The sequence below is a fragment of the Ascaphus truei genome, chromosome 6 (assembly GCF_040206685.1).
Source record: "Ascaphus truei isolate aAscTru1 chromosome 6, aAscTru1.hap1, whole genome shotgun sequence".
NCBI classification, from domain to species: Eukaryota; Metazoa; Chordata; class Amphibia; order Anura; family Ascaphidae; genus Ascaphus; species Ascaphus truei.
In genome coordinates, this window is record NC_134488.1 from 78,863,932 (window position 1) to 79,008,110 (window position 144,179).

Here is a 144,179-nt window from a genome sequence, read left to right on the forward strand (position 1 = left end):
GACACATGGAGGACTAGTACATCGTAAAACCAGAGTGAGAAGGCCTGCATCTGATGGCCGGTCACAACCGGGCCCCAACTTTCCACCGGGTCCGGACTCGCGCCGAACCCTGAACCACCGCCGGTCCCCACCATCCCCAAGGTATGTCCACCTTTTTTAATATGGATTGGGGGGGTCTTGTCATATGTATTCGGGGGAGTGGGGGTCTTTTATATGTATTGGAGGGGAGTGTGGGTCTTGTTATATGTATTGGGGGAGTGGGGTCTTGTTATATGTATTGGGGGACTTGGGGGTATTTTTATATGTATTGGGGGGGCTCCAAAAATCAACAAACAATCTGGTCATAACATATATTGTCCCTAACTGTCCATGAAATGTCTGTAAATATAACATGTAACAATGTATTGTCATTAGTCTGTGCCCAGGACATAGTTACAAATGAGAGGTAACTTTCAATGTATGCCATGGTAAAACATTTTTATAAATAAGTAAACTAGTTTATGAAGAAATGGGCCCCCTTTTTTAGCCACCTACCCTAATTATCAGCATAGTTGATGGAGAGTGTTGGTCACTGGCGAACTGATTGCATCAAGCATGAATGAGTCAGTATGGACAGTGATACGGAATAGAATACCTGCCCGATATGTATTTGCCGCAGTCTTGGGCCTATCTGACTTAATGGGAATGCACTTACATGTGTCGGCCGCCCCCTTGCTGTCACCCTCCATCTCCTTTAGAATCCCAGCGTCAAATGATGCAGCGGATGCCTGAACGTGATGTCACACAGCGTTTCGTTACCATGGCAACGCGCCACCGTGCGCCATCATGTTGATGACGTCTTTCATTTGACGCTGGGATTACAAAGGAGAAGTAGAGCGGTAGCAGGAGACGGCCAACACATGTAAGTGCCATGGGGCGGCGGATTTTGAAATCCATCGCTGCTGGTCACTGACACTTTGTTCACTCTGGTATCATTACTACCCTGTCACCCCCTTCCTTCCCCTTGACAATCATTTGTAGAGCTACTGCTGGTCTGTCTTGTGTTGCATGTTGGAGAAAATGCTTATAAAAAATGATTACACAAGTAGAAGTTGTATCTGTCATTAATTCTAAGTTATAATTTTAGACGTCTGCACTGAGTCCTCTTCTAATGTGTTATTACATGATAAAAGTGCTAATAACTGTTCTGTCAATGTCGGCTCCTTGTGACTGCATATTTCTCTGGGTCTGGCACCAGAAATTAGATTGTAAGATCTCTGGGGTTGGGACTACGTGCATGGTCAGCCCAAGTGGCACAACCAGTAATCCATATTGTGGGGATCAAAGTTTTTGTTTTGTAAATGAATAAATCAATGTGCAGCATATCTGCTATATTAATGTATTTATTGCTGCACACAAAATTATAAACTACAATTTCAATCTACAAAATAAAGTCTAGTTTCTTTTATTTTTTGATAGTATCTTTAAAACTTCCTAAGAGCTTCCAAAGAGCTGACACTGGAATTTGAACCAGGCTCTGCTGCTTCAAACTCTGTCACTATTCTCAGAGTCAGTGTCTTCACTTATTGAGCCACTCCTTCCTGAATATACAGTATGTATATATATATATATATATATATAGTATATATATATACACACACACACACACTATGTATATATATATGTAGATATATATATATATATATATATATATACACACACAGTATATATATATATATATATATATATATATATATATATATATATATATATATATATATATATATATCACACAGAGAAGCCTGCAACAGACCAATATAAATAAACTGTGCTAAAACCAGTTCAATGAGGTGTGAGAATAACACCACTGGTGGTGCTGGGGATGAGAATAATATGTAAACCAACACAGAAAAAAAAAAAAGAATACCGATAGCACTCTAGCATACAAAAGTAACAAAATGTATTAATCACAAATAAACATACATTAAACATACATTGGTTAAGAAGGAAGCGGTGGTGTCCTGTCTGCTGCAAGATAGTTCTATAACTCCTTAAAGACAAAAATAACAAGCTGAAATAGGCTGTTACTAGATTTGAATAAGTTTCGCCACCTGATCAAAGATTTTTGATCTCCTGTGTGCTGTATTAATTATTTATTTTACTTTTCTCCTCGCACTAGGCAGGTAATCCCTGCCTCATACTGCAGATTCCTTTAATGAACAAGGGTTCCTGGAGAAAGCTCATTACCATTGCCTCTTTCCAGCTGACTCATTTTCCTGATTACCACATGTCACAAATTGATCAGTCTATTTAAATGTCTGTGACCATACTACACGTTAAGCCCCCAGATACCAGCACCCCGATATCCCCTGCTTCAATCTGATTTAAAAATAATAATGTTCTGCTGCATTAAAGACCAGTACGTATGTTTATTCATATAGCATCACCAATGTATGCAGCGCTAAACAAAAGGAATTAGAGAGTACCTGCCATACCATAGAGTACAATATTTTACTTTTCAAATTAATGTAATTTTATGACATTTTCCACTTTGAATCTTACTTGACATTAGCACCATTTTGCTTATTTAATATAATTTTGTTAAAGTGCTTATTCTAAGTATGTTAGAATGACTTTTTATGTTACGTAGGCTTCACATGCTGATCCAATGGCTGTGTTGCTGGCCCCTTTGGCAAAAAAAGGGGTTAACACTCTAATTGCTTTTTTTTTAATGCAGAAATCGGACCTATTTTGCTGTGAGTTTTGCTCATTTGTATGACAATTTAAATAAAGCCAACACTCTTCTTGATTCACACTGGGCGTGCTAGAACCCCCTATCCATGCATTTGTATTGCTGGACCGCGGATGTGCACATTTTTTGCGTGCCTAGACAAATGTAACTCATTTCACCTTTTTTAATTCAGAGAAAAAGGTGGCTTCATTCAATAGTTCACCTAAAGCTAAAAAGGCAGTTTCGCTAGAAGTTTTGGTTTTAAAAGTTCTAGTGAATTATTCACACGCTTTTTGACATTCACTCGTTTTAATAATAACTTTATTTCATATAGTGCTTTTCTCCCAAAAAGCCCCATAGCACTTCACAATTACAGCAGAGTGAGCAGTAAGCAGCATTGTACAGTACATACAAATTTTTACAGACAGTGCCTGCCTGAGGCACAGGGAGATTAAGTGACTTTCCAAGGTCACAAGGAGCTGACACAGGAAATTGATCCACCATTCCGATTAAAATGCAGCGTCATTGTTTACTGTGTTGTTACTCACTGAGCCACTCCTGCTTCTGTTGTTGCCAGTGTTCATTTAAAGCTGCAAAATGCACCATTTGTTGAATATGTTTTTAAATAATAATAGCATGTTCTTGTATAGCGCTGCTAGTTTTACGTAGCGCTTTACAGAGACATTTTGCAGGCACAAGTCCCTGCCTCGTGGATCTTACAATCTATGTTTTTGGTGCCTGAGGCACAGGGAGATAAAGTGATTGCCCAAGGTCACAAGGAGCCGGGAATTGAACCAGGCTCCCCTCTTGGTGCCAGTCAGTGTCTTTTCTCACTGAGCCACTACCACCTGAGTGGAAATTTGGCAGCCATTTTGTTTTCCCTATACGGAGAGAAAACATTGGCAACCAAACCAGCGTGCATCCCGGGGAAAAAGTGTAACTGATTTGTTTAAACTACGCTATTTTTAGCTTCAAATTCGGTAAATAATTTTTTTTTCAAAAACATAGCGGAGGAGGAGGGGTTGCTACTTTAATCTACACATTCTGATACTGAATTGTACAAAAGTCACTATAATTTGACATTAGATGCAGGGTTGCCACGACTGCGGGTTTGACCCGGAGACTATGGGAGGCTATGAGCCGCAGGTAACGCACCACATAGACCGTAGCCGCCATATCTCCCAGGGGGTGGGGGAAAGTGCGCTATATATGTATATTATATATATATATATATATATATATATATGTATATAGATATACGTGTGTGTGTTTTCATCCTCTCACAACCCCCTCCCTGTTATTCTCACCTCAACAGGGACAGCTAGAGAAAACACACACACACACACACACCCCCGACAAAACAGTACCAGTAGAAATACACACACAACAGGAAAAAACAGAACAAATACACACAGGACACACAGCGTTACCTCTCTCTGTTAGATGCTTTTTGTGCGCTCTTTGGCCCCACCCCCAGGCTCCTGCTACCTTCTCCTGATTGGCTGCACTGTTATGCAGCCAATCATGATGGAGGAAGCTGCTCCACAGCAGAAGCAGCAGCAGCCCTGCTCCCTCCCTTCTCAGGATCGTAAAGGAGAGCTAAAGTCGGAGGTCTGTGCAGAGAACTTGTGTCCCCCTCTGCTGCCCCAGTCGGCACGTGCGCAGTATGCTACTTCCGTTTCATAGGAAGTCTGTCACGGGAGACCAATGCTTTTAACACCAAAATTACCCGGATCCTTTGATTGAGCAAAGCAAGAGATAAAATAAATTGTAATTTATTAACACAATGAACATACACAGCTTGATTTACAATTACAACAACAAAAATACACTTACTAGTTATGAAGTCTTGTTACAGGATGAATATTTCACTGCATGATAAATCTTAGGTGAATCTGTTACTGCATGATGACTCTTAGATTGAACTGTTACCTGATGGGCTGCACAGATTATTATAGGGTTAAAACTCCCTATACCTAACCTGGCCAGCCAATCTCTGCGTGGGAATAAATGATCCCACCTATCCTGGAGTTTTGCCAGTCCTGTGTAGCCTGGCATGGGGAGCGTCAGCATAGCAACTGGGCATGTGTGACAAACGCCATCTTTCCCCATTTGTCATGCTAGACCCCCTGCCGGCTCAGCGCCGGAAAGTCTGGACCGAGCAGCCATTTGGCAGGATGGCTTATTGAAGTCTGTTCCTTCACCCCTTCTTGCTAACCCAGGGTCTAACACTTCCATACCTGTGTAACACATGGTTAACACCTTCATATCCTGGACGACCTTTGAAGATTAGGGGCAGGGTAGCTTCCTCTGTTTCCTATGCAAATGGACCTTCATCCACACTGAATTACTTCCTCTGAACATTACTTTACCAAAACATAACCACTGAGGACTTTTATACATCAATTGTTATATACCTTTATAAAAATTGCGGCATAACCTTTTTAATGATTTTACTCCAGCAGCACTCACAGCCAAAACTCAGTGCCCCAGGACCTTCCTAGCTGAAGTTAGCTAAACGCTATGCGCTGTGCTGCAAGCTGCTGCTTTTTGAAAACCTTTTTTTACTTTGCGCGGTTTACAGGGGACCATGGACACAATAACCCATACATTTAATTCATGAAATTATTGCCACCACCTTATACCTGGTGGGACATATACAGACATGTTTAATACATTAGCAATGTTGCAGCCACTACTGGGCGCAGAGCTAGCACTCTATAATTCCCCAATATGGCTCAGGGGCACACAGCCAGGCATAATACCTTTATTCATTGGCCTGGGTACCCCCTCACCGTCACAGTCACAACTCAACCCATTTTACCCTATGAGATTTTCCAATGAGCTACCATCAGCTAAGAAGTTTCGCTTTTAAAAAAACGCCTCCGGGAAATCATTTAAAAGAAGGTGGCAACCCTGATTAGATGTAGATTTAGAAGAAAGAGTTACATGTCCTATTATGCACTAAGGGGTTTATTCAATTATTAACTTGAATTTGTGTTTACATTAGATTGCAGGGCGATCTGCCGCTTCTGGGTTTATTGAATAAGCCTCCAAGGTTGTAATTCTAGAGTGTTGGCGGCTGACTCTCATAGAAAACCCCCATTCATGTCAATGGGGGTTTTGACTGGTCCCCTGCTTCATACAGTATAGAACTACCCTTGAATGATTAAAAAAAGCTGTTTAGTACTACAGTATTTCCCATTAAACTCTAGATACACAAGGGAGTTATTGAGAGAATATACGATATTGTATACCGTAGTTGTAAGAATAGTGCATCATTTAGCTTTAAGAAGCATATGAGTAGCTCTGTGGCTAATACTATAAACGATACATAAAGCTTGGCCCCCTGCAGACGCACTTACCTGAATGCCCTCCTACTGTCTCTGTACGTTCTCCCCACCAATTAGATTGTAAGCTCCCCGGAGCAGGGACTCCTCTTCCGAAATGTTACTTTTATGTCTGAAGCACTTATTCCCATGATCTGTTATTTGTATTATTTGTTATTTATATGATTGTCACGTGTATTACTAATGTGAAGCGCTATGTACACTACTGGCGCTGTATAAATAAAGACATACATACTGTACATACATTTAGGCCTGTAGTTATTTTTGTAGATGAGGTATTCAGATATTGAGCATGGAAACAATTAGAATGAGCTAGTTTGCGTGCACCATTTGCTTTGTCTTATCTGCTGTACTGTAACCAATATACTCAAACATGACTTAATGCAAAATCAGGAGGAAAATAGGGCACATATTAACCCTTTGAGCACTGGGGGTGCAGCCCTTTGCAATCATATCACTGCTCCTCAGGGGTGATCACATGATCCTGGCGTCATGTATGGGAGAACGGAAGAGTCCACTTCCTGACAGATAGCGTTGAAACGCAATTTCCCCCTAGAAAACGAACAAATAGAATATGATGAAGCTACTACGCCATGGAACCCCTGGGGTGCCAAATCCCATGATGTAGTAGCCACGTCAAACAGCAACCAAAGGGTTAGATGTAAAAATTAAAAAAAATTAAAATTCCCCTATAAAATGTGCTAATAATAAATCTGCTGATATGTACATCAGTATAGCACTGGTATCACACTTCTGTACATTTTTGGACATATCCCCAATATTTTATAACTACTTAAGATGATCATAAAGTATATACAAAAAGCAGACTTATAATTCTATGGTTAGAGCCAAATTAATCCCATATAGATCCCGCCTCCTGGCAGTTCAGGTTTTACTTGAAAATAGCAGTATAAACAATTGTTAAAACTGGGTGATTCCAGTTTGCTTAGAGTACTACAGCCCTCCCTCCCTTCTGAGGCTGAGTACTGGAGTCCTGCTGCTTTGTCCTGCACACACCTGGGTGATGTCAGCACTCCAATGGGGCTGAGCCAGAGAGAGGAGATTCAGAGACAGGAAGTAATTGTGGGGAGGAGAATGGAGACTTCAGCCAGAGCACTGAGCTAATCTTTTCCAAGACACAAAATTCAGCAAGAAAAAAATAGATTATAGGCTACTGAACCCACTTGGGACCTTACTAATCTTATACCTCACAAGAGTTTGGGAACTAAAAAACAGGTACAGTAAGATCTTGGCTGCAATCTTTATTACATGATTTGAAAACAAAGAGGTAGGCAGCTATGTCTCATTTAATATCTTTGCATTGATCTCTGCAATTAAGGAAATTATCGTTATCAGTCTAATAGCATGGCTCATTTAGGATCTGAGATGCATCACTACAGTATGGTGATGCAGTTGTGTTGCTTGCATTTCTCCTGCATTCCTTTATATGTGTGAAAGTTAAAGCAGTGACTGGCGAGTTTTTTTTTTTTTTTTTTTTTTTTTTAAATGATTATTCCGTTTTGGTTTAAATTAAAGAGATATTGCATGTGAACTGCAAAATACATTGCACCAAGCAAGAGCAAGGAAGGCTAAGGGAGTAGGTGAGTAGTCATCCTTGATGGACCTGGTTCGATTACCACAATTCGCTGTCACTTAATCTCCCTGTGCTTCAGGCACAGAAATTAGATTGTTAAAATCTACCAGGCAGAAGCTCGCTGTGCCTACAACATTGTATGTACAGTCCGTGACAAGAAAAAATATGAACATTTTAACATATTTGTAAGTTCCATGTGTGAAACTAACAAGCTGTGTGCAAGTACAGCTGTCACACAGTTGTATAAGATATATGCAGTGTCACTACTTTCATTTTACAGTAATGGGAAAGTCTTTTAAAACCTGTGTTGTATTTTGAACAGGATTATTGAACAAACCTTTTCAAATTTGAGCTTCCACATTTCTCTTCACCCCCTCCACTCCTTAATAGGCTTGGAATTTCTTAAAGCCACACACAGCACTTCAACCACTGAATATATTGAACAAGCGTGGTAAATAAAACCACTGCTCCCTCTCCCCTCTCCCTAGGCTGTAGGCATGTACGGTTCATGTCGTTTGTGTTTTGATTTTTGGGATTGTTAATTAACTGCTTCGCCTCCAGGGGGCCTACAATGCATTGCTCAACATGTTTATTTCTGTGCTTTGCAGTAGTTGTATATAATTTCCATGTTTTTTTGTTTTCTAACACCCTGTATCAATGCAAATGAAAGTTTGCTGTGACACATTGTACCATGTTCCGCTTGCAGCTTCATCTTAACCCTTTTGGAACGCGAGTGCTGCGACCCCTTGGTGAGAACAGATTACAGGCATACCCCGCTTTAAGGACACTCACTTTAAGTACACTCGCGAGTAAGTACATATCGCCCAATAGTCAAATGGCAGCTCACGCATGTGCCTGTCAGCTCATCCTGAACAGCAAAAACAGCTCCCTACCTGTACCGAAGCTGTGCGCAAGCGGGGAGACTATAGAGCCTGTTACAAATGCGTTAGTTACATCAGTTATGCATGTATATGAGGATTGCAGTACAGTACATGCATCAATAAGTGGAAAAAAGGGAGTGCTTCACTTTAAGTACATTTTCAGTTTACATACATGCTCCGGTCCCATTGCGTACGTTAATGCGGGGTATGCCTGTATACATGTAGCAGGACATACCCTGTAACATCGTTTATTTAGGAAGCTCCAACATATTACACAGCGCATCATAAATTACATAAACAGAAGGACAAACAAGCTATGTAAATTACATAAACAGAAGGACAAACAAGCACAAACGGATACAAAAAGTAATGAGGGCCCTGCTCGTGAGAGCCAACAATGCAGAGTATGTAACAGGGCCCCTGGCGTGCCAGCAGCCCTCATAACTTTCAGGGTACATAATGGCACTCAGAGTTAAAGTGGACAACAAGACAGAATATATTTGGTAATGTCTGTTTCCGCTCGAGTTCTTTATCCTATTGTATCATCGGTTTTTATTTAAGCCTTTTTGTCCCGAGTATCCCAATGTGAAAGGAAGTGGAGTGTTTACTGCGACTATAGATGGATGAACCTATAGAAAACAAGCAAAAATAGCATGACGTTCCCTAAATATCATAAGGGCAGCCTACGTGTTAAGTAGCCATTGTAAGTTAGGGGTGCAGAGCCTGTTCCCATGGAGGCCAATGGAGTTTAGAATGTCGTGATTGGAGAACTCTAATGAGCATAGAATTTGGTGTTCCCGATGCAAATATCATACAATGGTAATAATTTAGCTGAAACATAAGATTTAATACCCTCCTGCGTGTACTACTGCACCGACACACTTTATTCGAGCAAATACCCGGTATGTACCTGGCAGATACCTGGAATGCGCCACTCCTGACCTCTGACAAGCCCCGTTGCATTTGCCTTCCCAGCCTGGGTTCATGCCTGGCTGATGGGCGGCTGATCTGTTAAATGATAATGATTAGGATTTAATAGGCTGCAATGCTTCGCGTGTCTACCAGATGGCATAAATTCATGAATTGTAATGCAGTTTATATATATATACTGTGCAGTATTGCAGCCAGAGGGAATAAAATGCTTCAATCCCTGCTTGGAAAATAACTCAATGCACTCGGGCAGAAAACAGTCACAAACCTCAATACACCCGGGTATACCCGAATTCGTGGGACTAGCCAAGCTCGAATAAAGTGTGTCGCCAGTGTACTTTAACTCTTATCAGCAGTGGGTCAGTAAATAAAAAAATGTTAGCAATCTGGATTGTATTTTTGGTCCTTGATAACCATCTTTCTCACATTAACTAATCAAGGAGCATTATGTCACCTTAATCCTGTGAAGTATTTGATGTACAGAAAAGGTGAGAAAAAAATGAAGCAGATTCGATATATTCTATGATGGCGTTATTTCCCTCCTTCTCTTCCTTTTGGCTCAGAGCAAATGAAAAGCTAACACACATGGCCAATTTCAAGCAAAGGGCTTTCATAAGAAGTACAGATGTCTTCAAAAGTGATTTGCACATTTTTTGGGGGGTGAATTTTCCGTAAACGTTGTCACTTTAATGAAATGTTTGCAAAAATTGAAATTTCTCAAAAGTGAGCAAAATTTTGTCTTTCTTACAAATGTTGTTATCATTTTGCCAAATATGCGTGGATGTTGGCAGAATATGAGGCCAGGTGACTTTGCGCATTGGCTTTTAATGCTAGCTAATTTATATTTAAAAACTTTTCCCCCAAAAGGGAAAATATTGTCTGGTTTGAAAATGTGGCCAAAATGTCAGTTCTCTAATTATAAAAGGCACTATGAGGAAAGGGTTACCTGTATTTTGCTCCAAGATCCAAAAGTTTTCAGGCCTAGGCCCTTATTCAATATTAAACCGAATGGAGCTAAAATGTTCCTGAACAAGGGGAATATAACTTTTCAGTATGCTGAAGTATCTCTTAGAATTGTGCGTAGTTTTTTTGGAATAAATGTTTATTTTTTTACTTTACAGTATATTTATAGAATTTTCTTATGTCGGGACCTTGTATCACTTATTAATGCAAGATTTATTTTCCATCTAACATTTCATAACTGAAAAGCAACATGGAAATGTAATGATTTATGACACACAATTGATTTACTTCTATGTTATGATATGTAAATTAAGTTAACTGAAAGAAACCCAATAGTGGTTTTTATTTAAGCTCCATCATTCTTAGGCCTGGGACATAGTGCGTTTGTCCGGGCTCAGGGAAAGCGGTGCTTTCCCTGGCCTTACACAGCGCGGCGTCGGGGGCGGGCCAGTGACGTCACGGAGCTGGTTCGCCCTCATTGGGCGAACCGCTCACGTGACCGGCCCTGCACTCCGGCAAGCAGGAAAATCTCAAACTTCCGTCAGACACACACTTCCCCAAGCGTGCGTGCGCGAGCCCCTGCTAAAGCCGCTCATTGCGGCTGCAGGGGCTCAGTGCCGAGCAGCAGCACTGCACTGACCATGTCCGAGGCCTTAGCCACCTGTGCTTACCCAGGGATATCCCTAAAACCTGACCTGTTGGTGGCCTTTGAGGACTGGAGTTGGCCACCCCTGGACTAATTGGTAGAAAGCAAATGTTTTTAAACTTTCTGAGAGATCTTTCCTATAACTATGATGTAGCAGGGGAAGTCCAGCTCGGAAAACAAGGCATATATTTAATGTTGACATAGGACCCATCTTTTGGGGATTGACTTCTCACCTGTAGCTCTATATCAGTAATGTGATCACATCCAGAATGCCTTCCTCTGGCATCAGTCATTTCCAGTGCTTTTGTTTGAGAGAAGAGACTCCAAAGTGCCACTGCAAATAAATGTTTACTTTGGTTGCTTGGGGCCACGACCACGTAATCACTACTAATACATGTAGCATTACATACCCTGTAACTATTATTATTATCATGGTTTATTTGGAAAGCACTAACATATTCTGCAGTGGGGTACAGCAGGATATCCATTACACAAACGGAATGACCAATTAGGTCAAACAAGCGCAAACTGATACAAAAGGTAATGCGGGCCCTGCTTGTGACAGTCTACAATCTAGAGTACATAATATAGCCCCTGGCTTTATTGATTTAATGAGTGTACAGTGTGCCTATGAATTGTGAGTTTGCACGGAGAGGGAGTGGCCCTGTGGTTAGGGCTTTAGACTTTGATATGAGGGATCATGGTGTAGGATTTATTTGCCAGCCTCTTTGTGAAGTTTGAGAAATCATTTTATTTTCCTGTACACCAGAACCTAGATCGTAGGCTGTTGAGAGTAAGGAATTTCTTGTCCTTCGTTAAATCTTGTGTGCAGCATACAGTGTAAGCGCTCCTTGTTGCTGAAAACCAAGTTAGGAACAACTTCACAAAGCAGAAGTAGGATTGTTAATTTGTTAGATATAAGAATGTATATTAATACTGCAGATAAATGGTAAGATCTTTCAAATGTATTTTGTTGTTTTGCTGCTACTGTTTTAGAAATTCAGAAAACCCATACATGATAACATGCTAGATAGGAGGATGCTTGGCTAAGTGCTTTCACATTGCTGCTCTTCCAGTCTATGCTGGGGACTGTAACTTTTACATAATGTCATGTTTTCCTCCAGAACAGGGTTTCCCAGACTTTTTTTTCCGTGACCCGGTTATTTTTTAACTTCTTTTTTGTGACCCACTAAAAATGTTATCGCCTATAGGGCCTGCACAGACACACACACAGCCACTGATATACATACACACACACACACACACACACACCCACTGATACACACACAGACACACACACAGCCGCTGATACACACACACACACACAGCCACTGACACACGCCGCCACTGACACACACACTGATACACACACAGAGCCACTGATACACACACACACGCAGCCACTGACACACACACCCAGCCACTGACACACACGCAGCCACACAGACACTGCTACACACACACACACACTGATACACACACACACTGCTACACACACAGAGACACTGCTACACACACAGAGACACTGCTACACACACAGAGACACTGCTACACACAGAGAGACACTGCTACACACACAGAGACACTGCTACACACACAGAGACACTGCTACACACAGAGAGACACTGCTACACACAGAGAGACACTGCTACACACACAGAGACACTGCTACACACACAGAGACACTGCTACACACACAGAGACACTACTACACACACAGAGACACTGCTACACACACACACACACACACACACAGCTACACAGACACACACACACACAAACACTGATACACACACACAGACACTGATACACACACACTTACACTGATACTGATACACACAGACATTGATTCACACACAGACACACACACACACACACACACTGATACAGATACACACAGATACACACACACACAGACACTGAAATACACACACACACTCGCTCTCCCCTATACGCACACAGACACAAACAGTGAATTACAGGCAATGACGGATGTGAGTGACTGGAGGGGGGGCCAGGGACACTTGGGTGGGTGGGTAAGTGGCCAGGGACACTTTCGGGGGCCAGGGACACTTGGGTGGGAGGGAGCCAGGGACACTTGGGTGGGATGGGGCCAGGGACACTTTTGGGAGGGGGCCAGGGACACTTGGGTGGGTGGGAGGGAGGGGGTCAGGGACACTTGGGTGGGTGGGAGGGAGGGGGCCAGGGACACTTGGGTGGGTGGGAGGGAGGGGGCCAGGGACACTTTTGGGAGGGGGCCAGGGACACTTGGGTGGGAGGGAGGGGGCCAGGGACACTTGGGTGGGAGGGGGCCAGGGACACTTGGGTGGGTGGGTGGGAGGGAGGGGGCCAGGGACACTTGGGTGGGTGGGAGGGAGGGGGCCAGGGACACGTGGGTGGGAGGGAGGGGGCCATGGACACTTGGGTGGGTGGGAGGGAGGGGGCCAGGGACACTTGGGTTTTTCAGGGACACTTGGGTTGGCCAGGGACACTTGGGTGGGTGGGAGGGAGGGGGCCAGGGACACTTAGGGGCCAGGGACACGTGGGTGGGAGGGGGCCAGGGACACTTGGGTGGGTGGGAGGGGGCCAGGGACACTTGGGTGGGTGGGAGGGAGGGGGCCAGGGACACTTGGGTGGGTAGGTGGGAGGGAGGGGGCCAGGGACACTTGGGTGGGAGGCAGTGACTGGGTGGGGTGACTTACCTTGCCGCCGGACGCTTTCCCCTGCTGCCCCCGATATCCCCTGCTGCCTGGGACGGGAGGTGGGCTTGCGGGCACGGGAGGTGGGCTCGGGAGGGGGTGCCACGGGAGGTGAGTTCGGGAAGCTGGCCACGGGGGGAAGCGGGCCGCAGTAGGAGCTTGTACTTCCACCCTCCCCCATGTAACGTGCGGGCCGCAGAGGAGCTGGTACTTCCTCCGTCCCACGTTGGGAGTGGGGGGGGAGGAAGGGAGCGGGCCCTGCTTGCCCTGCGCAAGCGCGCGGGACCGCGGGGGGAATCGCCGCCATTTTTTTTTACTTGAGCGGGGGGGACGGGAGACACCGCGTGGCCAGCCTCGCTGCGACCCGGCAATTTTGGTGCCGTGGCCCGGTGCCGGGTCGCGACCCACCATTTGGGAAACGCTGCTCCAGAACATCCACATTTCACTGATCATGATTCCTATGACCGCTGTGCTTGCTTAAATGTGCTCTAATACGTTTGATCATGTAGTTTCTAACAGTGTGACAAATTGTCCACTATACAAGGGTGCAGTGTTGATGAGAAACTTGTGCAGCTAAGGAATTTGATGACTTATTTAGCACATTTAGGGTTACTATATAACAGGGATGGCCAACGCCAGTCCTCAAGGGCCGCCAACAGTCAGGTTTTAAGGATACCCCTGCTTCAGTCAATGACTGAGCTACTTGTGCTGAAGCAGGATATCCTTAAAACCTGACTTGGTGGCCCTTGAGGACTGGAGTTGGCCACTCCTGCTCTACAGCTTCCAGATTATCTTCATCAAATCACTTCCTTATAACGTATGCTTCCTGTATTATGCAACGTCTAGAGTGGAACCAGACATTACACCAAAGACAGCTGTTTGAAGTTCTAGATGTGACGGGAGGGGGTAACCAGGCTATATAATAAAGGTCAAGACCATTTTGGTTACCCCTGATCCGTGTATAAGGGACCCAGAGAGTTAGCTCCTGGACCCAGTAACATTGTACTTTATGTAATAAAACCATTGTTTGTGTTTATTTCCCCTTTCCAAGCATGCAATCAAGTAGGGATTGCTAGTGTATGAGTTTCAAGGTTTTTTTTGAAGAGGAACCGTTGTCCGAATGTGCCTAGGAGGTTGGGGTTCAGAGTTACCGGTTCCCCAATAAATGTGTCCGGGAGTCATGCTTGATTCTTGGATACATGTAGGCACATTGTCCTGGCAATACTTCCCCTTGAAAATGTAACCTTGACTCACCATAAGGGCGCCCTGCTTCAGCACAACTCGGAAAATAGAATGAGGCACAGGGACAAAAAATGTGTATCCCTTGAGCTTAGGGAATCCCTGAGTTAAGGGGGGTACCCCAGCTAGTGCCAAGATGACCCACAAACAATATATGGTTTGTGGGTACCCAACCTGACATAAGGTTGGGGGGACTTAGAGTCCAAACTGAGACAAAGGGAAAGTGTGTGGGGAAATAAGGCAGACAGAAATAAAGAGACATTTTCCCCTTTTCTGTTCCCTGTACCCTAGAGACTCCAAACTTTGGGAGTATAAGTCTTAAGTGGGGTTTTGGGGTGAAAAGCAAGTAATTTTGATTGCAGGGGACAGTTACCAGTGGCCCTATAATTCTCCCGGGTTACTCGCACTATTTTCGGGTACCCGGGGTGAGTTGCACTGGGGCCATACAGTGTCTCCCAGGCTCCTAGTTTTCAACCCCAAGATCCTCACCTAAAGTCCCACATAGCTGAAGAGGTTCCCAAGACTCAGAGTTTATTAAAGTATATTTTAATATGTTTAGACATTCGGAACCCATGTCCAAACAGGCAGCCCGCGCAAACCCATAGGCGTCAGCTGGATATTGGAGTTCAAAGAGCCAGAGGATGCCCAGAGGTGTGGACGGCATATGGTTAGCGGGGAAAGGCAGAGTCAGGTCTGGATATCAATGGCAGTGCTCCGGGATGCCACTTGTTCTGCCGGACCCATGGGCGGCTGCGCAGCGGGTGGCATTAGGATAGCTGGGGGGAGATGTGTCAGGCTTGCGCATGTCCCTTGGCTGTTTCAAATTTCCTGCTAGCCCGGTTTTTGTACGTGGCTTGGCTCTGATTGGTTGCTTGAGAAAGTTCCCACACACTGATTGACTGACTGTCCTGTCTGCTTCTATTTTATGTATGAAGCAGGGAATACTATAAGAACCTGTGAGCCAATCAGATTGGGTGTTCCCCTTGAGTCAGAGCCAAAAGAGCACGGGCGGGCTTTTCAAAGTTGCTTTGTTCAAAATAGCAAGGCAACCGACTTCGATTTCAAGCCTGAAAAGCCTGCCCGCCAGAGACTGTCCCGACTGTTGGGACCAAGTTCTCAGAAACTACCATTGCGGTCGTGGCTGGGATTTCATGCCGATTTGAGTTCCAGGAGTTTCCAGGCTATGTCCTGGTCAGAGTAAAACTCTCCCATAGAGTTCCCTGCACCTAGGAAAGTCTAGTTTTCGACCCCAGACCCCCAGTAAGTGTGTCGTTTCGTCTGTATTTTGTATTTTTTTTCTGTGTCACAGATGTTGAGGCATTAAAAAGTATATACCTTTTATACCATTTTGATATATTTTTAGCACATTGAAGTTGGGACAGCTGCTTCCTACTTTCTTTGTTCTCCCAAATAAGTTTTGCAGCCACCAGAAAACAATATGATGGAAAGGTCAATTAATTATTCTTCATTGTATTGTATGTCTTTATATAGCGCCATTACTGTACATAGCACTTCACAGCAGTAATATACGTGACAATCATGTAAATAACAAATAATAGAAATAACACAAAGGGGAGAAGTGCTTCAGACATAAAAGTAAATTAAAAAGTGGTATGCTGCACACCAATAAGAAAAAAAGTATACGTAACTGTATGTATGGAGGTAATTAGTTATTTTAGTGGGGGCTGTTTCAGTCGAGTAAGCAGTGCGGAAGCCAGATTGTAGAGGGTCTAGGAGAGAATAGGTGTTGAGAAAATGGAGCAAGCGAGAGAATACAAAACGTTCAAGGAGTTTAGAGGCAAAGGACAGGAGGGAGACAGGTTGATAGTTAGAAAGACAGGTAGGGTTAAGTTTGCTGTTCTTTGAGTAATGTTATAACTGTTACATGTTTGAATGAAGAGTGAAAGGTACCAGAGTAGAGGGAGGAGTAAAAAATTTGTGTGAGCGTAGGGATTATAGTAGTAGCAAGAGGTTTTAGGAGATGGGAGGGAATGGGGTCAAGAGTGCAGGTGGTTGAGGGAGAAGAGCAGCAATGACACATCCTCTGTGACAGCGGATAAAGAGTCAAGGAATGCAGGAAGAGAGTAAGGCCTGGGACATGGTGCAGGGAGGAGCGCTGGGCAGCGCATGTCCCTGCATGAGTGCCAGGGAGCACGCGTGGGAGGCGGGCCTGGAGGCGGAGCGGGAGGCGGGGCTAGCGTGCCACGTCGCGGTGCCGACATCACGGACTGTCATTGGCTTCTGGCAGTCACGTGACCGCCCTGCGCTTCCCTCAGTGGGAAATCTAAAAATTTGTCTGTCGGCTGAAATTCCACACGCCTCCACACGTTTAAAGCCGCGCTGATAGGGATAATGTTTCCCCTCAGCGCGCCTCAGCACGGTCTTTTTGACCATGTCCGAGGCCTTAGGAAGAGGTGTAGGATGGGAGGAGGATACCTGCCGGGGATGGCCTGACGTATGGATTCCCCCTTTTCCTTGAAATAGTCTGTAAAGTCCTGAGGTGAGATGGAGGATAAACAGGCAGCATAGGGTGGTCTGAGTAGGGAGTCAAAGACAGAGAAGAGTCGGTATGGATTAGACTTTTGCGTGTTGATTTATGAAGAAAAGTAGGTTTGTTTAGCTTGAGAGAGGACAGAGTTGAAACAGGATAGCATAAATTTGTAGTGAAGGAAGTCTGCGAGAGTGTGAGATTTCTTCCGGAGGCGTTCAGAGGAACGAGTGCAGGAATCCAGCATGCGCATGTGGGAATTTAGCCAGGGTCTGGGATTCAAAGGGCGAGAGCGGCAGTGAGAAAGTGGGGCATGTAGATCAAGAGAGGAGGATAGGGCACAATTGTAGTTCCTGACTAGGTTGTAAGGGACTTGAGGAGAGGGAGGTGCGTAAAGTGGACTCAAAAGCTGGTAGGTTAATAGAGTGCAGGTCTCTGCAGAGACGAGGGGTAGATGGAGGGGGAGAAGTGAGCGAGGAAAATGAGATAAGGTGATGGTCAGAGAGAGGAAAAGGGGAATTTAAGAAATCAGAGAGAGAAGCGTTTTTAGTGAAAACCAGGTCTAGGTAGTGGCCATCCTTGTGAGTGATGGCTGCAGTCCACTGTTGAAGGCCAAACGAAGAGGTTAGAAAGAGAAAGCGGGAAGCCCAAGGGAGAGAGGGGTCATCAATATGGCAGTTGAAGTCCCCAAGGAGAAGAACAGGGGAGTCTGAGGAGAGAAAGAAAGAGAGCCAGGATTCAAAGTGAGAGAGACAAGGGTGATGACTAGAGGTAGGTGGGCGATAGATGACAGCCACGTGGACAGGGAGTGAAGAAAAAAAGTGGACAGTGTGTGATGGTAGCTTTGAGACAGGCTATAATAATACACACCAAATATATAAATGGGTTGAACTGGACGAGACTTAGATATGATAAAATATAATTTATTCCTTTAAAAAGGTGAACACACGAGATATACAAATAACAGACAAAATATGGACACTTACTTAAAGGTTAGGACAAGAAAAGCCATCAGGATACAGGATGGGCCATTTCTTTCATAATTCAGTTTCAGATGAAGACATCACAGCAATGCATGCAGATCATGAAGACACATGAAAGACATTTGAGTAAGGGTTGACTCTGACTTAAATACCATTTCAACCCTTCTCTTGCACTCAAGATGCCGAGTTGGCTAGAAAAAATCTCTTTGAAGCAGATTTTGGCTTCCATTGTAAGTGTGAAGTATCACACTTAAAAACACTCGGTTCCTTGGTTCCTGCCCCCCAGTATAAACAATTAGGGCAGTTACCTTTTGATCACTGGGCTATGTTAATTCTTGCAGGATGCTCTCTCTGCCCTATTAACATAGCAGATGGGGGGTCTGCATTTTTCAGAGCAGATTCAAAATTCCATATACACTGTAAATAACTTCATAACTTCAGTAGTACTTACTGGCACACGAGACATATTAATACATTCCGTCACGCATGGGGGAAGGGTAGGGAAGTCACGCATGGGGGAAGGGTGATCTATTAGCGCATGCGCTGAGCAGAGAGGAGTGGGTGTTCCCCTGTGACTGTCAGAGGCGTGCTCTCATCGGTGGAACCGCCCGGAGGGGCGTACATCCTGTGATTGAGCACGGCTGGTATGAGCAGGGAATCCCTAGCACTCTGGCGCCGCGCGCATGCGCGGAGATCATGCATTTCATTGGTTAGAGACGTCCAGTGACGTCACCATTTGGCGCGAAATCAGGCAAATCAGCTGTATTTAAATTGTCAGTTTTAGTACACACAGCACTTCTTGATAAAGTTCTTTTGAACGAAACGCGTAGAAGGTTTGCTGCTGTCCCACAACCCTATGAATTATCAATAAAGGACTTATTTTTGCAAGACCTGCTCTCTTCATTACTGCTGTGCGCTGCACACCCTGGCTTTTGGAACATATTCTACTACAGCTGCACGCTCTGGAAGGGAGACTGGGGAAGGAAGAAGAAAAATACAGTGAGTACAATACCTGGGACTAACCCAATGAGGAAGGGGGGGGGGTGTCCTTGGGCAACCCACCCCAACCTTCAGGGTACCTTATGCCCTCTTAAGGCTCAGTACCACTAATCATTTATTTGTCATTTACCCAGTTCATGCTCCCTTCCTTTAAATACAGTCCCAGCACTTTTTGAGCACCATTCCAAACACACAAATCAAAATTCCATATACACTGTAAATAACTTCATAACTTCAGTTCAGTAGTACTTACTGGCACACGACACATATTAATACATTCCGTCACGCATGACGCTCCCAATGAGACTAAATATTACCGTGTAATACTAAAATTAAGAGAGATATTAATATCTGTCTCTTAGGACCGGCTAAACATCAGGTGTCTGTAATCTTTATGGGCGAATCAGTCCCACGAATACACATATGTAGCTTTTTAGCACGTTCAGCCGAGGACATCTCATAATATTCTTATATTTAATAAAGTCACTCATTCTGTAGCCCCACTCCTAAATCAGGGGTGTTTGGCCAGTCTACCAAATGGAGTGTCTGGCAGGATACTATGGTTTGTAAGTGTGAGTTTTAACACTCACAAACCACTCCAGCTTCCTAAACATTTGGTCGCATTCCTTAGAAGGCAGGCATCTTTGAGGGTAACTTAAACAAAGGGCTAGAATCACTATTCAACTATTAACCCTTGCCCTCCCGGATGGATCCCAGTGTTTGTGTGGTGCAGTCACTGGAACAGAAACAATACATTTTTACAGGGGAATAAACAGTTGGATGGCTGAAGCAAGGCAAAACCACATTACTGAACCCCAGTCCAGATAGGTAAGTGGTGTAATGGTGCATCACCATAGATAGCTCATTAGTATACTGATAATACCATAAAAGATCCATGTTCAAGGACATAGAGTATAATCCATAACATCCCAGGGTGAGAACCCAGAGGCCTGGTGGTCCCCCCGCGGGTACCCCAATATAGGTCTCCTAATGGTGGTGTACTACACCCTGGGGAAATAACTCAGTCAGTCCAGCACTGGAGGGTAAAATAATAATGGGTCAAGGCCCTTTACCTCCCTTAGTGGTGTCCTTGAACCCCAGTCCAGTTAACCCCTTGCTTCCCAGGTGAGAGTAGAGGGTGACCAAATAGGGTGTAACCCCTTTAATCCCGGGCCAAATCCTCTCTATCATGACACAGTGTGAGCCTTAAAGGAGGGAAAGGCAGGAGACGGAGGAATAGGAAGGGTATGATAGCGGCAGATAGAGGAGAGCAGGAGCCCAACGCCTCCACCCCTGCAATCAGGGTGCTGAGTGTGGGAGAAAGAAAGGCCACCATAAGAGAGGGTAGCTTCCATAGCAGAGTGAGACTGAGTGAGCCAAGTCTCCGTTATAGCAAAGAGAAGCAGAGAGCGAGAGCAAAAGAAGTCATGCACAGAGAGGAACTTGTTAGAAAGGGAGAGAGCATTCCAAAGGGCACAGGAGAAAGGGAGAGAGGAGGGAGGGTGACAGGGGATGGGTATGAGGTTAGAGGGATTGACACCAGAAGGAGTAGAAGTTGTATGTGAAAGGCGAGGACGAGAGCATACAGAAATAAGGCAGGGACCAGGATTGGGAGAGATATCCCCAGAAGCAAAGAGAAGAAGCATGTATAGAAAGAGAATGTGTGAGGCTGATTTGTAGGGGTGTGTTTTAGTGCAGGGGGTATAGCTGTGTAGTCTGAGGGCGCAGGTAAGGCTAAGGTCTCACTGCATGCGCGCCTGGCATTCTGGCGGTGCGTGCACAGCGCTTCACCGCGATCTGCAGTCTGTAGGCAGCTTTTTTAGCGGCGTGGGCAAAACGGATCGGGTGGGTGCAGCCATGACAGGGGCGGGGCCATGACACACCTCACCAAAGCTAATCTTATTAACAGAATTGAGTTTGTAAAGATAGATTAATTTATTATAATACAATAGCGTTAAAATGCTTTGTTATATGTGCATTGTTGCGTGTGTTTTGGTTCATACTTAGCCACACATCCTCATTTTAGCCCACACCAGTCTCAGCCCTCACCTCATCCCCGTGAATCACAGCTCCTGCCCACAGAGTTTAAATATCCACAGAGCTACCCAGACTGGTCAACCCTGTCTTTATTTTACATGTTCATCATCTGTACTGAGAGCAGAAATAAAAGATCACCTCATGTTCAACATGTTGCAATATTGTATTCTGCTGTCTGTGAATATCTGTGCAGGCTTGTATGTGTGTTTCCGGGGGCTCTATGCAATATGTGTGAGCTATATGTGACCATCATTACATCCATTTGATATGATAGATATTAACTTTAAAATAATCTTATAATTTGGGATAGATCCAGGCTCATGTATATATCACACCATATACAATGCATGTTCCCTGTTTCATAGAATATTCCGAAATGTAGATAGTTTAAGGACTGAGACACGTTATCCTTTTGGGCTCCAGGGCCCTTCAGGAATGAAAAGATCAAGTCATGATTGGCTCCCTCGCGTACCATGTGACGCGTCGCCGCACGGGAACACAATCCATTTGTATCCCCTGCTGCCTGACGTGTCACAGCAAGAAGAGGGCAAGGAAGCGAGGTGTCACCAGGACCTGCTAAGGAGGAGGTAAGGGGCTGGTGAGAGGTGCGCACACTCCCGCGCGCACCACTGTCTGCAGCAGGACCTATCTTAGAAAGGAGTTCATGTGAACTGAGAAGTGGTGAAGGAAGGAGAGATGGAGATATATGAATTGTTACAGACATAATGAGGCTGGTAGAAAGCAGTGTGTATTTTGAAAAGAAGTGAGGTCAAAGCAAATAAAAACAGTAGTGGCGGCATGGCAGCAGTAGTTTAGTGCTTGGATGTGCAGTCTGTGATAGACAATGTCCTCCTTTCCAGCGTAGTTCCAAATCCAGGATTCAGGGCCAGTAGGTGTTGTCCACTCCTGTTCAACTCCGCACTGCATTCTACTTAAAAAATGCTACTTTAAATGTATGCTGCTTGCCCCTTCATGCTACACTACTTACTAGAGTTCAGCTTCCTCCAATTTTTAATTTAGTCAATCTTTTTTAGATGATTTGCAAAAGTCACACCATATTTTTTTGCTTCTGGGTGGAAACCATATTATAAGACCAGAGATGAAAAGAACCCCTATATAGCACTCTGTCACTTAGTGAGATGATGACAATTTTAAATTTTGATTTATTAGGAACTAGTTATAACAATGGTGTTTAAAACAAGAATTAAATACATTTCAAGCGCTTAAGTAACTCTAAAGGTATAGTAAACCCTAGAGAGAATAGTATATGGTCAGTGTTAATGTCCAGTGTTAGTATAGTGTGTTTGGAAACCATATTAGAAATCAATTTTTTTATTTATAAAAATAATGTTAATAGGAAAAATACATTATTACCTCTCGTTTTGAAGTATATCCTGGGTATCGACTCCTCTCTGTTTAATTCTTCATTGAGAAGATCATTCATTTTAGATTTTTGGGTTATGACAATAACAGATGGAAATATAAATGTATACATAAAGCAGATGGAAATTGTTGCTGGGTACACCCAATCTATATCTATATAACTGAAAAGTGTGAGATTGTTAGTAGATGTGGTGAATCTCATTGGTCCCTCGGTCAGCCCGCCCATGGCCCGCCTCCCCCACGACTGTCATTGGCCAACAGGTATGCTGACATCACAGACACACCTACTCCATTGTGACACACACAGTCACACACACATACTGCCACAGACTCTCACCATACCTCCTGAGACTGTCACCCCTCTGCAGAGTCACACATTGACCTTGGTAAGTGTAACCCACTTTCCAACCCCCTCACCCACAGCTCACCTCCCCGCTGTCTCCCCCCCACCATCACCCCCCTCACCCACAGCTCACCTCCCTGTTGGCTCCCCCCCACCATCACCCCCCCTCACCATCACCCCACCCTCACCCACAGCTCACCTCCACGCTGGCTCCCCCTCACCATCACCCCCCCTCACCCACAGATCCCCCTCCCCGCCATCACCCCCCCCCCTCACCTCCCTGCTACCTTCCCCCCTTGCGGCGCCCTTAACCCTGCTTGGCCACAGGGGGGAGCGCGGCTGACTGTCCCCTGGGGCGGCCGGTGGGGGGGGGGGGGGGAACACGGGGAGCCTCCAGCCTTCCCCCGCACGTGCCTCCAGCCTTCCCCCGCGCGCGCCTCCAGCCTTCACACAAGCGACACCAATGCGGTAGCTGCCACCGGTTCACCCCCCCTCCCCATTACCCCCCCTCACAACCCCCCCTCACCCGCAGCTTACCTTCCCCCTCGGCGCGCCTTCCACCCTCAGCGGACTCTCTTTACGAACGGTACAACTTACCGGCCGCTCCGCACTACTCCACCGTGTCGGACGCCACAATGTTAAAATGGCGCTCCGCACTACGCTCTACCCTCTATCACCCTTACCGCACGATTTCAACTGTGCACCCCTCTTACCCTATAATAAATATAGCCTTCTCTGACGTTGACCTGACCTGCCTTTTACTCTTTTAGCAGCCACCAAAAATGGAAACACACAACCTTTTATACCACCACCCCACTTTAAAACCACACCACCCTCCCACGGGGACCCTCCAGCCTTCCCACAAGCCACAACAATGCTGTAGCTGCCGCCGGCTCACCCCCCCTCACCCGCAGCTTACCACTGTCCCCCCCCCTCCTGTCCACTGTCCCCCCTCCTGTCTACTGCCCCCCCCCTCCTGTCCACTGTCCCTACCCCCCTCCTGTCCAGTGTCCCCCCTCCCCCCTTTTGTCCATTGTCCCCCCCCCCTCCTGTCCACTGTCCCTTCCCCGCCTCCTGTCCACTGTCCCTCCCCCGCCTCCTGTCCACTGTCCCTCCCCCGCCTCCTGTCCACTGTCCCACCCCCGCCTCCTGTCCACTGTCCCGCCCCCGCCTCCTGTCCACTGTCCCTCCCTCCCCCCACCCCCTCCTGTCCACTGTCCCTCCCTCCCTCTGGGGGGGGGGGGCGGAGAAAGAGGGGGAGCACAGAAATAGGGGGAGAGGAGGGAGCGGGAAATTTAACTCCCGGGCAACGCCAGGTCTCTCAGCTAGTATTTCTTAAGATTAATAATGTATTTTCAAAAAGTACCTTGCTGAAATGAACTTTCTAGACATAAATGTATAACATTAATTTTCTGACAAATAAACAACATATAGTGTTGCTTGGATGAGTGCTTTTACTTTTATGCATTCTAGAATAACCTTACAAAGTACAAGTGGTTCCCCATTCGATCTTCTTTGTAAATTGTATCCAAAACACAAACTGGCCTACAGGCTCCAAGTTTACTGGGGCATGAGAATGCATTTCAGTGGTCATGTCAGGTTGTTTGAAAAGAATAAAAGGAATCTTCGGAGTTACTAGGATAATGTCTCTTTTATTTCTGCTCTGTAGTTCATTCCAAAGCTTTTAGTTCTATAATGTTGTCAGCAATGAAGTACCTGGAAAAGACTCTTTAATAATACCGCTATTTGCCTGCTGTGATAGCTTTTTCTTTAATGTAGAAGATACCCATTTTTAATGTTTTAGAGAGCAATTTTTGTGGCATGTCCAATGTGTATCTTTTTTTATTATATATTGTGTTAAAGAAGAAATAGGAAATGTAATACAATACAGGGAAATGTATAAACCATGGTATAAAGGAGTCCCTGACCAATGGAGCTTACAATCTAAAGGTTGGTTTCAGTAACAGACGCGAGGGTGCTTTAGACTTTGTTCAAAAGTGGTTCAAGTAATCTGCAATGGCTTGCTCCAGTTTATTGAAGCTTAGTGGTAAGTGTCCTACAGGGTACTTGGTCATAATGATCTTATTTCAGTAACTACAATATGCTAAACAATAAGAAATTACATTATGATTGAAGATGGAACTTCAGATTGCTGTTAGGTGTAATGGAAGCGATTTGTCCCTTTTGTAAATTGCATACAGTTGGCAGTTTGCACATCCTTAACTCTCACCAGTCCTGTTTAGTAGTGTGTTCATGATGAACAAAGAATGTTCATCATCCCCAATGCACATCCAATATGACAAATTATTTAGCTCATTAGTAGATGTTGTTCCTATGGGTTTTTTTTTCTTCACGTAAGTATGGGTCATTTGGTTCAATCTTTTGGCCAAAACATGTCAGGCCCGCAACCACAGCAAGGTAAACCCCATCAGCAGGTCCTACACTACCAATTTTATACTGTCTTATGTGTTTCTTCCACTGCATAGAGAGCAGAGGAAACAAAATGACAATCTAGCTAAAAGCTTTGGATGTATGCGGTGCCGACGGGGTTAAAAATTAGGAGCACTATATGAGCTAGTGTAGTTAAAAAACAGGAGTGCCTTAGTGAAAAGAATAAAGTGCAAACAAAATATGCTTCCCACGTGGATTGTTACAGCAAAGGCATGTTTGTGATGTTGAACTGAATGGGCCTTAAGATGCTATACTGCTGATCACAGTGGAATCGCTGGAAAGCTGCCATTCTAGTCAGTGGCAGTTATCACATTGTCATGGGAGACCAGGTTATTTACACCTTTTTGTACCAGGATCATTCATTGAGCAAAACAAGATTATGAAATAAATTGTAATTTATTCGGCATACATTTGTTTACACACAATGGAACTCAAAATACAGACAAAAAGACACGATTACTTTGGGATTGGGGTCAAAAACTAGACTTTCCTAGGTGCACGGAACTCTGTGGGAGAGTTTTACCCCGACCGGGACTTAGCCCAGAATCTCCTGGAATCCAAATCGGCATAAAATTCACAACACCACCGCTACGTTCTCTTCTGAGAACTTAGTCCCTCCTGACTGCAAGTTAGTCCAAATCTCCTGGAACTCAAATTGGCATAAAATCCCAGCTGCGTCCGCTACGTTCGTTTCTGAGAACTTGGTCCCAAAAAGCTGGACTTAGACTCTGGTGGGCAGACTTTTCAGACTCGAAATCAAAGCAGGTTGCTTTGCTATTCACACAGAAGCAACTTTGAAAAGCCCACTCGCGCTATTGCTGCGGGGACTCCAAATAGGATTGTCTCACAGGTTATTATAGTATTTTCAGTTTCATTCACAAAACTGAGCAGCCAATCAACGTGTGGGAACTTTCCCAAGCAGCTAAGCCGACTAGAAAAGCCAGGTCAGCGGGAAATCCGAAATAGCCAAGAGACATGCGCAAGCCTGCAACCTCTCTCCCTGGCTATCTCAATGCCACCCGCTGGGCAGGCTCCACCAGGTCTGGCAGAACAAGTGGCATCCCAGAGGACTGCCATTGATCTCCGAATCTGGTACTCCGCTTTCCCCCGCTGACCAAATGCTGTTCACACCTCTGGGCTTCCTCTGGTTGCTTTGAACTCCGATGTCTAACTGACCTACCGGCGCCTATGGGTTTGCATGTTTGGACATCGGTTCCGAATTTAAAAAGCATATTACTTTAATATAATGTATCTTTTAATACTCTTCTGAGTCTTGGGTGACAAGAATAGAAAAGGGAAAAATGTTGTCGTTTTATTTCTTCTGCCTTATTCCCCACACACTGTCCCTTGGACTCAGTTTGGACTCTGAGTCCGTCCCCTCTTCCCCCCCCTCCAACGTTATATATGATTGGGGCACTCGCAAACCCTATACTGGTTGTGGGTCACCTTGGCACTAGCTGGGGTACCACCCTTAACCTAGGGATTCCCTCTCCAACAGGAATACATGTTTATGCCTGTGCCTCATTCTCCATTCTGGACTGTGCTGAAGCAGGGTACTTTAGTGGGGAGTCACACTTACGTTTTCTAGCAATCTCTGCTTGATTGGATGCCCGGAAAGGGAAAAATACAAAAAATGCTTTTATTGCAGACAGTACATTGGAATGGTACAATGTTACTGAGCACAAGAGCTAACTCTCTTGAACCCTTATCCAGGAGCAGGGAGCTAACTCTCTTGAACCCTTATACACGGAGCAGGGAGCTAACTCTCTTGAACCCTTATACACGGAGCAGGGGTAACCAAGACGGGCTTAACATTTTATTATAGAGCCTGGTTACCCCCTCCTGTCACACACGTTTGCATTGCGAGCAGCAGTATGGCAGCTTTATGAATAAGGTCCTGTGCAAGTGCGAAAATACTTGCCATGTTCCTGTAAAAAGCCAACTAAATGGCTGTTAACAATTGTTATTGCAGTTTAATCAACAATCTCATTATAGGGATGGGGATTCTGGAAAGGGTGTAAGACCTTGTGGCAGGTTATACTCCCTATTTCATGCTGTCTGAAATGCCAGCATCAGCAGCTCCAAAGCAAGTTATTGCGCCTGAGGACAGCGTAAGAAAACATGCTTTTAAATCAACCCAGAATCAAACCCTAGAAAATGAATATGCTCCAATGTACAGTATGACACTAATCTGCATACAGTTCTTTGTCATTCAAAGTTCATGCTCCTTAGACATGTATCTGTAAGCACCCCTAACACATCGACCTTTCCCAGGTTCACTACATTGATTTAGTGCCCTAATTTTCATAGCAATAAGCTTTTCAAAACATACAGTAATGCCATTTGTGGTTTTAAAGGGCAGTATGATATTGTGATAACTATCTGTTCCAAAAAATTTTGGAATTTGTATTTGATGAAAAGAGGCTTGTAAGCAATCATACTCTGTATTACTTTATTTAGCAGTATCTTGATTTTTGAAGAGGTATTCCAAACATAAAATACTTACTGGAGGAATGGGATTGCTAGCACAGATCATATAGCCCCGTAAATACAGAGTAAACGTGGGCAGTCTGAATAAGACACGACTACAAGAATATTCCTGTGTTCTTGTGACATGTTTACAGAAATCACTCCTGCTGAAAAGATATCACCAGAAAGCCTCAAATACTATTCATTAACTTGCTGGCACTTAACTAGCATGGGCTACATGGGCAGTGCTTGTTCTGTCTCCTCCTCATATGGAAACATTCAGCTGAGGCTCGGTATTGTGCACAGATAAAGCTCGGGAGTGTGACGGTCGTGAGGGTTTGGCCTGGGATTAAAGGGGTTACACCCCCATGGGCCACCCTCTAACCTCACCAGGGAGACAAGGGGTTAACTGGGCTGAGGCCCAGACATGTGATTTAACCCTTGTCATAACCTGAAAATTTATATTCCCTGTTCCCCCATGTTTTATTGTTAATCAGTGTCTGCATCACACACACACTAGGATCCATCCGGGAGCACAAGGGTTACTGGTTGTATAGTGATTATAGCCCTTTGTGTAATTTTCCCGCCTTTTCAGGCACCATTTTGCAGGTTCCCATAGGCCGCCATTAGGGCTCAATGCTTTTTAATGGTGAATCTTGCTGTGGAGTCCTGTTCCTGAGAAGACCAGCAGATGGCGTCCGAGAGGGAGAGCGGCGGTTTCCCATTGAAAGTCAATGGGCTCATTGACTTCAATGGAGAAATCATCGAGAGAGCTTTCCAGGAACAAGTTGGCAGCCGTCCAAACCGCTTAACCGCAAAGCGGATACATTTTCAATAGGAGAGCTTTGATCACTTACAAGTCAAGTTCAACGACAAGTGGCGTGGGAATAAACAGTTCTAGGGCCCCTAGAAATAAAATTCTTTCTGTCCCTAGTTCCTAAACCTCCCCCACACTCGACCATCACCGGGTCCCGTATCCTGGACCCCCGATAAGGGTCGAACCGAGAAGAGCGGACCGCGCCATAGGTTCCAATGGCGGCGGCAGAAACAGCTCGAGAAAACGACTAAGTGTGAAAAGCTGAATTTTGGTATTCCATAGCTCCGGTTCCGGAGGGCCCAGTGGATCGGGGGTTGGGGTGTCTGTAGCCACTGCTCCGGCGTCGCTGCAGAACCATCCTTGACCCGCTTGGACCAACCCGACGGAGTATGGACCCCCTTGAAGGTTCGGGACTTTTCCCATAGACTCCAATGTCGGCCAAAACCCATTGACCGGCTACGGCGGAAAACTCCCATTGACTTCAACGGCTGCATCGCCCCGTTGAAAGTCTATGGCGGGGATTCCGATAGCCGCCAATGGCGGCGGTTTGCCATTGAAAGTCTATGGCGGCGGAACCCGTTGTTTTCAATGGGGATTTAGTGAAAAACCGTGATTTGATTTACAGCGGAGTTTTATGTATTAAAATGAGAAACGGTTTTAAGTGTATTTGTGTATCTCCGGTTTCCCAGGTCGTAGCAGGTCGCAAATTGGACCCTAGGGTGTCCCAGTTCCGGCATTGAGAACTGGGAAGTTTGGACCTGCTGGACCCAAAGGAACCGGATATTTTACTATGTTCATGTTTTATCCAACATACTGTGTTTCAAGGTATGGGTAAAACCCAGAGGAAATTCCTTTGCATACCAGGGTAGCATATGGCCTGAAAGGCGACCCAATGTCTAGGACTTAAGTATGTTTCAAAGGATTTTGTCACCTCTACTGTTTGCATGAGGGTGGAGACTACTCAAACCAGAGCAGTCTTCAAGTGTTCCATTTCACACCTCACAACAAAGGATTTCCTGCCAGGTACTCCATTTGGTAGACTAGCTGGCATTCCTGATATAGAGGAGGGGTTATAGAAATGAGACCCCAGAGCTCTACTGCGCATGTCCCAACAAGCAGGGGGGCAGGGATCAAAATGTGTTCCCAGGTTCGTGAGTGGCTGGAGGTAATTGAAAACCAATCACCTGTACTTAAGGTTAAAGATAGGACCACAAAAGGTATATAATCTGTGGTCAACCCTTTATCCAGTGTTCAGTCTGTTCTATACCATCTTGATTGCTGAGAGAAACGCTATGCACTGTCTTCCTGCCAGAGGTCTTTTCATGTCTTTGGTGTCTTGATGACTATGAAGAGTGCTGTATGAACTGCCAGTCCAGATATGACTGCTTCATCATTTCCATTTTAAGTAAATGTCCATATTTTGCCTGTTATTTGTACATTATTGTGTTTTCACCTTTATCAAGGAATAAATTATATTTTATCATATCTAAGTCTCGTCCCAGTTCAGACCCAGGTATATATATATTTATATATATTTTGTGTAAATTACAGCCTGCCATAAAGTCACCGTGACAGGGAGCACTGTTCAGTTTTTAAAGCGCTTTTAGTTGGTGTATTTCTAATAATTATCGATGGTTTCTGGTTTTGTGGCTCTTTTTAATCTGCGGTTCATGGGTGTTATTTATGTGGCGGGTTTTTTAGAGTTTGGGTGATTGGTAATCTTATAGATTGGTGCTAACAGCAGTCCATTTCTAGCTTGCCCCTGGGCGAACCAAGGGAAGTGAGCGACCTGAGCTCTTTGGCGGTAGAGAAAAGGATATTTGTCGTGGTTTAGTGCTTCCAGGGGATTTCTCCCCAACGTAGAATGTAAAGTGTTCTGATCAATACACCTGAGGGGACCTGCTCTGTGACAATGGGGTTAGGAACTGAATAGGACAGATAGGGTTTTTTGGGCTTGGACAGCAAATGGGCATTGAGACCTGCACTGGTACCTGAGTGGAACAATCTGTAACCTTAATACACATATAATTCACAATTCCCTCACCGGTATAATGTAAACCAGACATTGAGAACAATAATGGGTAGTTTATTGGATAAAAGGTACCATACGTGCTTATTTTCCCAGACACGTCTGGCTTTTTGATTTTAAGCACGCCGTCCGGGAGGAATTTTTAAATATCTTAAAACGTCCAAGATTGCCTGCCACGCATGCGCGAGCTTATTCCTGCACGAGCGATGAGCGCCAACGCTCATTGCTCACGCATGCGTAGTCTGCTTTTGATGTCGTCTTTTTTTTTTTTTAAATAAAGATCTATTGTTTGTTTGTTCCTCACCCTTTTATAGGTTTACCATAAGTTGCGCCCCACCTCCTCTCACGGCACCTTTTCTCAGCAATAGTCTGTTCCGTTGGAAACTCTTGGTGTTGTAGTGTGTAGGTGTTGCTTGATTAGTACCATGTGGCGAGGGTCCACCTAACTATCCCTGACTAATAAGAACAGTGGTGTTCACAAACCACGTCCGAACCTGTCAGAATGGTACGATGTAGTTCGTGCAAATGGGGAAGATGACCTCTGGGGAAGGAATCAAGGCCTGTATGATGCTGGGCAGAAATGATGCAGCTATTGCTGCAGGTTGGCAGGCTCAACACATCGCAGGAACTAAAGTTTCGGTTATTGTTTCTCAGTGTCTGTTAAATCAGCACATGTGGTGCTCTAACAGTACTGCATGTGGTAATACTGAGCAGCTTCACTGGAAACTGCAGCTTTGTACAGATGTGTCTATACTCCTCACCTATATGGAGTGAATTTCAATGTACTGCCAGTCATGAAAAGCACAGGGCTTCTAGCACGGAATTCTTTCTTTCTTTAAACTGGCAGGGGATTGGCTGGGGCTGACCACGTCATAGGTAAGCCGAAGCCGGGGACTAAATTTATGTGCTTCCCCAGAAATCTACACACTGAAATCTAACAGTTACCAAATGACTTTATTCACTTGACTGCGGCATGGGAAACACTTAAACTGTAGATCCACACACAATGTGGCCCTCGGGTAAATCTGGGATTAAGTGGACAATAAGGCACCTGTAAGCGGACCCTTGTTATTATCGTTTATTTGTGAAGCGCCAACATATTCCGCAGCGCAGTACAATGCAGTACAGAGTTATGCATATGACTAAAACATGAACAGTTACATACAAGTGAGGACAAACATGTACAAACAGATAGAAAGAGGTAATGAGGGCCCTGCTTGGGAGAGCTAACCCCTTTACATTTACTTGTATGTAATATTGGGTACATTAAGTATCCAAGTTTGTGTACATTAAGTGAACAGGTAGAAAATTGCGTGGTGCTAAAGACCAGTAGACAGACGCATCTAGAAATATTCAAGAACAGTGTTCTCGTTTAGTGAGTATACACACAGAAAGTACGTCGCTACACCAGACAAACATACATAGAAACACAATCTACCTGGTGCAAGGGAGAAAGCACAATTCAAACCACACAAATAATCAAAAGATTATACACAGCCCCCTATAATTGCACTCAAGGTAGGTGACAAAATAGATATAATGTCTACTGAACACTGGCTGGATATTGGCCAATCCTGATGTAGGATACACTACCAAAAGGTCACACTGAAATATAAAATAAAAAAGACTTTAATAGTATATGCTGTAAAAACCGACGAGACACTATAAAAATGCACAACAGTGCATAAATAAAATCCCCAAATGTGTTTGGTCACGGTGCTATGTGAACACAATGTGTTCCAAATATATAGCTAATAGTGGAAAAAACGCTATATATTATGCTGCATGGTTGTGTATACAGGTATCCTAAATGGTAATGGATCTTGCAATGTTGAGGAAAGATAACTGTGGACTCAATGTAACCACTATCACAGGAGTAATATCCCCAGCAATTCCTCTATAAGTAAACACAGTGTGTAATATAACTTGGTCTCTGTGGAGGCCTTAAACCAGCTCGATAAGGTCTCGATGCAGAGAGGACACTTGCAATGCCAGCGTTGTAAGTAGTATGTCCCGGGTAACGCACACCGCAAGGTGCGCAATAACAAATCCCCGGAGAGTACAAACAACGCAGGACCCAATAGGGTAATATACGACCTGATATCCGTGAACCATAAGCAGTTGACGCATGCGCGGCTTGTGCTTGGAGTAACGGCAGCTCCTGACTTTACACGGAGCTCAACGGCTGCTTATGGTTCACGGCTATCAGGTCGTATATTACCCTATTGGGTCCTGCGTTGTTTGTACTCTCCGGGGATTTGTTATTGCGCACCTTGCGGTGTGCGTTACCCGGGACATACTACTTACAACGCTGGCATTGCAAGTGTCCTCTCTGCATCCCGACCTTATCGAGCTGGTTTAAGGCCTCCACAGAGACCAAGTTATATTACACACTGTGTTTACTTATAGAGGAATTGCTGGGGATATTACTCCTGTGATAGTGGTTACATTGAGTCCACAGTTATGCAATTATAGGGGGCCGTGTATAATATTTTGATTATTTGTGTGGTTTGAATTCTCGTTTAGTGAACCTAGGAATGAATTATAGTGAACTATGGACAGGTAGATAGTGTAGCATACTAGTTTGGTAACCTCCCAATATGTGAGTGTGAAGGTAATTGATATAAACAGTCCAAAAACAGCAGCATATAGAATCACTCAATTCATACCTCAGTCCATCCACCTAATGGGATATCGCTATCAAAATGGACTCACTTGTGTTGTGCTGCGTCCAAACTAATTTCCCTGGCTTCAAAGGTTCTTGGAGTGCTTCCGTTGTTGGAATGAAGACAAAAATAGAAAGAGTAAAAGAGCGAAAGTGCCGCCCCACCAATGCATTTCACGCCGAAACACTTTATCAACGTACCGTGATAAAGCACTTCAGCATGAAACGCGTTGGTGGGGCGGCACCTTCGCTCCTTTTTCATATGACCAATAAATAATTCATATTTTTATGGAATACGCACTTTCTTCTTCATTTTTGTCTGTCTTTGTTTCCGTGAGTAGTGCTCTGTTACACTTTATATTTTTGTGCACATGTGAAATATATACATGTGAAAAAAAATAAGAAGGTTAAGAAGGTGCTCCTATATTTGTGATAAGTGACTCATAGTCAGTGAAAATAATATGTATATAACATGTGCAAAAAAATCCATGGAGGGACAATTAGGTGATTTGCTGGTCCAATTCTTCTGACGTGAACAAGGAATAGGGGAAAGGGGAGGACGCTGTTATGCTGTCCTAACATCTCCCAGCTATCCGGGTCTTGAGAACCGGTAGTGACGTTGTGGACTTCAAACCGGAAGTGATGACGCAGAGTTGGTTCCAGTCACGGAGGGCGGCCAAGCGGCGGTGAGATCGCCGTGACTGAATAGAGTATAAACAGGGTTGCCATCTTCTATTGAAGGCTACCCCAGTGACATTTTGCAATAACATTTTTTCACATTTATTTATCTTCTTTATTTCTCTTACCTTTGGCAGCATCTCCCAACATCTCACCTGCAAGGTCCAGTCAGTATGGCTCCGCAAAGTCAAATGGAGCACGTTGCAATGACAACGGGATGCCTTATGGTGTTGCGTGACAGCACGCTGTCATGGCAACGGGCATCACGTGACGTCACGGCCCATTGTCAGGGCACCGAGGCATAATTTCTCGTTGCACAGCAATGTTGACGGGATTTGCTGGGGTAGATTTCGCTGCCCGGAGATTTTCCAGATAAACCCGTAGCACAGAGATACGTGGCTGAAACCCCGTAGTCTCCGGGAAAAACCCAGAGTGGTGGCAACCATGAGTTTAAACCTCTAAACAAATGCTTTTATTTATCTACATATTGTGAGTGCGCATTCAAATGTTTATTATTTTTTTTAGAATACATCAAATATTGAAAAATATTTACATTATATTTTTTTATGTTTTACACGAGATCCACACCATTTACATTCTGCTGACTATATACTGTAAGACCTGTCGAGATCCATACCTATATCACCTGGCTGACTACAAAACCTTTGGAAATAGGAGATGCACAAAGTTGCATCTGGTACTTTGGACTCTACAGCTTCTAACCGATTGGGGTTAGTGTTTAACTGTTTCCACCTACCCTGTGCATGTATTATAGTTCTATCACTTTCCACTAATCATTTGAAAACCATGTTCTATCCTGTTGTTCAGTTGATACATATACTTCCACATTTCAGAAGCTATTTATCCACTTAGAACATGTTTCTGCATTAGTTTTTCTTGTTATGGTTAATATCTGCAGATCTTGTAAAACAAGCAGGAAAATCCAGTCTGGATTTAAACCACTATTTCTTGAGGGTTATAGGAGATTAACCTCCTAAAGTAGCATATTTTAAACTGCGTGTAACTGTGGAGAACTAAAAACACGACATGACTTTAGGAGATTCTGTCCTTTCAGTCACTGCTCCACTATTGGCAAGAAATGGGTACAGGGATGTGAACTACTGCTTTCACGGCCCAGTGTTAGGGTGACCAGATTTACAAAAGTAAAAATGGGACACATTAAAAAAAATAATGATAAAACAAATGACATCACCAACTGCGTCCCTTCTCCTTTGTCTCTCAGCCCTTCTCTGTCCCCCCTTCACACTCACACCTCCATTCTCTCTCTCCGTCCCCATCCCTCCATTCTCTCTCTCCGTCCCCCATCCCTCCATTCTCTCTACCCCCTATCCCTCCATTCTCATTCCACCATTCCCATTCTGTCTCTCTCCCCCATCCCTACATTCTCGTTCCACCCTCCCCATTCTCTCTTCCCCCCATCCCTCCATTCTCTCTCTCTCCCCCATCTCTCCATTCTCTCTCTCCCCCCCATCTCTCCATTCTCTCTGTCCGCCCTCATCCCTCCATTCTTTCCCCCATCCCTCAATTTTCTCTACCCCTCATCTCTCCATTCTCGCTCCACCTTCCCCATTCTCTCTCCAACCCATTCTCTCTCCCCCCCATCCCTCCATTCTCTCTTTCTCTCTCCCCCCCATCCCTCCATTCTCTCTCCCCCCATCCCTCCATTCTCTCTCCCCCCATCCCTCCATTCTCTCTCCCCCCATCCCTCCATTCTCTCTCCCCCCATCCCTCCATTCTCTCTCCCCCCATCCCTCCATTCTCTCTCTCCATCCCTCCATTCTCTCCCCCCCATCCCTTCATTCTCGTTTCACCCTTCCCATGCTGTCTCTCTCAATGCTGTGTCTCTCCATCCATTCTGTCTCCCTATAGAGTGTGTGTGTGTGTGTGTGTGTGTGTGTGTGTCTTTTCTCTCTCCCCATTTTTCACCCTATCTATCACTGTGGTGGAGCATGGAGGGGGGGGCGGGGGAGGGGAGGCCATCTGCCCTGGCAGCAGACACTGACTCACTGCTGGGGCTCCGCACTTTCCTCCCTGCCAGCATCATTGCTCTCTGCTGCCCTCTATATAGCCCTCACCTTGAGAAAGACTGCATGTGCAGTTGAAACGTTGGACCTTTTGGCTGTGATTACGTCTTCATGTTGCAAAGACCGAGTGCCAGGATCTTCTTTTCTACGGTTCTGTGTAACGTTACTGTTACTTTCCTGCACAGTTCTGGAACTGCCACTTCCTCTGGGGTACTGAATACTGGTCTAGGACAAATGGCCGCCGGTGCTTCCTCGCGACTCACCCCGCCTATGGAAGCAGGGGGTCCTCGGAGCTGAAATCAACACAGTTCAGGTCCGCAGACCCACTACTTCAATATTGAAAGAAAAAAACATGTCACTTGGACTGCCGCTTTAAGGGGAAAATGTCCCTAATAGACAACTCTTAAAAACTAACTACAGTAGATCTATTTTATAGATAAATACTGAGCCAATCAATATTACACATCTGATTGGTCACACGATTGTGACCAATCAGATGTGTAATATTAATTGGCTCAGTTGGCTGATTGGTCACAATCGTGTGACCAACCCGAGTAAGTAGTTTATAAACTAAAAATTAACATAAACCGGCAACCAAGTGCACCTGTAAATAATAACCAAAGTGCACTAACTGGGAAGGTGAGTTTAAAAGAAAATCCATGGGGGGATACCGAGCAGAGCACCCCGCTTAAGACCCACTGGGACCTATGAGCCCTGCACTCTGCAGGACAGCTCTAATGTAAATTGTGCAACAATAAAGACTTGATACTGGCATAAAAACAAAAGTCCCACCTCTGTTTGAATAGGCTCCCAAGCAGAGGTTCTCAGTAAGCCTACAATTTAAAAAGAGAGAGTGCAAATTGTTCTAAAACAGCAATCCCTTAGTAAATGTGGCTATATTGTTTCAATGCATTTGCCGTCTCTTATCACCGGATTGTAAAGACAAAGAAGGAATAAAGGTCTCCACTGCAGTCGACTTTCAGTTTGGGACTTGACCGCCCAGTTATATAATGATACAATGTTTATACATGCTCATGCAATTGATTCTAGAATCTGACTCGTATCCATTTGTCCTTCCACTTCCTTGTGAAAATCATACAGTTGTGAACTTGGGAAGCCAACATAAAACTATTTATTGCTGTAAATATGAAAGCGCATTTCACTGTATGTTGTATACAATACAGTACATGTTCTGAAGTGGACACTGCTGCCGTATTAACCTTTTACATATCTGGTATATCATTGACGTTCCAAGTATGTCATGGCAAAAATGCTTGTTTTCTAGGGGCTGATCGGCTAACTTCTAATGAATGGTAACAGAAGTGGCGCCCACTCCACTACTTTTTCGTCAGCCAGGGTGATGGTCATGCGATTTGCTACTGAAGGGAGCATAACTCCAACTGCCAGCGGTCTGGATTTCCAACACTGAAAAGGTTAAGAGAACAAATAAGTAATGATATTTTTTTGTGTGTGTTAAAAAATCATCTAGCTTCTGAGTCCATGGTACAGTAACCTTTCGACTGTACTGGGCTCCTGGACACTTAATATTTCTAACGGTTCTATCTCCTGAACGGAGCATCATTTAAAAATATATATATGTAAATGGCGAACTGATAAACTAAGAGAAACTAAAATGCTCCTCCCCCTTAAAAAAATGGTGGTTAACATGGACTGCTGCTCTAAGAACAATTGGACCACATTGTACTGCATTACTACTTGTAATGTCCTTAATACTTCAGTGTTCCACCGTGCATTGCTGGCTCTGCCAGCTCTATAAGTGCCATCTGACTTTGTGCAAAATGCACATGATGCTGTATCCCGAAATGAAAAATAATAGAGAGCCCTTATGAACTTTTATACATTTGAGGCCCGTGGGCCCTTTGATTTTTCCCACTGAAACAAGCACTGAGAACTTTATTTTATTTTTCCCATATTAGTGGCCTTGAGATTTTGCTGTGGCATCATCTGAGATTCCAGATACTTGAACACATAAGGCCCGTATAATATAGTGTGTGCGGCCGTGCGCGTGCCTGTGCGAACGTGCGTGCATGAGCCGCACACTTTTTTTGTGTGTATGCTATGAGCGACACAGTGAGGTACTGTGTGTATGTATGTGTGTAGATTGTGTTATAAATACGTTTCTAATAAATAAATACGTGGGTAAGAAAAAATTATTAACATTGTACACACACACACACACACACACACACACACACACACACACACACACACACACACACACACACACACACACACACACACACACATACACACATATACACACATATACACACATATACACACATATAAACACATATACACACATATACACACATATAAACACATACACATATATATATACACACACACTAGGGTGACCAGATTTTGAAAATGAAAAACCGGGACACATAAAAAAAAAATATTAATACAACAAATGACATGAATATTATAATGCTATGTATCTAATAGTGTCACCATTGATGCTGTATTATTAATTCTACCTCTTCCCATTCTCTCTCTACCTTCTCCCCCATTCCCTCTCTACCTTCCTCCCATTCTCTCTATCCCTCCCCTCCCCATTTTCTCTCACCCCCCCAGTGTCTCTCCAATACCACCCCCCATTCTCTCTCTCTCCCTTCCGTCCCCCATTCTCTCTCTCCCTTCCAGCCCCCATTCTCTCTCTCCCTTCCGTCCCCCATTTTCCCTCTCCCTTCCCACCCCCCATTCTCTCCTTTTCCTACCCCTTCCCACCCAATCTCTCCCCGTCCCCCCATTCTCTTCCCTCCCTCACCCCCCATTTTCTCTCCCCTCCTCCCCTCATCTTCTCTCAAAATCCCCTGCTCTTTTCTCTCTCCTCCTCCCTCGTCCATTCTCTCTCTCTCCATCCTCGTCCATTCTCTCTTCTATCTGCAGGGATTTCTGCACGGACCCAATAATCCTGTCTGCATGGATTTATGCACAGGGCCAATAGTCCTGTCTGCAGGGATTTCTGCACAGGGCCAATAATCCAGCCTGCAAAGATTTCTGCACAGAGCCAATAGTCCTGTGTGCAGGGATTTCTGCCCAGGGCCAATAATCCTGTCTGCAGGGATTTCTGCACAGGGCCAATAGTCCTGTCTGCAGGGATTTCTGCACAGGGCCAATAGTCCTGTCTGTAGGGATTTCTGCACCGGGCCAATAATCCTGTCTGCAAAGATTTTTGCACAGGGCCAATAGTCCTGTCTGCAAAGATTTCTGCACAGGGCCAATAGTCCTGTGTGCGGGGATTTCTGCACAGGGCCAATAGTCCTGTCTGCAGGGATTTCTGCACATGGCCAATAGTCCTGTCTGTAGGGATTTCTGCACAGGGCCAATAATCCTGTCTGCAAAGATTTCTGCACAGGGCCAATAGTCCTGTGTGCGGGGATTTCTGCACAGGGCCAATAGTCCTGTGTGCAGAGATTTCTGCACAGGGCCAATAGCCCTGTGCGCGGGGATTTCTGCACAGGGCCAATAGTCCTGTGTGCGGGGATTTCTGCACAGGGCCAATAGTCCTGTCTGCAAAGATTTCTGCACAGGGCCAATAGTCCTGTGTGCAGAGATTTCTGCACTGGGCCAATAGTCCTGTCTGTAGGGATTTCTGCACACACTCACTCACACTCTCCTACCTTTCACTCTGGAGCATGGGGGCAGCAGGCACCTCACTTCCGGCTCTCACTGCTGAGGCTCCGGTGTCACTAACCCCGCCCCCACCCTCTGCAGTCAGACAGGCTTCTGCTCTCCTCTCTGCCTGCATTCTTTGCTCTCTGCTGCCCCCCCTGCTCTGATGGCCAAAACCGGAACAGCCACACAAAAACGGGACATTTTAAAGAATGCAGGGCAGCCGGGACAGCCATTAAAAAAACGGGACTATCCCGGCTAAACCGGGACATCTGGTCACCCTAACATACATACATTTCAGCGGCGGTAGCGGCGCAAAATCTTTATTTTCTCATCTTCTCTCCTGTCGGCCGGCTCCACGCTCACTGCCGTGCGTGCATGCGGTCCTAATTATAGGAAGGCTGACTAACCACAGCCAACTATAACTGCCGCGCCCGCGCATGTTGCAGCAAGCGCGCCCTCTATAGAACAGCCCTAATGTGTCACAATTTTCAATTCAATTAAGTGATGGAAATGTGATTAGAAAGAACGTTTCTAAAACCGCAATATATTATATTATTTATAGATTGTGAGTTGATTGATGGCAAAACCTCCCCTATTGAATCAGTATGTGGAAAGTTGTTAATATTTTGTTTGTTCTAATGTAACACCCTGATTTTTCTGTGCTACTGAATATACTGTATTGACGCTTTTATGCATCAATTAGGATAAAAATAATCGCTATACAGTATATTTGAGACAAGTGTTTTAAGTTATTCTCCATTTTCCCTCAAGTCTTTGCCTTAATAATTGCAGTAGTAAAATGACTTCTAGAAGTGTTAATATTTTTCTTTCTACAGCTTTTACTGTGGGTGGCCCTTACGCTGTGCCAATAAGCCAATCTTTTCAAAAAAGTAACAGTGCAGTAATGTTTGAAAGTAAAACACCATTTATTTTTTTTACATTTTATAATACCCCATTTCCGCTTCAATTTTCTTCATTTGAAAACATAGAAAAGCTGAAGATTTTTTTGGGGGGGGAGGGGGGGGTTATTGCAGGAGCAATTCCTGGGTTCAGTATGTTAAAGCTGTAATCCACCCAATTCAGCAGTTAATTTTTCCGTCCAAGAATTTGAACTGGCGGGTCTTCACGACAGTCAGTCTATTTTCAGTCTGGGGATTGCCCGCTTCCCAAGATACCTACTGGTTCAATTACCGATGTTCCCTCATGGACATTTAAAGAACTGTCCAATAGGAGTCTGTATCATTCCCTCCCCCCTCCCCACGAAGTTGTAGCTTCTTATTGGCCCTCAGGACCTGCGAGATGTGGCAGCCTCTCTTATTTCTGTAATCAGTAGGAAAAAACACTAGCAACTAAACTAGTAACTACTGTATTTTGGGAGACGCGGGAGCTCCGGAGATGAAAAATGTTACAGTTCACCAACCCGGTTAGAATTCTGATAAAATTATCCATTAAAAAAATTAATTCGTATAGGCGGCATTGTGCAGAATGAGACTTTGCACATATTTTTTAGCAATATACTCCGCAATAATACAGTCACACAGTACATGCCTCTGCATGTGAATTTATCTTCTCTATATGTTCAACCCAAAGCAAGTATGTCCTCTATTTGGGGAAATGGTTATCAATTTGCTTTTCAGGACTTGATTTGAAATGGTAGATATCTAATTCTGTTATTTCAATCCACTTCAAGATTAGTTGATGACAATCATTGCTAGTGGTGATATTACACGTGGTGCTTTCCTTCAGAGTCATTAATAAAATGGGCAATCTGTTCAATGACATGTGCTCTCTTATCTCACTATAAATAGGGTGACCATATTTGTCCCGGCAAAAACCAGAACAAATGTCATGCATGTGCAGTTGGCACTCACCGACTGCGCATGCGTGAATAGCGAGTGCCGACTGCGTATACACAATTGGAGCTCTTCGTACATGCACAGTCGGCTCTCGCCAGGGGGATCTAAAAACCAGGGCAGAGCCCTAAAAACCGGGACATCTGGTCACCCCAACTATAAAGTCTATCGCCGATATAATAGTTTTTATTCTTATGCAGCACTCTACAGCATTTTTCATCCACGTGTCCCTGCCCCATAGAGCGATCTATCTCATTTTAATGCTGGGGGCTCAGGGAGATAATGTGACCTGCCCATGGTCACAAGGAGCTGAGACAGGGATTTAGTCTGAGGCTCCCCTGCTTCATTGTCTTCAGAGTCAATCCCTTTGACTCATTGAGCCGCACCCTTTGAGACCAGATATGATGTTCACTTTTCATCAACCAGTTGCTAGAGCAATTGGTTACTTCCACTAATCCAGTACAGTATTTATTATTTTAGATCATATTTCAGAACCTAGTTTACTTAACCTACTACAGTAGCTTAATTAAACAAGCTGGATCTTCTTTTCCATGTTGTCCCCCCTCTCTTGGTCTAGCAAACATTGTACGGCCCTCGCCACGGTTGCACTTCCAACAGCAATCCCTGTTCGTTTATTTTCTGAGTTTTTGTTTGGGAACCTCCCCCTCCATTCCTGAGATATGAGTGAAAGCTGAGATATTATGGAATCTGTGATTATAGCTGCTTTATAATAGTTGATTGTGGTGAACATCTTGGTTTTGTGTATTTTTATTTTTTTAAACTACCATAGAAACTTAAAGGTTTCCAAAACTAAAAACAGCATGGCTATGCTGAGTTGCAGACGTACCTTTTTGCCACCCACAGGCTCAGGGGTGGCCCTCTTCCGCAGCGTACTGGCGTCATGACGTTGCGTCATGTGACACTGCAATGTCATTTGATGTCTGGTCGCCATGACAACTTAATGCTACAGGAGGGGGGCCACTCTGGAAAAGATAAAAACCCCTCAACACACACCTCCCCCCCCAAAAAAATTTGCCCCCATACAATTGCCACTATAGCCTAGTCAGCCTCATGGGAAATCTGTCTCTGGCTATGCTCTTCGGCACTCCAGAAACTAAAGGAAAGAAAATTAAATATAGCAGGGGTGTGCAAACTTTCCCCGCCGCGCCCCCTGCCTGCTCTACCCCCCCCCCCCTGCGTGCGTCCCCCTCCTTACCTTATCTTTGGGGTCACATGACCACATTTTCATGGCAACGTGACGTCATGTGATCCTGTGACAACATTTTACGCCGCGTTGCTATGGCGACACGTCGCCGAAGACAAGCTAAGGGACGTTGTGAAGGTCTCACGCGATCCCCCCAGCATTTAATTAAAATATCTTGGGGAAGAGTGCGGGGCCCCAGCAACCGCTTCGCCCCTACCCCCCCTGGAAAATCTTGCACCCTGTTTGCACACCCCTGGAGTCTAGGACGTAATGCTCATTTATAAAGCAGTTTTAATAAGACCGCAAACAAAGGGGTCAGTGTGTGCTCAGGAAGGATTTTTTTTTATTGGTTTGTTACAGTAACCATTGTTTTAATTCCGTTCCCAAAGTAAACATAATGACCTACCTCTAACAAGGCAACTTATAACTATTATTCTATTGAGAAAAAATATTTGAAATGTGCAACTTATACTTATTTTTTAGGGCATTTTATTTGAAAGAATCACTGGTCCTATAAAATAGAATATAACAGTTGCAAGACTTACCGGTTACAGACAACACAATGTTGCAAATAACGTTATGCATGTCAAGCCATGATCCAGATATACTGTAATGATTTTTATTTGCTGGCTAACTGATCGTGGTCTCTCTTACTAACAAAATGTTTTTTTTTTTTTTTAAAGTCATCATGTAGGGAGAATCGCACGTTTAAAGTTTAGCCTAGAAATGAAAATGCCAACTTCACCACATTGCTTGAACTAATAGTTTCGTAAGAGGCTTTCTAAATGTGTCATTTCAAACACAGGATGCTAGACCCGGGGTTAATTCTTGTCTGGATTTTCGGGAGCACCATTGAGAATGGGTCTGGGGATTTCTACAAATTGCATTGTAGGCCGACACTTGACGACAAAGCATTTTTGGAAACCTAAATATACATTCCTATGTCAATTTTAAACCTTTTTTTGTTGGAATGGTTTGAATATTAATAGAGATCTAATATAATTTGCCTTTTTTTTTTTTTTTTTTAGACCATCCAACTGCTGGCATGTCTCACAGGCATTCAGATTCTTCATTGGAGGATAAATCTTTTCTTCTTTTTGAACAAAAATTTCGTTCAGAGCTAAAGCTAAACTTAAATGCAACCTCTTCATTACAGCGGAAAAGTTCAGAGACCATGGATAATGCTTCCTTGTCTCCAGACCCTTCTCCTTCTCCAGTGGAAGCCCGCCGAATAATACTGAGCACAGAAAGTCCAGCTGCACTTAAGGTCGGAACTCAGCAAATGATCCCAAAGGGCTTAGCTGTGGCCACTAGGACCAAGGTTCCTCGCCATCACAGCTTTGCTGCAACAACTTTGAGCAAAGAACTAGCCCGCTATGATCCAAAAAGGATGTCCACTCCTGACATTTGTCTGGATACGTCGGAAGATGATGCAGATATTGGGGGGACATTGAAAAGAAATTTTAGAAACCAGTCTTATAGGGCAGCTATGAAAGGATTTAAGAACTCTGAAGAAGATGAACCCCCAAAGCCTATATCCAGCTTAAAGCCTGTATCAGAAGATCCAAATGCACCTCCTCCACGGAGTCCCGGCAGATCCAAGGTATGTTTGAGACCATGTGAAAATTTCCTATAATTACCTGATAGAAACATTGTTCTGATGAATCCATATATTCACATTCATTTTATATGGATAAGTATTATTAGTTCGTGTAATGATTTAGGACCTTGATCACTCTTTACCACCTAACTATTTTGAAAGTCTATACACTTGCCTCTTTTCCTCCATGAACCAGTGCTCTATTCTCTGTTGTATGTGGAACTCCTGTATTTTAAATTGGTTGTACTGTATTAGCCATATAAAGCATTCTTTTAAAAATAAATTCAGATCTTGTAAAGAAAAAAAAGAAAATGTTCACCCTTCCCACCTTTAGTGTTTCAATCTTCTGCAATTTGGCCTATTTGCATTTTTCCTGAATGTAACATTTTCGGTATGCCTTCACTGTATAGCAGTGCATAAGAGGTATTCATTATACATCAGTGTTTTTCAAACTTTTTTCACGTGACCTAGTATAAGAAACACATTTTTTTTTTTACTATGACCAGAGTAATAAAAACAACCTCCTCTTCTTTCACACTCTCCACCTCTGTCCCATCACTCAATTCCTCCCCCCTCTCAATTCCCCCCCCCGCCCCCACCCCCCACTTCATTTATCCCCCGACAAAAAATACCCTAGTTTTATATTATGAGATGGTGGATGTGGAAGTTATGCCCACCTCCCGGCGCTGTCCGGCAGAGAGATGCGAGTGAAGGCTCCGCCGCAGGCCTGCAGCAGCTGGGGAGAGGTGGGGCCCGGCACCCAGACACAAGTTGGACCCGGGAAAATTATCGCAGCTCTCCACCCCTATCGGCGACCCTGCTAGTGATGACCCAGTGGATAATCCCCATGGCTCAGTAATGGGTTGTGACCCTGAGTTTGAAAAACACTGCATTTTATAACAATTGAAGTGATACTGTAGTTATGAATAATAATGTGACATTCCTCAGTATTTCAGTGGTAGAGTAAAGAGGAGATTTGAGAAATGTTTTTGCCAAAGTCACAGCATGAAACTTTAGACAAGAAAGTATTAAACGTAGGTACATTTGGACATTTTAGAGTTGATGAATGAGTAAATCTGCCCCTTCTCTTGAGAAGGGTACCTAGTAGAAGTTGTAGATGTGTTGTCTGTAGTAACCAGAATAGCAGTAACAATGAAGTGCTGATCCTTAGCCCCTGTTCTCTTACTAGCTTCAAGTGACTAGAAACACAGTAATATGTACCAGAGAGACTTTCATTTCTCAACACAAGAGGAAGAGACTTATACAGAACATCTGGTTTTGATCTGCTGTCATTTCAGGATTTATTAAATCTATTTGCTGGCTTCTGGGAGGAATACTGCACAAGTTATTCTAGTAATGGCTGTAAGCAAAGACCACTTACACTCACTTCAGTACAAGACTCCAATTTTTGTTGGACTTTTTGTGATAGGATTTTTATTACCTTAACTGTACTAGAGAGCTCCATTAAATTCCAAAGGTGTTTTAAAGGGAATAATTAATATACATTTCGCCCCATTAAAGATATACTAGGGTCATCTTCTAAAATGTAAGCCAACACATATGTTCTATGTTCTATGTTGACACCTGTCTCTAGCCTGCACTGTCTCCCCGTCTCCCTCACAGAATATACATCTAATAAAGGTTTCTCATTAACTTATTAACTCTGCAATATAATGGGGATGGTGAAGATCTGGAGGATCAGCCCTAATGATTCCATTGCCCTCCTGTTGTATATGTGCTTTAGGAAATGTTTCTCTTTACCCGTATATAGGTGATACCGAGCTTTACTCTACATCAACTTAGTTAATTTCATATACATAAGAATTGAAAAGTTTTCACCACCTTTAGTGTTAACAATCCTCCGGCCTCTACTGTCTTTTAACCCATTGGGTGCCCCAAGACTTAGCCATTACGTCATGGGGTCTGGCAATCCACGGACGCCATGACGTAGTGGCTACATCATGCCCGCAGATTTCTTGTTTTCCAGGGGAGATTGCGTCAGACTTGATCTGTTGTGCAGGGGAATGGAAGAGAAGGTCTCCTGGGTTAAGGGCCGGCGCGTTCACATGACCACTCTGGTGCCGCAGCCCCTCCGTCATTCAAGGCATTAAAGCCACAAAACCACCCTCCAGCCCCAGAAACCTTATTTGAATTTAACTCCTATAATGTTAGCCTCTTTCCCAATGTGAGCATGTCCTGCTATTTGTATTTGTTTTTCAGTGATCAAAATCATAAAAATGTAGTGCTTGAGGTGTTCACCTGTACACTTACCATTTCACACATATATATCTCCTGAATGGAGCATTCAATTTTTAAATTAAAAGTAGTGTTGGAAATGGCAGAAAGAGATGTATTAAAGTACATAAATAATGCAAAAAAAAAAAAAATGAAATGGCCAATCAGCTCAGACTTTTACTTTAACACAAAGTAATAGAAGGGCTAGTCTCTATTGGTTTTGTGTAGTGGTGTTGGCAGAGAGAGGAGACTTTAGCCAGTTCATGTACTGTATTATGGTAATTCATTACTGCTTTACACTGCAGCATGGTAACGTTCAGGGTACATAGATGGTTAATTAAGTAATAATCCCCGAAGAACAGGGCATTACTGGCCAATAATGCCCTGGCTGGAAGAGTTGAAGGCTGTTTGCATAAGAAATAAGCCATACGTTTATTCATTCGTTTTATTGTTTTGTAGAAAACATTTGGGAGGAAAAAAATGCAGAGACATGCAGGTTCATTCAAAGATGGTATGTATGCAATTTAGTTTTTATCCTAACTTAATACAATCATTTACTTTGGTAAAGGTGGTGCGTGTGTATTTATCAAGAAGTAGATTTGGAGAAACCAAATCAAAAGTGCAATGCCACGTAGTCAGCCAGTTGAGCTCTGCCTCCGAGGGGGTAAAAGCGCACAGTCTGTCTGTTCTCTACATACAAAAGCCTCACACATAAAGATACTGTACGCGTGAGGCTAATTTAGACGGGTTCTAGGCATTTTATAGACATCTTAAAGGCTTCTTTTATATCTTCTGAAGCAGAACAGGAAAGTGTTACAAAGATCTTGCACTGCAGGGGAGGTGTGCTAAAACCTGCTGTAGATATCAAAAGATGCTCAGTATATTAAAACTCATTAAAAATTGCATTAAGAGTTGCATTTTAAAACAAAAGGTAGTAAGTATTTTCTAATATTACAGAACTGATTTATTATAAAAAAAAACACATGTAAGACATTGCTTGTATTGCTCCATTAAATAAAAATTAAGCCTCAAACTGGAGATGTGTTTGTCAATCAAGTACAGGCATACCCCGGTTTAAGGACACTCACTTTAAGTACACTCGCGAGTAAGGACATATCGCCCAATAGGCAAACGGCAGCTTGCGCATGCGCCTGTCAGCACGTCCTGAACAGCAATACCGTCTCCCTACCTGTACCGAAGCTGTGCGCAAGCGGGGAGACTATAGAGCCTGTTACAAATGCATTATTTACATCAGTTATGCACGTATATGATAATTGCAGTACAGTATATGCATCGATAAGTGGAAAAAGGGTAGTGCTTCACTTTAAGTACATTTTCGCTTTACATACATGCTCCAGTCCCATTGCATACGTTAATGTGGGGTATGCCCACTGGACCTTATCAGAGAGCCAGTAAAGCTAAGGGGTGTGAGGCTCTGGTTGTGCAAGCACTTCCTGAACCCGCAGCGACAAGTAATTATTGAGAGGGAATTCAACCCCTCCCATGTTTATAAACTATCTTGAATAGAGCAATCCAAGCTGGCCGTTTTTTTTTTTTCCCCCCTTTTTAAATTTTTTTTTCTTTTTACATAGGATTGAAGCAGTGGGTCTCCAGAGCTGAACCCCATTTATTTTAGCTTTGGAGACCCCTTGCGTGTGTGTGTGTATGTGTTTATATGTATATACAGTGTTCGACAATGCTATACACGCCCGGGGCGAGGGGATTTAACCTCAGGGCGAGTAAATATTGGCCCAAGCAGCACACGTGTTTGTTTTTTTTTAATTTCGCGCTGAAATTTTCCCTGCTCACGCTGGAAAAAAGAAAAAACTCCCCCTACCTGACAGCTGATTGGCGCGCGCTCCCAGGCTTTGTGGGTGCGCGGCCAGGCTCTATATGAGCCCGCCCCCAACGAGCGGCCATTCTTTCTGCCTGGAGCTCTGTTGGAGGGTAAGTACTCTCCAATCTCTCCATGCTGCGGCCCCTCTGCTGTCCCCTGCTCCTGTCCCCTGCTCCTGTCCCCTGCTCCTGTCCCCTGCTCCTGTCCCCTGCTCCTGTCCCCTTCCCCTGCTCCTGTCCCCTGCTCCTGTCCCCTTCCCCTCCCCTCGATCTACCGATCGCTGCCCGGGGCGGGAGGTCCCCACTGCTGCAGCCCGGTTGGCGTACGCGGGGGGCCCTCGCCACATGCCTCCCTCCCACCCGTCTCCCCAAAACTTAAAATATGCCGCCAGCTAGCTTCATGACGGCGCAGACGCCGCATGAGGTGGGGGGGGATGTCGGCCTGCCCCCCCCCCCCCCCCCACGAGCTTCATGCCGCCGCGGGCTGGGGGGAAGAAGCAGCCTGCAAAGCTGCTTGGCACGGCACTGCGGGACATGCCGGCGAGGGGAGCAGGGCAGTGGCGGCCACAGTGGGGCTGACTGTCCCCTGGGGGACACCTCGCCACGTGCCTCCAACCCACCCTGCCTCGCCAAAGCTTCCACTACGCCGAGTGAGGTATGGGGGGGGTGGGGGGGAATGCCGGCCTGCCCACCCAATAGCTTCATGCCCCGCGGGGGGGGGGGTAGCGGGGTGGTGATGGTCGCGGGCTTTCCTCTCTTCCGACCCCATCCCCCGTGTGTAGAGTGAGAGAGAGAGTGTGTGTGTGCATGTATATGGGAGAGAATGTGTGTGTGTGTGTGTGTATATGGGAGTGTGTGTGTGTGTGTGTATATATGGGAGTGTGTGTGTATATATGGGAGTGTGTGTATATGGGAGTGTGTGTATATGGGTGTGTGTGTATATGGGGGAGTGTGTGTGTATATGGGGGAGTGTATGTGTGTATATGGGGGAGTGTGTTTGTGTATATGGGGGAGTGTGTGTGTGTATATGGGGGAGTGTGTGTGTGTGTATATGGGAGTGTGTGTATGGGAGTGTGTGTGTGTGTGTGTGTATATGGGAGTGTGTATGTGTGTATATGGGATTGAGTGTGTATGTGTGTATATGGGAGTGTGTGTATGGGACTGAGTGTGTGTGTGTGCATATATATGGGAGAGTGTGTGTGTGTGTATATATGGGATTGAGAGAGTGTGTGTGTGTGTGTGTGTGTGTGTGTGTGTATGTGGGAGTGTGTGTGTGTTTGTGACACCAGAGGTACCCCCCAATCAGTCACCCCCCCACCTAGTCAGTCAAAGTCACCCAGTCAGTCACCATCTCCTCACGCAGTTCCCCCCATCAGTCAGTCCCCCCCTCCCTCCCCTCCCCTCCTTGTCTCTCTCCCCTCCTTGTCTCTCTCCCCTCCCTGTCTCTCTCCCCTCCCTGTCTCTCTCCCCTCTCCCCTCCCTGTCTCTCTCCCCTCCCTGTCTCTCTCCCCTCTCCCCTCCCTGTCTGTCTCTCTCTCCCCTCCCTGTCTGTCTGTCTCCCCTCTCTGTGTCTCTCCCCTCTCTGTCTCTCTCCCCTCCCTGTCTGTCTCTCTCCCCTCCCTGTCTGTCTCTCTCCCCTCTCTGTCTCTCTCCCCTCTCTGTCTCTCTCCCCTCCCTGTCTCTCTCCCCTCTCTGTCTGTCTCTCTCCCCTCCCTGTCTATCTCCCCTCCCTGTCTCTCTCCCCTCCCTGTCTCTCTCCCCTCTCTGTCTGTCTGTCGCTCTCCCCTCTCTGTCTGTCTGTCGCTCTCCCCTCTCTGTCTGTCTGTCTCTCTCTCCTGTCTGTCTGTCTCTCTCTCTCTCCTGTCTGCCTGTCTCTCTCCCCTCTCTGTCTCTCTCCCCTCTCTGTCTCTCTCCCCTCCCTGTCTCTCTCCCCTCTCTGTCTCTCTCCCCTCTGTCTCTCTCCCCTCTCCCCTCCCTGTCTCTCTCCCCTCCCGTCTCTCTCCCCTCCCTGTCTGTCTGTCTCTCTCCCCTCTCTGCCTGTCTCTCTCCCCTCTCTGTCTCTCTCCCCTCTCTGTCTCTCTCCCCTCCCTGTCTGTCTCTCTCCCCTCCCTGTCTGTCTCTCTCCCCTCCCTGTCTGTCTCTCTCCCCTCCCTGTCTGTCTGTCTCTCTCCCCTCTCTGCCTGTCTCTCTCCCCTCTCTGTCTGTCTGTCTCTCTCCCCTCTCTGTCTATCTGTCTCCCCCCCCCCTCTCTGTCTGTCTGTCTCTCCCCCCTCTCTGTCTGTCTGTCTCTCCCCCCTCTCTGTCTGTCTGTCTCTCTCCCCTCTCTGTCTGTCTGTCTCTCTCCTCTCTCTGTCTCTCTCCTCTCTCTGTCTGTCTCCCCTCTCGGTCTGTCTCCCCTCTCTGTCCCCTCTCTGTCTCTCTCCCCTCTCTGTCTCTCTCCCCTCTCCCCTCTCTGTCTGTCTCTCTCCCCTCTCTGTCTCTCTCCCCTCTCTGTCTCTCTCCCCTCTCTGTCTCTCTCCCCTCTCTGTCTATCTCCCCTCTCTGTCTCTCTCCCCTCTCCCCTCTCTGTCTCTCTCCCCTCTCCCCTCTCTGTCTCTCTCCCCTCTCCCCTCTCTGTCTCTCTCCCCTCTCCCCTCTCTGTCTCTCTCCCCTCTCCCCTCTCTGTCTCTCTCCCCTCTCTGTCTCTCTCCCCTCTCCCACACTCTCTCTGTCTCTGACCCACACTCTCTCTGTCTCTCACCCACACTTTCTCTGTCTCTCACCCACACTCTCTCTGTCTCTCACCCACACTCTCTCTGTCTCTCACCCACACTCTCTCTGTCTCTCACCCACACTCTCTCTGTCTCTCACCCACACTCTCTCTGTCTCTCACCCACACTCTCTCACACTCTGAATCTGGATATCTTATTTACCCTGTATATCTTAACTGCCCTATACTACACCGAAATAACTTATACTGCTTTCTTCCAGATCTGACTCAAGCTTCACACAGGAACCATCGGAACCCCCCCTAACCCAGAAGACAGGTAAGAAACACCTCCCCTCCAATGTATAAGATTGCGGGAATGAAGGTATCTGGACATTGAGGGACTGCGGATCAGGTAAGATCCCAGGCAGGGTTGCTGCTTTAGATATTGTGAAGCGGGGACGTCCAGACACTGGTTAAGGGGTTCAGGAAAGTAGTCATTCACATCTGGCTTTTATTTCTAGATCCAACATTTACACACACACACACACACACACACACACACACACACACACCTAACATGGACTAATTGTAGTATAATGTAATACAATAAATACATTTATGTCAAAAACGAATGTTGTTCTGACTAGGAATTTATTAAATGTATTTTATTTATATATTTTATTTTAAAGTGGGGTTGGGGGGGGAACTAGGGGTGGAGTGGGGGGTGGGACTAGGGGCGGGGTTGGGGGCGGGACTAGGGTTGGGGGCGGGACTAGGTGGCGAGTAGATTTTTGGGTGATTTGTCGAACACTGTAGTGTGTATATATATATATATATACATGTAGAGGTATCAGTACCGTGTTAGCCGAGCTAATATATATATATATATATCCATTCACCTACAGGCCCGTGGCGACTGGATTTGACCCCGTGGCGACCTCCTCATGGCTGCCCGGGCGGGACTAGGTGGCAAGTAGATTTTTTTTGGTTCGGCGAGTAGATTTTTGGGTGATTTGTCAACAACACACACACACACACACAGTGGTCGACAAATCACCAAAACAAATCTACTCGCCAAACAAACAAAAAAAAAAAAGTCTACTTGCCACCTAGTACCACACGTGTGCTGCTTGGGCCAATAGGAGCTCGCCACGATGTTAAATCCACTCGCCCGGGGCGTGCAAATGTATAGGTTTGTCGAACACTATATATATAGATAGATAGATCGATCGAGAGAGAGAATAAAGCTACCGTGTCATGTGGGCCAATAGGAAGCTGCGCTGGATGACGTCACAGCTTCCGATTGGGCCGCAGGATGTGGGAGCTTTGAAGAGCGGCAATTACCCCAGTTTAACTTGTAGTTTAACTTGTAGTTTATACCAGATATCAAGTGGGTTTTCCATTATGAAGTAAATTGCTGAGATTATTGAATATATGTTGTATTACTGATTTATGTATGTACTCCCCGATGAAAATGAATCCCTATGCTTCATACTGTATCATAAATAAACTTGTTTCAGTAACATTGCATTAAGCAGGTCCATGCATGTCAAGAAACAAGACAAAAGTTTGGAGTCAGCTGGTGTCTATGAAGAATCATAGGCTTTAACATTTGTATGCATTTTTCATTTCTGCTGCGATGTTCAAGCACATGTACATAACTTGTTTGTAAGGTATCACATTCAAATAAATGGTGAGCAACATGTGGAGACTGTTTCTCTCTAGTTAATAGAACAAAATGGGTGCTACTGTATTTCTGTCCGTCTGGTAAAGAGCTTTGTTCTGTGCTCTGAACCTTTCACACATGTTTTCATCCATCTATTGGGCTACATACTGTACAGTACAACCCTTGTTGTTTCAGAACCCATAGTCCAGCACTTTGCAAAATTCTGTGTAGGAGAACGGACATGCTTATAGAGCTTTTACAATGTATACTTTAGACTGATACTGCAATCATTACTACTATTGCAGCCTATAGTTGTTGAAGAAAATGCCCTAATGTAAAAGACATGACGATCTTAAGTGCATTAAGACTCATATTTACGAAGTAGTCTTCTGCCACAAGACACCAGCTGGCACTGGAAGGTGCCTTACAGCCCATTGACATCAATGGGTTGTGAGGTGTCTTCCAGTGTTGGAAGGTGCCTAATAGCAGAAGACTGCTGAATCTAAACACCAATATTTATAAAGCAGTCTGGAAGAATTAACTTAAAGGGACTTTTAAAAACTTTTTTTTAATATAAATAATATTGACGCAGGGGGTCTCCGGAGCTGAACCGCAGTGATTTCAGCTCCACGGGATCCCGTGGTTCCCGAGATACTAACCTTGCTATAGGATGCCGGAAGCAGCTCTGGCTGGGCAGTGCGGGGATAATGTCATGAGGGCCAATAGGAAGATGTGACATCATCCCTTGTGGCTTCCTATTGGCCTGCGTGACCAGGACCTTTAAACAGCACGAGATACAGGCACCCCCTACGGAGGTAAGTATCTCGGGAAGCAGGGGGTCCCTGGAGCTGAAATGTAACAGTAAATGGAGTAAAAAGATTTTTTTAAAAATGGCAATCTCTTCTAGCTCTTCCAAACGGTGTTTCTATTCATAAAAATGTGATTCTCTGGTCAGGAGATATACAGTAGATGTTGGTAATATTAAGTGTCTGGGAGGTTAAAATGGAGCTTGCCCAGTGCAGTCTAAAGGTTACCATTGCAACCGCCGATGCTAGAGATTAAGAAAACCGTGTGCCCTTTAACACTATTTTTTTTTTAAGCATGCTTAAGGGGCAAAATAGTAACATTATATAAGTTAAACTCCTATAGGCTTCTGTGGAGATTGCTGCTTTAAGTATTTTTAAATGCATCGTAAATGACTTGCATAACCGTATTCTTGGGGAATTTCTACTTCTACATTTTTTTTCTGGTCCATTTTCTGAAAACTAGTTAAAAAGGAGCAATGAAAGCAATATCCTACGTGTTTATGTTGGGTTTTTTTTTTATTTAAAAAAAAAAAATCAGTTCTGTAGTATTAGAAAACACTTACTACTTTTTTTTATTTTTTAATTCAACTCTTAATGCATTTTTAATTAGTTTTAATATACTGAGCATCCTTTGATTTCTGTAGCAGGATTTAGCCACCTCCCAGTGGTGCAAGATCTTTGTAACACTTTCCTGTTTGGGATAATTTGTTGGCAATATTCCAAGCCGTTTGAGCTGAAAACTATAATAACTATAATAATAATAGATAAGGTTAGCTTGGTAATATACTGTAAGAATACATTGTAACTGCTGAGTTACACTGACTGAAGGATTGATTTGAAACTGAAATGCTACCATTTAGTGAACCGAGGGAAACAGGATTTTCCTGACCGATCACGGGAAAGAGAATCAATATTCAGCTTAGGTAATTAGTTTTCAATAAAGGTAATCAAAGGCATACATTGCAACAATGTTTTGTTTTTTTTAAGCTGTTTGAATTGCCTCTTTAAAGAGCATTATACTAAAACAGACACTAATCCGTAAAATGGGACATACCCAGGACCAATTGAGAACAAAGCACTATTAGGATGTTTCCTTACGTTACGGAATGGGACAACTTGCCATAGCCAACTCGCTGCTGAGGGAGGCTCGCCGACCGGTTTGCTTAGGACCTAATTGTCATCTTGTACACAATTGTATTTAAGTCAGGAATTGAAAATAAGAGAACTAGTTATGATGGAGGTACTTGACTTGTACAGAGGTAACAACATATCCTTAATTACCAGGAATGTGTTCAGTATCCTAGGCCACTCAATCCTGTCCCCAATAAGACACAGAGATAAAAGTATACGGTTGAATTTGTTACTTGGGGACTGTACAGAGATACCTTATTGTAGTTGCTATTTCTTTTGGCCCCACATGCTATGAAAGGGTTAACGTGCTTCCCATAATCATTCCTTGACATGACAGGCATTGGTGACCAGTAGAAATGAGCAACAAACATGTCAAAACGTGAAAGTGCTGCTGCTGTCAAATGTATGGCTGCCAGCACATCATCTTCACATGTAGAAATGAGGAGAATATTTCAGGATATCTTCTGTGTTGGTATTGAATTCCTTCATTAAAAGAGGGTTACGTGTGTCTGCGTTGCATGTACAGCCCCTTCCGATACTGGCCCAACATTTGAAAGCTGCTTTTAGGGAGATGTACTGAAACTTGCATTGACTTTTATTGGGATAAGGGAATTCTTTTCAGGGAGACCAAAGGAAAAATTATACATTATTTGTATTTTATTTAATATAAGGAGAGTTGGACAGTATGCCCTCCCCCAGATATCAACATATCCAATGTAATTGACCAGAGAATAAAGAGGCTTTAACCCTGTTGTTTGCAATACGTTGCAGCCCAATCATGGTTTCTAATATTATTCCGGATTTTTTTTTTTTGCTTAACTAAGATGCAGTTACCCCACAAACCTATACACTGGAGATGGAATAAAGAAGGACCACAGCTACTGCATGTAACATGCTCCACATTTTTCAGCACTTGTTTAAAGGAGCGGTTCCTCTCTCTATTTTTTCCCCCGCTCCCATACAGGGTGGGACCTTGGGGTCCCTTTGAGCCCAGCACCATTATTTTCAGCTTTCAGTAAGAGATACTTACCAGTGACGTTACTGGGTTTAAATCTTCTTCAGGGGAAACAAAATGGCTGCCAAATCTCAGGCCAATAGGAAGCTGCAATGTCATTTTTTTGTGGCTTCTTATTTGATGGTCTTTTAAATCCCCTTTAAAAAACAGGAAATAGTAACTATTACAGTAAGTATCTCGGGGCCGGGAGGAGAATAGTGCAGTTGAAATCTCGAGCAAACTTCGGTTCCATTCCTGTAAAAAAAAAAAAAAAAAAAATATATATATATATATATATATATATATATGCAAATACAACTGTATGCTCATTTGCATGTCTTAGGCAGGTCTGCAACCCCGCCTTTCCCCATTATCACCCAGCATACAGCACTTCCACTGCAGCAAGGGATTCTGGGAAATGACATGCAAAAGAACACACGGTGGGTTGCTTTCCTGTGGAGGGTTTTTGTCACTTTTTTTACTCACCATAACTTAACTCAGTATTATTATTATATATATATATATATATATATATATATATATATTTGGAGGTTAGTTGGGTTGGATTGCTCCTCTAGTTAGAAATATGCTGCACAACACACACACTGCAGAATCTACCATTCACACTGCAGCAGCTACTTAAGGGTACACACTGGACTGCTCCTAAGGCCAGGTCCATAGTAGGTATGCGACAGAGTGCGTGGCATCACGCATGTCTGTACCTGAGGAGATCCGTGTCCTGCAGTGTTGCGTGATGGGGGCATGCCGTGAGCGGTTCGCCCTCATTGGCTAAACCGCGCATGTAACCCGGCTATTGCACCGTAAAAACAAATGTATTTGTCTCGAAGTTTCTGCAGCGCCGTCTCACGGGTGCACTATGGCTGTGCACATTGACTTTATATATTTTGTTTTCACCTCTACTATGGCCGCAGCCAAGGGCTGTTCTCTACAGCGTGCGGCCGCGCGTTCCTATGCGAACGGGCGTACACATGCCGCATGCTTTTCATGTATATAGAGCCGGGAGCTGCAGGTTAGTGTTTGTGTGTATATGTGTGTGCATGGGTTGTGTGAGTGAAAATATTCCTAGATAGATTTTTTTAAAGAAGAAAAAAAAAGTTTAATAAATATTTTTTGTTTTTCTTTTACAATCCTTGACACACATATACATACACACATATACATACACACATATACACATACATACATTCTGCATGCATACATACATACACACATATACATACATTTGAGCGCAGGTAGCGGCGCGAAAAGATGAATTTCTTCATCTTCGCCGCTGTCTGTCGGCTCCCCTCTCCCTGCCGTGTGTGCGCGCGGACCTTCTATAGAAAGGCTGACTGACGTCAGCCAACTGAAATTCCGGGCGCACGGCACTATAGAACGTACCTAAAGCTGCATAGTGCCAAACAGAATCACTGTTCATTATTGATCATTCCTGAAGAAAATGACAACAAAGTATCAGGGCTAAACTTTAACAAAACAGTTACTATGAATTTTATACCTCAATTTTGGGATAAGTTACCAAGTAACTAATATTTGCTTGAGCAACGCAAACCATAATGTCCTAAGATATAACAAATTGTACATTTTATCTGGGTGCCATGGCTTTCTGAAACGTCCCTTCTCATTTACCTTTTGTTGTTGTTTCACCCCCCCCCCCCCCCCGCTTTAAACCTCAAATAGCAGCGATGTGCACACAAGGAATGGGATATATTACCTCACAACTAAATGTGAATGATGTAGAACAACCTCCTCATTCCCTGGCTAGTATCTTGTACTTGTGCTGCAACAGAAATGCTCATTTGTCACTGCATATCTTTTTTTTTTTTTGTTTTTTTTCTCGCACAATGACTAAACCTACTTACAGTGATCACATGATTTGCGCTGTGTGGTAACACCATTGTGAGAAAGTTGTAAAACATGTTTTTAAATACAGTCTTGCCAGTTGTGCAATACTTGTATGTATATCTTTATATACTTCATAGTATTTTCCTGCTTAACTCTTTTAACGCTTAAGTGACCATGTATAGGCAATACACGTTTTCTATGTTTTGTCACTCTTGATTTGAATAAAATTGGTGCATTCAAGACATGATGTTACAGGTGGATAAAAACCTTAACTTATACATAGTAGGGGCCTTTTAGAGGAACAGAAGTGCAAGATAATTTTAGTGGCCAGGCCCAGCCCTTGAAGATACTATGTTAAATTCAACACTCTGCTACAACCTTCCTGCAACTGCCTAACCTGACAAACAAGGATTATGAGGATAGGTGATCACAAACCATGGATCCCAGTACACAGGGGGAGAGCCTGATTTCAGGCGTGTTTCGTAGACTTTCACTTTCTGGGCCATCTTGGACAAGGAGAGAGAGTTTGGGCGTACCTTTGCCGACTCTCTTTGACAGGACTGGGGAGGGCAACTCTGGCAATGTGAAGTACTTTGCTGAGAGCCTTTGTCATTTCTTGAACCGTGTCCTCTCTCCAGACCCCAGGCTGTACCAAGAGTTCAGGGAGCGAGGCCTCAACTCCAACAATCAGGAATCAGACGATGATCTACTGGATGATAACTCTGTCCAAGTGGAGCAGCCAATAACTGGTGAATCCATAGTGGTCAAGAATTATCGGCCTACCCAGCTTATCTGGAGTCAGCTTCCCCAGGTAAGATGCATTCACATTATTTCTCCAAGGTTGACTTGTATATATGCAGTACATTTTGTAATGCAGTTTGTGCCCAACAATGGACAAATGCATTGTTTGTTAGGGCTGTTATATACAGGATGCGGCCGTGCGGCCGCACGTGCCGCATGCTTTTCCTGTATATAGTGCCGGGACCTGCAGGTAATGTATATATGTGTGTGTATGTATGTGTGAGTATATGTGTGTGCATGGGTTGTGTGAGTGAATGCAAGTCCTAGATAGAGTTTTTTTTTTTTAAGAAAAAAAAAAAAACTTTAATAAATATTTTTTTTTTAACTTCTGCAATCACACATGCATACATACACATATACATACATTTGTATATGTCCCTGTCATGCGCGCGCAGCGAGAAGAGACGCTGCTGTCTGTCGGCTCCCCTTTTTGTGTTGTGCGCGCGCGCAGCGCGAAAAACCGCCACTGTCTGTCGGCTCCCCTCTCCCTGCCGTGCCCTTCTATAGAAAGGCTGACTAACGTCAGCCAACTAAAAATCCGCGCGCCCGGCACTTTATAACGTGCCTAAGAGAGACCAATCCGAGGGTAACTGCCATTGACTTGAAGTTCGGTTACCACCGTATCGGGGGTGACAACGTTTCACGGCTACAAGAATACCGGCCTTTTTCTTTGTATAATTAATCTGTATTTGTTTTGTTTGTTTGTTTTTACAAGACATTTCTAGTTAGAATCTTTCACAAAAGTAGGAGTTTGTTTTGCAAGTTGTCATACCTTTTATTGGACAAACATGAAATTATTCATGTAATTTATGTTTTTATACATGAGATTTAAACACCACTTGCAGCAGACCTTTTTTTATATGCCAGAAAACAAGTGGGTTTTTATACAATTCTACAAATATGTACATATTAACCTTGGTATTTGTAAATTGTAGGGTTATTTGATATGTGTGCTTAAGATGTGAATTGGCAAGTTTGCATTTCATGTTTACATTTTTCTTAATTAAAAACAAAAACCTTTAAATTCGACAGACCACAATCATGCAGAGTGAAATGTCATTTGAGGAATGATACTACACATAGTGATGTTTCACAGTTTGCAAGTGCTCATACTTTCACAGTTTGCAAGTGCTCATACCTGAGGACAGACGGCATGTAACAACAATTTGTATCACATGCATTTTGTGAGTAGTATAGTTCTTGTTTTACATTTTCAATGTATTTTTGGGGCTTATATATTAGCAGCCGTAAAGTCTATTTTAGTTATTATTAGCGTTTATTTGGAAAGTGTCAACATATTCTGCAGCGCGTACAATGGGGGTACAGAGTTATGTATATTACATAAACCGTTACATACAAATGAGGCTGGACAAGCACAAACAGATACAAGAAGTAATGAGGGCCCTGCCAGTGGAGTTTACAATCTAGAGAGAATGAGGGACAATGTTGAAACAAGAATGTTAAGTGGCTGCTCATTGTAGGATAAGGTGTGGCTCGGGTTGGAATATGACCCAGTCTGTCAGCTGATTCATTTAAAGTTTGGGGTGGGGGATGTTACATAGGGTGGAGATTGGTTGAGTCGCACAGCTGATCCCAATAGGTTTGTGGGGAGGGGGGGATGTTAACGTCAGTAGTTTGCAGTGATACTGGACACATTCCCAGGAAATCGCAGCTAAAATATTAAAACGCATTAAAGACCTTTCCCTTACATGTTCTACATTATGACATCATGAAAAGTTATGGTACAATAAAGTTATTGAATGACTTTATACAGTAAATAGCTACAGTAGCTTCTAAGGCTTTGTTGGAGTATGAGGCATCTGTGTAGGAGTCACACATCCAAACTGCTGTAGGTGGGAAGCAAGATTCACCCTGAGGGAGTGTGTGTGTTCTCTGCCTGGAAATTGGTTTCTTGTGTGTTTATAAGCTGTCAGAATTGTATTTAGCCGAGAGCTTGCAGAAAGTGCAGTACTTCTCAACTACGCACAGAACACCAGCAAGTGTTTCCGAACTCACACAATCAGGGATTCTTCACCAACGCAGACAAGAACAGCAACGTAAAAGTGTTGTCAAATCTATTCTCCTTTTTAATAATTAACTATACGCCTTTTGTCTTTAGACAGGGAAAATCCAGTGTGTTGCCTTCACAGATCTAATAGTGTGATAAAAGGGAGTGAGTCCCCAATTGCAGCACAGCTGTGGGCCACTATTGCTTCATTAAAGATCTGGCAGTGATCTTAGAGATGTGCAAACTTGTTGCTGATTTTGAGAACCTGGCTAAATGTCTTTTTTTTTTTTTCCCATACAAAAAAGTTAGAGAAAATTGTCAAGTTAAACAAAATTTGCCATGCATTAAACGTCAATGTTCAGGTCATGTGACCATTTATATATTGCCATTTTTTTTTTAGCAATTCGACCTTCTGCAAACTTTTAAGAGAAAAATTGTGAATTACATTTGCATATATGTCATTGACGTATTTAAGGTGTTAAATCTGAGTGAATGGAAACCTTTATATACCAATATCTGACACACACACGCAAGTATTTTTAAATGATTGTTGATGAGGTGAGATTTGGGAGCAGATTTTCTCGGATTAATCCCTTATTGTCTAATGCAGTGATTCAGTGTGAAGAGTCTACTGGTTCTGGCTTTACCTGTTGGCTCACGGAGATCCCAAACCTCCGCCACGTAGAGCTCGGGGTGATCGAACAATACAATCTTGGTACAGCGCCTCCACCTGGGAGGGATCCCAATGTAGTGGGAGGAGCCCATCACAGGAACCACAATACTGATATCCACATACAGTATATAATAATAACAACCTTTACTTACAGTATGAACATGTAAATATGCAGTAATAATGAAGATAGTAAAGCTACTGGCTACAGCTATCCCTTCGCCTTGCAGGGCCTTATCCCACAACCATGTAACCCACACTGTATCCACCGTACCTGAGTGGCCCTTTGGCACCCAACCACCCTGGTGTCCACGAGAATACCAACCCTATCCTTGTGTGTGGCCAGTGCTGCCACTATGGTGTGTGTACTTGTTGGTGCACTTAAAGATATGAGTACCTGCCGCGTGCTCCAGCACCCGGGCGCATTGAGGAACAATGGGATCCGCCGATCCAGTGATGTCCTCCGTGATGATCCGCCTCAGCGTGGGGTGGTATCCCGCTGGATGGTCCCACACGAAGATAGTCTCTTACTCTAGCTTCAGGGTTGCGCAGCGTTATGACTGTGTCCCTGATCTCAAACAGCTAATAGGGCAGTGTCCTTAACTAAGGGCCTGTCCCTATAGCAGCCACATTCTAAACACATGAGTCGGGGCCTATCAGGGGGTCTCTGGCCTAGTGCAGGGGCGACAGACACCATGCACATACACCCTACCCTGTCTCCCAGCTCTGACTAACGTGGTCCCAGCACGCGAAAAGTAACAATATCAGGGAGCAGGGGATTGCTGCAGCCCTATTGGCTGGTTCCCTGCCCCTGACCGACTGCCCCTGTGCATGCTGGGGGCTGTAGTCTCCACGGAGCCTCTTCTTTGACAGCGCAAGCGGCGGCAATCTCCTGCGCATGGGCGAACTGTCATGGCCACTGCAACTCTTCCTGTGCATGTGCCAGCCTCCACGCATGCGTGCGCACACCCAACATGGAGCCCTGCAGAGGGAGCCGCCGGCAAACCCGTTCCGCCCCCCATCCTCCCCCCACACACAGCAGTGGAGGTTCAGAGAGGAAGACAGGGAACCGGAGAGCCAGAGGGGAACCTGGCTACATTTGCTTTAAGCATGGTTACATCAGTATAAAGAAGACCATTGGATTATTCATTTTTTTACTAAGTGTTTTCTGGTGAGCTATCGGGGCATGCTCCATTAAGCCTTTGGGGGCCCTACCACATAGCCACTACATCATGAGGTTTCACTACTTGTTTTCCAAGGGAGACATGTTCACAGTCTGGCATACGGGAACGGAAGAGGAGGAGGACGACGACTTCTCTTCCGTTTCTGGATTCAGTGATGTTGCGATCACATGATCGCGATGTGCCGGAGGGAATGTGTCTTTCTGGTTCTGTGGAACTCAAAGGTTTAAGTGGGAGACGCTGTATTTCTTATTTTGTATGGCTTAGACTTGGCCACTCCTGACATAGTGGGTTCATAATTTTTTTTTAGAAATTGCCTTTACTTTCAATGTTGCCCTTCTCGGTTCTGTTGGGGAATTCTTAAATTCTAACTCTGGTATAGTTTGTAATTGTGTAATGTTACTACATCATGTATTATGACAAATGTGTTCATGTGAATTTAATCCTGTTCACTTCCAGCATTATACATTGCTGGCCCCTCAGGCACGAAATAGATGAACTTGCAAAGGTTTCAATATGTGGAATTCCAGTGCCAGTCATCAAAACACTGCAAACTGCCCATCTATGGCATCACCTTTAAAGGACAGGGAAATGCAGAAGTATTTTTCACCTTTTTAGTTCAGGAGATCTAAGCGAAGGGGACGCCAGGATCTTGGCACTGTATAAATGTCCCAGTAATGTGGGCCGTGGCACGAGAGATTTAAACTTGCAGGAGATACCAACACCCTCCACAGAGGTCTGAGCTGCGGGAAGCAGGGTTCCCCGGAGCTGAAATGAATGGGATCCAGCTTCGGTGACCCCCTGCTTTAAACCTATGTAAAAAAATATTAAAAAGCGAGGGTGCGTTGCACATCTGAATGGTGACTATCGATATTCTCTCCCCAGCTCATGGCCCATCAAGTATAGGATTAACCCTGCAGGGTCTCATTCAAAAGCATGGAACCCAGCAGTGTTATCCCTTCAGGTCAGGAAGACTCCCTGCTCTTGTAGCCACAATCAGGCCACTTTTCCTCGCGGTCACGTAGAGCGCAAGTCTTGCTACATCTGTGAGGTTAAAATAGAGCTGTCCCCACAGCCCAGTGCGGTCTAAAGGCTACCACTGCAGCATAGTGTTACGCCGGTGCTGCCCGCAGACCAGACCCGTCCCCTGAGCTGAAGGGGGAAGTGGTAATACACGCACCCGCAGCAAAGGGAGCGTGTCCGGAGTGTGGTATGAAGCGTTGCCAGGCCAGGTGTAGTAAGGTAGACAATACTTGCCGGTACCGGTTGTAGAGATAGAGTGATGAATGCCTTGCCGAGGTCAGGGAGTGGAGAGTGGAGATAGGTCGTTGTCCAAGCCGTGTTCAAGGGGTTACCAGAGTGAGCGTTGTCCAAGGAGTGCCGAGATCGAGGGCCAGAGGGGGTAGTCGTACAAGCCGCGTCAGAACCTGTGAAAACACTGAGAGAATCCAGAAGTACTTCCATACAGAGACTATGTCGAGCAAAGACAGAGAGCAGAGAGGAGCTAGATAAAGCAGGAAGGTCCAATTAGGAACGGAGGCGGGACAGGAAGAGCAACAGGGAGACACTGCAGATTGGTGCAGGCATAACAGGCCAGGTGAGTCTTGTTGGTAACCTGAGTATGCTCGTGCAGTGTGCAGGGGCGGAGCCTGAGGTCCGGGGGACGGGAAAAAGAGTGTGCAGACTGAGCGTGCTCCGTAACTCGTGTACGCGCGTGAACCGAGCCAGTGGATGCTGTAGGTGTGCGTGCAGGAGGGCGTGTTCGCACGCGGCGCTGTACAGAGGAATCGCCGAGGGGAGTGATCCCGCGACGGCGGCAGGGGCAGGGAGCCGTGGAGGCCGGTAAGGCAGGATTGTTTTGTGTGTCCAGGGGCTCCCTGCGGGGAGGGAGTGCTCTGTGTGAGGAGCGTGGAGAACACCGATTCCTGACACATAGTAGATGAGGTTACAAAAGACAGGTCCATTGAGTTCACTTTAGTCGACTATGATACTAATCCTATACTGTATTTGTTTTTCTATTGATTTAGAGTAAGCAAACAAAATACCATGGTTACCTCGTATGCTAGATAGATATGAATAAAATCATGATTATTTAACCCTAAAAACATGTTTATATTTGGGGGGTTTCCGGTGACGTCATCAGGGATGGTGGTGTAGAAAAGGAGCTCTGCGGACCCACCAGAATAATCTAGACATATAACGCTCTTCTACCCAAAATTGATCGAATTTACACTAACCCCACACAGAAGGAGCGATGTGAGCATGTCCAAACAAACTAAAAATCCAGCAAGCCAGGCGGTTTTGAAGTTTTTCTCCCCGCCGCAGAGGAGCCCTGGACCCGCGCCGATAATCCAAGATGGCGGCGGAGCACGAGGATCGCAGGAACCACAAGCAGCCCTGAATAGAGGAGCGAGATCCAAAGAAGTCCCCGAAATGGACACAGAGGAACCGATCACGAGATCATACTTGGAAAGTCTGTTCTCTACCATGCATTCAAAGCTACAATCATCCCTCCAAGCAGAACTTAAAGCTGCAGTAGCAGACTTCAAATAAGCGGTCTCGGGCCTTACTGAAAGGACAACGAGCCTAGAAGGCAAACTAGAAGAGTCCCTCGCAAGGCAAACAGAAGCTGAATAGGAAATTATCCGGCTGGGAGAGGAAATCTCCCTCCTCAAAGACGGGCAAGAGGACCAGGAGAATCGGGACAGGCGCCAAAACCTGCGCATCCGAAATGTCCCCGAGGCGATCCTTCCCGGCCAGCTCCATCCTTACTTAACTGAGTTATTCACCTCACTTTGCGGCCCTATTGAGGAAAGAGACTTAGAGATGGACAGGGCCCACCGGGCGCTAGCTCCAAGATCAGAAGACCCCAACTGGAGGCGCGATGTAATCGTGAGATTACATAGCTATACCACGAGAATCATTGCCCTTCCAGAACGAAACCCTCCAAATCTTTAACGATCTGTCAAGAATCACTGTCGGCCGAAGAAGGGAAATGAAACCCCTGATCTCGTTCCTGTGGGAAAATTAGGTGAAATATCGTTGGGGCTTCCCGTTTAAACTTACGGCAAGCAACGGTGGCGAATTTCTATCTATACGCCGTCCCAAGGATATGGTCCCATATGTGAGAGCCCTGGGCCTGACCCCACCGCTTACCTGGACATTGGATCAACCACAAGAATTGCCGCAGCGAGATGAGGAGGAGCCCAGCAGTACCCCCCGTCCCGCGAGGAGAGCCACAGCACAAAGATAAGCTAGGAACAGATAAACAGTGCCAAAGATTCACCATCTACCCACGACCTCTTACCAGAATCCAAGCGCCGGCTGCAGAACCCAACGAGAGCCAACTGCGTACCAGAACCCGCCTGATCCAACCAGATGCGCAACTTCAGTACTGCGATCCCCGTCCGACTCTTGTCCAGCCGCCGCGGAGGAAAAATACAGATGGAGCCGCCCTCACTCCCGCTTTGGGCTACTGACAACGGAAGAGATCCATCAACCCCCTGGATACCCCTCATTTGTACGAGGCCACACGTTCTGCCCCTGGCCCGATGGCTTCTCCAATGTCTATTATAAAAGGTTTTCCCCGATCCTATCTAAACATCTACTATGCCTATTTAACTCATTTATGGAGGGCAACCCAATCCCCCCATCAATGACTCAGGCCAACCTCGCCATAATCCACAAAGAGGGTAGGGATCCGCTGCTATGTGGGAGTTATCGGCCAATCTCCCTACATAACTATCAAACTATACAGTAAAATCTTAGCAAATAGATTGAACCCTATTTTGCCGAGATTAATCCACAACGACAAAGTGGGGTTTGTCTCAGGCAGGCAAGCCTCCGACAACACCCGCAAAATTATAAATATTGTTGATCATGCCCACCTCACGGCTACCAAAGCGGTTCTGTTAAGTTTGGACGCAGAGAAGGCATTCGATAGAATCGATTTGGCTATTTCTTGACAAAACAATGCAGAAATTCGGCTTCAAAGATACGTACCTAGAGGGAGTCCGAGCACTATACCGTAGCCCTCTGCGGTGGTGAAACTCCCAGGTGGAGCCGCAAAGAAATTTGAAATAAAAAACGGAACGAGACAGGGATGCCCCTTGTCTCCCCTCCTTTTCGCCCTAACAATTGAACCTCTAGCGTCTAAAATTCGAGACAACATAAATATACAGGGGGTACCAATTGGTGAAAAAAATTATAAAGTCTCATTATTTGCAGATGATATCATTCTAACATTAACGCAACCCCAGATCTCCCTTCCCAACCTCCACAAGGAGTTAACGGAATTTGATAAAAATCGGATACAAAATTAATAGCGACAAATCAGAAGCCATCAACCTAAACTTGTCAGAACCAGAGATGCGTACATTGAAACTAAACTTCAACTATAAATGGAGCTCTTCATACAGCAAATACTTGGGAGTACATGTATTAAGGAACTATTGCTCTCTCTACCAAAATAACTATCCAAACCTCTTTAGGAAAATGAAAAAAGATTTGGATCAATGGGAAGGATACCAGATCTCATGGATCGGGAGGATGATCTCAGTTAAAATGAATATACTCCCCAGATTATTATACTTTTTCCAGACGCTCCCGATCCATATCCCTGGTTCTGAACTAAAAAATATTCAAAACAAAATTTTTCAATTTATTTGGCACGGGAAGAGACCAAGAGTAGCTAGGTCAGTTCTTATGGCGCCCAGGACAAAAGGAGGCTTGGGAGTCCCGGATATCGCTAAATATTACCAAGCATCCCAATTAAGACAAGCGGTCATGTGGAACTCGGACCCAGACCAGCTATGTTGGCTAGCAATTGAATTTCAATACTCCAGAACGCCTTCTCTAACAGCTTATCTTTGGTGTGGTGGCAGAGGAACCGATATGGCGCCCAAATTCGAACTGGGAGCGATGAGACACACATGGGAAATATGGGTGAAAGCCAAAACTAAATTCCAGCTATCCTCCCCCAGTTCACAACTCACTCCAATATTTAACAACCCTAAATTTCCCCCAGGGTGCGAAACTAAACAATTTGACCTATTCAAATCATTGGGGATCAGAGCGATTGCGGACTTGTTGAGCGATGGACAGTTCCTGAGTCTTCAAGAATTACGCACCAAACTAAACGTACCTCACCTAGATACATTCAAATTTCTCCAAATTCGGCTCTTTCTACAAAAAATGTCCCCAACATTGAAATTCCCCCCTCTCACAAAATTTGAGAAACTGTGCCATCAAGGGGCACATCAAAAAGGTCTAATAACACAAATATACGCCGGAATGGAGAATCCAGCGAACCCCACCGCACACGATTATATGCTCAAATGGGCAGCGGAATTGAACATAGTTATAGACAGAGAGGAATGGGAAGAAATTTGGGACGTGGCCTCAGGAACTTCCATATGTACCACGGTGAAGGAAAATATTTATAAAATAATGTATCACTGGTATCTTACCCCAGTGAGACTAAAACAAATCTTCCCTCTGGCCTCGGATTTATGCTGGAGAGGCTGTGGACATAGAGGGGACATGGCCCGTATCTGGTGGCTATGTCCGGAGATTCAAAAATACTGGCTTATAATACAAGATTTAATAAAAGAGGTTAAAGGTCTCACAATTCCTATTGATCCACTGACCTTCCTACTGGGCAGACCGTTAGAGGAAATCGATCGCCCAGTTTGGAAATGAATCTCCTTTATTCTTACAGCAGCAAGATGCTCGGTTGCATACTCATGGAAGAAGATAGCACCCCCCACAAAACAAATAGTGAAGAAAAGACTCAATTAAGTTATAGAGAATGGAAAAACTCACAGCCTTCCTAAAGCGTTCAACTGAAGGTTTCTATAAAATTTGGGAACCTTGGCTAACCCACTAACCCAAACTAGAATATAACTCCCGGAGTTACGGAAACACAGAAGAGCCTTGAGTTATGGATGATGGGGCCCTGCCGGACGAGGGGAGGGGGGGACAATCCCCCCCCCCACTCCCCATTTGAACAAGGAAAACAATACTGTATTAGGCCAGAGTTGAAATGTAAATTACTGTATGTGAACTTAACTATGCCTAATAAAAACATTTGGTAAAAAAAAATAAAACTTGTTTATATTTAAAAAATAAGGGATAAGATAGTAGCATTTCTGAGTTAAACGTCTATAGGCTTCTGTGTGGGGTAAATTAAAGTGAGGGAATTGTCATTATTTTTATATAGTTAGAGGATGCAAGGCCGCGCATTTTTATATAGTTAGCGGATGCAAGGCCGCGCATTTTTATATAGTTAGCGGATGCAAGTGCCGGCGATGCGACGTCGCCCAAAAACAAATGGATTGCCGCCGCGAAAACTGGTAGCCGGCAAAATTTGATTTTTCAAGGGCTGTCGCCTCACGTGACGGCCCTAGAACCAATCAAATGGCCGTAAACCAGCGACGCCGCCCCTCGGCGAAATATAACTTTCGCCACCCGTCGTGTCGCCATCGACAGCACTATAGGCGCGGCCTTAGAATGTTTTAATACTTTTATAATATCCATTAACTGCATTTTTTGGTCTAGCAGTATGACTGTCTTATTCCCAAAGGGAAGTATTATGAGCTGTTCACTTCACTTATAACACAGGGTATCTAAACCATTTTGTGGAAACTGGGCGAGTCAGAATATCTGTAACTGAAAGACATTTATGCTTTAAAACTTTGTCACAAAGTTAGTTAAATCAAATGAAGAGGATGGTACTCAGTTCAGTAATTACTGTGCTGGGGAAGCGACATAATTAAAGCCCACGGATGGAGCTACTTTAGCTGTGGAAAAGCAACATTGTTTTCTTAGTCATTAAAGCAGCAGTCCAAGCTGCCGTTTTTTATTTTTTTAAATGTTCCCCTTTTAATATGTGCATCAATGCAATCTACACAATGAAAAGTAATTAGCCAAGTTGACGATCGATCTGTTCTCCTGTGATCGATCGGCGAACATTCGGCTTGGGGGTTCACTAAATGGCTGTCAGTGCAGCAGAGGAGGATCAAAGATGCAAAGTTATGGGGGGAAGATCATGTGACCAGGCAGACACAATAAGAAAAAGACAAAACTTCTCATGGTGAAGTGTTTTAAGTAAAATTAAAAGCTATAAGCAGGTGAGTATTCTGCGTACTGTACATCAAGATAGATAATCACACGCACATCATGGTTATAGACATGGGTTACCGGTCATCAGATATGGAACAGGTTGGGAGTAAAGTTGTCATCTACAGGTAGGTGGCTTCTCTCACACGGGCACGATAAATCCTCCTGGAATACCCCACCGTCAGATCCTTCCGTACACTGAAACCCGCTTCAGTGACGTCACCGATATCCAGCAAGTCGAGTCCCATGGGGCTGAGAGTGTGGTATAGACAGTCCCGGTGGTGCAATATTCGCAGATCTCCTCTCACCGGCCAGGCGGGGGACAGGTCTAAGCGTCACTCAGGAACCACATCCAAAAACAAATAGCACACAAAGTCCCACAGGTTCAGTGTGTAATTGGTAAAGTCCCGAACAGTCAATGACGCCACCAGCCTCCTTGTCTACCCTTTCACACAGCGCAGGGGATAGTAATAGCAACTGGCAGGACCCGCAACAGGAACTCGCCACGCCACGTAAACTGCACACAGTACAAACACATGCACTGCTGAGGCTGGAACCAGAGAGTGTGAAGGCACTCAGTGAGTGGTGTTTCCAGTCCACAGGTGATTGCAGCTAATTGGTGCAACCAACAGCAACAGTCGGGGCAGTGCAGATGATATAATATCAACAGATCAAATATAGGAAATTGGCACAAAGTTAAAATAGGACTATCCTACGTGTTTCGTAGCGCGAACGCCACTTCACAATCAACTTAACAGGTGCAATAAATACCCCACAGTCTCTTGTGGTTGGTCAGGTATTTCAAACATAGCCAGCCAATCCACAGTACCTCACGGGAACCTTCACCGCCGGCAGCCTAATTAATCAGGCACTAGATACAATTGGTGCACTGCTAGAAAGAGGGCAGGGCTCAAAAAGGGGTGTGCCAGAGCCTGTTGCAGATTAGGAAGGGGATGTGACTTTGTAAATGGATGCTTTAGAAACAAAAAATGCTTGTTACATTATAATACAGTACATTAAAAATTTAATTCAGAGTTGTTTAAAAAAACAAAAAAAACCTGCTACAAGTATTTTATCATAGTACAGAATTGATGTAATTTTTTTTTTTCCTTTTTTAAACACTGTAGGATATTGCTTGGTCTGCAGCTTTAAAAGCTGGTTGAGATGGGGAAAAAAAAGCTGGTTGAGATATGTAACCGGTCTTATTTTTTAATAAGTCAGTTCTATAGTATTAGATAATACTTACTACATTATTTTTCATTCAACTTTATAGCAGGGTTTAGCACACTTCCCCAGCAGTGCTTGATCTTTCAACACTTTACGGTTTGTGATAATTTGCTGCCAATATTCCCAGCAGTTTGAGCTGAAAACTGTAACAATAGATAATGTTACCATGGTAATTTAAGAATAGATTGTAGCTGCTGAGTTACACTAAAGGACTGATTGAAACGGAAAGGCAGCAATTTAGTGAACCCTGGGAAGCAGGATCTTTGCTGTTCGGTTACAGGAGAATTAATCGATCAGAAACTTAAATAATTATTTTTCAATAAAGATAATCACATGCTGCATATAGTCCAACAATTTTTTTTTTTACTGTGCTGCATGGATTGAAACCGTGTCAATAAATATATCTCAGGAACCAGGGGAGGGAGGCGAGAGGGATACCTGGAGGTTGGGGGGCCATGGATAAACCCCTGGGTTACGCCTGGGTCAAATAAGGTTGAAAAACAAAAAATTAATTTTGGGCTGTAGAGGGAATGTTGTTTTAATACCACTACAGAATCTGATTCAACCAGATTTTCGTTTGGTCACATTAAACAGGCCAAGCGCTTTGTGCTGTAATTACCCATCACTTGTTCTTCATGATGACTATGTTGAATTCTAATATTGCAATGATAAATTTATGTTGGTGTGACATTTTCCTTTTTATATAGGTACAAGAAAAAGGGATTCTAAACTGGATTACACCCGAGGAGCGCAAAAGACAAGAGGTAAAAGTGTATATGTGCAGTACTGTTTAAAATATTATTAGAAAATGTTTAATGGCCTAACCCACATTATATCACCTGGCCATTTCCATAAAGGCTCCAAACAATGTGACACTATAAAAGTATAATAATATGTTTGTACTTGTAGCTCCCCAGCTGGCACCTATTCAATGTGCTTTGAAGCCACTTCCCGGTGCCAGAGAATGGGACTCAAATCTTCTCGTTCATTGTAGTTGACATTACTACTGTACATATAAAAGATTTATAATTCTCTTGGAAGAAAACTCTACATACAGTAGGAATTTAAATGGACTGGTAATCTCTCAGGTTCTTAGATTGAACCTCTACGGATATTAAATTAGTGATGTGCTTGAACTGTTAAAGCTGCAGTTCAAGCTGCCGTTTAAAAAAATAAAAATGTGCATCAATACAATCTGCACACTGACAAGTGATTAGCTAAGCTGCAGATCGATCCGTTCTGTAATTGATCGCTTGCTCCGGGTTATTACATTCGGTTCTTGCACAGCATTGTGGGCAATGTAGTCCTGGAATATGATTGACTGGGCAGTTACTAGATAAAATTGGTACACTGCTAGAGAGGGGGCGGGGCCCAAGAGCCAGAGCCTATCAGAAGGGAAAGGGGACTGTCACTTTAGAAATGCTTCCTACATTAAAAACATTAAAGCATTTTTTTTAAAATGCTACAACTATTTTCTCATAGTGCAGAACTGATTTATTAAATAAAAAAAACACATGTAGGGTATTGCTTGAACGGCTGCTTTAATATAGAAGATTTCCAAGGGAGCCAGCAGATGTTACAGTCACTTTCAGGTGACAAGATTTGCCTGGGGGAGAACCTAGGGCTTCTTTCTTTTGTCAGTGTAGTAAAGAGGCTGATGCCTCAAAAAGTTCAACCAAGACTAGCACATTGCTTAGTTATTGGGGCATTATATGAAGTCATAGAAATATGGGATTTTAATTTAATTATTGGACACTAACATTTCACTAAACGGTGCTATAGCCACTTGGTTCAATTGGGTTGGTACTTTTGACATGCACCAAGAAACCACATCAGCCCCATTTCTTAGAGTTCTATTGACATCCACTACCCATGCCAAAATTCTGTTCATCTGATCAAAAGATGAAAGACCAACTGTATATTGGAGATGCTTTATAATTAAACGTATGTAACATTTTAAGTAGAAAACATACATTTAAAACTATTACGTTTTGGAATTGTTTACCTATAATGAAGCAGGACTCGTGTGTACATTTTAAAACAAAGAAGGGAGAAGTGAGGGATATAAAATTAAAGGATATTGTAGATCCCAGAATAAAAATGTTCTACAAGAAGAATTCAGACTATAAAGCTGACAGGGAGACCGTGAGACAGCAGATACATGAAAGATGATAGTACTACAACCTACACCCTTTTTGTTGGAAACTATGAATTCAATATTGAGGGTCTTTATTTGCTTAGGCTCTTTAACAACACGTATCAGTCTTTTAATTTACAATACCTTTCTCTATTGTACAGGCCATATTTGAAATAATTACTTCAGAGTACTCCTATCAGCACAGCTTGGATATCCTTTTTCGTCTCTTCAAGAAATCCGATGAATTGAAACAAACCATTACCAGCACAGATCACCATCACCTGTTCTCCAACATTGCGGACATCCTGGAGGTCAGCAAGAGGTAATGGTTATAATTTTGAGTATATTAAACAAAAGCTTTGCATATATTTGGAAAGTGAAAATGAGGTGGGTAATTCAAAGTGTGAATGTTCTTTTTTTCGGTGCTCACATACAGTATCTTTCTGTACTTGCTAGCAGCAGGTCCGTATTTAGGCATAAGCCTAATGGGTCTAGAGTGGCAAATTTGAAGGGAGCGGCACATTTCGGTGTGGCCTGTGCTGCGCTTTCAGAGACCCCGCACTATTCCCCACAACAAGTAAACTGATTGATTGCCGGAGGATAGCGCAGGGCCTCTGTAAAGGTCTCTTACCTCCCTCCTGCAGCGTCAAATGATGCTGTGGTGATGCGTTGCCATGGCTTCCCGTTTTCACGAAAACACGTCGCCATGGGCCGCCGCAAGAGGAGGCGGCAAAAAGGTAAGTGCCTATGGGCGGCAGCATTTTAAAACCGGCCCTGGCTTGCATACAGCGTACTTGCCACGTCACGCAGATCTACATTTCAGTGGTCGATTTTTCTTTTTTTTCCCTTCGTGTGTTAAATGCAAGATCGTTCTATGGGAAACAGCTCTCCGTAAGGAAGAATGTAATTCAAATAGGAAGTTGGTTCATTCCCAAATGGATCCACCCCACAGTCACGACTTCAGAGAGAGGTCATAAACATTTCTGAGAGAAGCATCGCACAGTGAAAGCATAGCCTGATAAAGGAAGTCATTCAAACTTCAGCTACAAGGAATGTGTATAACACAGTAACCAAATGTCTGGAAAAATTAGTATATCCAAGCTTTGACATTTGATTTTTATCAAAGAAGACATTTATTTTTGTTTTTAAATCTGTTGATTAGTCCCTGTACTTGTGTCCAATATTTCCTATTAACTTGATCTGAAATGCTTCTTTTGTGGAAATCCGATAATAACTGCAACCAGAGCTTTTAATTTGCACATGAAAAAGGGACAGCGTGTAGGAAATCCTATGTTTTTTAGATTAGATGTTTTAGATTGATTAAAGGGATAAAGCGATTTCAATTTAATATACTGTACTAGAAAAGGTGGTGGTTACAGCGGGGGGGGGGGGGGGGGGGGTGTGGTGTGTGAAGGTCCTCTGTAGGGCGGTAATAAATACATGAAAATGCCTTCACGGCTAATATTATGTTACCTCCTGAGTTTCCTAAATCTATGTGTTTTGTACATTCGTACTAAAGCCTAAAGCTCTATGGTAACTGTCAGTATTAGCAGAAGGGAAACTGATATTGTTTGCGTGACACAGACACAACCAGATGCTGCCTACAAACTGCTTTATGATAGTATTTTCAACTGTATTTCATGACCTGTCATTTAGACTTAAATTTGTCTAAATTCTTTCTGGATATCTGGCAACTTTTCATGAGGCGTGACCCCTAGCTATTCTGCTCCCAGCCTCTCTATCCCAAAATCCATACTGTTTTAATCACTGGATTCTTTGCCGTTTTTTTACTTGTGTGTTGCACAATTCCCAGCTGGGGTTGACAGCTGGAAATCGCAGTTTTTTTTTTTTTTTTTGATGTCCAGTCCCCCCGGGGTTTTTGAGGGCAAGAGACTGAAAACTTTACATTTCTAAAACCAAATGTAACGACTTCCTTTTAAATGCGTATGCAGCTTCTCACTAATCGTCCCATGAATCCAATTCAAAATGACTCCAGAGAAGCCAGACAACTTTACTCTGCTTGAGGCTTCTGGATTTACTGTGGATAAACAAAGATTAAAGGTGCAATTATGTCCATTAGAGGAAGATCCTTTAAATCATTAGTATGCCAATGTAGTACAGACAACTGCATGCCTACTGTATAGAAGGGTATCTACGTTCTGCATTATTCTTGTGTTAAAACCTAAAGGAGAGCAGATTTTACACACAAATATAGTGAAAACTGTTGCATACGCAATATATATATATATATATATATATATATATATATATATATATATTGCGTATGCAACAGTTTTCACTATATTTGTGTGTAAAATATATATATATATAAGACATGTGAATATGTGAATATATATATTAAAGAATGTCACTTGTGAGCACATTCACATGTCTTAGACAGGTCTGCAACCCTGCCTTTCAACCATTATCACCTCGCATACAGTTCCCACTGCAGCAAGGGATTCTGGGAAATGACATGCAAATGAGCGCACAGTGTCATCAGCTGGATTTTTTTCTCCTACTTATTCATATTTTATTTTTTACATTTTAGGTGAAAATGAAATGTGCCTGTTCTTGTGAATTTTTCTTTCTTTCTGTTTTTGTGTTGGCTTTCATGCATATTCCTGAAGAATTATATAATTTAATGAGGTAAATCGCATTGTACAGCTGTCTGCTGTCCGAATCCACTTTGTAAGTGGAAGGTGATGTACTGTAGACAGCAGCGCTGTGTTGAATTTTTTTTTGTCTGAGAAAAATGCCAAACTGACGTACATTTTACTTAAAGCAGCAAAATGTGTGAAATCTTATAGGGTTTTTTTTTTTTTTAAATCAGTTCTATTATATTAGATAATACTTACTGCATTAAAATGAAATATTATTCAACTCTTAATGTCGTTTTTAATGAGTTTTAAAGCATCCTTTGATTTTTATAGCAGACATAAGAACCCCCCCACCCCCAAGCAGTGTCATATTTTTGCAAGACTTTCCTGTTTGGGATAATTCGTTGTCAATATTCCCAGCAGTTAGAGCTGCGAACTGTACCAATAGATAATGTTACCTTTAGTAATATATGGATACATTGTAGCTGCTGAGATACACTGTCTGAAGCAGCCATTATGTTAGTAACACCATAAGAATTTTGACAGATTTATAACAGGAGCATTAAACGATTGCCAGTTTAGGTAAGAATGTAGAATTATACATTGTCGCATGCTTTAGATATACAAATAAGGGAGAGACAAAAAGGAGGAATGTAGTATTGCTGCTGTAAGGAACATGCCTTCTATTATTCTGTATGTTTTGCTTGTTTAATTTTAGAAGCACTGGCCTAGCAGTTTAAGTTGTAATTGCTACAATAATAAAACTATAGTAAGATACATCTGTGCGGAAGTACAGTAGTTAGACTCACACTGAGGTGTTCCCATTAAACAATGGCACGTTCTGCTAGTTTTTTAGGGCGGTGCCCAAATCATATTACGTCCCAAATGACCCTGAACTCTTTTTTTATAAAGAGAAAGCAATGGAGAGTTCAAACCATTCTCTAGTGGAGACGATGCGGCTCCAAAGTAAAGGTTCAAGTTTGGTCACTGGCTTTTTACATAATTACATTGCAGATTTCTACTGATGGGTATCCTGCCTACAGTGAGTTTCCCTTTGTAATGTTTTGCATTAAAATTATACAGTAGAACAACCTACAGACAGAGCTACTATACACATTTCAATTATTTTGACACTTGTGAAACATTGTATATAAAGACATTTGCATTGGACTCGGGCAATCCTCATAATATGTAAACTATTAAATTACACTCTTTATGTACAGTATCTGCTTCATATTTTTCAGCATTACAGTAGATGCAAATACAAAATAACAACACGTGTAATACCCATTGTAATGTATGGTACGCTGACCAATGCGTAAGAAAAATGTTTTAATAAATGAATGAATATTTTTTGTATAAATTTCATACCGAGGAATCTCTTGTCTATATGGTATAAAAACATTTACAGAAGCATTTATTTTTTACAGAAGCATTTAATGTAGATTTAAATATTTTATGTTTTGTAAGTGTACTTCTGTTTTCCCCGTTTACTTCTGGTGCTGCCGGAGCTCTGCTTTGCGGGGGCGGGCGCCGCCATGTTTGAGTATCACGCATGCGGATAGAGTGCCGTGTACATGCGCAGTTAGTTGTTGCGGCGGCCATCTTAGGAGATGGCTCTGCCAGGGACTACATGTCCCAGCAGCTTTAGGGATGCTTGAGGAAGGGAAGGAGGTTAGTTTGGCACGAACAGAAGAGCGCGCCAGTCGGAAGGAGGATGGCAAGGGGAGAGGACGTGTTCAGGGTGCCAGTAGCCCCTGATCTAGGCGAGATCTCCCCCGCAGGCCCCAGCTAGGCCCAGGAGCCCTTTCAGATTGTGTGTATGTAGGGAAGGCTCCAGGTAGGGACGCTCCACTGAGTATACAGCAGTGATGCCACGCGATGATCTGTGGCTTGCGGTCTGGGACCAGACCACAGGCCACACTAGAGACATTAAGGGGGACAATCCTGCTGGAGCTCCCTCAATACATGGACACCACCGGTAAGGAGAGAGGAGATTTGGCAGACCCCGTGTTGTGGGATCACGTTGCGGCCCTGCTGATTCAAGATCCCCAGTATACCCTGGTCTGGCCCACTGCACCCTCAGTACTTTGGGGGAACCCCACTGGGGTGGTGAACATTGTGTTGGGGGACATTGTATTGTTGTGGGTATTGTATTGATATGTGTGTGTGTTAATCAGTTATATATTATTATACATATACATTTTACAGTATTTGTTCTCCAGTGCAACTACAACACACATCACTGCAAAATGCTCAAAGAACTAGATTGGTTATCACTTGAGTCTAGGTACAAAGTTCATCTTTCCTGTCTTGCCTTCAAATACTTTCTGGGCAAGCTACCCGTCTGAAACAAGCTCCTCACCCCTACCACATGCAGCACTTAACATCTGAAATCTGACTCCAAAAGACTGTTCATGGTCACAAGGTTCAGCAAAGTATCTGGCCGTTCCTCCTCTTACCATGCACCCCAAAACTGGAACAATCTACTAGAGACTCTCACATCCACCACCAGTCTAAGTTATTTCAAAACTAAAGCTGGCTCACATTTTAATCTGGTCTGTAACTTTTACATACGCATATAATATATTATCTCTTACTGTGCATGCAATGTCTTGTATATAATGTATACCCTGTTCACTTATGTAACTATGTATTTGTAACCCTGCTCCCCCCCCCCCCAATCTCATATCGGGGCCTTTATTGGGGAGCTATGCTGTTACTAGGTGTATGGTGCTATACCTGCTAGGTTCACAGGAGCTCTGATGTCTGTCTGCGGTGTTATGGAGACAGGACAGGCTTTAGGATGGTCTCAGAACTGGTGTCAGCACCTTCAGTCCCATGGGTCCGGAATAGAATCAGGGGACTCCATATTGAACACACACACACACACCTCCTTTCTTCCACACTGAAGACATCCAGGCAGGTATATGTCAGAAGGGTATTCTTTATTGTATCCACTGCAGCTCCTCACACAGCAACACAGTACAGCAGCACATCACAGCTTCTGGGTGGGACACACCCCCTGGTATTCTGGGGTGCGGGTTCATGATGTTACTAAGGCCTGGTCTGAGCTGAGCAGGCCTTCCCTCGCAATGGGGAGGAACTTATAGCTCTGGAGCAGGTCCTGCTAGATTGAAAGCAGGGCTCCAAAGACCCAGTATGTTTTGTTGCATTCTGCTAACTTTCTAGAAGGGTCCGGCTCATGACATCAGACCTATCAGGATAGGATCTCTCTCTTGCCACGAGTCACCACCCTCCTCTAGTTACTCCCAGGAGAAGCACAAGGCGCTGTCATGCCTGCAGCTATCAGGACTTACAGACAGAGCAGGGAAGTATAGGCACAGATGACATACCTGCTATATTCTCCCCTGGGTGAACTTCCATTGTCCCCACTGGAACTAAATTTGAGTACCATCCGTCATCAGGGACCTGCAATGGGATACACAAATGACATTCTTTTATATGTTACATATCACACAGACTAAACATACCCTTAGGCACAAGGGTAGGCACCTACTACTTATAATACCTGTGATCAGGCTTTTCATAGCCTGTAAACAAACACAAACAGAGCCCAGTGCTACATGCAATGGCAAAAATACACAGTGAAATACCTATATATATCTTGAATAAAAGGGTCATTTAGTTTAACACTTTGGTCAAAGCATTGTAAGCCTGTGAGCCCCTCCAAGGCATGACCATATTTCACAGGTCCTAACACTGATTAAAATTCTTAATAACCTGTACAAAACTAGAAGAATGATCATAATTGATCTGTCATAATCAGCTGCATGGTTCTAAATCTGATTAAATTCTTATTTACCTGGACAATACCAGGAAGAATACTCTGTATTAGATCTGTCGCAATCAGCTGCATGCAAAGACCTGTGCATATGGAAAGTGGGATGGGACGAGCTTTAAACCTGGGAAGCAGGGGCTAACCTCCAAATCAGCTGAGACCAGCTGTACAAAGTTAACAAACACACAGGTACCCAGTAAGCTTATTTAAGCCCCAAAGTTTACCACAATATATATATATATATATATATATATATATATATATATATATATATATATATATACACAGTGTTCGACAAATCACCCAAAAATCTACTCGCCCAACCAAAAAAATCTACTCGCCACGTAGTCCCGCCCCTAAACCCCGCCCCCCAACCCGCTTTAAAATAAAATATATAAATAAAAAACATTTAATAAATTCCTAGTCAGAACAACATTCGTTTTTGACAAATGTATTTATTACATTATACTACAATTAGTCCTTGTTACGTGTGTGTGTGTGTGTGTGTGTGTGTGTGTGTGTGTGTGTGTGTGTGTGTGTGTGTGTGTGTGTGTGTGTGTGTGTGTGTGTAAATGTCGGATCTAGAAATAAAAGCCACATTTGAATGACTAGTTTCCTGAACACCTTAACCAGTGTCTGGACGTCTCCGCTTCACAATATCTAAAGCAGCAATCCCGCCTGGGATCTTACCTGATCCGCAGTCCCTCAATGTCCAGGTACCTCATTCCCGCAATGTTATAAGTTGGAGGGGATGTGTTCCCTACCTGTCTTCTGGGTTAGGGGGGGTTCCGATGTCTTCTGTGTGAAGCTTGAGTCAGATCTGGAAGAAAGCAGTATAGGTTATTTTGGTGTAGTATAGGACAGTTAAGATATATAGGGTAAATAAGATATATATATATAGAGAGAGAGAGAGAGAGAGAGAAGAAGAAGAGACAGAGGAGAGAGAGAGAAGAAGAGACAGAGGAGAGAGAGAAGAAGAGACAGAGGAGAGAGAGAGAAGAAGAGACAGAGGAGAGAGAGAGAAGAAGAGACAGAGGAGAGAGAGAGAAGAAGAGACAGAGGAGAGAGAGAGAAGAAGAGACAGAGGAGAGAGAGAGAAGAAGAGACAGAGGAGAGAGACCAGAGAGAGGGGAGACAGAGGAGAGAGACCAGAGAGAGACCAGAGAGAGGGGAGACAGAGGAGAGAGACCAGAGAGAGGGGAGACAGAGGAGAGAGACCAGAGAGAGGGGAGACAGAGGAGAGAGACCAGAGAGAGGGGAGACAGAGGAGAGAGACCAGAGAGAGGGGAGTCAGAGGAGAGAGACCAGAGAGAGGGGAGACAGAGGAGAGAGACCAGAGAGAGGGGAGACAGGGGGGAGACCAGAGAGAGAGGGGCAGGGGTGACTGACTGATTGGGGGGGGGGGGGTACCTCTGGTGTCACACATACTCCCATACACATTCTCCCATATATAAACATACACACACACACACACACCCACATACACTCCCACATATACACACGCTCACTCCCACATATATACACACACACACTCCCACATATATACACACACTCCCACATATATACACACACTCCCCACATATATACACACACTCCCACATATATACACACACTCCCACATATATACACACACTCCCACATATATACATACACTCCCACACACGCACATATATACACCCCCATCCATATACACACACACACACATACACACATACACCCATATCTACACACACACACCCATATATACACACACACACACACACACTCTCCCATATACACACACACATTCTCCCATGCCCATACACACACTCACACTCTACACACCTTTTGGAAAGGGCCGCGACCAGCACCAGCACCACCACGCTCCCCCCCCCTCGCCCATCTCCTGCTCCGCGGGGGACATGAGGGGGGCATCCCCGCTCCCATCACCCGGCGCGCTCCCTGACGCGGGACCGGGGGGAAGCGGGGACATGAGGGGGCATCCCCGCTCCCATCACCCGCTGCGCTCTCTGACGCGGGACCAGGGGAAAGCGGGGGGGAAGCAGGGGGGGAAGCGGGGGACATGAGGGGGGCATCCCCCGCTCCCATCACCCGGCGCGCTCCCTGACGCGGGACGGGGGGACGCGGGGGGGGGAAGCGGAGACATGAGGGGGCATCCCCCGCTCCCATCACCCGCCGCGCTCTCTGACACTGGACCGGGGGGAAGCGGGGGGGGGGGGAAGCACCAGGGAGGTGGGGGAAGCACCAGGGAGGTGAGGGAAGGCACAGATAATACTTACTGTGTCCTCCATCCCCCGCTCCCATCACCCGGCGCGCTCCCTGATGCTGGACCGGGGGGAAGCGGGGACATGAGGGGGCATCCCCCGCTCCATCACCCGGCGCGCTCCCTGATGCTGGACCGGGGGGAAGTGGGGGACATGAGGGGGCATCTGCCGCTCCCATCACCCGGCGCGCTCCCTGACGCGGGGACCGGGGGGAAGCGAGGGGGGGAAGCGGGGACATGAGGGGGCATCCCCCGCTCCCATCACCCGCCGCGCTCTCTGACACTGGACCGGGGGGAAGCGGGGGGGGGAAGCACCAGGGAGGTGGGGGAAGCACCAGGGAGGTGGGGGAAGGCACAGATAATACTTACTGTGTCCTCCATCCTCCATGGGGAAAAGAATGGCTGCTCGTTGGGGGCTGGCTCATATAGAGCCTGGCCGCGCGCCCACAAAGCCTGGGAGCGCGCGCCAATCAACAGTCAGGTAGGGGGAGTTTTTTTTTTTTCAGCCAGCGCGAGCAGGGAAATTTAGCGCGAGCAGGGAAATTTAAAAAAACAAATTTAAATTTAAATCCACCCGCCCCGGGCGTGTAAATGTATAGGATTGTCGAACACTGTATTATATATATATATATATATATATATATATATATATATATATATATATATATATATATATATATATATATATATATATATATATACAGTGCTTGACAAATCACCCAAAAATCTACTCGCCGAACCAAAAAATCTACTCGCCACCTAGTCCCGCCCCAACCCCGCCTCTAGTCCCACCCCCAACCCCGCCTCTAATCCCGCCCCCAGACCCGCATTTAAAAAAACCATAAATGAAATAAATTGAATAAATTCCTAGTAAGAACATTCGTTTTTGACATAAGTTTATTTATTGTATTACATTATACTACAATTAGTCCTTGTGTGTGTGTGTATAAATGTCGAATCTAGAAAAAAAAAGCCAGATGTGAAGGACTAGTTTCCTGCACCCCTTAACTAGTGCCTGGATGCCCGCGCTTTACAATATTTAAAGCAGCAATCCCGCCTGGGATCTTACCTGATCCGCAGACCCTCAATGTCCAGGTACCTCATTCCCGCAATGTTATACATTGGAGGAGAGGTGTTCCCTACCTGTCTTCTGGGTTACGGGGAATTCCGATGTCTTCTGTGTGAAGCTCGAGAGTTAGATCTGGAAGAAAGCAGTATAGGTTATTTCGGTGTTGTATAGGGCAGTTAAGATATACAGGGTAAATAAAATATCCAGATCCAGATTGTGAGAGAGTGAGACAGAGAGAGGGTGAGACAGAGAGAGGGTGAGACAGAGAGAGGGTGAGACAGAGAGAGGGTGAGACAGAGAGAGGGTGAGACAGAGAGAGGGTGAGACAGAGAGAGGGTGAGACAGAGAGAGGGTGAGACAGAGAGAGGGTGAGAGAGACGGAGAGAGAGGGTGAGAGAGAGACGGAGAGAGACGGAGAGAGAGACGGAGAGAGAGGGTGAGAGAGACGGTGAGAGAGAGTGTGAGACGGAGAGAGAGTGTGAGACGGAGAGAGAGTGTGAGACGGAGAGAGAGTGTGAGACGGAGAGAGAGTGTGAGACGGAGAGAGAGTGTGAGACGGAGAGAGAGTGTGAGACGGAGAGAGAGTGTGAGACGGAGAGAGAGTGTGAGACGGAGAGAGAGTGTGAGACGGAGAGTGTGTGTGAGACGGAGAGTGTGTGAGAGACGGAGAGTGTGTGAGAGACGGAGAGTGTGTGAGAGACGGAGAGTGTGTGAGAGACGGAGAGTGGGTGAGAGGCGGAGAGAGGGTGAGAGACGGAGAGAGGGTGAGAGACGGAGAGAGGGTGAGAGACGGAGAGAGGGTGACTGTGGGGGGATGGGTTGACTGGGTGGGGTGATTGGGGGTGTGGGGTGACTCGGTGGGGTGATTGGGGGGGTGGGGTGACTGACTGGTTGATTGGGTGGGGTGACGGGGTGTCTGACTGGGTGGGGATTACTGACTGTCTGACTGGGTGGGTGGTGACTGGGTGACTTGGCGACTGGGCAGGGGGTGGGATGACTGACATTTTACTGACTGGGTGGGGGGGTATGACTGACTGGGTGGGGGGGGTATGACTGACTGGGTGGGGGGGGGGTATGACTGACTGGGTGGGGGGGGTATGACTGACTGGGTGTGGGGGGGGGGTATGACTGACTGGGTGGGGGGGTATTACTGACTTTATGACTGACTGGGTGGGGGGGTGACTTACTGACTGAGTGGATGGGTGACTGAGTGGGTGGGTGACTGACTGGGTGGGTAGGTGACTGACTGACTGGGTGGGTGGTGGGTGACTGACTGGGTGGGTGGTGGGTGGGTGACTGACTGGGTGGGTGACTGACTGGGTGGGTGGTTAGGTGACTGACTGACTGGGTGGGTGGGTAGGTGACTGACTGACTTTGGTAGGTGACTGACTGACTGACTGGGTGGGTGGGTAGGTGACTGACTGACTTTGGTAGGTGACTGACTGGGTGGGTAGGTGACTGACTGACTGGGTGGGTAGGTAGGTGGGTAGGTGACTAACTGACTGGGTGGGTGGGTAGGTGACTGACTCTGGTAGGTGACTGGGTGGGTAGGTGACTGACTGACTGGATGGGTGACTGACTGGGTAGGTAGGTGACTGACTGGGTGGGCGACTGACTGCCTGGGAGCATTTAGCCCCCCCCCCCAGCCTGTCTCTCTCTTCTCCCCCCCCCAGTCTCTCTCTCAGTCCTCTCCCCACTCCAGCCTGTCTCTCTCTCTGCTCTCTCCCCAGTCCAGCCTGTCTCCCCCTTGCATCTCTATTCACCCCCCCTTACCTCCGTTCACCCCCCCTCTTACCTCCGTTCACCCCCCCCCCCCTCTTACCTCCGTTCACCCCCCCCCCCCCTTACCTCCGTTCACTCCACCCTTGCATCACCTCTCCTGCACATCGCCCGCCCCGCGCGGCCTAAACGGGAGGCCGCAGCAAGAGCGGAGCGAGGCGCCTGCTGCAGGGGGGAATAGATCTGGGACCCGGCAGCCCGACATGGCGCTGGTGGCACCGGGTGTAAGTGTGCGTCCCCTCCCCCCCGGTACCTGCTCGGGCCTGGCCCACTGCAGCTTCCCGGTCCGGCAGAGGGTGGTGTGCGTCCCCCCCCCCCCCCCCCCCCGGTACCTGCTCGGTTCCCGGCACACCGCAGCCTCCCGGAATAGCCGCAGCAGCTCTGCAGGGGATGGTGTAAGTGTGCGTCCCCTCTTCCCCCGGTACCTGATCGGGCCCGGCACACCGCAGCCTCCCGTGATATAGCAGCCCCAGCTCTCACACACACACCACACACACCACACACACCACACACACACCACACACCACACACACACACACACACACCACACACACCACACACACCACACACCACACACACCACACACACACACACACACACACACACACACCAAGAAACGGAGCCGGGAGTCCCACTCACCAGAGGTATGTGGGTATCTGGGCCTGCGGGCGACATCGAGGTCTGCGGGTGACATCTGGGGGCATTGGGGGGGAAATTTAGTATGTGGGGGCATGCGGGGGGACATCCGCATGGGAAACGTGGCCGGACGGGGACGCGCTGGATCCAGCAGTCAACTTTGCTTGCGCGCGCTGGGGACGGAAGTGAGAGCCCCTGGCAGCAAGCGGGGATCGTGGGCAGGGGAGGGGGGAGAGAGAGGCTGACCCAGAGCTGCCAGCCGGTCCTCTTCCCCACGTCAGACCAATCAGGGAGAGGAATTTTTTATTTATTTATTTAAAAAAAAAAAATTGAAAATTTTGGCGCGAGCAGGGGAATTAATAGAGCCGCAGCACGGATCGCCAGCGGCCTAAATCCACTCGCAACGGGCGAGTTGTTATCATTATTTGTCGAGCACTGTATATATATACACACAGTGGTTGACAAATCACCAAAAAATCTACTCGCCACACAGAAAAATCTACTCGCCACCTAGTACCAAATGTGTGCTGCTTGGGCCAATATTTACTCGCCCAGGGGTTAAATCCACTCGCCCGGGGCGAGCAAATGTATAGGTTTGTCGAACACTGTATATATATATATACACAGTGCTCGACAAACCCGGCCGCCAACTCGCCAGCTGCGATCGGATATTGGCTCGTGGCCAGTAACCTTTCCCCTGCTCTGTAAAAAAAAAAATCCCCTGATCAGAAAAAAAAAAAAAAAAATCGGAAAAAAAAAATCAGAGCTGATTGGCTGTGACGCGGGATGGAGTTGCCAGGACTTCAAACCGCCCTTTCTGCACGGGTAAGTAATGGGGGGGGGGGGGGGGCGGTGAGTGCGTGCGCGTCTGCTGCTCCTCCTCCTCTATATATCCTCTTGTATAATTGTGTCAGCTCCTGTAATTTACAAGACCTGCACTGATCCGGTCATGGAGGAGAGTTTGGACAGATGCTTGAGGTGGGGGGAATTTAATACACTTTAAATATTTATATATACACTGATACATCCTTCCCCCTCTCTCCGGCGCTCCCGCTGCCCGCGCGGGTCGTAACATACTGTAGTAGCCGGGGTGTTTCTCCCCCGCCCCTCACCCTCACCCCCCTCCGGTGCTCCCGCTGCCCGCGCGGGTCGGGTCATCACATACTCTAGTAGGCCAGGGTGTTTCTCTCTCCTCCCCCTCCCTACGGTGCTCCCTCTGCCCGCGCGGGTCGGAACATACTCTAGTAGGCCGGGATGTTTCTCTCCTCCCCCCCCCCCCACCGGCACTCTGAAGATGTTGCAGTAGCCGGTGTTTCTCTCCCCTCGGTGCTCCCGCTGCCCACGCGGGTCTGAAGATGTTGCAGTAGCCGGTGTTTCTCTCCCCTCAGTGCTCCCGCTGCCCGCGCAGGGCGGGAGGAAGTAGCGGGGTGTTTCTCCCCCCCCCTCTCTCCCCTCCGGAGCACGTCCCTTCCCCCCCGTGTGTGTGTGTGTATGGGTATGAGATAGAGATTGAGTGTTTGTGTGTGTATGGGAGAGAGAGAGATTGTGTGTGTGTGTGTGTGTGTGTGTGTGTGTGTGTGTGTGTGTGTGAGAGAGAGAGATTGTGTGTGTGTGTGTGTGTGCAGGACACCAGAGGTAACCACCCAGTTAGTCCCCCACCCAGTCAGTTAGTCCCCACCCAGTCAGTCACCCCCCCCACCCAGTCAGTCACCCCCCCCACCCAGTCAGTCACCCCCCCCCACCCAGTCAGTCACCCCCCCCCACCCAGTCAGTCACCCCCCCCCACCCAGTCAGTCACCCCCCCCACCCAGTCAGTCACCCCCCCCACCCAGTCAGTCACCCCCCCCCACCCAGTCAGTCACCCCCCCCCACCCAGTCAGTCACCCCCCCCCACCCAGTCAGTCACCCCCCCCACCCAGTCAGTCACCCCCACCCACCCATTCAGTCACCCCCCCCACCCAGTCAGTCACCCCCCACCCACCCAGTCAGTCACCCCCACCCGCCCATTCAGTCACCCCCCCCACCCAGTCAGTCACCCCCCACCCAGTCACCCCAGCCCCCACCCAGTCACCCAGTCAGTCACCCAACCCCCCCACCCAGTCAGTCCCCCCACCCAGTCACCCACCCAGTCAGTGCCCCACCCAGTCACCCAGTCAGTCACAAGTCAGTCATCCCACCCCCCAACCCAGTCAAAAGTCATCCCACCCCTCCACCCAGTTAGTCATAAGTCAGTCATCCCACCACCCCCCACCCAGTCAGTCATCCCACCCCCCACCCAGTCAGTCAGTTACCCCCCCAGTCTCTCTCCTCTCTGTCTCTCCTCTCTCTGTCTCTCCCCCCTTCTCTGTCTCTCCCCCCTTCTCTGTCTCCCCCCCTCTCTGTCTCCCCCCCCCTCTCTTTCTCCCCCCCCTCTCTGTCTCCCCCCCCCTCTCTGTCTCCCCCCCCTTCTCTGTCTCTCCCCCCCCCTCTGTCTCTCCCCCCCCCTCTCTGTCTCTCCCCCCCTCTCTGTCTCTCCCCCCCTCTCTGTCTCTCTTTCTCCCCTCTCTGTCTCTCTTTCTCCCCTCTGTCTCTCTTTCCCCCTCACTGTCTCTCTTTCTCCCCTCTCTGTCTCTCTTTCTCCCCTCTCTGTCTCTCCCCTCTCTGTCTCTCCCCTGTCTGTCTCTCTGTCTCGCTCCCCTCTCTGTCTCTCTCTCTCTGTCTCTCTCTCACTCTCTGTCTCTCACCCACACTCTCTCTGTCTCACAGTCTCGATCTGGATATCTTATTTACCCTGTATATCTTAACTGCCCTATACTACACCGACATAACCTATACTGCTTTCTTCCAGATCTGACTCAAGCTTCACACGGGAGACATCAGAATCCCCCCTAACCCAGAAGACAGGTAAGGAACACCTCCCCTCCAATGTATAACATTGCAGGAATGAGGGTACCTGGACATTGAGGGACTGCGGATCAGGTAAGATCCCAGTCGGGATTGCTGCTTTAAATATTGTGAAGCGGGGGCGTCCAGACACTGGTTAAGGGTTACAGGAAACTAGTCATTCACATCTGGCTTTTTTTTCTAGATCCGACATTTACACACACATACACACATACACACACACACACGTAACAAGGACTAATTGTAGTATAATGTAATACAATAAATAAACTTATGTCAAAAACGAATGTTCTTACTAGGAATTTATTCAATTTATTTTATATATGTATTTTTTTAAAAGCGGGGTTGGGGGCGGGACTAGGGGGCGAGTAGAATTTTTGGTTGATTTGTCAAGCACTATATATATATATATATATAACTGTTCCCCTCTGCACAGGACCAGCGTGCTAAGGGTTAACATGTGCGTCTACTTTGTGCAACGTCAACGCCACCCACTGGAATGTTAATGAGCCATGAGGACACAAAGAACTTTTTGTTCACTGCTTCAACAGATTCAATCTCAACCACCCCAGTGTACATCTGCGTTGCCCCAAAGGCGGACAGCCTTTGGCGCAGCCAAAGGGTGTGAGCCGTTTGCTGCCATTCACTGATGTTTGGTGATGTTAAAGCTTCTCTATTTCAATCTGAAACTCACAAGCCCTTTATCCCCTGTACCTAATTTTCCAACTCTGTCAATTAAATGTCTGTGAATTCACTGTATAACCATGTTCTTTTATTGTATCTATGTATTTTTTATAACTGTGCCCAGGACATACTTGAAAACGAAAGGTAACGCTCAATGTATTACTTCCGGGTAAAACATTTTTATAAATAAATATATGTATATAAATGTCAAAAAGGAGTGCTACTGGGCATGGCAATATATACTACAAACAAACACAAACGGAGCCCAGTGCTACATCCAATGGCAAAAATACACAGTGAAATACCTATATATCTCTTAAATAAAAGGGTCATGTAGTTTAACACTTTGGCCAAAGCATTGTAAGCCTGTGAGACCCTCCAAGGCATGACCATAATTCACAGGTCCTAATCTAATCATAATTCAGATCATAATTGATCGGTAATTTGTGAATTAATTCACTCTGAAATGTACCTCCACTTCTCTGTATGAGTGGTCTATTAAATTATGTGTTCAAGGCAGTCTAACATCCAGATAACATGTCTGCTTGTGTTCTACTAAACACACTGTATATCAGTATATATTTTGTGTCCACATAAACTACAAAGTAAATCAGAACATTTTCACAGCATTACAAATCACTTGTTGTTTTCATGGTTCAGTAGAACAAAAAGTCGTCCTGGTGGTTAGAAATGGTAAAATGTCACAAGGCAACCAGAGAGTCCTACAAGCTCAAACAGAATATATATGTATTACTTTAGACCACCTTAAAAACAATGGCCCTTTGCAATTGTACAAGATACACATACTCTAAAGAAAATAAGGTACTGTATATAGGTGATGCTTAAATAGAGGGGGTGCATTTTGATGTATGTTTTTTTATTTGAGACTTTTTGATTGGCTTAGTGAGGGTTGTAAGGCTTTTGAGATCAGTGATCTAAAATTGAATTCATCATGATCTGTTCTGCTTTCATTTAAAGATTTTTTGATGACTTGGAGAAGAGGCACAAAGACAACGTCTTCATCCACGACATCAGCGACATTGTAGAGACTCATGCGCTGAACAACTTCCATCCATATGTGATTTATTGTTCCAATGAAGTGTACCAGCAGAGGACTTTGCAAAGACTATTGTAAGTTCCAAGAGACTGAGCAGAGGGGATAAATGAGTCATATGATTCACAATAAGCTCTCTGAGCCACTCATCAATATGCCTCTTTCATAATGGAAGAGCTTGCATAGCATTGCTTTCCGGAAGCAAATTTCTGTAATTCTGCATTGGCAGAAATTTATATATTTTTATTGTTGTTTTCTTGGATCTATGACATATTTATATTGTACCAGCTTTATAGGCTTCTAACAAGCATTTGAGAAAAGAATACATACAAATATTGTATGAGGTCTGTATTAATGTTTATACATTTTTATTTGAACAATGTTTGTTTAAAGGGCTTTGCAGTTTAACAGAGAAAATGATTTCCCTTATTTATGCACAGCTCATTTGGTGATATTGGTGTTATTCTGCAGTGTATTGGGACTTAAAATATACATGTACATGTAGCCCACCTTGCTAGGGAAGATATGATGGACACAGGGTGGTCAGTACCTACCACTTTGGCTGGTCCAAGATGTGTCTCTGGAGATGGTAGATGACTATAGGAATTCTTGAATGCCTCAAGGTGTAGGGGAGCGCAGAATCAATATGTAATAAAAACCAAATAGAAACGCAACATAGTGCAAATAAAGTTCAAAACTCAAATGTGTTTGTAGAAACTCTGTCAAGTGGAGACTCACTTGGTATCAATCTAAATAAGACGTTTCAGAGATCAGTGGCACTAAGCTTGACTCTGGTGTGTAGATACTGGAACCTCAATCGAAGCAATCAGATGTAATGCAATGCGGTGTCACTCAGGAAAATATCACCAGTCAGGATAAAGAGAGAAAGATATCCATAGCGTAATCCAATAAATAAAACAACTTTATATACGCAAATTTATATGGCCTCAGGTATCTCGCCACCTGTTGGCTAACCCACATTTACTGCTTGCCTTAAACAGTTCAATAAGGCCACATTTAGATGCTTCAAATTCTTGTTATTCCTTCCTGGTTCAATAATTGATGGTATAATTCAAACTATGGCTGACTATTGTAATGTAGAACAATGTCTTTAACATTATTATGTTGTAAATGGTAATGATGTACCTACTGTGTAAGTGTTTTGTCCCTAATGCATTTCTCCCTAGCAGGCCCAACCAGTGGGGCACTACACATAAATATCATGATCACATTTCACCAGTTGAATGCAAATTTACAAAGTAGTGTCACATAATGAAAGGTACAGATGCAGCAGCACTCCGGGTTGCAGTAATCAAAGATTTCTTTATTACACACACATTTTATCTATCTATCTATCTATCTATCTATCTATATATCTATCTATATTTATATCTATATATCTATATATATATATACAGGCATACCCCACATTAACGTACGCAATGGGACCGGAGCATGTATGTAAAGTGAAAATGTACTTAACGTGAAGCACTACCTTTTCCCCACTTAACGATGCATGTACTGTACTGCAAACGTCATATACGTGCATAACTGATGTAAATAACTCATTTGTAACAGGCTCTATAGTATCCCCGCTTGTGCACACCTTCGTTACAGGTAGGGAGCCGGTATTGCTGTTCAGGTCGTGCTGACAGGCGCATGCGCAAGCTGCCGTTTGCCTATTGGGCGATATGTACTTACTCGCGAGTGTACTTAAAGTGAGTGTCCTTAAACCGGGGTATGCCTGTATATAGATATATATATATTTATATCTATATATATATATTTATATAGATATATATATATATTTATATCTATATATATAGATATTTATATATATATATATATATTTATATCTATATATATATATATATATAAACAAACAAAGGAAGAAAGCAGCGCCTCTGATTGTGGGTATTAAATCAATCTAAAGATAATGTGCTACACGTAAATCAATAATCATGTATCTATAAAAAATATAAATAAAACGAAATAAATGAATGAATGTAAATGTGAATCTAGTGAATTTTCTAATCATATAGTAACACCTATGAATCTCTACCTGTGCTCAATACTGAGGACAACTATACACAAACAGACAATATAACAATACCGTGCTTATAAATATAACAACATAGATGAACAAAAGAAGAGGGTGAAAACCAGTCCTCAAATGAAAGTCCAATTGGAAATGGATGCTGGTGCAGAGGGTCTCCGGCTGCTTTCAAAGTGGACTAACCACGTCCACAGGGAATCTAAAAGAAAAAAAGAGGAGAGAGCGCACGCCCCATAGCGTAAAATACTAAATTTAATGAGGGGAAGGGGGAAAAGGGGGGGTATTAATGCACTTACAAAAGTACAGATAAAATAGGCATTGCGTGATAATAATCACCACCATCCGGTTGCTGCTTTCTGTCCTTGGGGAAATACCCGATCTCAAGGCAGGATGGGCCAACGTCCCAGCAGATGTCCCAGCAGATTTCCAGGGCCAGTAGATGTAAGGTGTAGTTCAAGAGTCCAAGAAGGTGGCTCCGTGTTACCAGGCTTCTGTAGCACCAGCGCGTGGATCGGTCCGCTCCAGCGCTCTGTGATGACGTAATGTCAATGCGTCCAACGTAATGACGCTCCCTGACGCGTTTCGTAACTTTCTTTTGAGAAAAGGTACAGTATCTACAGCACAGGTACTGCACCCATGTACTACATACTCATAGTATAGGCCCATAGCAGGCTTACTGTGCATGGTACAGATAATGCCATATGTTGAAGAAGTCCCTAATTTTGTGTATTGATTACAAATAAAGTATGTGAACAGCAAAAAACTGAAATAAACATAGCTGCCCGGTTCATTAAAACGAGTCACAAATTAATAAATGAAAACTCTCAAAATCAATTGTGGTGGGGGAAATTTAACATCTCCCTGGCTGGTAAGGGCCTATTGTAAGTGGGCAGTGGAGTGCAATCTAGCCTAATATACATGTACTTTCTGATTACAGACAAAGTGGCGAGAATTCATACTGTACTGTGAAGCTGGTTTCTCTCGGTTACTGATGAATGTATATACTGTACATACAATACTATTCCTTGGAATAGTGCATTATTTTGAGACACACTGGATGAGTGTGCAGATGAATGTGTTAAACAGTAGGAGCTGGCCTTGCAGCTGTGCTTTTCCAATCCCGTGCCACCCCTTGCAGTAATTTTGGAGTCTTTTTCTTGGATTACAGTATATTTCGCATTAGTAGAAATTCTATTTACAGTGCAATAAAAGTTTATGCACTGTACCTACAAGACCACTGCCCAAGGAATAACTCAGTGGTAATACTGTATATCTGCCATTGAAATGGTGGATATTTGTTTCTAAGGCCCCGGACATGTTACCTGCTTGCTTGCTCCCGCTCAGCACTGTGCCCCTACAGCCGCAATTAGAGCGGCTTTAGTAGGGGCTCACCTGCGCTTCCGCGCGCTTGGGGGAATGTAAAATTCCTCCGCTTGCCGGCGAGACAGGCCGGTCACGTGAGCGGTTCGCCCAATGAGGGCGAACCAGCTCCGTGACGTCACTGGCCCGCCCCCGGCCAGTGACGTGCCCGCCCCCGGCCCGCCCCCGGCCCGCCCCCTGACAGTCTGTCCCCCTTCTGCCCCGATCCATGTCTCCTGTGTGTGTGTATGCATGTGTGTGCCTTTGTGTATGCATGTGTTTGTGTGTGTATGCATGTGTGTGTGTGTGTGTGTGTGCCTTTGTGTATGCATGTGTGTGTGTGCCTTTGTGTGTGCCTTTGTGTATGCATGTGTGTGTGTGCCTTTGTGTGTGTGTGTGTGTGTGTGTGTGTGCCTTTGTGTGTGTGTGTATGCATGTGTATGTTTATGCATGTGTGTGTGTGTGTATGCATGTGTATGTGTATGCATGTGTGTGTGTGTGTATGCATGTGTATGTGTATGCATATGTGTATGTGTATGCGTGTGTGTGTATGTGTATGCATGTGTGTGTGCATGTGTGTGTGCATTGTGTGTGTGTATGTGTATGCATGTGTGTGTGCCTTTGTGTGTGTGTGTGTGTGTGTGTATGCGTGTGTGCGTGCGCGTGTGTGCGTGCGTGGATATATTTATCAAAGTTGCACAATGTTAATAAATAATTTATTCTCACAACATGTCTTTTTTTTTAATTTTTAAAATATTATATAATACACACACACACACACACACACACACACACATACACATACACATACACATACACATACACACACACACACACACACACACACTGACAGCTACCAAGTGACACACACACAGTGATACCCGCCTCCCAAACGCTTGCTGTCTCCTCTGTAAGGACAGCAAAAAGCTCCTGGTAGAGCGAGCGGCAGCAAGCGAGAGCGAGCAAGCGCCAAACATGGCCAAGGCCTAATCCCTGTGTCTCTTTGTGACATTGGGCAATTCATTTTATCAATCTGTGCCTCGTGCTTTTCAGGACAGGGACTGCAAAATTCTATATACAGCACTGAGTACAAGGACAGTACTATATAAAAAAAAATCATTGTATATCCTGCCACAATGGTTATACATTCATTTGATCATATTATTTATGCTAAAAAAAATACCACAGAATAAAAAAAATGAAATGCAAAATGAAATGTAAACAGATTATATATATTTCTGCAGATGCATACACATGGCTGCAGGATCAGTAGGATACATTTACACAAGCTTCATGATATTTTGTTTATGTGCTGTGGTCTTGGGTATTAATTTCTGAGAAGCGTATCACTATACATTCTTTCTTGCACTGACATTAAGGGCATAATATGGCACTCGTTTTTAAAAAAGCAACAAAAATAAATCTAATTGACAAACTTTACATTAATGTCAGATTTAACTACATTTTCAACAGCATAAATGTATTATCCTTTGTGAAAGGAAGTTTAAATTCCACTGGATAATACAGGAACATTTTACATGGGTGTCGGAAGTAAGAACTAAGGGCAATTGTTAATGCAAATGAGAGTTGGGTTTTGTATAATTATCAATATATGTTCTCCATGTATCACTCTGCAAAACTATAAAATTATTTATTTGTCCATATATTTTACTAACTATTTAAAGTTGTTAATCTTCTGGATAAGTAATTTATAAATACCTAACTGGCCACCTGTGCCACCTAGTGGATAGCTCAGGAAACACAATTTTGTCTCGGAAAGGAATTAGAAGTAAAGTATTCTTAATAATGGCCTATTCTCTTGGATTTTAATAACACAGGTGGCTAAGGACCGTCCTGTAATTTGTCATATGTATCCATTACATGCTCATTCATATAATTATACAAAATGATGTTGATTACCAAGTATAATTAATAAGTGGTTTTGGAGAAAACAGCAACCATCGGTTATATCAGTTTTCTATCAAATACATTTACTAAAGACCCAGCCCCACAGCATTCACGCACATATAATATGCTAATAGAATACCTGTGTCTTCATTATTGTACATATTCTGCCTTTTCTCTATAAACTATAATTTGCACACTAACTGATAGAATAGATTCCTTTATCAGCGCTCTGTTGAACCCTCTGCTATCATGGTAGCATGCAAACACAGTCCATTGTATTGGAGGAACTTGTAGTAGTGAATGGAATAACTGCGTTCAGACAGTCACTAACCATGGAATAATCATATTGTAACTGAAAATCTATGGCAGTTTACCACATTTTTGGTACATGGAGCATTTCAACATGCTATGCAAGCATTTCAGTAATAAACTCTATACATTCTTGCATTACAAGTTGCTTCTCAGAAATACATTATTTCCATGGCGTAGCGCCTCAGAATGCAAAGCCCCAAATACATAAGCAATAGTCCATTGTTCTCTGACGGAGAACTAAAAAAGTATTTGTTATAATTTCAGAAACAAAAATATACCATTTAGAGAGATTTTAAAGCAAATCGAAATGAAGCCGGAGTGTGGAGGATTACCCATGATTTCATTCCTCATTCTCCCAATGCAGAGAGCCACTCGCCTCCCTCTGCTTATGGATGTAAGTACTTGTGTGACTACGTATTGCACACCATAAACACAACTTGCACACTTTAAACGATGTTTGGTACAGTTTATTCTCTGAAAACTACCTTTTTTATTCAGATACTGTACTTCGTACCTATTCATCAAATTTAAATGAGTATTTCGCTAGCTATGGGGTTTTTAACCTGTAGTACGGGTACCAATGGGGGGTACACAAGGCCCTATGAACTACTACGCTCCATTCTCATATGAACTCTATTTAATATGCTGTGAAGCTGTGTTTCCCCAGTGCTAGAGAGAATGTGGGTCCCCTTAATTTCCATGGAGCTGAACTCTTCCCCAACCCACCAAAGATGTCTTCATTGCATTTTTACAATTAAATTGCAACAAATAATAATAATGGAAAATACTAATTTAAATATAGGCATGGATAATTTAACAATGTTGTTCCGGGAAGATCAGTTATTTTCTTATAGCACAAATGAAATTTGCAATGAATGCTTAGATCTGTATCTTTTAACCAGGGTTCCTAAGAACCTCTGGGTTCCCCGAGCATCCCTAAAGGGTTTCCTGCAATATTCTGGTCATTTTGAAAACTGTATCAAATACAGAAGAATTTACAATGCATCTGATCACAGAGTTGCTATTAGAGATGGTTGGGGGTTCCTCAGAATTTCACTTAGGGTTCCTTAACCAAAAAAAGGTTGAAAACCACTGGCCTAGATGGTCGGAAAATGATGTCCAATGCATATCCCTGTAAAAGTATGCAAGTAAATTTACATTTAAATTATATTGTGTGTGCATGTGTTATCATTTTTTTTTAGATTAATAAACTATTGCTAGAACTTGATTTCATGTTTTTTTTCTCTCTAGACTATCTGTCAAAAAATAGATTCATCTACTCCGGAGTATGAAGCAAATACACGAGCTCTGAAAGCCATCAGTAAGGTTAGAAGTACTCCATCTCAATATCCAAAACTACCTGATTAGACTGTTTGACATAAAGATGTTCTGATGACTTAACACTCAGTGCCCTCCCATCCATAATATTTGATCTGAATGTGATATGAAAGGGTGGCCAATTAAAAGTACTACCCTGGTTTCCCCAAACTCTACTTGCCTAAAACCAGTTTTTGTTTTATGGGTGGCTTTTGTATCAAGAAGACTAATGTTGCTATTCCCTCCTGTAGTATCCCCTGATTATCTTATACTTCCTGATTATTGGTTATTGCTTGCAAGCAAAAGCAATTACATGTTTAGACTGGAATTCTAGCTTCATTTGATTCTCTTCTACCATGAAGTTTATAGCAGCTGGTTTTTTTTTAGAGTAACTTTTTCCCATTTAGGTTCAAGTTCGTTTTTAGAAGGGACCTCCAGAAATGTTAAAAATGCCCATTCAAAAATAAGTGAACCATTTTTGTGCCTTTTAACATGCGGGAGAGATTATTCGCAGCACATGACGCCATTACTATTGTTATTGCAGATGGTTGTTTGTAATTTGTGTGTTACAATGTAGCATGTGCTTAGTGGCCTTTAACTATTTTCCCGGTATATTTTTAAGCCCATTAGCAGAAGTATAAATGCCGGATATTGAGGAGGAGAAGGGAGAAACCTGTAGCCTAAAGCTGTATGGTTTATGCTGACCTGCAGAGAAGTAAAAAAAAAAAAACAGGTCTATTGGCCTGTAGCGCTGATTTCTATTAATCTGTGAAAGCGTTTCGGAGAACAACAATTACAGCAGGTTCAAAGACCTCAGAATCTAAGGCTGCGGTCGTGATATTTTTACTGTCGTGCGAGAGACCAGAGAGGCAGAAATCATTTCATATGTACAGGTACAATATGAATACACAATAAATAACAAAATACAGTGATAAAATCCTTCCATAAAATCCCTGATAAGGGTAAACACGGTGTAATTTTTTTGATAAGTAATACAGGTTTTCAATGAATCTCCTAATATATGCATTTCCATAAAACGGTAAATGGGTTAAGAATAGGCCACAACATATAATAAGTGTGTGTGTGTGTGTGTGTACACATACACACACCCCAGTGTGCACTTTATAACACGCCAGCCATACAGCATGTTAACTCGCTGGATTACGATAAATTATTCTTTGATAGTATATCTATGTGCTTTTTGGGTTATGTAAAATTAACTAATTGCTTGACTTTTTCTGTTGACAGGTGGTAAAGGAATGCAATGACGGGGCTCGAAAAATGGAAAGGACAGAACAGATGTACAACCTGCATACACAACTGGAGTTTGGAAAAATTAAGGTAGGAAAATACCATGTAACCAAACTTCTCATTGGCACAAAAGGGTCAAATAAATCCAGTGTAATTCGATACATTGACACGAAGTCCATATGGAGTTTGCTGGATATGGATCTTACCACACACATTGTCATTATGTAGCGTATGCAAATAGGGTAAATGACTGCACACCAAAAATCTAAAGAAATATAAACAAAGGTATTTTTCTTGTGCTTAAACATACAGGATAGATCTGCCACAATATCTTCCCATATATGGCCAAATGAAAAGAATATGTATGAAGCACACAGACGCAATCAATTACTGTTCAAGCAAAATTTACTCAAGTCATATTAATACAAAAAAGAGCAGGACAATAACATTTCAGGACAACAACCTCTTTTGTCAGATATCCCCCAGAGTAGCTATTGTACTATGACTTGAGTACATTTCACTCGACAGTAGCAGTAATTGCTTGTTTTTGTCTGTGTACTTCATGCATCCTTTTGCATTTTGTACTGTGTTACTATACGCACTGCTGACCACTGCTGACTGAAAAATGACTGTGACCACCGTGTTTTTATTGTACTACCTGTGTACAAAGTGGAATAATGCAGGTACCCTATCATACACTCTTATCACTATTTACTAACACTTTACTTGCATGGACACGGTGAGATACTAATTTGGCCTAAATCCCACAAAGATTGCTCCAATCTTGATATGTAGACTTCCACTTACAGCGAGTGAGAGTACAGTCTCTTCGCAGTGGGCCACAGTAGTTGTTCTCTCACATCTTAAAAAAACTGGAAGGACTGCAGGGGAAGGTTACAGGTCAAGTCCGGAATCAATTAGATCCTGATCAGGAAACATGATTAAAGCAATGTGTATATTTTTTATAAATATTAACCTTATATTTATTATACTTGAGTGTAGATATTGTAATCGCCAGAAGGAGCTAGGGGAAACCATATAAATGGACTCTCAATCCGTAATTTATTAGTTATTTGCAATTTGTGCGGAGCCCTATAATTGAATAGGGTTAGAGAAGAAGGCCCCTATTTTAGCCCTCGTAATGAATGTAATGATGTGGTATATTAAAAGAACAAACTTTATTAGTATTATAACAATAAAATAATGATGGACTAACTGGACAAAAAAACACCTTATAAATTATTCATCTCAGCACAACTCCGCAGTGGTATTGCGGACTTATTGAGAGGTGTATTTAAATGGAAAAGATTATAATCCTCCTTAAGTCCAAATAGGGAGTACATGCCATAGCACCTTTTTTATTCAAAAAGCGAAAATCGCCACTTATTGAGAACGCAGTGTATCCAAAATCCATATGGGGGTTAGAAACATGGTAGCTCATGGCATTGTACTTAATACCACTCCTGTTACACAAGGAGCTCTTTTAAATGCCAATGTTGTTACACCCTAACAATACTAACATTACATTTTCAGCTATTGGCGAACATCGCTTTTTGTAAATTTTGAGTTGCAGTATCTAGTCTAAATTTGGATTTTAGATATACTACACTCAGTAAGTGGCGATTTTCTCTTTTTGAATAAAAAAAGGTGCTATCGTATGTAGTCCCTATTTGGACATAAGGAGGATTATATTCTTTTCCATTTAAATACACCTCTGAAAAAGTCCGCTACACCACTGCGGAGTAGTGCTGAGATGTATACTGTAATTTATAAGGTGTTTTTTGTCCAGTTAGTCCTTCATTATTTTATTGTTATAATACTAATACAGTTTGTTCTTTTAATATGCCACATGATTACATTCATTGGGAGAGCTAAAATAGGGGCCTTCTTCTCTAACCCTATTCGCTTATAGGGCTCTTTGTCTATATGTTATTAGCCCCAGCACCCTAATTTCTACTTGACAGTGTTCCTCCCCTCCCTTTCCCTATTTTGTGTCATTATTTGCAATTTGCCTTGAAAAATGTGACTGCCTTGAGGCCCAGGTTGTCTTTATACAAATTGGACTAATATTGAGGGAACCCCGCTACAGCTTAGTACATCTGAATGTGTAGGTAGGGTGAGGTGCTGTGGGTGATAAGATAGGTAGAGCAGCAAAGGAGCAAGAACCCAACTAAAGCACTCACTACCCTGAATGCAGTATGAGGATAATTAAAATATATATTTTTAATGTTCATCAAATTAAAATAATGGGGTTTAAAATCCAAGGAAGGACACACACATATAATCCTATGTTGAGTGCGTGTGGCACTCCGGATTATAAAATGATATGAACAATTGAGGGAGATTAAATCAAGTGTTCATTGGGGGAGCTGGTATGCAGTATTCCCTACAAGGGTGTTCTTAGGTATATCAGGGATGAGGAGGTGGTGTAGAAACCTGCTTATATAGAGCGGGTGTAGCCCGTGGAAAAAAGGGCTAAATTGCACTTATTGCTGGCAGTAGATGGAACAGCTTACAGATACCAAAAACGGTGTGGCTGATTGTGTATGCCTGTGCACATATTTATGAATGTGCTCAACCGTCAGGTACTGTGCTTAAACATTAACTTGTGAAGCAATGGGATATATAAACACGAAATATACCCATATGAATTGTGCAATCACTAAGGTACTACTGCTCTGGTGCTGCGGTGTGGCAATAAGTATACCTAATGTTCATATAATAAATGAACTCAACCGTGCATACCAGATCAGATAACAAACAGCCACTATCCTCACCACCTGTCTACCGAGTGAGCTCCGAAACTCTAGCCCAGTCTGAGAGGGTGTGCAGGCGCTATGTCTGGCAGCTGCTCGCACTGCGAGATAGAAGGATGCCACGTCAGTGCTGACCATGCGCGTGCACGTGAGAGATGCCGACACACGCGTTTCGCGTGAGAAATGCTTTCTCAAGGCTTGAATGAGAGGGGGAGGTCCCATAGGTTCAATCTGAATATTTATATGCTAAAATGTGTTTCTATTGGTTACTCATCTCACCCTTGTTGCCAGCCCATATGGTGCTCATGTAATACATCTATTGAGCATCCTAAGTTATAGTAATTGTCATGAGTGGGTACAGGACATATAGTAATAGCACAATAATGAAATGCAGCAGCATATAAATCTTGATATTGTACTACTGCACATGAATATTCAAGCTGTGTGAGTAATCCACAGAGCTTAAAAAGGACAAAGTGCTGCAATTAGGGGTCTTTAATATACTCTTCGACCCCTAAAGTAGAAGTGTTACTAACACTCCAATAATGATTATGAGTGAGTTAATAATTTTATTCATAATCTGATGAACATAATGGTCCACTGTGAAAAGGGATCACAGTAATCGGACTAAGGGTTGATAATATGATATGTATGTATACAAAATAATTTATAATGTCAGGATTTGACCAACCCCTACAGTCAGTGTGGCAGCAGGTTATGCTGTAATTGAACATGTTCACAAACCTGACAGAACTCAAGTAAGGACTCTGAAAATTTACAATGGTATATAGGGAAACAGGAGAGTGGTAAAAGGTGGATTTCCCAAGCCACCCCATGAAATGTGTGTGTACCGATATAATCCTACACCACATTATCAACTGTCTCAAATGAATGGAATAAACAGGAATCCTTCATTTAGACCCTTGGGTGACAATGTTTGGAGTGTATATATCCACTTAGCCTCTTTCTGCAATAAAGCAGCGTCCCAGTCCCCATGCCTTTGGTCCATGGAGAACTGATCTATTCCAATGAACTTAATTGTAGTAAGATCACCTTGGTGAACATTGTTAATGTGTCTTGCTAGAGGTTTCTCGGTCTTATTGCGTATGGTGCCAATATATTCAAGCACCCTTTGTTTGAGGGGGCGTCTAGTCTTACCTACATAGATCTTCCCACATTCGCATATTCCTTGATATATTATGTCCGAACTTTGGCAATTTATAAATTTGCGAATATTGTAGGTTCTCGTGCCATTCCAGTTAGAGAATTCCTTGGTGATACGCATGTGCTTACATGCCTTGCACCAGCCACATTTAAATGACCCCTGTGGTTTTGAGGGGAGCCAGGTCCTAGGTGCATCTTCACTGAAATGGCTATGAACTAAGACATCTCTCAGATTTTTCGCTCTCCTACTGACCATAGATGGATGGTCATATAGAAATTCACTGATATGAGTGTCGGCCTTCAGTATATGCCAGTGTTTTTGAATGATATCTCTGGCACGCTGCCACTGTGTGTTATAGGTACCGACAAATCGTACCACTTTATCACTTGGCATTTGTATGCAATCTTGTAACAGAGATCTACGCGGTGTATATTTGGCCCTTTTATAGGCCAATTTCACTGTTAGTCTACTGTAGCCACGTTCATAAAACCTTTTGGCCATTTGTTCCGCTTGAATATCAAATTCAATATTGCTGCTACAGTTTCTTTTCAATCTAAGAAACTGACCAATCGGAATCCCTCTGATCAGTGACCTTGGGTGGTGGCTACTCGCAGTGAGTAGGCTGTTTGTAGCCGTTGTTTTTCTGTAGATAGCGGTTTCAATAGCATTATCAATACCCATGAGATACGCACATCCAGGAACACTATGGTGTTGAGATTGTGTTCCAGGGTAAGACACAGACTTAAAGAGTTTGTTGGGATTCTTAATACCAACGAACTAAATCTATCTATGGAGCCATTCCACAACATCATCACATCATCGATGTAGCGTACCCAGAGGTCAATGTGTGATGTGTATGGCTCCATATCATCTGTGAAAACCAGCTCAGATTCCCACCACCCAAGGTATAAATTGGCATAGGAAGGGGCACACTTTGTACCCATGGCTATGCCTTGAGTCTGATGGTAATACCTATTTGCAAACAGAAAATAGTTCAGAGTAAGTACAAATTCAATACGCTCAGCCATGAATACATTGTGTGCTTTGTAAAGTGTGCCCCTTGTATTGAGGAAATGCATGACTGCTTTAATACCAGCACCATGTTTGATGCTGGTATAAAGTCCCTCCACATCCATAGTGACCAGAAGTGTGTCTTCTCTGATCACAATGCCGTCAAGTCGCCTCAAGACATCCTTAGTGTCTCTAAGGTAAGGCGGTAGGGACTGAACAAATGGTCTCAAAATGCAGTCAATATAAGCACTGTTTTTCTCAGTTAAATTCCCAATACCTGATACGATAGGTCTTCCAGGTGGCGGTCTCCTATTTTTATGTAATTTGGGGAGACTATAGAAGGTGGCTGTTTCTGGGGACTTGACTAACATACAGTCAAACTCCTTCTGACTAATCACCTTCGTTGTTAATCCCTTCTGCAGGATGCTGATCAGATCTTTCTGATACTGTGTAGTGGGATCAGCCTCAAGAATTTCATAGCAGGTTTTGTCTGAAAGGAGCCTCAGATTTTCCTTTTTATAGTCCCTAGTGTCTAGTATAACTAGGTTCCCACCTTTGTCGGCCGGTTTTATAGTTATCCCTTTGTGGTCTGTAAGTTCTTTGAGTGCTTTCCTCTCTTGTGTTGTCAAATTGTCATGTTTGTGGTAACGAGTGAGTTTCTCCAGATCTTGCGTAACTAGGTCGACAAAAACATCTATATTTGCATAGCAGTCACCGAAAGGGAGAAATCTAGAATTCACTTTCAAGTCAGTGAAGGGGCCTTCACCTACTGTCCTCTCTGAGTCCTCCTCAAGTGCTAGTAAACTATTACAGGCTTCCTTGATTTAATCTCTTTCAATTGTTCATATCATTTTATAATCCGGAGTGCCACACGCACTCAACATATGATTATATGTGTGTGTCCTTCCTTGGATTTTAAACCCCATTATTTTAATTTGATGAACATTAAAAATATATATTTTAATTATCCTCATACTGCATTCAGGGTAGTGAGTGCTTTAGTTGGGTTCTTGCTCCTTTGCTGCTCAACCAACTTTATACAAATTGGACAGCAGTTAGTGAAATGCAACTTTAAAGTTGCTAGGAGAACTTCTGGCAACGTCACCACTTCAGAACCACCACTCCGAACCCGTGAAGCAAATTTGCCCTTTGGTACTGTAGCTGAAACTAGACATAATGGTCATGATGATTTATCCTACAGAAGACAATATGGGTGGTCTGCCTCACAATATATAAGACAAAACAAACAAACTAACCATGTTGCATTTTTAATGACCGAGACTTGATGCATATGAGGGAGATTTGGCAGGCCTAGACTAAACTTTTGTAGAGAAGCATTATTCTACTATATTTTTTGGAACTGTGTAGTAAACTCTCTCTTTCTTCTTTGTGCTTAGGCCTTCCCACTAATTTCAGCTTCCCGTTGGCTGTTGAAGAGAGGTGAACTTACGCTTGTGGAAGAATCTGGAATTTTCCGTAAAGGCTTTGGAAGGCCTTCCTGCTATCTCTTTCTGTTCAACGATGTCCTTATTATAACCAAAAAGAAAAGGTGATTAAAATAAAAATTGATTATGGTTGTCAGTTTTATACTATTGATTTAGTAAATATTGTATGTTTATGGTCTGTATTATATAGGCGTCACAAAACTTTTAAAGCGCAAGAACTCTCCGCAATTATAGAAAAAAAAAGAAAGAAATATACATAGACAAATGTGCAAAATTCAAATGTGGTGATTGAAGAAATCTTTGAGTGCCCGCTCACATGGTAGTGAAATAAATCAGGCGTTTTCAGATTCAATCTGGTGTAGGTCTAGGTGGACTTAGTATCACTGGAACTCAATGAATCATTGAGGCGTGTGGCGACACCTGGTGTGCGCGGGCCGGCAGACGCTGTGCGCATGTGTGGGCGGCTGAACAAACTCAAGCTCCGTGCTGCTTCTCTGTGCTCTCTGCTTATTGCGGGGGCGGGGCCTTGCTACTTCTCTGTGCTCTCTGTTTGGGGCGAGGCCTTGCTGCTTCTCTGTGCGCTCTGCTTGTTGCAGGAGTGGGGCCTTGCTGTGGGGGCGGGGTCTTCACAGCACACAGACAGCCCCTCCTCCTCCTGTCTGTTTCCCCGCCCCAGTTTGCAGCAGCACACGGGGGACCGCAGCAAGCTTAGTACTTTCCCCCCCCCCCCCCCCCCCAGGTGACAGTGTGTGACTGTTATGATTGTGTGTGTGTTGTGATTTTGTGTGTCTGTGTTGGTTGTGATTGTGTGTGTTGTCTGTGTGTGTTGGTTGTGATTTGAGTGTGTGTGTGTGTGTGTGTGTGTGTGTGTGTGTGTGTGTGTGTGTGTGTGTGTGTGTGTGTGTGTGTGTGTGATTCAGTGTGTGTGTTGTGATTGAGTATGTGTGCTGTGTCTATGTTGTGATTGTGTGTGTGTTGTTATTTAATGCAGCGGTGAGCAAACTGGGGGGTTGAGGGGGCGCAAGATTATTTAGGGAGGTCACAGGCGGCGAAACCTGGTGTGTGCGGGCCGGCAGACGCTGTGCACAGGAGGGCGAAAAAGCTGTTGCGCGGGCGGGCAGCCGAACAAGCTGGGTGCGGGCGGCCGAAGAGGATAGTGCAGGTGGCGGCCACATGATGGTGTGTGTGTGCACGCACATGGGCTTCAGAGGTACGGGGGAGGAGCACGCCCCAGCGCTGTGATGTCAAATGCCCCTCCTTCCGGTGTCTGCCCTGCAATAGCGCTGTGGTCCTGCTCTCCTCCGCTGGCAACCTGCTTCGCTGCGAACCTCTGCAAGTGAAAGGGTAGGCTGCCATTATATCAATCATACTATGAATGTACAGAAATAATTTAAAAAAAGTGAAAACACAACATTGAAAACAAATAAATAATACACAATACTGTAGGTAGGAGTTTGGATGACACTGGGGACAGCAAGTCAAAGAGCAGGGAGAATAAAAAGGCAAATAGGAGAAGGAAAAAAGGGAGGGTAAGGGAAAGAAAGAGGGGGTGGGGGAGAGAGGGAAGGGAGGTAGCAAAGAGGTGGATGAATGCCCCCCCAAAATGATTGCCTTTGTGCACGTACGCTCTCCCAAGCTTGGCTCTTGGGGAGACACACAAAATTGACTTTGAAGCGTGCTCAGCAGCAGTCAATGCGCGCACACACACAGCCACACACACATTACTCACAGAAATAGCCCCGATCCACGCCCCCCCCACTCGTGCTTTCAAAATTATGCAGGACAGCCTGCGCTCATACTTGGAGAGTTGATGTCACCACTTTCAAGTATGAGCGCTCTCAGCCGCAGCCTTATTTTGCAAACGCGAGCTGTTGAAATATGTAAGTATTTAGACATTTGTATTTACATTGTATACCGTTTAATAAAGTTTGTTTTTTTTCATGTGATTTTGATTACATTAGGCAGGGGGGGCCCGAGGAATTTCATAGATGAAAAGGGTGGCTCGGCATAAAGTTTGCTTGCCCCTGCCCTAAGATAAGCTGCATCTCTCCTGCATGGTGATACCATTTGTATTTATTTATTAACTGTCACAGTTTTCATATATATTTGGGTGGTTTGCGCTTTTTTTTTTGTTGTTGCACAGCTCTGTATTATATACTGTAGCAAAGAGAATTTCTAGACCTCAACCCGACACAGTAGTAACTCAGAACTCAATGTTGAAAATATAGTATCCCACCTGTACTCTGTCATTGAGTATGCTCTTCTTTTCTAATCTCTAGTGATGAAAGCTATGTGGTAATGGATTACGTCAAGATGGATCATTTGGCCGTTGACAAAATTGAAAGCGGAGATCCCCAGATATCCCCTTCTGCAAAGCCAGGGACAAGTGGCAACCGGAGTCCTAATGGGCCGTTCTTGTTCCAAGTGACTATGAGGAAGAACAGTGAAGGCCGACTAGAGCAGGTTACAGTGGCAGCTGACAGTCTGTAAGTAGCTCTTCTATAGCATCTGTCATCAATCTCTGTTTTGATTTGTAAACATTTTAAAACTCAGCTGGAACAGATCTTAAAATGTATAATTGTTTATTTAATGGCGAAAGTGTTTTCTGTTTGAGCTGTGGAGATCTCCAGGCATATTGTATGTTTCTAGTATTGGCATGCACAAGAAAACAATGATGGAAGGTTTAAAGTCAATAAATGGAATATTTGTAATTAATTACTTATCTGTCACTGTCTGCAGCAGTGACAGAGCACGATGGATCACAGCACTCGAGCACAAAGAAGAAATCAAAGGGAACAGTAAAGCTAAGAGAGGAGGTAAAAAACTAAATTCTTTCTGTTAAAAATTGTTGAGCCAATTGTGATGAATTTTAAATACGTGTGGGTAATAAAAAAAGCCTGTGTAACTGTAGTATGTACTATAAAAAAATAAATTAAAAAAAACGGCTTATTCTGTAAGGAGTGATATGCGCAGATGACGACGTGTTATCTCATGAAATGTCACATTGACGTCATGTGTAGCCCTTAAAGAATAAGCTATAGTGTGGTGATTTTCACAAACTTTTATGCCTTTTTCAGATTCAGTTTGTACAAACCGGGACTGTTTTGGGCATACATTTTGGTAGATAAAAAAAAATATATATATAATATATATATATATTATTATTTTATTTTTTGCCTTTTTAAAAGCATTTAATGAAATTTAGGGAAATGGAAAATACAATTGACCAACTTTCCTACATACTATATAATGTTTGTTTTATGTTTTGCTTTGTAAGGCTATATTATGGCAATGAATGTGTTGGTTAGGGGCCAGCATACTCGAGTGCTGGTCTAACACCAAAGGAATTGTGTGTTATAAAACGGTTCTTACACAAAGCGAATGGCCTCAAAATACTTTAAAAAAAACAAAAAAAAACACAATTAATGTTCCAGCACTCACTGACTCTAAGAAAACCGTTAGCGTCAGTGAGTGCTGGAACATTAGTTGCGTTTAGTTATTGATTCAGGGGGAATTTTGGGTCCTCCTTGTTCCTGCTGAACCCTGTACAGTCATTTATTTTCCTTTGTTTTGAGTGCTGTCTATCACTTTGTCGTTCTATAGCCTCAAAATACTTTGTCAGTACTTCTCTGAAATTAAAAACAAAAGGAGTTTAGAATGCAATAAGCATGTGATCAGGATGTAAAACTGTTCAATAGAGCAGGTTTACACAATAATATCATGTGGTTTGAGTTATTGCTCATACAGTATTTCTTGTGTTTTTAAGCTGTGGTCATCGGAGCATGTACTTTGCACCTCCTAATCTATTCTATCAGTGATTCCCAACTTTTTGTTGTTTGGAGGAACCCTTGAAGTTTTTTGAAAAATTTCGGGGAACCCCTATCTGTCTGACACATATTAGGTTAATTTCACACCTCACGAGCCCCCTCTATTTTTCACCCTCTACCCATGTATTTCTCTCACATCCGTCTCACTCACTTCCCCCCCTCCCGCCTCGCATGTATTTATCTCCCCTGCGTCTCACTCTTACTCCCTCTTTTCCTCACTCACTCCCCCCCTCTCTCCTCTCACTCGGCCCTACCTTCAGTCAATGACCCCACTCTCACTCAATCCCCCCACAAAATACATACCAAAAAACCCCACCCCCTAAATACATGTAACCCCACCCGCAATACATAATAAAAATACCCACCCCCGCCAATACATATTAAAAATGCCCCCGCTGCCCCAATACATTTTAAAAAGGCCCCCACTGCTACAATACTTTTTAAAAAGCCCCCCACCACCCCAATACTTTTAAAAAAGATGCCCACCGCCCCAATACATTTTAAAAAGGCCCCAATACATTGAAAAAAGACCCTCGCAGCTTCAATACATTTTAAAAACACCCCCAGCACCCCAATACATTTTTAAAAGACCCCCCACCAGCCCAATACATATTTTAAAAAATTGGGCCGCACGGGTAAGATCATCATCAAATCTCCCCCAGCACTCCTCATCATCATAATCCTCCTCATATACCCACCCCCTTGCATGTCACAACACTCTCCCCCTGCATGTCACAACACTCTCCCCCTGCATGTCACAACACGCTCCCCCGCATGTCGCAACACTCTCCCCCTGCATGTTGCAACACTCTCCCCCTGCATGTCACATTAATCCCCCCCTTGCATGTCACATCACTTTCCCCCCTTGCATGTCAAATCAATCCCCCCTGTATTTACCCATTCAGTATGAGCAATGTATGGCAGCTAAGGTTGTGAGCGCCCCACCTGCCGGAGCAGCAGCCGCCGCCACCACCAGGGATCATCTTCTCACCTCAGGCGGCAGCAGCGTGCAGAAGGCGGCGGAAGCAGCAGGCAAAAAGCGGGCAGGAGGCTTGAGGCGGGAAGACTGCACACGCTCTATAGCAACAGGCACCAGAAGTGCCGGACTGCTAGAGCGTGCTCCTAGGGAGGGGGAGGAGGGAGAGCCAGGAAAGCCGTTGCCAGGTCGCAGTGAGTGCAGGTGGCTCGGCGTGACCTCTGGGACTGCTCCACGAAACCCTGTTTGAGAAACACTGTTCTATATTGACAATCAACAATTGCAAGTTGATAAGTAACATAAATAAATAAGATACATAAGTAACAATTTTTATATAAAAGTAATAAAATAATCATCGGAAACAAGAGTGGGGAAGTAACCTGATTTAGGCTTGTACATCTTTAACAGTGAAGGAAATTGAGAAGGCTTTAACCAGTTCAAGCTGGCAGGATAACGTAACACACAGTGTATCAGCGATATCATATTCCGCTTCCTTATTTTTCAGGATTGCGTCAGGTGGAAATAATTAAAGCCTACTTTTCCAAGCAGCCCGATGAAGTTTCTCTCCAACAGGCTGACGTGGTTTTGGTCCTACAAGAAGAAGATGGTAATCTATATATATATTTGTAAATATTCATCTTTGACTTCTTTCTAAAAGGGGAAAACCAAAACATAATCTCTGAGGAGGCTGTCACTGAAGGAATTAGTCCTTTATGTTCCTTACAAAGCCAGTGCTTCCTGAATATGTTCTATGAAGGTAATTCAGCACTTGTTATTAATAAGGAAGTTAGGTAACTTATAATCAATTTGGAATGCAGCCTCCAGAGTACCTTATTGTATTGCAAGTCAAGTATTACAAGTGGGAATAATAGGTATGGAAATTACATTTTACTAAAGACTATAGAATGTTTCAACGGTCCATTACCATACGGTGTGACGCGATCTACCAGTAATGGGTTTAATAAAGATCAAATGGTACTGTATGGATAACTTTTTCAGTAGAGAATACTGCTTAGTTTACATTCAATAAAGCATTTTGAATCTCGGCGCAGAAGGATCAGATATATTAACCTCATTTAAAAGAGCCATTACATTTGGTATGTGTGCTACTTGAAAAGAAAATTAAGTGGCATGACTGGAATTCCCAAGCTATCCGTGTGGGTGCGTTTATTTAGGAATGCGTTTGGAATTCCAATGCATATTCTGGAAGGATTTGTTTTACAAACAGGGTATTTTGCTAATATGTCACAACAAGTTTATAATGGCTCGAAAGTCTTAGGTTTTTTATGTTGCTTTTATGAAAAACAAACTGTGTTTTTCTTAGCTGAAGGATAGCACTAGCTTTGGTTGGAGCATATATCTGCTAAGGGTTTGAGTTTCAACTGTGGGAGACAAAAAAGGGGATCCTGGTTCAAGGATTGGTATGCAATGGGAGGTTCTTGGTTTTACAGTCGGTAAGGTTTTAAATACTGTAGATAGTCATAAGCATAACTATAAAATAAAAAACCCAGTGCATTGGAATTCATTATTATATTTTTCACCTAAGGGAGGTGAATTGGGTATAAATTAGTACAGTATTGTCATGTTTGGTATATTTGTGAAATTATTTAATTTAGTCATAACTCCCTACATTTCAGGCTCTGTTTTTTGATCTGTAAATTTTGCCTTAAACTGGAAGAACATTTGAGTTATTATGGTGTATCCAGTGATACAATCCGTATCACTGTTGCAATAGCACTGAACACGTGACATTTTTTGCAGCTGAAGCCTTTCTTGACTAATACTGACAACTTATTGTTACTATTTGTTAGGGTCTTGTAGTGTCACAAAGCAGTGAATGAAAAAATACATTTATGAATTGTTTATATCCCACATTTTTAGGGATCAAAGCTGTTAAAAAAAACAACAACAAAAAAACGTGAAAAGCGCAATATCTCGGTTTAACCCATTATACAAATTCATGTTGCCTATTTAAAAGCTGTTTTTAATTATGTTCTTTCACATTGATAATATAAATATATGTTGTGTTTTTATTTTATTTTTTTATTTTATCTTAGGTTGGTATCAGGGAGAAAGGTTACGTGATGGAGAAAGAGGTTGGTTTCCCCAGTCTAATGCCAAAGCAATCACAAACCAAGTCGCCGTTGAACGGAATGTTAAGCGAATGGAGAGAATGAGAATTGAAACGGATGTGTAGTCCAAATGTGGATTTGGGATGGATATCGCATTTAAAGATCTTGTCACTCCATACTGCAGACCTGTGAATGGGACTTGACAAATGGAAATGGGATTTTTTTTGGTCACAATTCTTGAATACATATTTCAAAATGTCCAGTGGCTTTCAGCCTATTTTCTTCTTAAATATTTTGTGATCTTTAAATCCATGTTGGAAATTAACCAGCAGTAGATGTGAGGTGGTCTATTAAATTTGGCGTCACCAACTCAAAGATCCGATTGATTTCCCCAGTGAGATATAACTCAAATATAATATTGTTTTTCATGTTTTTTTTTTTAAATGTTTTTGTGCGGTTTCTGAAAATACTTCTTCATGTTCCTTAACCATTTAATGACTCGGACTGAAATTTGTTTACCAGTTAGAACAGGGGTACGCAAACATTCTGTGCTGGGCCCCCTGCCTGCTCAGCCCCAGTGCTTGCGCCCCCCCCCCCCGACCTAGGAACCGACATCAAATTACACCACGGAGTCATGTAGCGTGACTTCGCGGCGTAATGTGACATCATATCGCCATGGTAACGTGCGGCAAATGCAGCCGCTGGGTCACGTCACATGACCCCGCTGCATCATTTGATGCCGAGTTGCCATGTTGACGCGTCGCCCAAAGCCAAGGTAAGTAAGTTACAGAGGCCACGCACACTCCCCAGCATTTAATTTAAATGCTTTGGGGAAGATCGCGGGGCCTCTAAAACTGCCGCACCCCCCAAAAAAATAAACTCGCAGCTCCCAGTTTGCGCACCCCTGAGTTAGAAGATCATCTCTAAGGTTGCTTATTATGAAACATATATTTTTGGTGGTTTATAAAAACACAATACTTTTTCATTGGCAGCAACATGTGTACTGTACATCACAGGTTTATTTTTATAATGTTCTTGTTCATTGAAATTGGCTTTGCCAATTTTATCCTCATATGCTAAATGGGTTACTACTACTTTGTAAATACTAGTATTGATTTCCTCTTATTAATTAATATGGAATAAATTCATTATAAAAGAAGACTGTTCATTTGCTAAGGTTGTAATGGTGAAGCACTCTACAATTAAACTTTAGGGGTCTGACAAGACTCGATTAAATGCTGCATTAATGGTCTACTGAAATAATTATTTCCTCAACTTATTTTTTAAGGTGTGTGTGTAAAAAAAAAAAAAAAATTATATACAGGCATACTCCGGTTTAAGGACACTCACTTTAAGTACACTCGCGAGTAAGACATAGCGCCCAATAGGCAAACAGCAGCTCACGCATGTGCCTGTCAGCACGTCCTGAACATCAATAACAGCTCCCTACCTGTACCGAAGCTGTGCGCAAGCGGGGAGACTATAGAGCCTGTTACAAATGCGTTATTTACATCAGTTATGCACGTATATGACGATTGCAGTACAGTACATGCATCGATAAGTGGGAAAAAGTAGTGCTTCACTTTAAGTACATTTTCGCTTTACATACATGCCCATTGCGTATGTTAATGCGGTGTATATATATATATATATATATATATGTTTGCAGTTTGACCACCACCGTCAGCTGTAAACATACCACACACCACAATTGCAGTCCAGTGAAGTTCAAATCTTAATTTGATTCTTCAAAAACACACATTTAAATAATGAAAATGACAATGTAACTCAGGTTGTGCAGTGAAGGAGCTTCTCCCCCTTGCACAGTTGGTGACTCAGAGAAGAAACCAAAGCATCACTACAACTTCCTCTAAATGCTGTAGCTATCATGTGATCCTGTGACATGCTACAGTATGGTCCTACATACGTGTGTACAATACATATTTTTTATGTTCCATTGAAACCAATGAATTAAATAGAAATAGCCCTGTTAGTCCACGTGCGATAGTGCAGAGTAAAGGAGTACGTCAGTATTTGGTGCTACCTTCTTTTTTTTGCACTAACAATTGATATAGAAGGACAAGCTTTCGAGAGTTCTCTTCCTTCCTCAGGTCTCAGTACCATACGTACAGTATTACTTGACGTGCTGAAGAGAGCTCTCGAAAGCTTGTCCTTCAATATCAATTGTTAGTCAAAATAAAGGTGGCACCAAATACTGACATACTCCTTTTATTCTGTATTAAAACCAATCGTATGAATACAGTATATGTACATAAAAGTAATACTGTATATACCATTTTCTAGATGCAATATTTCTGTAATTATACAATACATTACTGAATATTAAAAAATACAAATGATACATATTTAATCAGATAGGAGGTCTCAAAGGATCTGGGCGCCCTTGTATTACTATTCTATTTTTAATGTGTATTTTGGAATAATTAAAGTCTTCATTAAACCGTGGGGTGCTTTTAGTGTACAGTGCTAGAAATGTGTTGAATATCTTTAGTGGTCCAGCAACAATATACAAATATGTGATCTAATTTAGAAAACAAGCTAACATATGTTCAGAAGCAACTCTCATGCAACATAAATTAGAGTTATTCTCACCTATGAAGAAATAAATATCTTGTGTTCTCTAAATATAAAGGTGGAAGTTAGAAAAGTAAGCAACAACGGCCATGGATCACATTTTTTAGAATGTCAAATTATATCTCCAGCATTGAACTAGATTGGAGTAAATCTACGATTGTTACAGTGCTTCCAACAACAGCTTCTTCCTCCAAATATTGTAAGGTGCTGCAGCTGCTCTCAGGCTTCTGGTTCACATGATGTACTGTAGCACACCAGAGTATATACCAGAGTATATACCAAAGTATATTAATAAAAAGTTCTTACTTTATTCCAGGTTAACATTTCAGTGTTCTATTCACACCTTTGTCATGTCCTGATGAAGGTGTGCAAAGAACCCCCTAAAACGTTGACCTGTTTAAAGTAAGAACTTTTTATTGATCTACTTTAGTCTGGTGTGCTACAGTACATCATGTGAACATGAAGTATGAGGTGGTTAGAAATGTGCATACAGTATAACTGGTGCGGTTGCTCGTTCTTTTTGAGTCCGATATCCTCTACTCCCAAGAGATCTGAATGAGTTGTTTTCCGGAGATCAGGGAGTGGGTTATAGATTGCAAGCCCAAGAGTGCAAAGGCTGCGAAGCTGGTTGAAGAGTTTGAAGTAGCTCGTCCCAACTTTCTCGGCCGACCTCCACAGCCAACCCCATATCCTGACGGTAAGGCAACAGCCCACCAAAAAAAGAAAAAAAGCAGTCCTCCGTGGTTATTCTCGTAGTTCCCAAGACATGTAGGGAGAAAATGTAAACAAACCACAGAAAAGGGGTGGTTAAAATGGAATTAATATGCAGCCTAATGTTGATTGGTATTAGACAGAAGAACACTTACATAAACTGCAGATTCTTGAGAAGGAGATTCTTCTTAAATATGAAATGACCATAGGCATATGTATTGAATGGGTTTTCACTCTGGACTCCAAAAGCCTCTCCCTTTTATCTCAAGGCGTCGGTGTGGCGTCTGTCTCGGCGTAGGAAGTGACATCAGCTGTCTGTGTCAGCGGGGGACTCGCCTGGGCTCGGGCACAGCTCTGGTTACTCCCTTCACTGACCTCCTGCTTCAACTCTGCTCCTGCACATGCGCATCGGCAGTAGTTCAATCCTAAAGCCTGGTAGAGCTTTTTCCTTCCAGCTACGGTGGCCTGGAATGTCCAAATTCTGCTAAACTAGTTTCGCCTTTGGCTTCCTAAGTGACAGCCCACCAAAGACTAACTTGTTGGGGGTGCCGACATGGAGACCTTCTCATCTGCCTGTAGCCCCACATGCATGGAAAACATAGCATTTCCATTCATTCATGAGCTCTATCTGCGGCTGGACTGGTCATATGGGGGCCTATTGCCCCAATGCAACCTACTCCGGGCTATGTCCCCAAGCTCCCAACTTTGCTAACTATGTCGGAGTACATCCCGAGACAGACCTTACAATCCAGGAGATGCAGCCAAGCAACCACTTATAGTCCCAAGCCTGTTCACTGCATCGCTGCAGTGGGGGGTGCAGCTCCAGGATGCTCGACTTTAAACCCGTGATGGTGGGCACACATATGCAGGGCCGCTGACAGATTTCCCAGGGACCCAGGACTAGAGTTAAGACTGCCCACCCCCACCCGGTGTCTGCAAGACTGCTGACTCATTTCACACCTTACGAGTCCGCTCTTGTTTCCCCCGCTCTTCCTGTGTATTTCTCTCCCCCCTGTCTCACTCTTACCTCCCCTCTCTTCCTCTACCTTCCCACTCTTACACCCCCTCCACCAATTACCCAACTCAATCCCACTCCATCAATCCCTCCTCCTCCTCCTCCCCACACACACACACACACACACAATCATCCCCATAATAATTACTCCCTGTCATGGGAGACAAGGCCATTTACACCTTTTTATCAGGATCATGCACTGAGCAAAACAAGTTCATGAAATAAATTGTAAATTTATTACAGGGGCATTTACACTGCACATCTCATTACATCTCATTACCACTGCGCATATAATTACATCTCATTAACACTGCACATCTCATTACAGGGGCATTTACACTGCGCATCTCATTTCGGGGGCATTTACACTGCGCATCTCATTAACACTGCATATCATTACAGGGGCATTTACACTGCGCATCTCATTACAGGGGCATTTACACTGCGCATCTCATTACAGGAGCATTTACATTGCGCATCTCATTACAGGGGCATTTACACTGCGCATCTCATTACAGGGGCATTTACACTGCGCATCTCATTACAGGGCATTTACACTGCGCATCTCATTACATCTCATTAACACTGCGCATCTCATTACGGGCATTTACACTGCGCATCTCATTACCACTGCGCATCTCATTACAGGGGCATTTACACTGCGAATCTCATTACAGGGGCATTTACACTGCGCATCTCATTACATCTCATTAACACTGCGCATCTCATTACGGGGCATTTACACTGCGCATCTCTTTACATCTCATTAACACTGTGCATCTCTTTACATCTCATTAACACTGCGCATCTCATTACGGGCATTTACACTGCGCATCTCATTACGGGCATTTACACTGCGCATCTCATTACGGGCATTTACATTGCGCATCTCATTACGGGGCATTTACACTGCGCATCTCATTACGGGGCATTTACAATGCGCATCTCATTACGGGGCATTTACACTGTGCATCTCATTACATCTCATTAACACTGCGCATCTCATTACGGGCATTTACACTGCGCATCTCATTACCACTGCGCATCTCATTACAGGGGCATTTACACTGCGAATCTCATTACAGGGGCATTTGCACTGCGCATCTCATTACATCTCATTAACACTGCGCATCTCATTACGGGGCATTTACACTGCGCATCTCTTTACATCTCATTAACACTGCGCATCTCATTACGGGCATTTACACTGCGCATCTCATTACGGGCATTTACACTGCGCATCTCATTACGGGGCATTTACACTGTGCATCTCATTACATCTCATTAACACTGCGCATCTCATTACGGGGCATTTACACTGCGCATCTCATTACAGGGGTATTTACACTGCGCATCTCATTACAGGGGCATTTACACTGCGCATCTCATTACAGGGGCATTTACACTGCGCATCTCATTACAGGGGCATTTACACTGCGCATCTCATTACATCTCATTAACACTTCGCATCTCATTACAGGGGCATTTACACTGCGCATCTCATTACATCTCATTAACACTGCGCATCTCATTACAGGGGCATTTACACTGCGCATCTCATTACAGGGGTATTTACACTGCGCATCTCATTACAGGGGCATTTACACTGCGCATCTCATTACAGGGGCATTTACACTGCGCATCTCATTACAGGGGCATTTACACTGCGCATCTCATTACAGGGGCATTTACACTGCGCATCTCATTACATCTCATTAACACTTCGCATCTCATTACAGGGGCATTTACACTGCGCATCTCATTACATCTCATTAACACTGCGCATCTCATTACAGGGGCATTTACACTGCGAATCTCATTACATCTCATTAACACTGCGCATCTCATTACGGGCATTTACACTGCACATCTCATTACAGGGCATTTACACTGCGCATCTCATTACAGGGCATTTACACTGCGCATCTCATTACAGGGCATTTACACTGCGCATCTCATTACAGGGCATTTACACTGCGCATCTCATTACGGGCATTTACACTGCGCATCTCATTACAGGGGCATTTACACTGCGCATCTCATTACAGGGGCATTTACACTGCGCATCTCATTACATCTCATTAACACTGCGCATCTCATTACGGGTCATTTACACTGCGCATCTCATTACGGGGCATTTACACTGCGCATCTCATTACAGGGTCATTTACACTGCGCATCTCATTACAGGGCATTTACACTGCGCATCTCATTACAGGGCATTTACACTGCGCATCTCATTACATCTCATTAACACTGCGCATCTCATTACGGGCATTTACACTGCGCATCTCATTACGGGCATTTACACTGCGCATCTCATTACGGGCATTTACACTGCGCATCTCATTACGGGGCATTTACACTGCGCATCTCATTACGGGGCATTTACACTGCGCATCTCATTACAGGGTCATTTACACTGCGCATCTCATTACAGGGTCATTTACACTGCGCATCTCATTACAGGGCATTTACACTGCGCATCTCATTACAGGGCATTTACACTGCGCATCTCATTACATCTCATTAACACTGCGCATCTCATTACGGGCATTTACACTGCGCATCTCATTACGGGCATTTACACTGCGCATCTCATTACGGGCATTTACACTGCGCATCTCATTACGGGGCATTTACACTGCGCATCTCATTACAGGGTCATTTACACTGCGCATCTCATTACAGGGTCATTTACACTGCGCATCTCATTACAGGGCATTTACACTGCGCATCTCATTACAGGGCATTTACACTGCGCATCTCATTACAGGGCATTTACACTGCGCATCTCATTACATCTCATTAACACTGCGCATCTCATTACGGGCATTTACACTGCGCATCTCATTACGGGCATTTACACTGCGCATCTCATTACGGGCATTTACACTGCGCATCTCATTACATCTCATTATCACTGCGCATCTCATTACGGGTCATTTACACTGCGCATCTCATTACGGGCATTTACACTGCGCATCTCATTACGGGCATTTACACTGCGCATCTCATTACGGGCATTTACACTGCGCATCTCATTACAGGGTCATTTACACTGCGCATCTCATTACAGGGCATTTACACTGCGCATCTCATTACAGGGCATTTACACTGCGCATCTCATTACATCTCATTAACACTGCGCATCTCATTACGGGCATTTACACTGCGCATCTCATTACGGGCATTTACACTGCGCATCTCATTACGGGCATTTACACTGCGCATCTCATTACGGGGCATTTACACTGCGCATCTCATTACAGGGTCATTTACACTGCGCATCTCATTACAGGGTCATTTACACTGCGCATCTCATTACAGGGCATTTACACTGCGCATCTCATTACAGGGCATTTACACTGCGCATCTCATTACAGGGCATTTACACTGCGCATCTCATTACATCTCATTAACACTGCGCATCTCATTACGGGCATTTACACTGCGCATCTCATTACGGGCATTTACACTGCGCATCTCATTACGGGCATTTACACTGCGCATCTCATTACATCTCATTATCACTGCGCATCTCATTACGGGTCATTTACACTGCGCATCTCATTACGGGCATTTACACTGCGCATCTCATTACGGGCATTTACACTGCGCATCTCATTACGGGCATTTACACTGCGCATCTCATTACAGGGGCATTTACACTGCGCATCTCATTACAGGGTCATTTACACTGCGCATCTCATTACAGGGCATTTACACTGCGCATCTCATTACATCTCATTAACACTGCGCATCTCATTACAGGGGCATTTACACTGCGCATCTCATTACAGGGGCATTTACACTGCGCATCTCATTACAGGGCATTTACACTGCGCATCTCATTACAGGGGCATTTACACTGCGCATCTCATTACAGGGCATTTACACTGCGCATCTCATTACGGGCATTTACACTGCGCATCTCATTACAGGGGCATTTACACTGCGCATCTCATTACAGGGTCATTTACACTGCGCATCTCATTACAGGGCATTTACACTGTGCATCTCATTACGGGCATTTACACTGCGCATTTCATTACAGGGGCATTTTCACTGCGCATCTCATTACATCTCATTAACACTGCGCATCTCATTACGGGTCATTTACACTGCGCATCTCATTACGGGTCATTTACACTGTGCATCTCATTACAGGGTCATTTACACTGCGCATCTCATTACAGGGCATTTACACTGCGCATCTCATTACAGGGCATTTACACTGCGCATCTCATTACATCTCATTAACACTGCGCATCTCATTATGGGCATTTACACTGCGCATCTCATTACGGGCATTTACACTGCGCATCTCATTACGGGCATTTACACTGCGCATCTGATTACATCTCATTAACACTGCGCATCTCATTACGGGTCATTTACACTGCGCATCTCATTACAGGGTCATTTACACTGCGCATCTTATTACAGGGCATTTACACTGCGCATCTCATTACATCTCATTAACACTGCGCATCTCATTACGGGCATTTACACTGCGCATCTCATTACGGGCATTTACACTGCGCATCTCATTACGGGCATTTACACTGCGCATCTCATTACAGGGGCATTTACACTGCGCATCTCATTACAGGGCATTTACACTGCGCATCTCATTACAGGGCATTTACACTGCGCATCTCATTACATCTCATTAACACTGCGCATCTCATTACGGGCATTTACACTGCGCATCTCATTACGGGCATTTACACTGCGCATCTCATTACAGGGGCATTTACACTGCGCATCTCATTACAGGGCATTTACACTGCGCATCTCATTACAGGGGCATTTACACTGCGCATCTCATTACGGGCATTTACACTGCGCATCTCATTACAGGGGCATTTACACTGCGCATCTCATTACATCTCATTAACACTGCGCATCTCATTACGGGTCATTTACACTGCGCATCTCATTACATCTCATTAACACTGCGCATCTCATTACGGGTCATTTACACTGCGCATCTCATTACAGGGGCATTTACACTGCGCATCTCATTACATCTCATTAACACTGCGCATCTCATTACATCTCATTAACACTGCGCATCTCATTACAGGGCATTTACACTGTGCATCTCATTACATCTCATTAACACTGCGCATCTCATTACAGGGGCATTTACACTGCGCATCTCATTACATCTCATTAACACTGCGCATCTCATTACATCTCATTAACACTGCGCATCTCATTACATCTCATTAACACTGCGCATCTCATTACGGGCATTTACACTGCGCATCTCATTACATCTCATTAACACTGCGCATCTCATTACGGGCATTTACACTGCGCATCTCATTACATCTCATTAACACTGCGCATCTCATTACGGGCATTTACACTGCGCATCTCATTACAGGGCATTTACACTGCGCATCTCATTACAGGGCATTTACACTGCGCATCTCATTACATCTCATTAACACTGCGCATCTCATTACGGGCATTTACACTGCGCATCTCATTACAGGGCATTTACACTGCGCATCTCATTACAGGGCATTTACACTGCACATCTCATTACATCTCATTAACACTGCGCATCTCATTACGGGCATTTACACTGCGCATCTCATTACGGGCATTTACACTGCGCATCTCATTAAGGGCATTTACACTGCGCATCTCATTACGGGCATTTACACTGCGCATCTCATTACATCTCATTAATACTGCGCATCTCATTACAGGGTCATTTACACTGCGCATCTCATTACAGGGCATTTACACTGCGCATCTCATTACAGGGCATTTACACTGCGCATCTCATTACATCTCATTAACACTGCGCATCTCATTACGGGCATTTACACTGCGCATCTCATTACATCTCATTAACACTGCGCATCTCATTACGGGTCATTTACACTGCGCATCTCATTACAGGGTCATTTACACTGCGCATCTCATTACATCTCATTAACACTGCGCATCTCATTACGGGCATTTACACTGCGCATCTCATTACGGGCATTTACACTGCGCATCTCATTACGGGCATTTACACTGCGCATCTCATTACGGGGCATTTACACTGCGCATCTCATTACAGGGTCATTTACACTGCGCATCTCATTACAGGGTCATTTACACTGCGCATCTCATTACAGGGCATTTACACTGCGCATCTCATTACAGGGCATTTACACTGCGCATCTCATTACATCTCATTAACACTGCGCATCTCATTACGGGCATTTACACTGCGCATCTCATTACGGGCATTTACACTGCGCATCTCATTACGGGCATTTACACTGCGCATCTCATTACATCTCATTATCACTGCGCATCTCATTACGGGTCATTTACACTGCGCATCTCATTACGGGCATTTACACTGCGCATCTCATTACGGGCATTTACACTGCGCATCTCATTACAGGGGCATTTACACTGCGCATCTCATTACAGGGGCATTTACACTGCGCATCTCATTACAGGGTCATTTACACTGCGCATCTCATTACAGGGCATTTACACTGCGCATCTCATTACATCTCATTAACACTGCGCATCTCATTACAGGGGCATTTACACTGCGCATCTCATTACAGGGGCATTTACACTGCGCATCTCATTACAGGGCATTTACACTGCGCATCTCATTACAGGGGCATTTACACTGCGCATCTCATTACAGGGCATTTACACTGCGCATCTCATTACGGGCATTTACACTGCGCATCTCATTACAGGGGCATTTACACTGCGCATCTCATTACAGGGTCATTTACACTGCGCATCTCATTACAGGGCATTTACACTGTGCATCTCATTACGGGCATTTACACTGCGCATTTCATTACAGGGGCATTTTCACTGCGCATCTCATTACATCTCATTAACACTGCGCATCTCATTACGGGTCATTTACACTGCGCATCTCATTACGGGTCATTTACACTGTGCATCTCATTACAGGGTCATTTACACTGCGCATCTCATTACAGGGCATTTACACTGCGCATCTCATTACAGGGCATTTACACTGCGCATCTCATTACATCTCATTAACACTGCGCATCTCATTATGGGCATTTACACTGCGCATCTCATTACGGGCATTTACACTGCGCATCTCATTACGGGCATTTACACTGCGCATCTCATTACATCTCATTAACACTGCGCATCTCATTACGGGTCATTTACACTGCGCATCTCATTACGGGCATTTACACTGCGCATCTCATTACGGGCATTTACACTGCGCATCTCATTACGGGCATTTACACTGCGCATCTCATTACAGGGGCATTTACACTGCGCATCTCATTACAGGGCATTTACACTGCGCATCTCATTACAGGGCATTTACACTGCGCATCTCATTACATCTCATTAACACTGCGCATCTCATTACGGGCATTTACACTGCGCATCTCATTACGGGCATTTACACTGCGCATCTCATTACGGGCATTTACACTGCGCATCTCATTACAGGGGCATTTACACTGCGCATCTCATTACATCTCATTAACACTGCGCATCTCATTACGGGTCATTTACACTGCGCATCTCATTACATCTCATTAACACTGCGCATCTCATTACGGGTCATTTACACTGCGCATCTCATTACAGGGGCATTTACACTGCGCATCTCATTACATCTCATTAACACTGCGCATCTCATTACATCTCATTAACACTGCGCATCTCATTACATCTCATTAACACTGCGCATCTCATTACAGGGCATTTACACTGCGCATCTCATTACATCTCATTAACACTGCGCATCTCATTACAGGGGCATTTACACTGCGCATCTCATTACATCTCATTAACACTGCGCATCTCATTACATCTCATTAACACTGCGCATCTCATTACATCTCATTAACACTGCGCATCTCATTACGGGCATTTACACTGCGCATCTCATTACATCTCATTAACACTGCGCATCTCATTACGGGCATTTACACTGCGCATCTCATTACATCTCATTAACACTGCGCATCTCATTACGGGCATTTACACTGCGCATCTCATTACATCTCATTAACACTGCGCATCTCATTACGGGCATTTACACTGCGCATCTCATTACAGGGCATTTACACTGCGCATCTCATTACAGGGCATTTACACTGCGCATCTCATTACATCTCATTAACACTGCGCATCTCATTACGGGCATTTACACTGCGCATCTCATTACAGGGCATTTACACTGCGCATCTCATTACAGGGCATTTACACTGCACATCTCATTACATCTCATTAACACTGCGCATCTCATTACGGGCATTTACACTGCGCATCTCATTACGGGCATTTACACTGCGCATCTCATTAAGGGCATTTACACTGCGCATCTCATTACGGGCATTTACACTGCGCATCTCATTACATCTCATTAATACTGCGCATCTCATTACAGGGTCATTTACACTGCGCATCTAATTACAGGGCATTTACACTGCGCATCTCATTACAGGGCATTTACACTGCGCATCTCATTACATCTCATTAACACTGCGCATCTCATTACGGGCATTTACACTGCGCATCTCATTACATCTCATTAACACTGCGCATCTCATTACGGGTCATTTACACTGCGCATCTCATTACAGGGTCATTTACACTGCGCATCTCATTACATCTCATTAACACTGCGCATCTCATTACGGGCATTTACACTGCGCATCTCATTACGGGCATTTACACTGCGCATCTCATTACGGGCATTTACACTGCGCATCTCATTACGGGCATTTACACTGCGCATCTCATTACAGGGGCATTTACACTGCGCATCTCATTACAGGGTCATTTACACTGCGCATCTCATTACAGGGCATTTACACTGTGCATCTCATTACGGGCATTTACACTGCGCATTTCATTACAGGGGCATTTTCACTGCGCATCTCATTACATCTCATTAACACTGCGCATCTCATTACGGGTCATTTACACTGCGCATCTCATTACGGGTCATTTACACTGTGCATCTCATTACAGGGTCATTTACACTGCGCATCTCATTACAGGGCATTTACACTGCGCATCTCATTACAGGGCATTTACACTGCGCATCTCATTACATCTCATTAACACTGCGCATCTCATTATGGGCATTTACACTGCGCATCTCATTACAGGGTCATTTACACTGCGCATCTCATTACAGGGTCATTTACACTGCGCATCTTATTACAGGGCATTTACACTGCGCATCTTATTACAGGGCATTTACACTGCGCATCTTATTACAGGGCATTTACACTGCGCATCTCATTACATCTCATTAACACTGCGCATCTCATTACGGGCATTTACACTGCGCATCTCATTACGGGCATTTACACTGCGCATCTCATTACGGGCATTTACACTGCGCATCTCATTACGGGCATTTACACTGCGCATCTCATTACAGGGCATTTACACTGCGCATCTCATTACAGGGCATTTACACTGCGCATCTCATTACATCTCATTAACACTGCGCATCTCATTACATCTCATTAACACTGCGCATCTCATTACGGGCATTTACACTGCGCATCTCATTACGGGCATTTACACTGCGCATCTCATTACAGGGGCATTTACACTGCGCATCTCATTACAGGGGCATTTACACTGCGCATCTCATTACGGGCATTTACACTGCGCATCTCATTACAGGGGCATTTACACTGCGCATCTCATTACAGGGGCATTTACACTGCGCATCTCATTACAGGGTCATTTACACTGCGCATCTCATTACAGGGCATTTACACTGTGCATCTCATTACGGGCATTTACACTGCGCATTTCATTACAGGGGCATTTTCACTGCGCATCTCATTACATCTCATTAACACTGCGCATCTCATTACGGGTCATTTACACTGCGCATCTCATTACGGGGGCATTTACTCTGCGCATCTCATTACATCTCATTACATCTCATTACCACTGCACATCTCATTACGGGGGCATTTCCACTGCACATCTCATTACCTCTCATTAACACTGCGCATCTCATTACGGGACATTTCCACTGCGCATCTCATTACATCTCATTTACACTGCGCATCTCATTACAGGGTCATTTACACTGCGCATCTCATTACAGGGGCATTTACACTGCGCATCTCATTACAGGGGCATTTACACTGCGCATCTCATTTCGGGGCATTTAGACTGCGCATCTAATTACGGGGCATTTGCAGTGCGCATCTCATTACGGGGTGCATTTACACTGCGCATCTCATTACAGGCAGTCGCCCAGTCGCCCAGTCAGTCAGTCGCCCAGTCAGTCAGTCGCCCAGTCCTGTCAACCCAAATTAGGAAAATCTCTCTTCCCGTGCCTGGGCAGCCTTCCACCCACGGGTATCTCTGTCTCCCTATTCCTGGGTGCCCTTCCTCCCGAGTGCTGCGGCCTGCCCTCTGTACGAGTCCCACTCCCCCTGTCACTCGGCGCCCTTTCACCTATGGGTCTCCCGGGTGCTGCGAGCTTTCCCCACACCTGAGTCTAACTCCCCCTGTGCGCACTGGAGGGAGAAGTGAGTGAGTAGCCAGGAGACTTTCAGTGGGACGTGGCGCGGGGCTCTGATGTGGCAGGGTGGCATCTAAAATGGCTGCCATTGCCTTGTGAGGGAGCCGAGTACTGGACATACCTTCCCCCGGCCGGCGGTCCGTCAGGGCGCACCTTCCTGCATCACAGTCCTGCGCTCCCCCCCAGCTTCCGGCATCCCCACTGTGAGGGGGGGACTGAGGCTACCAGTGGGGCTTGCGGTGGTGGCGCGGGGCTCTGATGTGGCTGGAAGCTAACTAAAATGGCCGCATTGAGCTGTAGCTGAGTCCTGGGCTTACCTCTCCCGGCCGGCAGTAAACTCAATCAGCGCGCCTTCCCGCTATCCCCCCCCTGCCTCCCTGTGCTTCCTTCCACCTGTCTGCACCATCGCTGCATGGAGGGGTTCTGAGCAAGTCTGCTGCCTGTATCGGAGCTGTCTGGCTACTTGATTTTCAGCCTGCGTGTCAACCAAATCCAAATGGCCACCGCAGGTCTGATTTAAAGGCACATCTCCCCTCAGGAACATAAATAAATAAATAAAGACCAAAACATAAAAAATCAGCCTAATCCTAGTCCAGGGGCTGCTGAGGCAGGAGAATAAAAAACAAAAGCAGCTACACATGTCCGCATAACCCCTGAAAACCCAAGCATAGATGCAATAAAGTGGCTCGAATGCAGAGGAGCGACACAGCAGACACTGACAAGATTAAATGACTTTGCCCCATTAAAAATGTTCTAAAGAGGAGACTTCCGGTTGCGTCAACGGGTATGGACGCCTGAGGGATTCGCTCCGCGGCCCCTCTCCAAGCAATTGAGCTAGTACGAGCACAAAACGGTATCAAATAATACTCTACATCACGCTGAATAGCAGGGATGGCTAATAAAAACAAAAAAACGCTACCACAGAGCGTATCAACCTTCTTCTCCCCTAGTCCGCCCCAGGGAGCTCCCAGCGAGAACTCGCAAGATGGAGCTGAGGGCAAAATGGTTCTGGAGAGTGCAGGTCCCACGGGGGAAATCACACAAACATATATGGAGAGCCTCTTCACCAGGATGCGGAAAAGATTTCCAAGAGTACTTCAATAAAGCTATTAATTCCCTGAAAGGGGATATGGAGGCCCTAACGAAAAGAACAGAGGCTACGGAAAGAGGATGGGAGCCGTTGAAAACGCACAGTCAAACACAGAGGATGACCTAAATAGAATGGCGTTTGAGATAAGAGCATTAAAAGAATCTATAGAAGATCAAGAGATTAGGGAGAGGCGGCAGAACATCAGGGTACGCAATATACCAGAAACTATCCCAGCAGAATCCCTACGTACATATCTGAGGGAATTATTTCTTGAGCTGGCACCTGATCTGTCCCAGGAGAGTCTGGAACTAGTCAGAGCACAAAGAGTTCCTGGCCCTAAATTCTCCGACCCCCAAAAAACAAGGGATGTTCTCGTTAGAATGTGTTCTTTTTGGGAGTACGAATGAAATCTAACAGCAAGCAGGAATACGGGAACAATTTCCTTCAAAGATTCACCTATACAGATTTACTCTGACCTATCCAGAGCAACTATTGAAAGAAGGAGAGAGCTAAGACCCCTCACGAACTTGCTGAGGGACAAGAAAATAAAGTACCGCTGGGGCTTCCCTTTTAAATTGATCGTGCTCGCGGAGGGTAAATTCCACACAATATCATATACGGAGGACATCCCCCGATTCCTGAAAGCACTGGGCCTCCCCTACAGAAATGAAGGCGATGAAGATGAAGGCCCCTGCAGATCACCCTCCCCAAGAAGATACCCAAGGGCATCACAGAGGATTGCATCCCAAAGGCACCCAAGAATGGAGGAGTAATGAAAAATAGGAGCGGATGCCTTACCTGATTCTCCAGTGGGGGGTTAGGAAAAGGAGCCTTGGGTCTACCACGCCGAACGGAACTCTAATGCCAGATGAAGGAGGAATGGTGCACCTGGGGGGTGGGGCGGGGAGCCTCACCCACCACGGACCCTCCATGGGTCCATCCACCCCCCCCCCCTCAACAGACCTGGCCCTGTTGACCCACTCCAAACCGGCAGGCCGGGGCATCAGATTGAAGCTGCTCCCCCCCCTCCTTTCCACGTCTCACCCCCTTCTCTCCCCCCCCGCCCCCCGCTCCGACCCCCACCGTATCTTGGGATCGAGAAGACCCTTGTTCCCTGATCTGTTTACCGGGAGCGGAGGTCACACGATGCTTCACCCACCCCATCAGAGTCCTCAAGAGCCCCCCCCCCCACCCCACCCACACCATTTCAAAAAGACGGCATGGAGGAATCTTATATATGGACTGATGCCGCCATGAGGACTCCAACTAACGATCTAAGCCGAGACTCCAAGCTTGGACCCTGGGTCTATGGTTTACAGTCAGTAAAAATGTATGCATGCTCCCACAATCCCACACACACAAGCCACAAAATTGGTAGAATGCACAAGGGAACCCCCTTCCCCCCTCCATCATTCCCCTACTTTCCCTGACGCCCTTCCCCCCTCCCCCATAATTTCCCCCCCCCCTCCGCTCAACACCCCCCCTCCCCACAACTCCCCCCTGTCCCCTTCCAGTCCTAAAATGGGACAAGTGCAAGTGGATCAATATGCCTAGGATTACAGGTATAATAATGTACCTTCATAGATTCTGAGTATAAGCAACACAAGCCCTGGTGGTCCCACCCCCCCCCCCCCCATCCCTCCCATTACCCCCCCTGCCCTCCCATTTCCACCCCTCCCCGTTTCAAAGTGGAAAACGATTGCCCGGAACCAGATAAAGGGGGAGGCTATTCTTAGAGTACCGGGACAAGATCTCTCCTGCTTGTCTACTTTAGATTGTACAAATTTCTATGTCAGGTGTCATATGCTTAGTATGTACTAAAAAGGATCTCCTGCAAAAACAATACAAATCCTACTGGCACTTTCTTCTCTCTCCCCCCTCCCCCCCCCCTTGCCTCCCCCCTTTCCTCACCCCCTCCAGTCCCAAAGTGGAAAATGTTTCTTCGGATCAAAATATAGGAAGAGCCTACTCTTAGAGCTGCAAGATAAGATCACCATTGTAAGAATGCCTTTGACAGTATAAATTAACATGTCAAATGTCAAATGCATAGTGTGTTCTAATGTGGACTCCCAGTAAAGGAAACGCAAGCCCCTTTGACTCTTACCCTTCCCCCTCCCCAACATCCCCCCCTCTCCTCTCCCCCCCCCCCCCCGCCCCCACGCCCTACCGTCTCTACGTGGAAAACGTCTCTTCGGCCCGAGATATAGGTCGAGACTATTCTCAGAGCTCCATGATAAGATCCCTCTTGGGAGAACGCTTTAGACTGTATAACTTACTAGGTCTAGTGCTACTTGTATAACATGTTTAAGTAAAGAGTCCCAGTAAAAGCATCACAACGGTTGCTTGAATAAAGATATGGGTTGGGGCTACTCTTAGGGCATCATGATACGATCTACCATGGGGGACTGCCTCAAACTGTATAATATACTATGTCTGGTGTTTTATACAAGGAATGTTATAATAAGGATTACCAGGAAAGGCAAATTAAGCCCGTCTGGTTCTCTCCTTCACCCCCTCCCCCCCCACCTCACTCTTCCCCCCCCCCCCTCCCTTCCACAAAGTGGAAAATTCTTGTTTAAGATTATAAATAGACTGTTATCCTCCGAGAATCAAGAAAAGACTCCTGTTGAGTAGTTGGTTCTAAAAAGTATAAGTTTCCTTGCTGGACGACCCAATTCTGGCAAGCTCTATCAAAGGCTTCCAAAAGATGTAAGGGAAATGTAAATAACACAGTGGACCCCTACCCCCTCCCTCCTCCCTCTCCTAGCTCCCTCCTCTCCCCCCCCCTCCACCTTCCCCCTTCCTCCCCCTTAAGGCCAACCTATCCCCACAACCCCAGCCTCCCTCCACACCCTCCTCTACCCTTCCCCACTTATCCTCCACTGGTAGATATCCGATCCCCCAGACTCCCCAAACCTTAAAATCTGCTGTACTAAGAAAATTAAAATTAAGACGGGAGATGAGGTGCCCCCCCCCCTCCCCACTCAGGGCGCCATGCTCGAGGGTGCGCTGGAAGATCTCCGAAGGGCTATAGGCCCTCCACTTTTGCCAGTAGGGCAAGGAAGGTTTATTATGGTTGGGCTCTCTCATAGCCCTCAAATTTCTTTTTCTGTCTCTTTCTCCCCCCCTTCCCCTCCCCTCTCACCCTACCCCTCTCGAATGCATCGGTCACCACAATCCCAGAGTCCAGCGGGGAGGTGAGGGTCGGTGCAGCTGACCCACGGAAGGCCTACAGACCTAAGTTAAGTGAGCCTGATCACCTTGGGAAAGTGATCACAGCAACGGCCCACAAACCAGTACAATTACTGTAAGATGGCCAATAGAACGAACATAAAATTTATATCTATGAATGTTAAGGGGTTGAACTCCGTACAGAAGCGCAGACTAGTGCTCCAGGAACTGAATAAGCTCAAGGGAGATATCATATTTCTCCAAGAGACCCACTTTAACTCAAATAACCCCCCCAACACATTCAGCAGACAATACCCACAAGCATACTATGCCTCCTGCCGCACCAAGAAAAGAGGGATAGCTACCCTGATACGAAATAATACCCACTTTGCACTCGAAAAGAGTATCTCAGACCCAGAGGGAAGATTCCTAATTTTGTTGGGTTCACTTACAGGAGAGCTGATTGCACTAGTGAACGTTTACGTTCCAAACGAAGGCCAGATCCCCTTCATGGCAAAAAAATTTGAAACGGTAAGTAACCTTAACCCATCCTCAGTAATAATGGCGTGGGATTTTAATATGACCTGTGCCCCAGACCAAGATAGATCGAGTGCCAAAGGCACAGCGCTGACAAAGGCATCTATAATCAATGCCAAAATTTTTAATAATATGTTAAAAAACTTCCCAATGTTCGATATTTGGAGAAGCCAACACCAGGGGGAACGAGACTTCTCATTCTACTCGGCTCCACATCAGTCTTACTCGAGGATTGAATTTTTTCTGGGTACCAGAAATGTTCTCCAGGCGTCCACCCAGTCAAATATTGGCTCGATAACCTGGTCCGATCATGCCCCCATAGACATGGTGCTCTCTCTGCCTTTCAGTAAGAACAGTAACTGCAATTGGAAACTAAACGACTCGCTACTAAACTCTCCAGAAATAGTGGGCTCAATTGCGCAAAAACTGAAAGAATACTTTGAGATAAACAAGGGTTCGGTTGGTTCCCCCTTAACGCTATGGGAAGCCCATAAGGCAGCGATCCGGGGATCCATTATTTCCATAGCGTCCTTCCAAAAGAAAAAGAGCCAAAAAGAAAAGAAGGACTTGGAAGACAGGGTCCGGTCTCTGGAGACTGAACACAAAAACAAACCCACCAAAAAATTATACAACATTTTAGAAAAAACAAGGACTAAATTAAGAAGAGTCCAACTTGATGAGGTAGAGAGAGCACTCAGATGGACAAAGCAACGTTATTATGACAAGGGAAACAAGTCGGACTGACTGTTGGCCAATAAATTAAAAGGTCTACGGATTAAGTCCCAAATTACAGCAATTCGGACCAAATCAGGTTTAAAATCCTTCAAAGATAAAGAAATTGCCCAAGAATTTTCAGACTTCTACACCAAACCCAGTCCGGGTTGGCGGCTATCACTAGATACCTGGAGGAGTGCAGCTTATCTGTCCTTCCAGAGGAAACCGTCCTCAAACTAAACGAGAAAATAACCCCTAACGAAATATATGAAGTAATAAAACAACTAAAGACAAATAAGACCCCAGGGCCAGACGGTTTCTCGAATCAATATTACAAAAAAATTAAGAAAGTGCTGGTTCCATATCTAACGGATATTTTCAATGTGTTCATGGAGGGGGAGGATGTCCCAGTATCCATGACTACGGCTAATCTGGCAATTATTCATAAAGAAGGAAGAGACCCGCTTCAGTGCGGGAGTTATAGACCAATATCATTACTTAATTCGGTCCTCAAAATTTATAGTAAAATCCTCGCAAATAGACCAAGTCCAATATTACCGAGCTTGATCCATAAAGACCATGTCGGATTTATTTCGGGCAAACAAGCCTCGGATAATACATGTAAAATAATAAACATTATTGACCACGTGCATCTAGGGAAAACAAACACATTCCTATTGAGTCTAGATGCTGAAAAAGCATTTAGATAGAATTAGATGGGATTTCTTAGACCACACTATGACTAAATTTGGATTCAGAGGCCCCTTCCTGGAGGGGGTTAGGGCCTTATATACGGAGCCGGAGGAAGACCAGAAAGGGTCGAAACGCGTTGCTCTCATCACTTAGCAATTTTAAACTAACACAGCCACCGTCAAGGAGTGGATCAGAGAGGAGGCAGCACTACTGCTGCGGCCAAGTTTATTCGAGCATTTGCCCGTTCTTGGCCGCAGCAGTAGCCTGGCGCGCGCCCGAGGGTGACGGGCGCGCGCCGAAGCAGCGGAAGAGCGCCCTCCGATCGGGGCGCTCTCCCTACCGCTGCCGGGTCCGCCGGGTCCCCCGGAACCCCCTGTCCCTCGGGGAGCCCTGGACGCGCGTGCAGGGGGCGCAGGCTCCCGAAGACGCGTGACCGCGCGTCATACGCCGAGGGGCGGCCACTAGCAAGCCGGGAAATCTCCCGGCTTGCGGTACCGGCCACACTTTAATAAAGTGTGTCGGTAGTGTATACCCGGACGTGGAGCAAGTTAGCTGCGTGCCACGAGATCCACGAGTTATACCCTACAGACGGGCTGTTCTTTTTTTTCTGCATTTTTTATTGTATTTTCATGTTTGCATTTTTTTAGTGTTTTAAACAATAAAATAATTTGTAGTCTACCAGAAGCGAGACATTGTCCTAATTCGCACTGACACCGAGGAGGGGCTATCTGCTTATATTTCCCTACTTGGAAGCTAGCACCACTGCTCCTTAAAAGAACTTAAAGACAACTCTATGTGAATTTGCTCACACAAGGCCGTGTGAGTATCATTTCATTTTTATCTCTATTCGTATTTATTGCACACCAGATCCCCATTACCCTTGCCGTTCACCATGTATGAAGACCCCATCAGATAAAAGACACCTTCCCCTAGGACTGCACTCACACTTGCCTGTGTGAGTGTTTGCAGCTTTTGCTGCTTTTTTATTTATTTAGGTTTAAACTATTGGATATCCTATAATATCGTCTGTATTTCCTCTCTAACAATTGTTTTTAAATCTGTTCACTCCGAGGGGGATATCCTCACTGGGAGCTGAGGACTGCCGGAGAAAACCAGGAATAAGATCAAGACCTGAAAAGAAGAAAGAAACCATTCCAGAAAATAAAAAGACAAGAAAACTGCAACCAAACCTTGCTGTGAGAGCATTTACACAAGGCCGTGTAAGTGATTTTGTATATATTTCGATCACACCCACCAGTATCTATTAGATACCATACACACCCCAAATTCCTCAACCTGTGCTCCCCCTTTTTTCTCTATATCCCTGTACCAATAAGGATCCTGGATAGGATTCTATTGGGGTCAGAGCCATAGGACGAGAAGACGAACCTGAGGGGACCTTTGTCTATAAGGTTGTAAAATTCATTGTTATATTTCCCGTTTTAAACTTCCCAGGGAGCGCCCGGGTTTTTCCCTGTTCCTTATATAAGAACCCATCGGCTTTTGTAAAACTCCCGGGAGGAGACTCAGTCCCCATAAAAATCAAGAATGGTACCAGACAAGGTTGCCCTCTAACCCCACTCCTTTTCGCACTATTGATCGAACCCCTGGCAGCAACAATTAGACAGATTCAAGATATAAGGGGGGTCGTCATCGGGGACAGAGAACATAAAATGTCGTTGTTCACGGATGACGTTATCCTGTCATTGACATCCCCCATGACGACCCCCCCCCAATCTTCAATCTGAGTTGGAAAGATTCGGCTGGATTTCAGGGTACAAAATTAACAGCGATAAATCAGAAGCCCTGAACCTAACCCTGACCGCCCAAGAAGTAAAACTAATGCAGCTCAACTTTAGTTATAAGTGGAGTTCAACAAACATAAAATATTTGGGTGTCAGAATAGCCAATTCATAAGCAGCATTATACAATTACAATTTCCCTCCATTATTTTCCAATATTAAAAAAGACCTCTGGGGATGGAACAAATACCATATTTCGTGGCTTGGAAGGGTGGCATCAGTTAAGATGAACATCCTTCCCAGACTGCTGTATTTCTTCCAGACTCTCCCAGTCTGCGTACCGCTGGCAGATCTCAAAAACATACAAAATAGCATCTTTCAATTTATATGGAAAGACAAAAGGCCGCGGGTGGCGCGAACGATAATGCTTGTCCCAAAGGAGTGCGGAGGCCTAGGTGTACCTGACATAATCAAGTACTACATAGCAGCCCACCTAAAGCAAACGGTGGTATGGAATAACAACCCAGCGTCTTGTGGCTGGTTGGAGATTGAGGCCTCCTACGTGGCTCCCCTATACCTGGGAGCTCTACTTTGGTCCCAAGGGGGTGGGAAAATAACAAAACCAGGTGAAATAGGCCTAGGAGCCATGAGATGCACCTGCAGAATTTGGACACAAGCAAAGGACAGATATGAATTGACATCCTCCCCCTCCCCTCTCATGCCTATATTCGGAAACCCAGACTTCCCCTCGGGTTGTGACCCCAGGGGCTTCAAACAATTTAAAGAGTCTGGTATAAAGATAGCATCAGACCTACTCAACATGGGGACTCTGATCCCATTTTCAGAGTTACAGAAAAACCACCCCTTGATAAAATTTCCCTTATACGGATTCCTCTCCCGTCTTGATTACTGTAACCTCCTGCTGTCCGGCCTTCCTGCCTCTCACCTGTCTCCCCTACAATCTATCCTAAATGCTGCTGCCAGAATCACTCTACTCTTTCCTAGATCTGTCTCAGCATCTCCCCTCCTGAAATCCCTCTCCTGGCTTCCAATCAAATCCCGCATCTCACACTCCATTCTTCTCCTCACTTTTAAAGCTTTACACTCTTCTGCCCCTCCTTACATCTCAGCCCTAATTTCTCGCTATGCACCACCCCGACTCTTGCGTTCTGCTCAAGGATGTCTTCCTTCTACCCCCTTTTTATCTAAAGCCCTCTCCCGCCTTAAACCTTTTTCCCTGACTGCCCCACACCTCTGGAATGCCCTTCCCCTCAGTACCTGACTAGCACCCTCTCTATCCACCTTTAGGACCCACCTTAAGACACACTTGCTTAAAGAAGCATACGAATAGCACTGTGAACATTCTGAACACATGATACATAAAGCTTGGCCCCCTGCAGACGCACTTACCAGAACTCCCTCCTACTGTCTCTGTACGTTCTCCCTACCTACCAATTAGATTGTAAGCTCCTCGGGGAAGGGACTCCTCTTCCTTAATGTTACTTTTATGTCTAAAGCACTTATCCCCATGACCTATTATTTATATTATCTGTTATTTATTCAATTACCACATGTATTACTACTGTGAAGCGCTATGTACATTAATGGCGCTATATAAATAAAGACATACAATACAATACAATTCCTCCAGATCAGACATTTCCTCCAGGTAGCCTCCCAAGACTCTAAATTCAAGAGCCTCACGACCTTTGAAAAGAAATGCGCGGCAGGAATATTCCAAAGAGGGCTGATCTCAGGAATCTATATGGGACTAGAACGTTCCATGGTGACCGCCAACCGCAATTACATGATTAAATGGGCTGAGGACTTAAACGTAGAAATAGATAGAGATGACTGGGAGGACATTTGGGAAGCCGCAGCCAAAACATCCATTTGCACTACTATCAAAGAGAATATATACAAAATTCTATTTCATTGGTACCTGTCCCCGAGAAGACTGAGCCAGATTTTCCCTGGCCAGCCTGATTTGTGCTGGAGAGGGTGTGGCCAAGGAGGAGACCTGGCACACATCCTATGGTCATGCCCTAAGGTCCAGATATTCTGGAACATGATCCGTTCTATAATTAAGGAAATAGCAGGAGAGAAGATTCCTCTATACCCCTTGGTGTTCCTCCTAGCGAAACCAATATAATCAATCTCAGCCCTCCCCCGAAAGCTAATCTCACATCTACTTACAGCAGCTCGCTGCTCACTTACTGCTAATTGGAAAAAAATAAAACCTCCATCCAAGCAGATGGTCCTCAGAAGAACAAACGAGGTTAGACTGATGGAATACTTGTTGGCGCTCTTGCATCAGAACCTGGACAGGTTCAACAAGGTCTGGGACTTATGGCCCTACAACTATCAAAATTAACACACCCGAACCGTGGGTTGGCTGTGCCCTCCCTTTCCCGCCCCCTCTTATCTCCTTTCTCTTTCTCTACCTGTCTTAAGCTATCCTTTCTCTTAAAGCTGCAGTTCAGTCAATATCCTGTATGTGTGTTTTTTTTAATAAATCAGTTCTGTAGTAAGAAAAAATACTTTTAGCATTTTCTGTTTTTAAAAAAACAACTTTGAAAGACCAGTTTTCTTGTATTCTATTTTAACAGCCATTTGCTAAGGCACAGCCCCTTCATGTCCTGTCACAAGCTCTGGCACACCCCTTTGTCAGCCCTGCCCTCCCTCTAGCACATGTCAGTGCTGTAGTGCTCATGAATATTCATGAGTTTCCACTGACAGACAAGCAGAATATAAACAGATCCCTTCACTAATTATGTCACCAAATTTCGACCTATCAATACATGGAGAACGAATTGACCTGCAGCTATCCAGTTCTTTAGGTAATTAGAGATTGCACACATGAAACTATTGAAGTAAAAAAATAAATGTAAAAAAAAAGACTGAACTGCAGCTTTAAATTAAGAGGAGTTACTGCACCGGTATGCATCACTGAATCCGCAGGGTTTTCTGCTCAGGTTTTAAATGTCTGACTGTTTCTTTATATGTACACTGCGATGTAAATATACCCCCTGCAAATGTTGTGGAATGTTGCCTGTAACCCTCCATGAAAACCAATAAAAATATATGACAAAAAAAAAAAAGACGACAAAATATAAATATGGGTATGAACAGATTTGAAAATCCGCCGCCCCATGGCACTTAGCTGTGGTGGCCGCCTCCTTGCTGCAGCCCGCCTTCTCCTTCTGAATCTCAGCGTCAAATGACGCTGTGGACATCACTAACGTGACATCGCATGGCGTCGCTTTGCCATGGTAATGCAACGCCATGTCGTCTTTTGACGCTGTGTTGCCATGGCACCGAGACGCTGTGTGATGTCACGTTTGGGACGCCCCCGGGGCGTCATTTGGTGCTACGATTCTAAAGGCGGAGGATGGCAGCAAACAGGCGCCCGCCACATGTAAGTGCCTTCCCATCAGGCCTGGTAGGCCGGAGAGCGCGGCATATGTATATGGGGGCGGATATTTTTGCCATCCCCAAATTTTGCTGCCCTAGGCCCGGACCTAATGGGAAATCCGCCACGGAGTATGAATAATCGATATGAATTAAATAGAAATAGCTGTGTCAATTTCATATTTGATAGATGTATAATACACATATAGATGTGGACAATAGTACTTAATACTCAGATCACTGCCAAAAGACTAAAGTCTTCAGGTGTTAAGGCACCTGAAACTCAATTGAAGCATTTGTGATAAAATAGCCCTGCTAGATGCAACAAACAAAAAAAGCTGTGTGTGCTGTGCACGCGCATAGTAAGTGAAACTTCTTTGACTTTTGTCACAGAAATTGTATTTGTGTTGGTGTTGATGATGTTTTAATTAAAAATCAAAATACAATCTCAATGACAAAACGCAAATAAATTTGACTTAGAATGCGCGTGCTCGGCACACATCCCCTGTATTAGCTATTTGCACTCAATTGAATTCCGCGTGTGACAGAGTGCGTGTGACAGAGTGTGCATGTGACTGAGTGTGCGCGTGTGACTGTGAGTGTGCATGTGACTGTGAGTGTGCGTGTGACTGTGAGTGTGACTGAGTGTGTGTGTGTGACTGAGTGTGACTCTGAGTGTTATAACCGGCAGCCTGTCTCCTCTCCTGTGTGTGTCTGGTTTACCTCTCTGTGTAAGCCTCAGTCCCTCTCCTGGTTACCTCTCTGTGAGTCACACGGTGACAGCCTCCCCGCTGGCTGTGTGCTCACTAACCTGTTGCTCTCACACTCTTCCTATCGAGGACTCCAGCACATCCAGTCTCCCCTCCTCGTGTATTACACTAAGCAGCACCCCTAGTCTGCCCCCTGCCGTCTCTCCGTTTCTTCCCCCCACCTCTCCGTTTCTTCCCCCCACCTCTCCGTTTCTTCCCCCCCCACCTCTCCGTTTCTTCCCCCCCCACCTCTCCGTTTCTTCCCCCCCACCTCTCCGTTTCTTCCCCCCCACCTCTCCGTTTCTTCCCCCCCACCTCTCCGTTTCTTCCCCCCCACCTCTCCGTTTCTTCCCCCCCACCTCTCCGTTTCTTCCCCCCCACCTCTCCGTTTCTTCCCCCCCACCTCTCCGTTTCTTCCCCCCCACCTCTCCGTTTCTTCCCCCCCACCTCTCCGTTTCTTCCCCCCCACCTCTCCGTTTCTTCCCCCCCACCTCTCCGTTTCTTCCCCCCCACCTCTCCGTTTCTTCCCCCCACCTCTCCGTTTCTTCCCCCCACCTCTCCGTTTCTTCCTCTCTTCCGGGATCTCCGGCTTTGTCTGGACTGGGGAGGGGAGGAGCCGGGGACCGGAGGAGCCAGGGAGGGGTGAAGAGGACGGTACTGAGCCGCCCGAACGTCCTGCTCCTCTCACCAACGGCTCCACTGCCAGCCGCTTCTGCGCATGTGCAGGAGTTCCGTAAGCGTCGCCATTAGTAGTGCGCATGCGTGGCATGGCAGCGGACGTGTGGGGGGAATGGCAGCCGTTAGGAGCGGCGCCGTGTGGGGGGAGCAGCGCCCATGTGGGGGGAGCAGCGCCCGTGTGGGGGGAGCAGCGCCCGTGTGGGGCGGCGCAGGCGGCTATCGCCGCCGCCGCATGTGACACCAGACGTGTGGAGGGAGTGGGGGGGGAGCCGTGACGTATTTTCCGTTTCACATTTCGCCCCCAACTCTCCATTTTACTCCATCAGAATAGGTGCCACTAAAGAAGTTTCACTTCAACAAACTTCCTCTTGCTTCCCGAGTAAAAAAAAAAACTTGCGCTGAGGGTGAGAGACATGTATATCCGATATTTGCAATGCAAATACTGGAAGATGTCACTGAAAGCCTTGGCACCGCCGGAATAGCAATACTTAAAGGGGACCTACCAAATCCATGTCCAGAAAAAAAATCCTGTGTTGGAGGTTTCAGCCTCAAGAGAGGACTAAGAATTACACCCTAGGACTAAGGAGGAAGGAGGAGGGAAAAGACAATAGAAGTGGATGGACCAAAGTCTCTCTCCCTGACACTCCCATAGAGGAACCCCAGATTTGCAGGGATGCTCCCGAAGTTATGAAGCTTCCCTAGCCAAGCCTTACATTTGGAAAAAAAATTGTACCTTGTGAGAGGACAGAAACAATGGAGGAGTGCTTGGCAATCGTTTGGGATCTGCGGAAATTACAACCCTATGTTAATAGCAGAAGTTTTATGGTTCTCTTGCCCCAATTATTCCATGCCCCTCTCTGCCATGCTGGAACAGGTCTGACAGACAGCCACTTTCTCTCTCTCTCTGTAGAAGAAGCTTGCTTTAATATGTGACAAGGTCGCATAACATCATGCTATCTTTCAAATTTGATATTTCTAGTGACAGTGTTACATTGTATATTGTATGGGCAAAAATATTCAGTGCGCCATCCGCTGGACACATACTGAATTGCAATTACATAAATCCCACAGATAATACTGGAGGAGGAAGTGGAGCAGCCTGAGTTTGTTCTTGTACCGCAATACAGTACCTCAGAGGAAAAAAATAACTTTGATAATTTTAAACTATGTTTTTGGTTATGAGAGATAAAAGACATGAACACCAAAATATAGCATCTAATATAATAGTATAAATACTTTTGACAAATATTGTACAGTTCTTTCAATGAGATGCAAAGATGTTTTGCATATGCCACACAGTATACTTTTTTTTTTTAATTACATATGAATTAGGGAAGCCCTAATGATTTAGTTGGATCAATTGAAAGACAATTATTTGGTTCCAAGTTTCTAAATAGACAATGCATTTTCTCCTCCTCCTCCATATTATATCAAAATTTAGCATGATGGTTCCTGAGATCAACGAGCAGGTTTTTTTCTGTGTTTGGATACAATTCACAAATTACATCACTGATAACATCAGCAATGACATAACTGATTACATAACATATGATCACAAATTACATGATCCCATCACACAACCCTAAAGCTGCCACTTAATTTTGGTCACTCTAAAAATCCAATTTGTAACATGAGCAAAAATAGAGGCGCAGCTAAAGTTCTTCAAGAGTGCTAGATCAGTTTTCGAAGAGCGCACAATGTCCCACAAACACGCATTAGAGGCTCTCGATCAAACACTTAAGGACCTTAGAGGCAATTAAACTATTTTGTGTGGGGTTATTGTTGTTTAGCAGGGGATTTCACATTAAGAAGCAAAAAAAAATAAAAATGAATTATCCATTTACAAATCTCACAATTTTTTGGTGTCTTACAATTCCCAAGCAACGCCGGTACTTTCTGCTACTGTAGTTGGAAATACTGTACGGCATAGAAAGTCATTGGGAATACATTTGAGAAGGCAAAACTGATGTCTCCTCACTGCAATTGTATTACTTATAGGGAAACACAGGGTGGCAGTCGTAACTTTAAAACATATTCGTTTTGAGATTCCGGACTCTGGAATTGAAAAAGTGAACCAATGTGTAGTAGCATTTAATGTTCTCTGTCACTCGTAAACAGAGACATTTAATCATGGATAAATCGAAGTGTCCAAAACTTTGTTTTAGATGATAACTGAGATATTAAACATTATGAGGGTGTTGAAATCTTTTGACTGCTGACGGGATTATAGTATTAAACCATTAAATGCCGGAAGGCAGTGAGCCATTGTGCTACAAAACACGCATTTGAATGATCGTTTCACCATTTAAGATATGATATGCAAAGTTGCGTCTAAAGGCTTAACAGATGAAAGCAGAAAAAGAAAAAGTAAGTGCGCTACTAAGGTGGACTCTGGGATGGTGAAAATACACAATATTATAATGTGGTGAAACTGATATTCAGATCCCAATACCCAATATGAAAATAACACAGTAAATTGGTGAAAAGTATATAACCTGGTATATGCAATAAGAGAGCTTCTGCAGCTGTTAATCAGGGGTGGTCCAGCACACCACACACACAAAGAGAATAAAGACCAAAAAAAAAAAAAAAAGCACACAATGCTCATAGTGTAGTAACATTTAGTATTCTGCGTACTGTACATCAAATTAAATCTTTAAAAGCATTTCATGTTACAAGACATGCGTTACAGAACACTGGAACCAGACAGGTAAGGGAACCGTCGTCTGGTCACTCCCAGATGGTATTTGGAAGATGTCGCTCTGCTTGCGTTAGATGGGCCCCCACAGGTGGGCACGATGAATCCTCCTCGGAGCAAGCGTCCCATAAGATTCCCTCTCACGGAAGTCCCCGCTGATGTTTAAAGTAAGTTTTCTCCGGCATTAAGTGTCCAGCAGTAAAGCCAAATACCCCTCCTTACTTCACCAAACGGCATCACTAATTGTCGTGACCCGGAGGTATTAGTTAGGGGGATACATTAAGGCAACCGCAGGTAACAGTGTAGAAATGGAAACTACAGTCCCAATGTCCGTAAGGAGTGGAAGACTGCAGCCCAAAGAAGACACCAGCAGTGCAAGGTGACGGTCAGTGACGTCACTGCAAGGACGCCACAATGTAGTGGCTAAAGCAGGACAATTCACAAATCCGAACTGCAACTACACGTCGGTGATAAGGCTTCAGAAGTCATAGAGCAATAAAAAACAGCTAAAATCCTACGTGTTTCGTAGTTTAAACACTACTTCATCAGGGAATAATTTATACATAGCACACATATAGGATATATACCCACTAGTCTCCAGGGATTGGTCGGGCATCGGGGTGTGCCCAGCCAATCCCAGTTGAGCAAAGGGTTACAGCACAGCTGTTGGCATACTTACAACTACTTGAGAATAACAGTTATTACATACACATTTATTTATAGAAAATGTATTAAAAAGTGACGCAACTCTGCTCGGAGAAAAGTGCTGAAGCATTAGTTAGATCTGAAAATTAGATGCACAGCGTGGAATAAGCAACTACTCATTAAGGAGATACACAATAAAATGCATATGGAGAGAATCTGTGCATAATACCGTGCTCCTCCCTATATAAGTTTGCTGCTGGTAAAAAGATATGCCTTACATATAGAAAAACAAAAAGAACGATTCCTGCGCTCCTACCAATTAGGCTAAAATAAAATAACAATCTCATAAAAAATGGGAAATTTTGTTAAACCCTTTGGCCAAAGCATTTATAAGCCTGCATGCCACGACAAGGCATACCCGTATGCAGGTACCTACACTGAAAATATGTAATAATTGTCCCATGGACTGGTGAAAAAATGTGTGAAAGCCCCAAAGGAGTTAAATAAAGTATAAGTTTATGGGAGTAGTACAATTAAAATCTGGCCAAAGCCAGTTACATAGTTACCTTAATGTAGAGGTAAATGGTGGGTGCACAAATTCCTTGAAGTGAATATAATAAAACTTACACCTCTTTCTGTCAGCCTTATGTATTAACACACACATTCCCAGCAAGCTCTAACTCCAACACCCACCACTATAAGATATTTATTTAGAAAATATTTTACCAGGAAGTAATACATTGAGAGTTACCTCTCGTTTTCAAGTATGTCCTGGGCAGAGTAAAACAAATAGTACATGGTTAGAAGTACAGACAGGGAATAGTTCCGTGGGCGCCTATAAAATTTTACCACTATAAAGGATATACGAAAACCAAGCCTGTTGGTTGTGAAGATTGTTGATCCTCACGGTGGGCTTGAAAACAAAGAGAAAGCACAACACATAGCGTAATACTGTTGAAACATTAAACAAGCAACATATAAGACAACATATAACAGCTGAATACTGAAATGGTATTTTTAGGACAATAAAATCATTTAATAACAATTAATATTTAATATAATGCACAATTTGCATGGACATATAGATTTAAGCAATTAAAAATCTGAATAGGTGGTTCAACTGCTCCGTAGCACCAATGTTGATGATAGCAATGCCTACTCACCAGATGGAATAGGTTTGCAGGCAGTGGATATTTTAGAGAGTATCCCCTCTCATCTGTGTGCTGCTCTCTGCTTAGCTGGCGTCTCTGTCGTGGGTGGGTGCAGCTCATCAGCAGGGACTCCTGCAGCTCCAGGAAGCACGTCTGAGCAGATGGAACTCAGCTGCAGCTGATTCAGCACGATGTCAGCCACGGACCACCGTGAGCTCGTCTATCTGCTGCTCACTGCTAGCTGGCGTCTCTATCTGCTCGTGGACGCAACTTGTCAGCAGGTACTCCTGCAGGGCGCCAAGCAGGGCGCTTGAATAATGGGAAACCGCAACAGCTGGTTCAACTCGTCGGCGGCTATAAGAGATGGTTAGCTGGCAGCTCACGTTGATTCACCGATGTACGGGGGGTACTACACCAATGTGTGTGGGGCTTGAACCTCCACCCTACGCGTTTCAAGAGCGATCTGCTCTCTTCCTCAGGGGTATATGAATAAAAAAGTCCAAAATGTCCTTTAAATACTGACTTCACCATTTGGGTAAATAGTTCCACCTGTAGCTAATTGCACATGTGCTGTGCTTGTGATAAAGTTGCTCTTAGTGTGTTTGCAATCAGACACTGCACAGTGAGAATGTCTTTGAACAAAAAAGCTACTTACTATTTTGTACAGCTGTTATACATAATGACAACATTAAACATAACACAATATACAATGAACATATACTACTAACAACATATATATTTATG

At 44.4% G+C, this 144,179-nt stretch overlaps 1 protein-coding gene across 4 annotated transcripts; it reads left to right on the plus strand.

The window, feature by feature from the left end:
• The first annotated feature begins 7,035 nt into the window (after positions 1 to 7,035).
• On the plus strand, positions 7,036 to 111,546 carry ARHGEF16 (Rho guanine nucleotide exchange factor 16). 4 transcript variants are annotated; one of them, XM_075604898.1, is made up of 17 exons: positions 7,036 to 7,296; positions 8,361 to 8,463; positions 37,685 to 37,832; positions 44,127 to 44,701; positions 47,393 to 47,444; positions 58,557 to 58,729; positions 71,632 to 71,688; positions 73,223 to 73,383; positions 89,756 to 89,908; positions 95,731 to 95,860; positions 96,718 to 96,792; positions 98,032 to 98,124; positions 104,364 to 104,515; positions 106,691 to 106,897; positions 107,151 to 107,227; positions 109,720 to 109,821; positions 111,272 to 111,546. In XM_075604898.1, the coding sequence occupies exons 4-17, from the start codon at positions 44,144 to 44,146 to the stop codon at positions 111,409 to 111,411; spliced, it is 2,130 nt and encodes a 709-aa protein (XP_075461013.1). In that variant the 5' UTR covers positions 7,036 to 7,296; positions 8,361 to 8,463; positions 37,685 to 37,832; positions 44,127 to 44,143; the 3' UTR covers positions 111,412 to 111,546. The 4 variants fall into 4 exon arrangements, with proteins under 4 accessions (XP_075461013.1, XP_075461014.1, XP_075461012.1 ...); XM_075604899.1 differs by lacking the exon at positions 8,361 to 8,463 and having other exon boundaries at positions 37,685 to 37,849; XM_075604897.1 differs by lacking the exon at positions 8,361 to 8,463.
• The last annotated feature ends 32,633 nt before the right edge of the window (positions 111,547 to 144,179 follow it).

What these genes read in the sequence shown, in the direction of transcription:
- ARHGEF16 (XM_075604898.1), top strand. Translation starts at nt 44,144, where the DNA reads ATGTCTCACAGGCATTCAGATTCTTCATTGGAGGATAAATCTTTTCTT. An exon ending in AGGACTTTGCAAAGACTATT is followed by an intron (nt 89,909 to 95,730) that starts GTAAGTTCCAAG and finishes TTATAATTTCAG; the next exon opens with AAACAAAAATATACCATTTA. An exon ending in GCCTCCCTCTGCTTATGGAT is followed by an intron (nt 95,861 to 96,717) that starts GTAAGTACTTGT and finishes TTTTCTCTCTAG; the next exon opens with ACTATCTGTCAAAAAATAGA.